This window comes from Salmo salar, chromosome ssa21, assembly GCF_905237065.1.
Source record: "Salmo salar chromosome ssa21, Ssal_v3.1, whole genome shotgun sequence".
NCBI classification, from domain to species: Eukaryota; Metazoa; Chordata; class Actinopteri; order Salmoniformes; family Salmonidae; genus Salmo; species Salmo salar.
In genome coordinates this window covers 9323811-9430032 of record NC_059462.1, presented here as the reverse complement: position 1 = coordinate 9430032, position 106222 = coordinate 9323811, and the positions used below count along the sequence as shown (strand labels likewise).

General features: G+C 44.0%; 4 protein-coding genes across 13 annotated transcripts; 1 reads left to right on the top strand and 3 right to left on the bottom strand.

The window, feature by feature from the left end:
* Positions 1 to 1411: 1411 nt before the first annotated feature.
* On the bottom strand, positions 1412 to 14557 carry ftcdnl1 (formiminotransferase cyclodeaminase N-terminal like 1). 6 transcript variants are annotated; one of them, XM_045704419.1, is made up of 6 exons: positions 14438 to 14557; positions 5860 to 5978; positions 5619 to 5714; positions 5157 to 5312; positions 2657 to 2845; positions 1412 to 2369 (listed from the first exon to the last, which is right to left on the bottom strand). In XM_045704419.1, exons 2-6 carry the CDS (start codon positions 5972 to 5974, stop codon positions 1930 to 1932), a joined length of 996 nt encoding a protein of 331 aa, XP_045560375.1. In that variant the 5' UTR covers positions 5975 to 5978; positions 14438 to 14557; the 3' UTR covers positions 1412 to 1929. The 6 variants fall into 6 exon arrangements, with proteins under 6 accessions (XP_045560375.1, XP_014019405.1, XP_045560376.1 ...); XM_014163930.2 differs by lacking the exon at positions 14438 to 14557 and adding an exon at positions 7162 to 7296; XM_045704420.1 differs by lacking the exon at positions 14438 to 14557 and adding an exon at positions 6336 to 7155.
* On the top strand, positions 7512 to 12911 carry cssa21h2orf69 (chromosome ssa21 C2orf69 homolog). 2 transcript variants are annotated; one of them, XM_014163928.2, is made up of 4 exons: positions 7512 to 7901; positions 8029 to 8321; positions 9241 to 9470; positions 11105 to 12911. In XM_014163928.2, the coding sequence occupies exons 2-4, from the start codon at positions 8034 to 8036 to the stop codon at positions 11580 to 11582; spliced, it is 996 nt and encodes a 331-aa protein (XP_014019403.1). In that variant the 5' UTR covers positions 7512 to 7901; positions 8029 to 8033; the 3' UTR covers positions 11583 to 12911. The 2 variants fall into 2 exon arrangements, with proteins under 2 accessions (XP_014019403.1, XP_014019402.1); XM_014163927.2 differs by having other exon boundaries at positions 7512 to 8321.
* A 65-nt stretch (positions 14558 to 14622) lies between the features above and the next one.
* Positions 14623 to 35044, bottom strand: LOC106581692 (serine/threonine-protein kinase 17B). Its single transcript, XM_045704418.1, has 7 exons — positions 34357 to 35044; positions 19676 to 19888; positions 18589 to 18727; positions 18184 to 18310; positions 18014 to 18062; positions 17674 to 17853; positions 14623 to 17521 (listed from the first exon to the last, which is right to left on the bottom strand). The coding sequence occupies exons 1-7, from the start codon at positions 34473 to 34475 to the stop codon at positions 17272 to 17274; spliced, it is 1077 nt and encodes a 358-aa protein (XP_045560374.1). The 5' UTR covers positions 34476 to 35044; the 3' UTR covers positions 14623 to 17271.
* A 9897-nt stretch (positions 35045 to 44941) lies between these two features.
* Positions 44942 to 93924, bottom strand: hecw2a (HECT, C2 and WW domain containing E3 ubiquitin protein ligase 2a). 4 transcript variants are annotated; one of them, XM_014163921.2, is made up of 30 exons: positions 93679 to 93924; positions 80624 to 81437; positions 76463 to 76570; positions 75890 to 75984; positions 75727 to 75796; positions 74643 to 74812; positions 73898 to 74037; positions 73131 to 73231; positions 70906 to 71756; positions 68603 to 68903; positions 68268 to 68360; positions 67368 to 67518; positions 65586 to 65692; positions 60496 to 60620; positions 59957 to 60142; positions 56676 to 56810; positions 55930 to 56032; positions 53521 to 53617; positions 53313 to 53396; positions 53090 to 53175; positions 52686 to 52806; positions 52157 to 52270; positions 51850 to 52002; positions 51559 to 51657; positions 51071 to 51200; positions 50704 to 50850; positions 50087 to 50201; positions 49727 to 49812; positions 49308 to 49420; positions 44942 to 47574 (listed from the first exon to the last, which is right to left on the bottom strand). In XM_014163921.2, the coding sequence occupies exons 2-30, from the start codon at positions 81021 to 81023 to the stop codon at positions 47463 to 47465; spliced, it is 4593 nt and encodes a 1530-aa protein (XP_014019396.1). In that variant the 5' UTR covers positions 81024 to 81437; positions 93679 to 93924; the 3' UTR covers positions 44942 to 47462. The 4 variants fall into 4 exon arrangements, with proteins under 4 accessions (XP_014019396.1, XP_014019393.1, XP_014019395.1 ...); XM_014163918.2 differs by lacking the exon at positions 93679 to 93924 and adding an exon at positions 92917 to 92995; XM_014163920.2 differs by lacking the exon at positions 93679 to 93924 and adding an exon at positions 92333 to 92903.
* Positions 93925 to 106222: the final 12298 nt, after the last annotated feature.

Genomic DNA, 106222 nt, shown 5'->3' with positions numbered 1-106222 from the left:
ACATGCAACAATTTCATAGATTTTAAATACATTTATTAGGCCCTAATCTATGGATTTTACATGACTGGGAATACAGATATGCATCTGTTGGTCACAGATTCCTTAAAAAAAAATGTCCTCACAATGGACCTCAGGATCTCGTCACAGTATTTTTGTGCATTTAAATTGCTATCGATAAAATGCAACTGTGTTTGTTGTCTGTAGCTTTATGCCTGCCCATACCATAACCCCACTGCCACCATGGGGCACTCTGTTCACAACATTGACATCTGCAAACCACTCGCCCACACTCTCTCTCTAAAACAACGTCTGAGGCGGCTTATGGTAGAGAAATGAACTGGCAACAGCTCGTTTGGACATTCCTGCAGTCAGGATGCCAATTGCACTCTCCCTCAAAACTTGAGACATCTGTGGCATTGTGTTATGTGACAAAACTGCACATTTTTGAATGGCCTTTTATTGACCCCAGCACAAGGTGCAACTGTGTAATTATCATGCTGTTTAATCAGGTTCTTGATATGCCACACCTGTCAGGTGGATGGATTATTTTGGTAAAGGAGAAATGCTCACTAACAGGGATTAAAAACACATTTGTGCCCAAAATTTGAGAGAAATAAGCTTTGTGCGTATGGAACATTTCTGGGATCTTTTATTTCAGCTCATGAAACATGGGACCAACATTTTACATGTTGTGTTTATATTTGTGTTCAGTATAGATTCATTTAATTGGCATACATATTGCAATTAGTTGAACGTATAGTGAAAGGGCATGCAAAAACTATTCCCCATATGAATACATAACGTCAATTCTCTAGGATATTATGCATTTGTATCTTGGATGGCAAAAATTGCCTTCAGCAGACTGACTGACTAAAACCAATGTATGCTTAATTACAGGAAATTACCAAGGACCCATCTGTAAACACAGTTCCTTATTTATATCAAACAGGAAATGACCTGACCATCGCCCAAATTCCAAAGTGGTGGACATTAGAAAATATTATCTTGAATAGCTTAAGCACCACCCCTAAACTTAACCCTGTCCTTGACCACTTTTGGAGTGAGCCATTTCTATCAACATGGTAATTTTAAATCCAATCACAAAAGGCAATAACGACGTAAATAGACAGAGCAAACAAATGTCTATGCGTTTTGACACGTCTCGGCGAAGAACTCTACCATGCCAAACAGTGTGCACGTTTGTTTGTCTGAAGGTGGCCAGAACTTTCCTGGCTGACGCTCTACACACTTTGGTCTGGATACACAGCTGCTTTTTTTACTCTCATTGAGTCCAATGTTAATGGTAGTTTTACAGTTTTGAACATGAGAATGTTACAGAACGCACCTTTAATATATTTCATGATTATATATATATTTTTTTGTAGAATTATAAACAATAATACGAAAATAGTAAAGTTATAGTAAAGTCATGTTTATTCTTTATAGATTAGTAGATGTCAAATAAAGAAGGATTAACCTGTTAATAGAGCAATAAATTGCAACATTTTGCAGCACTTTCAGTATTATTCTGACTTGAGATATGCACACTTAACAAAATAAATTGTATAAGTATCCCACTGACATCGTTAAATGATTTACAAAAAAGTATTACCTCAACTCTAAATTGGTAATTTGTCCCTTTGTGTCTTGAGTACTTATATTAAGATGATCACAGTTAAGGTCTATGGTTTTGATGTTTTCAACCATGATCACCACACTAAATAAGATTCTCTGTACAATATCCTTGTTCAGATGTGCTACATCAAATCCAGAGCCCACAGATTCAAAACTGTTGTGTAATAGTCGTGCATTTGCGCAATTCATATGCTGTAAACCTTGCCGATAATAGCTTGCATGTCCTTTAACATTCTTCGTTCAATCAACCTGAATAATACAAAACGTTGAGGTTTTGTAGTAAAGTTTGGAAGGTTACATGTGTAACCTGCGCAGTTCTTTCCAAAACTCAGCGATGCCCAATGACAAAGCTCTCTCTGCCAGGCCTCTGCACTCATGGGGTGTGAACCCCACCAGCGCCGTGCCCTTAGTGACCACCCCCTGTAATCCTGCCAGCTCTGCCACCCTGGCTGTGATAAGAGATGCTGGGGCGTGGCAGTATAGCTGCCCACCAATACTGAAGGTGGGCCACGGCTCGCCCCGCTCCCCAACCTGGCTAGGAGGGTTCCCCTTCATGCTCTCCACATTGCAGGCCATCTCCACGGCACCCTCGTGTGGCAGGGCCAGCACTTGCACCCCCGGTATCCCCCCAGGAGTAGACTCCCTAATCGACATGGCGATGCTGCGCCCCAGAGCCAGGTCCTGGGTGTCGATGGTGACGTTGCAGTTCATGACGTAGGGACTAGCTCCGATGCCTGCATGGCAAAGGTGGGGTCAAAGGTCAGAAGATCAAACAAAAAGTCACAAGATGGTGCGAACAAAAAGGTACAGAGATGCGGTTATTTTCAAATGTGTCCAATCAGTGGTTACTGGGTACGCTCTCTCTGTGCTATAATTCATGAGAGTGTAATGTGGGGGCACTGAGGGCCTGTCCTCAGAATGAAACATGCAATCTAGCCTAACCCTATGTTTTAAAAATCACCTCTCAGTAATTGCGTGCACAGGAGATCCACCAACCGCCAAGCCCTAAGCAAGTGCTAACCTGTGAGGCCATATCGTTTCTGTGGCAGGGGCCCCACGTCTGGTCGGCTGGCTCCTGTGTCTGGATTCTTCCTGAACCAGCCCATCTCCTTGCGTCTCTGTGCCAGGCCTCGGTGCTGGGGTGAGTCTGCCCAGCCAAAGAAGAAAGCACTGGTGCCACTGACCCGTTCAGTCAGCCCAGCAGCCACCGCTGGACAGGGTGAGAGGATGGGTTAACACATACAGTTGAAGTAGGAAGTTTACATACACTTAGGTTGGAGTCATTCAAATTCATTTTTCAACCACTCCACAAATTTCTTGTTAACAAACTATAGTTTTAGCAAGGTGGTTAGGACATCTACTTTCTGCAAGACACAAGTCAGTTTTCCAAAATTGTTTACAAGCAGATTATTTCACTTATATTTCACTATGTCACAATTTCAGTGGGTCAGAAGTTTACATACACTAAGTTGACTGTGCCTTTAAACAGCTTGGGAAATTCCAGAAAATGGTGTCATGACTTTAGAAGCTTCTGATAGGCTAATTGACATAATTTGACTCAATTGGAGGTGTACCTGTGGATGTATTTCAAGGCCTACCTTCAAACTCAGAGCCTCTTTGCTTGACATCATGGCAAAATCAAAAGAAAATCAGCCAAGACCTCAGAAGAAAAAAAATGGTAGACCTCCACAAGACCTCCGCAATTTCCAAATGCCTGAAGGTACCACATTCATCTGTACAAACAATAGTATGCAAGTATAAACACCACGGGACCACGCAGCCGTAATAACGCTCAGGAAGGAGTCACGTTCTGTCTCCTAGAGATGAATGTACTTTGATGGGAAAAGTGCAAATCAATCCCACAACAACAGCAAAGGACCTTGTGAAGATGCTTGAGGAAACAGGTACAAAAGTATCTATATCCACAGTGAAACGAGTCCTATATCACATGGGGACAAAGATCGTACTTTTTGGAGAAATGTCCTCTGGTCTGATGAAACAAAAATAGAACTGTTTGGCCATAATGACCATTGTTATGTTTGGAGGAAAAAGGGGGAGGCTTGCAAGCCGAAGAACACCATCTCAACCTTGAAGCACAGGGGTGGCAGCATCATGTTGTGGGGGTGCTTTGCTGCAGGAGGGACTGGTGCATTTCACAAAATAGATGGCGTTATGAGGGAGGAAAATTATGAGGATATATTGAAGCAACATCTCAAGACATCAGTCAGAAAGTTAAAGCTTGGTCGCAAATGGGTCTTCCAAATGGACAACGGCCCCAAGCATACTTCCAAAGTTGTGGCAAAATGGCTTAAGGACAACAAAGTCAAAGTATTGGAGTGGGCATCACAAAGCCCTGACCTCCATCCTATAGAAAATGTGTGGGCAGAACTGAAAAAGCGTGTGCGAGCAAAGAGGCCTACAAACCTGACTCAGTTACACTTGCTCTGTCAGGAAGAATGGGCCAAAATTCACCCAACTTATTGTGGGAAGCTTGTGGAAGGCTACCCGAAACGTTTGACCCAAGTTAAAGAATTGAAAGGCAATGCTACCAAATACTAATTGAGTTTACGTAAACTTCTGACCCACTGGGAATGTGATGAAAGAAATAAAAGCTGAAATAAACAATTCTCTCTACTATTATTCTGACATTTCACATTCTTAAAATAAAGTGGTGATCCTAACTGACCTAAGACAACGAATTTTTACTAGGATTAAATGTCAGGAATTGTGAAAAACTGAGTTTAAATGTAGTTGGCAAAGGTGTGTGTAAACTTCCGACTTAAACTGTACTAATTGGATATCACGAAAAGAGGAGAAAAAAAGGGTTAAAAAACAAACAAATTACATTTAAATTTAAAAAAATTCACTTGAAAATCTATGGCAAGACCTGAAAATGGTAACAAGAATTTTGAAAAGAATAAATGGGCAAATGTTGCACAATCCAGATGTGGAAAACTCAAAAGCCTTGTTCACATTGGCAGTTTGAAGTGACTCAACTCAAAAATGCATGCATATCCGATTCGAATCAGTTCCTTTTCCTGCAAGCTGAACAGCCAAAAATGTACATGAATCTGATATTTTGAGCCACATTTCAAACCACTGTCGTAAGTGGTTTGAGGTCTGACTCCTGACAATGTGATTTGTGTCTGAATGGTCAAATCTGAGTTATTTGGCATATCTTGTTGCTTGCTAGCTACTCTGTTGAAAGTTGGACAAGAACATGTGGTAGCCAATTAGATTGTTAACTGTTTACAAACAAATTAGTGAATCGGGTATTGTGTGTAAATGGGTGAGAAAAAATTTGTAATACATTTTGAATTCAGGCTTTAACAACAAAATGTGGAATAAGTCAAGGGGTATGAATACTTTCTGAAGACACTGTACATACACCACTGCATGAGGTGCTGCACAATGCACACTTATACAGCATACAACATGATGTACTGAGAAGAGAGAAAGAGGGGGCCAAAGCTTTAAAGTGTAGACACATACATGCAGGCACACGCACACCACACACACACCTCTAGCTTCCTTGGCACAGTCCCCCAGTCCCACCTCCTCTCCCAGAGGGTAGAGGGGCACCAGGTCCACAGCGCCCATCGTTGGGTGGCCGCCTGCATAGGCACTCATGTCAATCAGTCGACAGGCCTGCTCACACGCAGACAGCACTGCCTCCTCTGCAACAGAAACACATTGACAACGCCTTCTATTATTGGAATGACACAAGTGAAATAAGGGTTCAGTTATTGGTTAAATTAGGGTGCTTAATTCCTGGTCTGCTTGAAAAATGTTTAGGCAGCCATGCTCAGGGAGTTACTATACCACTGCCCCTCATAAGAGTAAAAGATTGTCGGAGGATAATGAAGACCTTTGCAAAGTACTTGTCATATTTATTGTAACATTGTGATCCTGAACAAAGCCTGTAGGAAATGTCCCTTAGCGTAGTTGTTGTTTTTCCCCCAATAAAAAGGACAGAGACTCACTGATGCAGTCAATACTGGCCACGATGGTGATGACAGACCGGTTGTAGTCTTGGTCATTAAAGATGTTGAGCACTGTTGTCCCTTCTCGCCGTCCGCCTGACAAGATGCATACAATTGGAAAGATGCATAAATCCATGAAGAAACCATGATATTTTGTTAAATCATAACTATTTTTCACTCCTATCACCACGTTACTACTGTATATGCAGTGAACAATGAAACATTTTTAGTGGTAACTCACCATTACTGTCAAATACAGCTGCCCTGGCCACTGTTTCCACCAATTCCTTCCTGCGGGCTTCTGAGACATTGAGGAGGCAGGCGACCAGACGCTGGCCTATGGCACTATGAGCCATCCCCCTGAAGGAACCCATGTCACTGAACTTTAGGTAGGCTGATTTTGCAGTGGTCTATTTCACCCGATACAAATTGTAGCTAAACACCAGTTATTTAACAACTGTACTGTATTTCCTTGGGTCTCTCTACTATATTCTGATGCTTGAAAAGTTCTCAAAACCATCTGTTTTACTCCATTTAAATACAACTTCATGGAGAAATGTAACATTTTCATCCACAAAAATGTCAATATGTCTACAACATCGTGGCAAACTGCAGCTTGGTTGATCGAAAAGTATGTGATATCTCGCAATCATAACATAAACAACATATCAAACATAAACATGGAGTACATTTTTTTTTTATAGAAAAATTACAAACGCATCTGTGTCAAAGGAATATCCCACTTCTAACTTTGAATGTTGTCATCAACCAAAATGATACAAATCCAAACATGGCCAATACAGTTACACAAGACTAGAAAGCAAGCGCAGTTCATAAATGCATTCATTAACATATAAAACATGACATGCTAAACATCTCTCGTGCGGGCCTGATATGTAGCCATAATGTCATACTTGCGTTCTAATAACCACGAAAAATGCCAACACACAGTCAATCAAGTGTCTACTGTAAAGCGAAAAATGTATACACCTTGCAAAATCTGTGATTCAGAAGGTGCCTCTCCAATAGAAATCGGTCGTCACTAGTTACCACAGCCACAAAGTCATAAACCCCGCCCATTTATACAATTCTCTGGTTAAAATCTGATTTTAAACCTAATCCTAACCACACTACTAACCTTATGACTAACCTTCAATTAATACCAAAAAGCACATTTTCGTTTACATGATTTTTTTACGACAGCCAATTTTGACATGGTGACTGTGGTAACTAGTGTAAACCATAGAAATCCCCGATCACACTTATAAACGATGTAATGGCGATGTCGGCTAAACTAAACTCATGCGTAAAAACACATCATCTGGGCTAACTGTCGTTTCGCGCTAAATTGCGCTGGTGCAGGCTGTCAAATCAAAGGCACAACTTCGATACAAAAGTTATTTTTATGTAAATGAAAACGTGGCAGTTTGTCACTTTCACGAGGTTAGCGTAATAAGATGTTCAAGTACTTAAAACATTGGCTCAAATCTAGGTTGTGCCTTTAGATTTTGTGAAAAGTAACAACTAAGGAATAATTAGTCACTTCTCTTATTGACTTCTCAAACGCCGGCCTGGTCTGCTTCGCAAGCGTTCCCGGAAGTCTCTCGCCATGTTGCACCTCCGGGTTTAAAAAAAAAAAAAAAATCCGGGTTTAGTGGTAAATTCAATCTTCAACCACTGAGATTATAAACCGAGAGGCAACATCGCGAGACTTCCGGGAAGGCATGCAAAACAGACCAGGCCAGGGTTTGGGGTTTCAGAAGTCATTTAGAGAAGTGACAAATTCTTCCTTAGTTGTCCATTTTCTCAAAATCTAAAAGCACAACCTAGAGTCGGGCCGCCAACCTCATGAAAGTGACAAACTGACACGTTTTTATCCAAAACAACGTATTGAAGGTCTGCCTTTGATTTCACGGTCTGCACATGCGCAGTTTGGCGCGAGACGACCGTTAAAACCGATGACGTGTTTCAGTGCATGCGTTTAGCACTTACAAGACACCATGACTTCGTCTACTTCAAGCGTGATCGGGGTTTTCTATTGGAGAAGCAGTTTCTGCCCATATTCATATTGTATGGTCTTTTCTGTGATCATGCGCAATTCGTATTTCGCATCGGAACCGGATGAGGGCAGGTTCCAGTGCTGACGCCCTTGGTAAACAGCGACACGTGGAGGACCAAAATGCAAAGACAACAACAGTACTAGCTTTTGCGTCACCCAGGCTGACAAAAGTATCAACGTCCAGGATAAACAACGATGTTGACGAGGATATACAACGACATAAGGTAGAAAGTTGTTTATGACTATTTTGTCGATATTGCATCGTTTTGCACGTTCATTGTCGTATGTCTGTCTCGGATGCTGTGTAACTGGCTATGCATTTGCGTCTAAACTACACTAATCCGGTTTTAGCCCCCATGATAACCGCTCGTGGAGTTGCAACGGGCTTTCATTGTGCAGCCAAAGCAATGAGCGCTGCAGCAGGTTCATCGTCCTTCGAGCCTCCAGAGCATTGTCTGCCTGGAGTCCAGGAAACACGCCCTGGGAGCCCGCCGCGACTGCGGAGACTGGTCGACATTCCGGGATGCGAACCGGACAGAGTCAACGACTTGCTTCTACTCAGTACTTCGGAGTCACAGGGACGGTGCGGTTCAGACGCCGAAGATCGCAGTGCACATGTTGTGTTTTTCCCTGGAGACATACAGGTGAGAGGTGTGGGTTTTTTCATGCAGGTACATTTGAATATCACTTATTTCGCCATCAAATAAACATTTCAGCTATTTGTCATGACATTATGCAGGTTGGTAACATTATACACGTATGCCAATTGATGCCAAGCATAAGGGTGAAAGGCCGTTGCGTAGCTAGCCTATAATCCTGTTAGCGAAATTGGTTACAGCTATGGTTGGTTGATTACATTTCAAGTGGAGTGTCGAATTCACATACTCCTGCCCACAAATAATAACATCCATTCCAAGAGTTCCAACAGGCTAGCCTACTAAAATGTTATGATTCCAAGTGTGTTTTAGTAATTCCGAGGGAGTGTTAGTATTCTCGGGATGTCGCGAGTGGGATGCTCAGCAATTGTTAATGAATGTGTTCATTGTATGCGACCCCTTTAATGTCTATGTATGCAACCCCACACCATGATCACATAGGGACCACTCTTTCACCTGATGTGTTAAACTTCATTGGGAGGAGGATAGTTTAAAAACTAGGTTTGTCTTCCACCCAAGGACCAAAGACATGAGGTTAGACTTGAGACTTGACGGAAGGGGTAGCCTTTTTTTCTCAGAATTAGTTCATGGTCATTGTTAGGCGAACTGCATGACACTGCAGAACAGGTCTTATCTCCCAATTGATGCGGTTGTTATTTAGTTGCCATGATGCACAAAAACATGAACCCTTCTTAAGCTGCTTTAAGCCAGGTGACTCACCCCATCTTTCTCGCTCCATCCTCGGCCCCTTCCCTTCTGTCCATCTCCCCCACTCTCACCCCCGTCTGTCTATTTCCCTTTTCACTGACCACCTCTCCTTTTCCCCACCTCTCTCCGCCTCCACCCAACCCACTCCTCCCCGTCTATCTCGTACACCACTATTCCTCTGTCCATCTCTCATCCCTAGAACTTCCAGCAGGAGATGTTGCTCCAGCCAGAGGGGGCGCAGTGGCTGTCCTGGAGCCTGGAGAACGTCGCTCTCACCCTGGGTCGCCGCTTCCCTGACCGCCACGTGTGGGTGATCCGAGCCTCCCGTATGTACCTGCACAAGTTCAGCTGCTATCACAACTTTGTGGAAAGCAACCTGTTTGGAGCGCCCGAGCACTCACCTGACTACGGAGCATTTCGCCACCTGAGGTATCCCATCTTGTAATGTTTTATTCCAGCACTGTGATTGTCACTAACACTACCTACCTACAGTGCATTTGTTAAGTTTATTTTTCCTCAATCTACACACTGTACCCCATAATGACAAAGCGGAAACAGGTTTAGACATTTTTGCAAGCTTATATGATTTTTTAAATACCTTATTTACATAAGTATTCAGACCCTTTACTATGAGACTCAAAATAGTCCTCAGGTGCGTCCTGTTTCTATTGATCATCCTTTAGATGTTTATTGAACTTGATTGTCCAACTGTGGTAAATTCAATTGATTGGACATGATTTGGATAAGCACACACCTGTCTATAAGGTCCCCAAGTTGACATCAAAGCAAAAACCAAGCCATGAGGTCAAAAGGAATTGTCCGTAGAGCTCCGAGACTGGATTATGTCGAGGCACAGGTCTGGGGAAAGATACCAAAAAGTTGCTGCAGCATTGAAGGTCCCCAAGAACACAGTGGCCTCCATTCTTAAATGGAAGAAATGTTGAACCACCAAGACTCGTCCTAGAGCTGGCCGCCCGACCAAACTGAGCAATCGGGGGAGAAGGGCCTTGGTCAGGAAGGTGACCAAGAACCCGGTGGTCACTCTGTCAGAGTTCTACTGTGGAGATGGGAGAACCTTCCAGAAGGACAACCATCTCTGCAGCACTCCACCAATCAGGCCTTTATGGTAGAGTGGCCAGACGGAAGCCACTCCCCAGTAAAAAGGCACATGACAGCCCGCTTAGAGTTTGCCAAAAGGCACATAAAGACTCAGACCATGAGAAACAAGTTTCTCTGGTCTGATGAAACCTAGATTCAACTCTTTGGCCTGAATGCCAAGCGTCACATCTGGAGGAAACCTGGCACCATCCCTACAGTGAAGCATGGTGGCAGCAGCATACTGTGGGGATGTTTTTCAGCAGCAGGGACTGGGAGACTAGTCAGGATCGAGGGAAAGATGAATGGAATAAAGTACAGAGATCCTTGATGAAGACCTGCTCCAGAGCACTCAGGACCTCAGACTGGAGTGAAGGTTCACCTTCCAACAGGACAACAACCCTAAGCACACAGCCAAGACAACGCAGGAGTGGCTTTGGCACAAGTCGATGAATGTCCTTGAGTGGCCCAGCCAGAACCTGGACTGGAACCTGATCGAACGTCTCTGGAGAGACCTGGAAATGGCTGTGCAGCGACGCTCCCCAACCAACCTGGCAGTGCTTGAGGATCTACAGAGAAGAATGGGAGAAACTCCCCAAATACAGGTGTGCCAAGCTTCTAGCGTAATACCCAAGAAGACTTGATGCTGTAATTGCTGCCAAAGTTGCTTCAACAAAGTACTGAGTCTGAATACTTATGTAAATGTGATAATTTCTGTATAAATTAACAAACATTTCTAAACCTGTTTTTACTTTGTCATTATGGGGTATTGTGTGTAGATTGAGGATTGTTTAAAAAAATCTCAAATGGATTTTAAGGCTGTAACGTTACAAAATGTGGGAAAGTCAAGGTGTCTGAATACTTTCCAAATGCACTTATTTTTTTTATCCAGTTGTCTCAACTTTATGCAGTTGTCTCAAATTGCTTTAGATAATCTGCCAAATGACTCAATTATAACTGATTTGTAGGGCACTGCTGAGCAACGGCATGGAGCGAGCTGGCTTGCCTAACCCCCTCCTGCTTCAAAGGGGTGGCGACACAGTCGCCCCGGGTTTCTCCTTGGCCGTGGTGGGCTTCAGCAAAGGCTGCGTGGTACTCAACCAGATGGTGTACGAGCTGGCGAGGGCGCGGGCTGACCCGGAGCTGGGGCCATTTGTGGAGCGCCTCTCAGACATGTACTGGCTGGACGGTGGCCACCCCGGAGGCAGCGAGACCTGGGTGACTGACAAACGGGCGCTGGGGGAACTAGCGGCCAGCGGGGTTGCGGTCCACGCCCACGTGACACCGTATGAGGTGCGTGACCCAATGCGAGCCTGGGTTGGCCGAGAGCATGGGCGCTTTGTCAAGAAACTTGAGGATCTAGGGGCCCGACTCAGCCAGAAGCTGCACTTTGAGGATGAGCCCGCGTCCATCGAGAACCACTTCCGGATCATCCAGGATTTCTGAGGCGTTTGTTCATTCCTGATTGTCTATTGGCATGCAAAGTAAAAAAAAAAAAAAAAAAATACTGGCAAAGCTTGATTCGATCTGCAAATTTCTGGTTTAATGCAAGGGGCTAAAGCTAGTTGAGTCTCATTCATCCCTCTTGGTTCTTCCTTTCGTGCAGAAGTCAATCTATCACTGTCCCTATCTTCCTAGACCTCATTTCATGATCTAAGGGCTCAAATATAATTGTCTTTAAAATCCAAGCATGCAGATTCCAATTGGAATGCATTGCCCTTATCTAGACACCCCTCAGTCGTTTGTCCTAGCAATCTATTTCCTTACTTCTACTAGATTGGCCTTTATCATAGACAAAGTTTACATATTGTACCGAATAAGGGCTATTTGCATGTGAACATTTGACAGAATGCACCTTTTAAAAAGAGTATGTAGCACAAAATCAAACCTTTCATGAAAAAAATTGGGGAAATGGCACTGCACAACTTCCAGTAAAGTCACTTTCTAACTAGGGATTTCATGTTTAATTTAGGTAGTACAGTAATTCTGCTCATAGATTATGCATGTATGAACTACACTGAAACATCCAGCCCAAAGCGGGAGGTTTAAAAAAAAAAATAAATGCTGTACTTACTAGTCGCCAAAGTTCCGGAGCATGTCTTTAAGGTCGAGAGCCAGACCTGTCAATTGTCAGATTATCTTGATTGTAACCTTGCCTTTTTGTGAAATATTACACATTGATCGTAAAAAGTAGCTTTGATCCAATGTCCAGTGTGGTTGAGTAAAGTTTATTTTCTTGCAATATTTCGGTGGCAAAAGTTGACTATTCCTCAAATGCAGCAGCTCCTTCCATTGAACATTGTCTTGATGTCAAGTGACATACTGTGGTGACTTGGAGTGGGCCTCTCTTTCACCAAGGAACACTTGGTGGTGTTTGTGTGGAACAACTCAATTTCCTGATATTGCTTGGGTCAGAATGTCCTGTAACTTCTTGTAAATTGATTTATGTTCAGTGATGGACTTTGAGTTGGAAGTTAGCTTAAATGAATCTTGCAGGCTGATGTTCAGCATTCATACTGTATTCTAATAGATTAGAGCGATATCTCTTGGTAAGCTTATAGAGCTGCTTTTGCACTACCATGCTGGATTTCTGGTGACTATTGTTTCAATGGCTACTGAAAAACAATGAATGTGCTTTTCTACTTCATAGCCATTCCATTTTTTTAAATGCTGTTTTTGTTTTTAAGACATGCTATTCCATAGCTGCTGTTGTATGATTTGCTAATTTAGAAAAAAATGACCAACTCTTAAAAGATACAATACTGTTGGAATGTGTGTGTGTGTGTGTGTATAGTGGTTCTTTCAGTCATAAACACATTTTATATTTGTAAATGGTTGATTATACCTAGCTGCATGCATGTCTGGCACACAACAATCATGATGCAAAATACATTTTAAGGTACACTATATGACCAAAAGTATGTGGACACCTGCTAGTCGAACATCTCATTCCAAAATCATGGTTATTAATATGGAGTTGGTCCCCCTTTGCTGCTATAACAGCCTCCACTTTTCTGGGAAGGCTTTCCACTAGATGTTGGAACATTGCTGCCGGGACTTGCTTCCATTCAGCCACAGGAGCATTAGTGAGGTCGGGCACTGATGTTGAGCGATTAGGCCTGGCTCGCAGTCGGCATTCCAATTCAGACCAGTCAAGTTCTTCCACACCGATCTTGACAAACCATTTCTGCATGGGGGGGCATTGTCATGCTGAAACAGTAAAGGGCCTTCCCCAAACTGTTGCCACAAAATTGTCTAGAATGTCATTGTATGTAGCATTAAGATTTCCATTTACTGGAACTAAGGGGCCTAGTCTGAACCATGAAAAACAGCCCCAGACCATTATTCCTCCTCCACCAAACATTACAGTTGGCTCTATGCATTACGGCAGATAGCGTTCTTCTGGCATCTGCAAAACCCAGATTAGCCCATTGTACTGCCAGATGGTTAAGCGTGATTCATCCCGCCAGAGAACGTGTTTCCACTGCTCCAGAGTCCAATCAAGCGCATTGAGCTTTACACCACTCCAGCCAAAGCTTGGCATTGCACATGATCTTAGGCTTGTGTTCGGCTGCTCGGCCATGGAAACACATTTCAGGAAGCTCCTGACAAACACTTCGCGGCTGTTGCTTCTAGATGTTTCCACTTCACAATAACAGCAGTTACAGTTGACCGGGGCAGCTCTAGCAGTGCAGAAATTTGACAAACCGACTTGTTGAAAAGGTGGCATCCTATGTCACGTTGAATGTCACTGAGCTCTTCAGTAAGGCCATTATACTGCCAATGTTTGTCTATGGGGATAGCATGGTTGTATGCTCAATTTCAAACACCTGTCAGCAACGTGTGGTGAAATAGCCAAATCCACTAATTTGAAGGTGTCCACATACTTTATAATCGATGTTAACTTATCATTTACTACATACGGTCATTAAACACCTGTAGCTAGCTAAGTCCTTACAACTTGTGCATCCACAATTGATAATGAATGAGTTTTAAGTGGAGCTTACAGGGGAAGTTCAGGATTTTACAACTTGATGTTAGATGGATCCTCATACTGAAAGTCAATGGGAGTGATAGGGGCATGTGTGTCAATGTCATTGCCAAATCAACTGAAATCAACTCCTTATTTGTTTTGATATTACTTTAAGGTGATTTTGCTTTTTTTCTATGTATGAAAAAAATACATGGGACACATGGCCATCAGCACTAGGAGGCAATGTTTCCTCATCAGTTGATGGCAGAACAATGGAGATAATTGCTTACTTGCTTTTGGCAGCACAATGCCCCGGATGATGGCATACCTTAGTTCTATTGTTTATGGCCACTGGTAGTTCCTCTGTTTAAAGACCAGTCTCTGCAGATGTTGTCCACAAATGTTTCTTGTGGTCTTCACACCTGAGGGAACCCACTGAGATAAGACAAAATGTAGAAAAAAACAAACAGACTCAGGACTTTGTGCAGCAGTGTAAAAAGACCAGACTCCATGTAGGTTTATCATCTTTAATGAGCATTCTTGTTTGCTGATAACACCTAAATATTAGATTGATGTTGATCAGAAGATACAAATGGGGATTTAATATTATCCATTCTAAAAACAAATGGAATATACCTACAAATCTATCAAATGTGAAATAAACATCTGTCTGAAGGTTATTGCTGGTGCTTCTAACTGGTATGAGTTTGACTCAGATATTTCCTTCAGTATTACCCTGGTAAAGTGGGAGAAGATCTCACCACAGGAATGTGAAGAGTGCAAACTGGTCACCTTTGTCCCCAGAGAACACACAGGTCACATGACTAGCATCTGTATGTAAAAGTAAATTCAGACAGCCATACAAAATGAAATCAGCAAATATAATCAAGTTGTACAAGTCCACTTTGTACCGATTGGTGTCAGCAGTACCTCGAGCGTCTGGTTTTCATTTAAGTGTCTGTCTTTGAACGGAGGATGGTACTGACTACTGAACCACTGACTAATGACGTATTGGTGTTCCAGTTCTCCTTTAGGATGACAGCATACAGTGAGAGCATGGCCGTGACTGGAGACAGCCCTCTCGAAGACAAAGGCTATTGTGTGTGCCAGGCCGGTGACATCTCTGGGAAACCTTGAGGACCACAACAAGGATATGTAGTCTTTGCACCTCCTTGAACAAAGTGACATGTTCAGCTGAGGTCTGCTGGCAGTTAGGCTTCACGTAAATTCTTCAGGGTGGGTCATTCTTTCATAACTTCACAAACAGATGGGGAATGCATGCTCAGCAACAGAGCACTTCCATTTTCTACATGGAAGTGCTCTGCTGGTAAAACTGTACAAATATCTGTCGAAACCTTTCTCCTGTTTATTGACTGCATTACCAAAAAGTTTGTCCACCTTTTCTACCGTTGACTCCGTAACCTTCACTTACATCACTTCCGTAATCAATGTTTTCTCATCCTCTAACCATCTCAATGTCATACCCTTTCCTCATAACCATCTTTTCTCTTTTAAATCCATCTCTAATCACTTTTTCAAACCCTTCATGCAAATCCCACATTCACCCCTTCGCAACCAAAGCATATTTCAATTTCATGTCACCTCTGTTACCAAAACAGCTTTTTGTTAAGAGGTGCCATCAATACTATATCCCATACAACCCGTATCTTCTTAATAAACCCATCTGAATCCAGTTAAATAAAGCACACACACCCATATGTACATCTAAATATAAACAAAACACCATCCCATTATATAAACATATTGAGAATCAGGTTAGAATATAAAACGTATATAAAGAGGCACACGGTAGTTACAACCAAAGTGAAAGGTAATTTGCCCTGAGATGAGGAAATGGAATGAACAGAGGGATAAGACTAAATAAACTCACCTTCATACACAGACAATCTGTTATGATTCCCAAATCTACCCCACCCCCCTTAAGTTTAAGGCTTCCTAGCCATAAAAAAAAAAACACAGTAGCTTTTTAATACCGATTAAAGGAATGCAGATTAAATTACTTCAGTGAATATCAGGAAATACATTGTGTTCAAGTTACACAAAAAAAACATGTAATTCAAAACAACTTTTTCCAGTTAAATAAGCAAATGAAATACCCAGATGACAAATAGTTAAATGCTTCAGTCACAGTTCCCCTAAGCAAATGACTCAAGAGGAACTGACAACATTTGAAGAAAGACATTTGAGTAAGCATGGGTGTGGTGTTTACTGTCCATGAGTCACCTTTTTACAGAACCCTCTTAAATCTCTATTACTGTGGAATTGTAAATCAGAGGAAGAGTTGGGGTTAACAGTAAACTGTAAATGTTATAGACAGACACCAGTGTGACTTGTTGGCTTACATTATTATGCAGGCCAGGGCTGAGTACTGTGCATAGACAACCTGTCTAAGATGACATCATACTGTGCTTTCAGATGTGGCGTGCTGGAGAGCAAGATAAGGGAATGTCACAATGTCACAGAATATAATGTGCGTAAGCCATGGCCTGAAGCTTGTTTGAGAGTAGGGAGGTAATGTACAGCTTGGGTCAGGCAAACAAGGACATAGTGTGAGGATGTACATTACTTTCACTTCCTCAAATAGACTGATTGAGCCCATATCTGCACAGTTCAGTGTTCTGTCGAATGATTTTAGCACAAAATACTAAGAACACTTTGGGGCATCTAAGAACACTTTTACGACCACTTACTGGCCTTCTGGCAAAAATGGTCAAGTAATAATTTGTTGACTATTTAAATGTCTCCTTTAAAAGTTACTTGTGGCAAAACAGTATTGCATAGATTTCCCTTGAGCTATATCTGGCCTCATATTCTTTAAATTCAGGGACAAAATATACCTGACAAAACAAAAACACACTAGAAAGGAGCAAATCAGCTCACAATAAAATAGAATACTTATCTTAAATCAATGCATTATTTAGAAACAAACTACACAGAAACAGTGACGAATTGACGTTAGATCACAAAGGAAGCTGGCCATCTTTGGTTTGGCTGGGCGCTCTTGGATACTGGCGAGCAGTAGAACAGAACAGAAGCGCTCTTGGGTAGGCGACACTTGCCGGCAGGTTCCTTGCTGCATAAAACCAATAAAAGCAAAATAGGAGCTTGTGGGAGGGGTGCGCTTGCGTCGCTCTTTCCCCCTCAGAAGTCCCCATCTCCACCGTTGGTGGCGGCAGGTGTCTCCTCCTCAAAGCGAAACTTCTTGGCCTGGGTGTGGGGTGAGTCCAAGGTGAAGTTCTCCTTGTCCTCTGGGTCCTCGGCTGGGGCAGCCCACTTGGTACCGCTGCTCCTCTCACGGGGGGTTCGTGGCATGACAGGCTCGGTACTTGGGTATTGATGCTGCTGCCACAGCCAGGGGTGGGTCATGCAGTCGGCTGCACTGGGCCGGTCCCTGTGTGGAGAGGGTGAAGACAGACCAAGGTCAAAACCAATTATTAGAAATGAAAAGCACAAAAGCATTTGCTCCAATGCTTCCTGTCAGTAGCAGTAATTTAACCATTAGAATTCCCTGAACCTTTACTGGCTGGTGATAGTCCCGCTTACTCTGGAGTTTTGACCAGCAGCTTGCGGATGAAGTCGACAGCGAGCTCCGACACCCTGGAGAAGGCCTCTTGGCTATAGTCCACGTTGACCTGGGACACGTTCAGGTACGTCTCCTGCTTGTCATCCCCTGCAAACGGAGACTCGCCCGTCACCAGCATGTAGGCGATCACTCCCACACTCCTGAAGAATACATACACACACACACAGAATACAGTTAGTACAAATGTTTCAGAGGGTGCACACGTGTTGACCTGCAAACATACATACTTCACACAAGTGCCTTAGGCAGGCACGGACATAAATCCAGTCATAAGAGTTTGTGTTAATATTGATGACTCACCACAAGTCAGTTGCCGTTGTGATAGGCTCATAGTTCAGGATCTCTGGAGCTAAGGTGAGAAAAGGGAGAGGCCATATGATTACATCAGAACATTGTTATTGTAGAATGTCAGACTTAATTGCAGCTGGTTGAAGGAACGTTGGAGGCATGTTACATGGACGTTGCCTTACCCACGTACTCAGGCGTGCCCAAGATCTCTCGGAGCTCTCCGACCATGCCCAGTTTGCGTGCGAGGCCAAAGTCCACAATCTTTATGTCCCCCAGCGGAGCCAGGCTGGTTAGTAGGATGTTCTGGGGCTGAAAGAAAGAGGGAGGGATTGGGTGAGTAGTCCAAAAGGGTGACTTAAAGTTGTGCAGAGTCATAATAAAGCTGTCATAATACAGCAGGTCCAGACATTCACAATCCTTCCTGCATGAGATTGTGTTTACAGCAAAGATATGCAAGTGGTGATGTAAAGATGAATAAGAGAGCAAATAGGGTTGAGAGGTGTATGTACATATGTTTGTATGTGCACAGTGCACTTCTGCTTATATACTGTGTGTGTGTATATATTAAGAGGTGTGGAGGGATAGACCTTGAGGTCCAGGTGCACCACGCTGGTTTGGTGGAGGAGGTGGACGCCCTCCAGCGTCTGTCTGATCAGCCGTGTGATTTGGCCCTCTGGGAGCAGCTCATCACAGTCACAGTGGTCAAAGATCTCACCCCCCGCCGCACTGTCACACAGAGAGAGAGTAACACAAACTATCATAAAACTTTGTTGCATGTTTGCATCCATAAAACCTAGGTGGTTTTGACTCAGCTGAGTGTATAAGCTTGTTTCATATAATTTCAGGTCAGGCAACAGATAATTGGGTATTTCCAATGGAATAGCCTTCCCCTTTCAGTTCTAAAGGCACTTTGCTTTCAGGGCAGGATTAGAAAGGCTTTCCTCAAAACTCAATGAAACAAACAGGGAGGGTGGAAACATGTCTATTGACTCTCAGAATACACACGAGTGCTAAGGGTGGAGTTTCCCTTTATCTACTTCCCCAGTGTCAGATGAACTTGTAGATACCATTTTTATGTCTGTCTCCGGTATTAAGGGATTTAGAGGTAGTTTTGCGAGCCAATGCTAACTAACGTTAGCGCAATGACTGGAAGTCTATGGGAAACTGTTAGCATGCAAGTCTATGGTTATCTGTTAGTAGATACCCATAGACTTCCAGTCCTTGCGCTAGTTAGCAACTTTCTTCAAACTGCACGCAGAGAAATAATAGTATCAACGAGTTCATCGGACTCTGGGGAGGTAGATAACGGGCCTCATTGGCAAAATCCATAAGTATCCCTTTAAGCACAGAATGTGGATTGCAGCCCATCTGCATTCTAGTTTCTGTTTTGTTGGATTCAGTGTAAAGGAGTACTGATTCCAATGAAGTTCCAAGGCATAATCACACATACTGTCTCAGTTATGAGAAACTTTAAATATCCTCTGTACTGTACAAAGATAGGTTTACATAAAAAAAAGTAAACATGCATAAGTAGCGGATTTGCAAGATGAGTTAAGGACTTGACAGATGTAATGGAGGAAGCTGATGGCAGTATGGGGTGGATGTGTGAACAACAAACCTTTAAAATTGTTACTGATCGCATTGAGTGCAATCTAGAAGTTGGCCATAACTCACTATTCCAGCAGCAGGATGATGTCGTGGTCTGTCTCATAGGCAGCGTGCAGGTTAACCACGCGAGGGTTGTTGCGGGCCGCCTCCAGCACACCCATCTCGTGCACCACCTCGGCCCGGCAGTCTCGGCCCCGCCGCCGCTTCCGCAGGAACTTGGCGGCAAACACCTTCCCTGTGGACCTCTCCACGCACCGCCTTACCACCGCAAATTTCCCCCTGGCACCGAGGATGAAGGGAGGGCTGAGTCATTCATCACACACTATCTGGGTCATTTTAGTCTACGCTGAAGGAGACAACTTTGTTACAATATTAGACAAACATTACATTTTGCTTTGGATAAGTATGTCTGCATATATTATTATTTCTCCAGAGTGACTTATAGGCAGTGCATTCAACTATAGTAGGACAACCACAGTGCACTGCCAACCAAACCGTACTGGCTTTGACATTTTTTTCACAGTCTTGTCAAGCACGTTACAGCAACTAGGTGAATGCATAACCCGGCCAGCTCAGTAAGCCTATAGCTTGGCTTAGTAGTGTGAAAAGGGTTAAAATGAGGCCACTCCATACCCACACCCTACTATAACACGTTGTGGTAATCAGGATCTAAAATGAACACCTGCCACATGCCGATAGACATCTTACCCGCCAATGCCAAAATCAATTTCATCCGCCACATTAGCATTTACAGTGAAATAACTACTGCAGTAGCTGTTTTCAAAGTATTTGTTTCATAGTTGTTAAATTAATTGCTCAAATAGTCGAATCCTATATAGACTATAGCACCTTGCGTTGCAACACTGCCTGGCTGGGGGATGTGTGCACATGAAGAGCTAAGTGAAAGATTCATTTTTGGAAGCGCTGCGCAAATTAGACTAATAAAAGTTTGTCTAATTTACTTGAAACAAAAGTCTACTGAAGTGAGACATTGCCCTTGTGTTTCTTGGCTCTTTACATTGTTTTGTTCACAAGTTAGGTTGTTTCTCAATGTTTGCGTTTCAACTGCTAGGGAAAAGACAATGCTACAGTACTAGCCAGACTCAATCTCACAGGCACAACATGACTCAAGTTGCATTACTACTTAATCTCCCATGCTTAAAGGGGCAGGTGAAAATGGTCTCATCTGTGATAGTTTGGTTAAAAGACTCAGGTCACAAAAAATGAAATTAAACAATATACCACATTACTTATTACTAGTAATACATGTATTGTTTTAGAAACATTATAAAGCATGCTCATCTGCCTTTTTGTGTTTTGGTGTAATTCCTGCTTAAAAAAAAATCATATTTGAGCTGGTAAAGAAATCTGAGTGGCTGGTAGATTTTCCAATCTACCTGCCACAGTGACTGGTGGACCAAAAAGTACATTTTAGGCCCTGGTGGTAATGGTTAGCCTAGTCATCACCCCACCCTATGAGTTCTTTATTTCTTTACTTGATTGTAATGCATTAGGCCTACAAAGTTGCAGAAATTAACTCTATGCAATCATTAGAATTTTACACAGCCCAAGAGTTTAAGCTTAGGCTATCTAAAAAGGCAACTCAAAGTACACCCCATGCTATGCATATCCCTAAATGTTGACACCAGAAGTGCATTGATGTGTGAGAACTGAGAACTTACAGTCCCAATCTGATTGGAAACTGTGGCATAGGCCTACACGAATGCCGACAGTTCATGACAGGGAGGGAGGGAGCCTTATCAGCTGTAGCCTACCTTGTATGGTGGACTGAAAGAAAGTGAACTGACAGTAGGTTCGCAAACAGACCTTTTATGCCTACACATCTGTGTGTGGACATACCGCAGTCAACATCTGTCCTTCAAACTCTGCCAAGCACACTCAAAAGGCAGACGTGTTCTCCACTCAGTTGCCACACTGGTGTTTCATGCAGTTTGAGTGTTTGTACTAGACTTGGGCGGTATACCGTATACCGGAATATTCTGAAATAGCCACAGGATGTTTTTTCCAATACCGTTGAAACTATTTCTTAAGTTGAGCAATAAATGTTTATATTTGTAGGAACTTTTTAAATACCTGCAGTCAACTTGTGCAATACATTAGGAGATAAACAGTTTGCGTTCTTCATTTCACCTTGTCACATTATGAAACTTAATGTAGTTTCCCCAGAACAGTTGAACCAGTCACACGTTTGTTTGTAATTTGCACAAGGCGAGAAAGTGAGAGCAGGTGTGTAAGGACAGAGGTGGCGTTTTATATTGAAAGTCAACTGTAGTTTTCCTTCACAGAAAAGACGTTTCGTAGAAAATAGCTTAATTTTCATCAGATGACAACAGAAGTGCAATGCTATTTGGCTGGCAGCCACACAAGTAAATTAACATTACAATGAAAAAGCAAGGTATTCTTTTGCAAAAACGATGCATCAAATCAAATTTTATTTGTCACATGTGCCGAATACAATCCGGTGTAGACCTTAAATGCTTACTTAAAAGCCCCTTAACCAGTTCAAGAAGTAGTTCATAAAATATTTGCTAAATAAACTAAACTAAGGGGGGGGGGGTCAATTTAGATAGTTCGGGTGGCAATTTGATTAATTGTTGAGCAGTCTTATGGCTTGGGGGGGTCGAAGCTATTAAAGGAACCCTTTGGACCTAGACTTGGTGCTCCGGTACAGCTTGCCGTGCGGTAGCAGAGGCAATGACTGGAGTCTGACAATTTGAAGCCTTCCTGACACCACCTAGTATATAGGTGGTGTCAGGAAGCTTGGCCCCAGTGATGCTTGGCCCCAGTGATGTACTGGGCTGTACGCACTGCTCTCTGTAGCGCCTTACGGTCAGAGGCAGAGAAGTTGCCATACCAGGCGGTGATGCAACCGGACAGGATGCTTTCGATGGTGCGGCTGTAAAACCTTTTGAGGATCTGGTGACCCATGCCAAATATTTTCAGTCTTCTGAGGGGGAAAAGGCATTGGCATGCCCTCTTCACAACTTTCTTGGTGTGGACACCAAGGAACTTAAAGCTCTCAACCTGCTCCACTATAGCACCGATAATGTGAATGGGGGCATGTTCGGCCCTCCTTTTCCTGTAGTCCACGTTCAGCTACTTTGTCTTGTTCAGGTTGATGGAGAGGTTGTTGTCGTCGCTGCTGACCTCCTTATAGGCCAGGCCTGGGCAATTCCAGTCCTCGGGGCCTGATTGGTATCACACTTTTCCCCCATCCCTAGCAAACACACCTGATTTAAACTAATTGCATTGTTAACTGAAGATCATGATTAGGTGATTATTGGAGTCAGGTGTGTTAGCTGGGGCAAAAGAGTGACCCCAATCAGGCCCCTGAGGACTGGAGTTTCCCAGGCCTGCTATAGGCTGTCTCATCATTGTCGGTGATCAGGCCAACTACTGTTGTGTCATCAGCAAACGTCATGATGGTGTTGGAGTCGTGCCTGGCGATGCAGTCATGGGTGAACAGGGAGTACAGGAGGGGACTAAGCACTCACCCGAGGCTCCCGTATTGAGGATCAGCGCGGCAGATGTATTGTTGCTTACCCTTACCACCTGGGGACGGCCCGTCACGAAGTCCAGGATCCAGTTGCGGAGGGAAGTGTTTAGTCCAAGGGTCTTTAGCTTAGTGATGAGCTTTGTGGGCACTATGGTATTGAACGCTGAGCTGTAGTCAATGAACAGCATTCTCACATAGGTGTTCCTTTTGTCCAGGTGGGTTAGGGCAGTGTGGAGTGCGACAGATTGCGTCATCAGTGGATCTGTTGGGGCAGTACGTGAATTGGAGTGGGTCTAGGGTTTCCGGGATGATGGTGTTGGTGAGCCATGACCAGCCTTTCAAAGCAAGTCATGGCTACCAACATGAGTGCTACGGGGCTGTAGTCATTTAGCTCAGGTTACGTTCGCTTTCTTGGGCACAGGGACTATGGTGGTCTCCTTGAAACATGTAGCTATTACAGACTCAGTCAGGGAGGTTGAAAATGTCAGTTAAGTCACTTGCCTGTTGGTCCGCGCATGCTTTAAGTACACATCCTGGTAATCGGTTTGGCCCCACAGTCTAGTGAATGTTGACCTGTTTGATCTTACTCACATTGGCCACGGCGAGCGTGATCACACAGTCGTCTGGAACAACTGGTGCTCTCATGCATGCTTCAGTGTTGCTTGCCTCGAAACAAGCATAAAAAGCATCTAGCCCATCTGGTAGGCTCGCGTCACTGGGCAGCTAGCGTCTGGGTTTCCCTTTGCATTCCATAATAATTTTTCAGCCCTGCCACATCCGACGAGCGTCAGAGCAGTTCTAGTAGGATTCAATCTTAGTCCTGTATTGACGTTTTGCCTGTTTGATGGTTCGTCTGAGGGGATAGCTCTAGCCTTTAGCTCCATGCGGATGTTGCCTATAAACCATGGCTTCTGGTTGGGATATGTACATACGGTCACTGTGGGAACGATGTCCTCAATGCACTTATTGATGAAGCCAGTGACTGATGTGGTATACCCCTCAATGCCATTGGATGAATTCCGGAACATATTCCAGTCTGTGCTAGCAAAACAGTCCTGTAGCATAGCATCCGCATCATCTGACATCTTCTGTTTTGAGCGAGTCACTGGTACTTCATTGCTTTAGTTTTTGCTTGCAAGTAGGAATCAGGAGGATAGACTTATGGTCAGATTTGCCAAATGGAGGGCGAGATTTATATGTGTCTCTGTGTGTGGTCACTGTGGGAACAATGAGTTTTTTTTCCCTCTGGTTGCACGTGACATTCTGGTCAAACAGATTTAAGTTTGACTGCATTAAAGTCCCCGGCCACTAGGAGCACCGCTTATGGATGAGCATTTTCTTGTTTGCTTATGGCATTAAACAGCTCATTGAGTGAGGTCTTAGTGCCCGCATCGGTATGTAGTGGTAAATAGACGGCTATGAAAAATATAGATGAAAACTATCCTGGTAGATAAGCTGTAGACCACCCTATCATGAGGTACTCTACTTCAGGTGAGCAATACCTCGAGACTTCCTTAATATTAGATATCGCGCACCAGCTGTTATTGACAAATAGACACACACCACCACTCATCTTACCAGACGTAGAATTTCTGTCCCGCCGACTGTATATTATCCATGTCGTCGTTCAGCCACGACTCGGTGAAACATAACATATTAGTTAATGTCCCGTTGGTAGGATAGTCTCGAACGGAGCTCATCTATTGGCACATTGGCCAATAGAACAAAATGGTTGAGGCGGGTTACCCACTTGCTGACGAATTCTCACAAGGCACTCCGATCGCCACCACGTGTACCTCTGTCTTTTCTTCACGTGAATGATAGGGATTTTGGCTTGGTCTTGGAGAAAGAGTATATCCTTCACGTCGGACTCATTATAGAAAAAAAAAAAATCTTCGTCCAGTTCGAGGTGAGTAATAGCTTTTCTGATACCCAGAACCTCTTTTTGGTCATTAGACTGTAGCAGCAACAATTATGTACAGTACCAGTCCAAAGTTTGGACACACCTACTTATTCAAAGGTTTCTTTAAGTTAATCTTTCATTTTAATGTAGAAAAGCGCTGTCTACTGATAGAATGCCTGTTTGTGAATTCTCATCCGAGTGAAGTGCAACTAAAGCACAAAATTAAGGTTGATACAGAGGCATTTTAGATCTGTTTTCTCCTGCGTCAAAAATACAGAATTCTGCATTAACTAGCAAGTAAAAATGACTGGTTGCGTTATCTAAGCAAGTGGCGGAATTAATAAGGTGACAGGGAATCATGTAGTGTTCGCTTTCTGCCGTGTTTGAAAATGAGTTCTGTACAGCTGCCACTGCTTGATTTCCTTGCGTTTTTATCCTCTCTGTTCTCGGCCTGTCTGCTCCTCTCCACTCTTCTCTGAGCAGAGCAGGTACACATGCTGTTCCAGAGCCAGTACTATTCTTCCTTCACACAAGCATGTGTCAAAATTTTGTTCATTCGCACAATGTCAGCCTTTATGGAAATTCTCTATTCATTTTGTTAGCATTCTGGTAATAGATGCCCAATGGGCTTTGTGTTTTTTGGCCACCCCCTTGTGTACTAAAATGGTAATACCGTAAAATCCCGGGATGAGAGAAGGACGGTATAACAATATGAAAATCTGGACACTGCCCAAACCTAGTTTGTACTGTAAATTAACATTGAATTGACAATTTCACAATCTAGGGAAAACTCAAATTGCCACCCTGTACACACACACACACACACACAGGAAGTAGACAGTTAGTCTATTTCCTCTTTCTCTGTGGCTGAGCTTGCTTCCTTCGTCCTGCATTGCACTAGCAAGATGAGACACCAGGGATGGGATGTACCCTAGGCTATTCATAGACGCTCACTTCGGACTACAATACTTCTACTTACAGCTATTATGTCACTCACATCTACGTTACCTGTAATTAAATAATCATACATTCCTTTTCTCCAATTGCTGGATTTTAACCCACAGCAGCCAATCCACCAGTCATTCTGATCTTAACTCCAACCCACCGATTAACCCATCTTTCCCAGTATAATGCAATTTTGCTATTTTCTTTTGCAATACATTTAACTATGTCATAAAAGAGTCCTGAACCTACCTATTTGTACTATTTCTACAAATATACCCTAAAAATAAATACTTTACCCAAGAGTATAATGATATTTCCCATTGACCGATTGTGGTTTTTCAGAACCCCTAACAATACAGTTTGCAGGTCCATCTGAATCCTGATATAACAACCATTCCTAGACTTGCCTTCAAAAGCGAGCCACCGATGGACAGTACCATAAAATATGTTCTATTGATTTTGTTTCCTCGTGGCAGTCTGCTCAAGGCTGACTGTTCAATGCCCCATATATTGAGCACTCTTTTTGTATTAAGTATTTTATATAATAGCTTAAATGGAAAAGAACAGATTGATGTGTGAATTATTTCATATGTCAGTTCAGACCCGATGCCAAGGTATTGGGACATCAAAAACCTTATACGGTATTGCTGACAAATATTTTTACTTTAAGACATGGATACATTTTTTATTTATACTAATCATTAAGCCATTTATGGTTTTTCAATGGGTGGCAGATAAAATTGGAATAGACATTTACTTAGACTAATTATTTAATTTATTTTGTGGCAGAGCCGTGATGAGTTAACATAGGTGTGCAGTTGTCACACAACGCCACCAATGTTTCAAGTTGAGGGATGGTGCAATTGGCATGCTGACTGCAGGAATGTCAACCAGAGCTGTTCCCAGATAAATTAACATTACATTATCTACCATAAGGCGCCTCCAAATGTCGATTTAGAGAATTTGGCAGTACATCCAACCGGCCTCACAACCGCAGACCACGTGTAACCACACCAGCCCAGGACCTCCACATCCAGCTTCTTCACCTGCGGGATCATCCGAGACCAGCCACCCAGACAGCTGATGAAACTGAGGAGTACTTGTCTCTGTAATAAAGCCCTTTTGTGAGAAAAAACGTATTCTAATTGGCTGGGCCTGGCTGTGCCCCTGCCCATTCATGTGAAATCCATAGATTTGGGCCTAATTTATTTAATTCAATTGACCGCTTTTCTTATAACCTCAGTAGAATTGTTGAAATTGTTGCATGAGTTTATATTTTTGTTCAGTATATTCGATCAAAGTTGCAAGATGGCTGAACTTTTCTGGGATATGTACACCAAACATATCGACTTCACCATCCGCCCATTTAAAATCGGGAGACCACATGACAATTTAAAGTTGATCTTTTAGTGGCCATTCTGTAATATACATACACTTATCATAGTCAGGTTTTAGTCCAGAGAAACTCGAGAAATTATCCAAGTCCTCAATGAGGCCCTTCAAGGTTTAACTCGAGAGAAAACTTTAAGCATCGGCGTACATTGATACTTGTCTCTAATCCCTTATTTTTTTGCCCCTTAATGTTATCATTAGATCTGATTTTTAAAGCGAACAATTGAATGGCCATAATAGGTATGGTGAGATAGGGCAACCTTGTTTTACACCTCTTGACAATTCAAAGTTCCCAGAAGTATTTCCTTGTATGGCAGCTCTAGCAGGGCAGAAATTGTACAAACTGACTTGTTGAAAAGGTGGCATCCTATGGTGTCACGTTGAGTCACTGAAATCTTCAGTATGGGCCCTTCTACTACGCATGTTTGTCTATGGAGATTGCATGGCAGTGTGCTTGATTTTATACACCTGTCAGCAACGGGTGTAGCCGAAATAGACGAATCCACATACTTTTGGCCATGTAGTGTAGCCTATAGGCTGGGGAGCATTTTTTTTTGTTGTTGTCCAGATCATAGCAACCATGTCCTATTCCCTTGTCAGTTCATTACTTAAACAAATAGATTATGGCTATAGCATACCAATTAATGGGTTGTCATTTAGGCTGCATAGCCAATAGTCACTAAATGTTCTTCATTTAGACAGATTGCCTGAGTGGTGCTGTGATTGTCTTTTCAATAGGCCTGTGAAGGGATTTACAACACATACCTTTCTTTTGTATCTTTGATGTGGTGGGGTGTAATAGTCCATCTTTCACCTCATTTCAGTAGGCTTAGTCCAGTACCCCATCTGTCGTACATAGTCTGTTAAAAAGCTGTCCTAGTCTATACAGTTCATTCATTGCTATGTCTACCATTCTCTATATCCAGGAACCTGATATATTTTTGCTTATTTCAGTGTGATGTCTCTTCCCTGCCATTTGACCCATAGTTGTGTGGGGTACACCAGAGAAAACAGGACTCATTTTTCCCCATAGCTTTTTCTTTATGGATTCATATTCTCTGTTTCATGTAGAGGGCTCTGCTCATGTTGGTGTTGATATAGATCCGATGGCCCCATACATCAAAAGGTCTGACTCCTGACTTTTTGGCTTTGATGGCCAGTCAGAACTTTATCTTTGTTCCTATAGTTAAGGAACTTGGCGATGATGCCCCTTGGTTTGCTGATCGTGTCCCCTCTCGGGCCACCTGTTGAACGTGCTCGTTCATTGTGGGAGCCCGTGTTAAGTTCTCCTGGCCCAGTAGTTGTGGTATTACCTTTTCCAGGAATTCTTCCATTCCCGTTGTTCCACAGCATTAAGGGAAACCTAAGAAAATGAAGATTTGAACAGCGACTGAAGTCCTCCATCCCGTTGAATCTTTCAGTAATCCCCGTAATGTATTTTTGTTCAGCCACGGTTTTCACAAACCATGACACGGGCGGTTTTAAACTAATCCAGGCCTGCCAATTATTAGGGGGGCAGGTAGCCTAGTGGTTAGAGTGTTGGACTAGTAACCGAAAGGTCGCAAGATCGAATCCCAGAGCTGACAAGGTAAAAATCTGTTGTTCTGTTAACGTTAACCCACTGTTCCTAGGCCGTCATTGGAAATAAGATTTTTTTCTTAACTGACTTACCTAGATAAATAAAAGTGACAAAAAAAAAAAAAAAATATTAAAATATAAAAAAAATAAAAAAAATACTAAATATTACAAAAAATTAAAAAAATATTTAAAAAAAATTCGGCCTAGTCAAAAAATAACCTGGTGACTTGACAGTAGGTCTAAGCAAATTTGATTGGCACAGGATGAAAGGAAAAGGGTCTGCTACTCATGAGATGTGCTTCAAATGTAGGATTCAAATAGGCCTAACTGTATAAAAAAATCTTTATGTGGCTCCTTACATTCTGTTTGGTGCAGATTTTTTTTAAATTTGGTATCAGTGTGTGTATGTTTGTGGGAGAGAGAGTGGTGTGTATGTCTTAACTGAAGAGTAGAAGGTATCATGAAGTATTTTCTCCTTACAGACACAATGACATGTACAATTTATTCAGAAAGTATTCAGACCCCTTGACTTTTTCCACATTGTTACGTTACAGCCTGATTAATTGACAATACACCATAATGATAAAGCATAAACAGTTAACATTTTAGCAAATGTATTAAAAATCAAAACTGAAATATCACATTTACATAAGCATTCAGACCCTTTACTCAATATCTTGTTGAAGCACCTTTGGCAGCGATTACAGCCAAGAGTCTTCTTGAGTATGACTCTACAAGCTTGGCACACCTGTCTTTGGGGAGTATCTCCCATTCTTCTCTGCAGATGATCTCAAGCTCTGTCAGGTTGGATGGGGAGCGTCACAGTACTGCTATTTTCAGATATGTTCAATCAGGTTCAAGTCCGGGCTCTGGCTGGGCCATTCAAGGACTTGTCCCGAAGCCACTCCTGCGTTGTCTTGGCTGTGTGCTTAGGGTCGTTGTCCTGTTGGAAGGTAAACCGTCACCCCAGTTTGAGGTCCTGAGCGCTCTGGAGCAGGTTTTCATCAAGGATCTCACTGTACTTTGCCCCGTTCATCTTTCCTCTCAATCCTGACTTGTCTCCCAGTCCCTGCCGCTGAAAAACATGCCCACAGCATGATGCTGCAACCACCATGCTTCACCGTAGGGATGGTGCCAGGTTTCCTCCAGACGTGAAGCTTGGCATTCAGGCCAAAGAGTTCAATCTTGGTTTCATCAGACCAGAGATGATTGTTTCTCATGGTCAGAGAGTCCTTTAGGTGCCTTTTGGCAAACTCCAAGCGGGCTGTCATGTGCCTTTTACTGAGTGGCTTCTGTCTGGCCACTCTACCATAAAGGCCTGATTGGTGAAGTGCTGGTTGTCCTACTGGAAGGTTCTCCCATCGCCACATAGGAACTCTGGAGCTCTGGCAGTGACCATCAGGTTCTTGGTCACCTCCCTGACCAAGGCCCTTCTCCCCCGATTGCTTAGTTTGGCCAGGCGGCCAGCTCTAGGAAGTCTTAGCGGTTCCGAAATTTCTTCCATTTAAGAATGACGGAGGCCATTCTGTTCTTGGGGACCTTCAATGCTTCAGACATTTTTTGGTACCCTTCCCCACATCTGTGCCGACACAATCCTGTCTTGGAGCTCTACGGTGAATTCCTTCGACCTCATGGCTTGGTTTTCGCTCTGACATGCACAGTCAACTGTGGGACCTTATATGTGAACGACCGGCTTACGTAGCAAAATTTGATATTGCGTTTTTTTACATTGGATAAAAGTAGAGACTCAGCTACAAAATTGTATATCATACACTACAGTTGAGGAACAATGGGAAACTAATTCTGCGTTGATAGTGATAAACTTGTAAACTCACTTTTGAGAAAATGGTCTTTGAACTTTTTGAACTACTATTGGAGCGCCCTTTGTCTACACCCATTCAACATCGTTCACACCCTCTTAAGCTTTAGCCCCACCCATCTCTTTAAGGGTTCATCCGAATGTACTAACAGCAGCAGTCAAGCACCCAAGCTAACTTGCTAGCTACTTCCAGACATCTAAGTGAGAGACAACAGCTCACTGAACATTACTCGCCCTAGCAGAGCTGGTTAGCTGTTATGTTATTCAGAGCGTTGGTGACTGCAACTGTGCTGTCAGATTGTCCATTCGTAAATTCAGAACGTTTCGCGTTCAGAGAGCACACCGGACGCTCTGGCCGATGAGTCGGGTTGATCCGAACGTTCTGACCTCACAACTGCAGTCAAGCACCCAAGCTAACTGGCCAACATTGGCTAGCTACTTCCAGACACATAATGAGAGAACACCCCACTCTGACCATTTTACTCACCCTAGCAGAGCTGGTTAGGCTGTGTTCATGTTATCCAGAGCGTTGGTGACTAACTCTGCTGCTGGCAACAATTTAATTACGCTATTTTTCCTATGCAGTATTCTATTATACAGTGAACAGTGTGAGGTTCAATTAAATATTTGTTGTATTGAGTAGAAGTGTGAATATCAGTTTTTTGTGTAGCACATACGCATAATGTTTAGAAAATGGGAACAAGCGGGTGGGCAAACAGGGCGCTAGGCTACTCAGTATAGTGATACGTCGCCTGGTATCATATCATTATTAAAATGTTGGTATCGTGACAACATTAATTTAGATAGAATAGTAAAAACAAATAAACAGTTCTACAAAGTGCCTGCCCTGCCACAAAATCCTTTTTTATTAAAATACATTGAGTATACCGAACATTAGGAACACCTTACTAATATAAAGTTGCAGCCCCCTCCCCTTTTTTCCCCTAAGAACAGCCTCAATTGGTTGGGCATGGACCCGTAAGCGTTCAACAAGGATGCTGGCCCGTGTTGACTCCAACGCAGCCCAGTTGTCCTTCGGGTGGTGGACCTTTCTTGATACACACAGGAAACTGTTGAGCATGAAAAACCCAGCAGCGTTGCAGTTCTTGACACAGACCGGTGTGCCTGACACCTACTACCATACCCCGTTTAAAAGGCACTGAAATAGTTTGTCTTGCCCATTCACCCATTGAATGGCACACATACACAATCCATGTTTAATTGTCTCAAGGGTTGAAAATCCTTATTTTAACATGTCTCCTCCCCTTCATCTCTACACTGATTGAAGTGGATTTAACAAGTGACATCAATAAGGGATCATAGCTTTTACCTGAATTCACCTGGTCCATCTGTCATGGAAAGAGTAGAGAAGTTCAGATCTCTATGCTGATATTTGTTTACAAGGAGTACATGATGTATTCCTAAATAGAAATGTAGAAGCATACAAATAAATCAAAGAGAACAATTAAAGTATTTCAGTGTTACTGATAAGAAACGGCTAAAAGTTCATGAATAAAAGTTTTCGGAGTGATCCATGGTCAATGTACCTTTAAAAATGTCAGCTGCCCATTTAAGGGATGGTCGTTACCACGGTAACTGAGCACTGTCTTGTCTGTGAAGAAAAAAATCTTTGATAGCATCTTAGCAGCAGACAGTTGCACCAAACTCAAACTACCTAGCGTGTGAACAAAACGATATAACTGGCCAAGAAACACGACAGTAGTCATACTTTGGTAGCCTTTCTCAATTCGACCATCTACATGTGGGCTTTGGATTGAATTTTTGCATATCCAAATGCTCAGTGTGACCACCCGCCAACGTGGCTGGGTGAAATAGGCATTCTTACCCACCAATGACAAAATCTAACTGCATTTGGCGGGTGTTCACTGGAAGACAAAGGAGGCCACCTGTACTAATGACCTATCTAGCATGCTTCGAACACCCCTGTGTAACAGAAGAAAGCCGCCAGAAATGTGTTGTCACTGAAAAATACTGTTGGCTGCAACTGTGATGAAGCCGGCTAAAACAGTGTACAGTAAGTGTATATTTTGCATTTGTGAAATATTTTGATGTGATATGAAAGTAAAGGGCTTTATGTTTCTAGAACTGTATCGCAACTAATAATCAATTCATGTTTTGGAGTATTTGGCTGTTTTGTCTTCCAGAGACAGTCTACCTCTGAAAATAACACAAGGTCTTTGGAACATAAGGAGTAACGGTCGGACCACATTCACTCCTTAAGTATACATTCTTGGGCTAGGGTGTACCTAGTAATGGGTCCTTTATGGTAGGCAACACATGTTAGGTTTGGGACAGGCACACGTACAGCGCTTATAGTCACATCTCTTTGTGAGGATAGGTCACAAAGGTTAGGCTATCTACTTACAAAAGGACTGAGGTCATCCTGTTTGAATATGGAACAAAAAATGTAACGTTTGGATTTTCCTGAAATTTGATAACAAATTATATTGGGAGAAAATCCTTTACCCACAAATCTACTACAATTGCATTTACAGTGTGATAAGCATCAAGGTTCCACATTAAAAAAGTACACAGCTGCACCATTGAGAGCATCTTGACTGGCTGCATCACTGCTTGGTACAGCAACTTCTTGGCATCACTGGGGCCGTGCTCCCTGCCATCCATGACCTCTATACCAGGCGGTGTCAGAGGAAGGCCCTATAAATTGTTAGAAGACTCCGGCCACCCAAGTCATAGACTGTTCTATCTGCTACCACACAGCAAGCAGTAGCGATGAGCCAAGTCTGGAACCAACAGGACCCTGACCAGCTTCTACCCTCAAGCCATAAGACTGCTAAATAGCTAACCAATAGTTACCCAGACTATCTGCATTGCCCCTTTTTGCACCAACTCTTTTGACTCATCACATATGCTGCTGTTACTGTTCATTATCTATCCTGTCGCCTAGTCACTTTATACCTACTTACAGTATATTTTTATATTTAACCTTTATTTAACTAGGCAAGTCAGTTAAGAACAAATTCTTATTTACAATGACGGCCTACACCAGCCAAACCCAGACGACGCTGGGCCAATTTTGCGCCGCCCTATGGGACTCCCAATCACCGCCGGTTGTAATACAGCCTGGATACGAACCAGGGTGTTTGTAGTGACACCCCTGAGATGCAGCACCACTCTGGAGCAAAATATACACACATACATACACACACACATACATACCTCAATTACCTCGTACCCCTGCACATGGACTTGGTACTGCTACCCCTTGTATAATCATTGTGTATTTATTCCTTGTTTTATTATTTTCCTATTATTCTCCCCCCCATGCATTGTTGGGAAGGGCCCGGAAGTAAGCATTTCACTGTTAGTATACTACACCTGTTGTTTACAAAGCATGTAATAAATACAGTTAGATTTGATAAAGAGGGATACATTTGTTATAGCTAAATATGTTATCCATCCTCGATAGGTTGTGAGTACGTTAGCTCACTAACGTTTGCTCTCTATGATGCAAAAGGCCAATGGAATGCATTGGAGTCATAACACGATCTGAGAGAAGAGGTTGATGGAATGAGAAAGTTTGAAAAGGGGACATTGTCACATTGGCTCACCTGCCCAACTCGCCAGTGATGTCATAAACACTGTCCATCGGTTCCGTATTGATAAGGGTTTGAATTTCTCCAAGTAGCCCAGTCGGTCCATTGCGGCTGTCAATCCGCCTGCGAGACATCGTTGTTGTCAGCCGGACTTCACTGTGGCAATAAATTTGCACCTGTCAAGCCGAATCAAGGCCGTAGACTATCTAGCCAGCTAGTAGCTAATGTGTTTAGCCAGTGCTAAACCAGGTATAGTAGTTAGCTTAAAGTTATTTAGTTAGCTAACGTTATAACTATTAGCTGGATAGCTACATAGTAACGTTAACTAAGTTACTAGCTAATAGCTAGCTAGTTCGAGATGCTTTAGCTGTAGATAATAACTTGCTAGTAGTAGAACAGCTGGTTAGTTACTTGAAAGACAGGTCACGAAGAACAACGGCTAACGTTCGCTAGCTAGCTATCCATCCATCTAAACAACCGTACTAGCTCCCTTTTACTTTTCTTTAATAGACAGCTAACTAACTATCGGGTTGATTGACAAACTTGCTTAAACTTTCCCTATTGACTGTGTTTATTAATAAGCGAGTTTTGTGCCTAGCTATCATCTGGCTAAAATCCTTCCTCCCGTTGATGTGAGCAACACGTCTTCAAACTTAGATTGCGGCTAATCTCGTTCGGACGGTTTTGACATTTTGTCGCCTCGTTCTGCGCAGGCGCGACGTGTCTACGTCTTTTCAACTACATCTCAATTTTCATAATAAAATAAATGATATTTTAACCCATGCATCAGTAGTAACTTAATTTATACTTCTAACTTGACTGGGTGTTCACTTAAATAATTTGTTAGGTATTAACACACTTTTTTGAAGGTTGTCAAAGAGACGGCATCATCGACGTGACCCTGTGACCGATGATGCCCTCTGGTGGTTATATTTCTAAGTAAAACACTTTAGGTTACGACCGTAACCCCGGGTTCTCTATAGTATGAGAGGTATTTTACTTGTGGCCTATGCCCCCAGCGTATTTGTCAGAAGCCTTTATTACACTATACCAGCCATGATTGGCTGGACGTCGAGATGTGTGCGTCGGGGAAGGGTGTCCTTCCTACCCTATAAAAAGGTCCCACACAGCATCTGACTCATTCAAAATTAGCAACAGCTCTTCCTCACTCATGCAAGGAGGGTGGTCTGGTGAAATACCTCACTCATACTATCAGAGAACCGGGGTTACGGTTGTCACCTAAAGTTAACTTTTGAGTATTTGTTTCGGTATTTAACTTATGGGATATACTAACTCCTGTATTGCCAGACAAGCTTATCCTGACGACGACTGCCATGTGCGATATAACACACAAATGGGCCTTGACCCTCAGAAGATTCTACACATAAAACAGTATGTGCCAGGGTTGTTGTGGTGACACCGAAAAAAAGTAAAACTTTGCAAATGTATGAGGCAAAGCCCAGCAAAACCTAGAGACTTCCTTAAAATTTCGTGCACCAGCTGTTGTTTACAAATACACATAGATCCAGTCGCAAAAGCGTAAAACCCGCCAGCTGTTTGTTATTCATCTCGTCGTTCAGCCACGACTCGGTGAAACATAAAATATTACAGTTTTTAGTTTCCCAACTCGCTGGAATACTTAATGGCGCCAGAAGAGATGGCTGCCGTTTTACAGTCCCATAACAAATTGTGCTATTGTGTGTGTTTTTTCGTGTTATTTGTAACTTATTTTGTACATAATGTTTCTGCCACCATCTCTTATGACCACAAGGCAAGTGTTACCGGAGCGCCAAGTCGAGTTCCAAAAGACTTCTTAACAGTTTCTATCCCCAAGCCAAAAGACTCCTGAACATCTAATGAAATAGCTACCCAGACTATTTGCATTGGTTTAATTTTATTTTTGGCAGTGAAACGAGGCTACTCAGGCGAGTAGGGTCGCACCCCAACCCGAGAGAGATTAGTCAATCTTGACTACTTTTCTGGATAAAACAGTGCCCATCTGGACACCCTGTTACAGAAATGTCGGGTGTCTCCAGGAGTGCAGTGCAACCTATTGAGATTTGTACACTGATGTTTGTGACGTATTGGGCTCAGACCCAGCATTGAAACCCTCTCATATTCAAGCGTCCTAATGCGATGACTACTAAAGCTGATGCCATCAAACCTAGCAGCCTCAGCATGTTTTGAAAGAGACCAGGTACCCTGTGTGAAACAGTGCTAGGCAATTCTGGAATGTTCTTATACGTTCCACTGAAAGGCGAGCTTTGAATGATACCGAATCTAGGGTTAAACCTAGGAACAGTCTGCGTGGGAATCAGAACGCTCTTCAATGGGTTTATTCTGAAACCTAGAAATGTCAGGTGTTCCAAGAGCAGCTGACTGTTCTATAGCATTGCGATTTCCTCCCGGAGGACACACGCTGATTCCCCCTGAGTCTGAGTGTATATAAATCCCTCTAATCGAGGTGGGGTGACTGCGAATTGCAGCAGCACCCTCTGTTGGGGGTTGGGTTGTGTTTCAGAGGACGCACGGCTCTCGACCTTCGCCTCTCCCGAGTCCATACGGGAGTTGCAGCGATGAGACAAGACTAACTACCAATTGGATAGGGGAGAAACAGGATAAAAAAATGTAACAATAAAAACAATTTTAGGTGGGGAAAAACAAACAATGCAGTTAAGAAAAATATGTGTCAAGTAAAAAATAAAAGTAACAAATAATTAGAGCAGCAGTAAAATAACAGCAGCGAGGCTATATACAGGGGGTACCAGTACAGAGTCAATGTGCGGGGGCACCGGTTAGTCAAGGCAATTGAGGTAAGATGTAACGTCCTCTCACTGTCCTCAACTTAACATGTGTAAATATTTGTATGAACATAAGATTCAACAACTGAGACATAAACTGAACAAGTTCCACAGACATGTGACTAACATAAATGGAATAATGTGTCCCTGAACAAAGGGGGGGGGGTCAAAATCAAAAGTAACAGTCAGTATCTGGTGTGGCCACCAGCTGCATTAAGTACTGCAGTGCATCTCCTCCTCATGGACTGCACCAGATTTGCCAGTTCTTGCTGTGAGATGTTACCCCACTCTTCCACCAAGGCACCTGCAAGTTCCAGGACATTTCTGGGGGGAATGGCCCTAGCCCTCACCCTCTGATCCAACAGGTCCCAGACGTGCCCAATGGGATTGAGATCCGGGCTCTTCGCTGGCCATGGCAGAACACTGACATTCCTGTCCTGCAGGAAATCACACACAGAACGAGCAGTATGGCTGGTGGCACTGTCATGCTGGAGGGTCATGTCAGGATGAGCCTGCAGAAAGGGTACCACATGAGGGAGGAGGATGTCTTCCCTGTAACGCACAGCATTGAGATTGCCTGCAATGACAGCAAGCTCAGTCCGATGATGCTGTGTCACACTGCCCCAGACCATGACGGACCCTTCACCTCCAAATTGATCCGCTCCAAATTACAGGCCTCGGTGTAACGCTCATTCCTTCGACGACAAACGTGAATCCGACTATCACCCCTGGTGAGACAAAACTGACTCGTCAGTGAAGAGCACTTATTGCCAGACCTGTCTGGTCCAGCGACGGTGGGTTTGTGCCCATAGGCGATGTTGTTGCCAGTGATGTCTGGTGAGGACCTGCCTTACAACAGGCCTACATGCTCTCAGTACAGCCTCTCTCAGCCTATTGCAGACAGTCTGAGCACTGATGGAGGGATTGTGCATTCCTTGTGTAACTCGTGCAGTTGTTGTTGCCATCCTGTACCTGTCCCGCAGGTGTGATGCTCGGATGTACCGATCCTGTGCAGGTGTTGTTGCACGTGGTCTGAAACTGCGAGGACGATCAGCTGTCCGTCCTGTCTCCCTGTAGCGCTGGCTTAGGAGTCTCACAGTATGGACGTTGCAATGCCTCCTTGCAGCATGCCTAAGGCATGTTCACGCAGATGAGAGGACCCTGGGCATGGGACCCTGGGCAGGGACCCTGGGGATCTTTCTTTTGGTGTTTTTCAGAGTCAGTTGAAAGGCCTCTTTAGTGTCCTATGTTTTCATAACTGTGACCTTATTTGCCTAACGTCTGTAAGCTGTTAGTGTCTTAACAACCGTTCCACAGGTGCATGTTCATTAATTGTTTATGGTTCATTGAACAAGCATGGGAAACAGTGTTTAAACCCTTTACAATGAAGATCTGTGAAGTTATTTATTTAGTTATGAAGGTAGAGTTAAAGTGACTCTGAATAGATAAACAAAGTAGCAGCAGCGTAAAGGGGGGGGGCAATGCAAATAATCTGGATAGCCATTTGATAAACTGTTCAGGAGTCTTATGGCTTGGTGATAGAAGCTGTTAAGAAGTCTTTATACCTAGACTTGGCGCTCCGGTACCGCTTCACGTGCGGTAGTAGAGAGAATATTCTATGACTAGGGTGGCTGGAATCTTTGACAATTTTTAGGGCCTTCCTTTGACAACGCCTGGTAGAGGTACTGGATGGCAGGAAGCTTGGCCCCAGTGATGTACTGGGCTGTATGTTCTACCCTCTGTAGTGCCTTGCGGTCGGAGGACGAGCAGTTGCCATACCAGGCAGTGATGCAACCAGTCAGGATGCTCTCGATGGTGCAGCTATAGCACCTTTGAGGATCTGAGGACCATTGCCAAATCTTTGCAGTCTCCTGAGGGGGAATAGGCTTTGTCGTGCCCTATTCACGGCGGTCAAGGAACTTGAAGCTCTCAACCTGCTCCAATATAGCCCCATTGAGGAGAATGGTGTCCTGCTCGGTCCTCCTTTTCCTGTAGTCCACAATCATCTCCTTTGTCTTGATCACATAGCGGGAGAGGTTGTTGTCCTGGCACCACACGGCCAGGTCTCTGACCTCCTCCCTATAGGCTGTCTCATCATTGTGGGTGATCAGGCCTACCACTGTTGTGTGGTAGGCAAACTTGATGATGGTGTTGGAGTCATGCCTGGCCACACAGTCATGAGTGAACAGGGAGTACAGGAGGGGACTGAGCAAACACCCCTGAGGGGCCCCCGTGTTGAGGATCAGCGTGGCGGATGTGTTGTTACCTACACTTACCACCTGGGGGTAGCCCATCAGGAAGTCCAGGATTCAGTTGCAGAGGGAGGTGTTTAGTCCCAGGGTCTTTAGCTTAATGATGAGCTTTGAGGGCACTATGGTGTTGAACGCTGAGCTGTAGTCAATGAATAGCATTCTCACATAGGAGTTCCTTTTGTCTAGGTGGGAAAGGGCCGTGTGGAGTGCAATAGAGATTACATCATCTGTGTATCTGTTGGGGCGGTATGCAAATTGGAGTGGGTCTAGGGTGTTGGTATTACAGACTCCGTCAGGGACAGGTTGAAAATGTCAATGACGATATTTGCCAGTTGGTCTGCGCATTCTCGGAGTACACGTCATGGTAATCCGTCTGGCCATGCGGCCTTGTGAATGTTGACCTGTTTAAAAGGTCTTACGTCGGCAACTGAGAGCATGATCACACAGTCGTCCGGAACAGCTGATGCTCTCATGCATGTTTCAGTGTTAATTGCCTCAAAATGAGCACAGAAGTAATTTAGCTCATCTGGTAGGCTCGTGTCACTGGGCAGCTTGCAGCTGTGCTTCCCTTTGTAGTCTGTAATAGTTTGCAAGCCCTGCCAAATCTGACGAGTGTCGAAGCCAGTATAGTACCATTCAATCTTAGTCCTGTATTGACGCTTTGGCTGTTTGATGGTTCGTCGGATTTGTTATAAGCTTACAGGTTAGAGTCCCGCTCCTTGAAAGCATCAACTCTACCCATTAGCTCAGTGCGGATGTTGTCTGTCATCCATGGCTTCTGGTTGGGGTATGTACTTACAGTCACTGTGGGGACGACGTCATGGATGCACTTATTGATGAAGCCAGTGAAAGATGTGGTGTACTCCTCAATGCCATCGGAAAAATCCCGGAACATATTCCAGTCTGTGCTAGCAAAACAGTCCTGTAGCATACCATCCGTGTCATCTGACCACTTCCGTATTGAGCGAGTCACTGGTACTTCCTGCTTTAGTTTTTGCTTGTGAGCAGGTAACAGGAGGATAGAATTATGGTCAGATTTGCAAAATGGAGGGCGAGGGAGAGCTTTGTACACGTCTCTGTGTGTGGCATAAAGGTGGTCTAGAGTTTTTTTCCCCCTCTGGTCGCACGTTTAATATGCTGGTAGAATTATGGTAAAACGGATTTAAGTTTCCCTGCATTAAAGTCCCCAGCCACTAGGAGCGGCGTCTCTGGATGAGCGTTTTGCTGTTTGCTTACGGCCATATACAGCTCATTGAGTGTGGTCTTAGTGCCAGCATCGGTTTATGGTGGTAAATAGATAGTTACAAAGAATATAGAAGAATACTGTCTTGGTAAATAGTGTGATCTACAGCTTATCATGAGATACTCTACCTCAGGCGAGCAAAACCTTGAGACTTCCTTAGGTTTCATGCACCAGCTGTTGTTTACAAATATACATACACTACCGTTCAAAAGTTTGGGTTCACTTAGAAATGTCCTTGTTTTCAATGAAAACATACATGAAATGAGTTGCAAAAGGAATAGAAAAAATAGTCAAGACATTGACAAGGTTATAAATAATGATTTTTAATTGAAATAATTGTGTCCTTCAAACATTGCTTTCGTCAAAGAATCCCCCATATGTAGCAATTACAGCCTTGCAGACCTTTGGCATTCTAGTTGTCAGTTTGTTGAGGTAATCTGAAGAGATTTCACCTCATGCTTCCTGAAGCACCTCCCACACGTTGGATTGGCTTGATGGGCACTTCTTACGTACCATACTGTCAAGCTGCTCCCACAACAGATCAATAGGGTTGAGATCCGGTGACTGTGCTGGCCAGCTGACTGCTTCTTCCCTAAATAGTTATTGCATAGTTTGGAGCTGTGCTTTGGGTCATTGTCCTGATGTAGGAAGAAACTGGCTTCAATTAAGCACCATCCACAGGGTATGGCATGGCGTTGCAAAATGGAGTGATTTACATTTAAGTCATTTAGCAGACGCTCTTATCCAGAGCGACTTACAAATTGGTGCATTCACCTTATGATATCCAGTGGAACAACCACTTTACAATAGTGCATCTAAATCTTTTAAGGGGGGGGGGTTAGAAGGATTACTTTATCCTATCCTAGGTGAGGTCAAAAGAGGAGAGGAGTGGAAGGAAGGAGGCAGAGAGGAATGAGTCAAAGGTAGACGTGGAGAGGTTAAAGTCACCCAGAAATGTGAGAGGTGAGCCATCCTTAGGAAAGGAACTTATCAAGGCGTCAAGCTCATTGATGAACTCTCCAAGGGAACCTGGAGGGCGATAAATGATAAGGATGTTAAGCTTGAAAGGGCTGGTAACTGTGACAGCATGGAATTCAAATGAGGCGATAGACGATGGGTCAGGGGAGAAAGAGAGAATGTCCACTTGGGAGAGATGAGGATTCCAGTGCCACCACCCCGCTGGCCAGATGCTCTCGGGGTATGCGAGAACACGTGGGCAGACGAGGAGAGAGCAGTAGGAGTAGCAGTGTTATCTGTGGTAATCCATGTTTCCGTCAGCGCCAAGAAGTCGAGGGACTGGAGGGTAGCATAGGCTGAGATGAACTCTGCCTTGTTGGCCGCAGACCGGCAGTTCCAGAGGCTGCCGGAGACCTGGAACTCCACGTGGGTCGTGCGTGCTGGGACCACCAGGTTAGAGTGGCAGCGGCCACGCAGTGTGAAGCGTTTGTATGGCCTGTGCAGAGGGGAGAGAACAGGGATAGACAGACACATAGTTGACAGGCTACAGAAGAGGCTACGCTAATGCAAAGGAGATTGGAATGACAAGTGGACTACACGTCTCGAATGTTCAGAAAGTTAAGCTTACATTGCAAAAATCTTATTGACTAAAATGATTAAAATGATACAGTACTGCTGGCTGGTGAAGTAGGCTAGCTAGCAGTGGCTGCGTTGTTGACTTTGTTTGAAAGTGTAGCTGGCTAGGTAACCTCGATAGTTTCAGTGCTACACCTTATCATGATACAAAGGCAACTATGTAGCTAGCTAACATAACACTAATCAAGACGTTCCTTTGTAATGTATTTAGTTTCTACAATGCTGCTCGTCGGTAATAGTTGGCTAGGTTTGGAAATGGCGTCGCGGGGGACGAAAATAGCTGGCTAGCTAACCTCGATAATTACTCTAAACTACACAATTATCAAACTATGACAAAGACAACTTATTGACTAAAATGACTAAAATGATACAGTACCGCTGGCTGGTGAAGTAGGCTAGCTAGCAGTGGCTGCGTTGTTGACTTTGTTTGAAAGTGTAGCTGGCTAGGTAACCTCGATAGTTTCAGTGCTACACCTTATCATGATACAAAGGCAACTATGTAGCTAGCTAACACTAGCTAACCTGGCTAGCTAACCTCGATAATTACTCTAAACTACACAATTATCTTAGATGCAAAGACAACTATGTAGCTTGCTAACACTACACTAATCAAATCGTTCCGTTGTAATGTATTAGTTTCTATTAGTTTCTACAGTGCTGCTAGTCGGTAGAAGTTGGCTAGCTAGCAGTGTTGACTAAGTAGGAGAATGGTGGCGCGGCGCGGCGGATGAAAATAGCTGGCTAGCTAACCTCGATAATTACTCTAAACTACACAATTATCTTCGATACAAAGACATAAGTAGCTAGCTAAAAAATTGCTCAGATCAAACAAATCAAACCGTTGTAATGTAATGAGATGTAATATTACCTGCGGAGCGAAGTGCAGCACACCTACTCGCTCCAAACCCGGAAGCATCCATACCTTTTCAACAAGTCAGTTCGTTGTGAGTGATAGCCTTCCTTCTTCAAAATCCCTTTTACCCTGTTCAAATCTCCCACTTTACCACCACCAAAGCCCCCCCCCAGACCATCACATTGCCTCCACCATGCTTGACAAATGGCGTCAAGCACTCCTCCAGCATCTTTTAATTTTTTCTGCGTCTCACGAATGTTCTTCTTTGTGATCCGAACACCTCAAACTTAGATATGTCTGTCCGGAACACTTTTTCTGATCTTCCTCTGTCCAGTGTCTGTGTTCTTTTGCCATTCTTAATCTTTTCTTTTTATTGGCCAGTCTGCGATATGGCTTTTTCTTTGCAACTCTGCCCAGAAGGCCAGCATCCCGAGTCGCCTCTTCACTATTGACGTTGAGACTGGTGTTTGGCGGGTACTATTTAATGAAGCTGCCAGTTGAGGACTTGTGAGGTGTCTGTTTCTCACACTAGACACTAATATACTTGTCCTCTTGCCCAGTTGTGCACCGGGGCCTCCCATTCCTCTTTCTATTCTGGTTAGAGCCAGTTTGCACTGTTCTGTGTTGGGAGTAGTACACAGCGTTGTACGAGATCGTCAGTTTATTGGCAATTTCTCACATGGAATAGTCACAGTGAAGAGGGCACAGTGTGGACAGGAGCCAAGGGAGACTGACACTTCCTGGCCATGTTGCAGCCCGAGGCAAGCGGAGCACACCTAGTTGGTATCCTTCGCCGATATCTTGTTTTCACAGGTGCAGATTCGTGCCAGGAGCTTCCACTCGTTTGGAGTGGGAGATGCTTTTGTTGCCATAGCTGGGATGCTATGTTTTAGTTTTCACTCTGTGGCACACAAATGGCCGGATATCGTTTCCAAAATGACATAAGAAAAAATATAAAATGTTTTAATAGCTACACTAAGCTGAGTAAAACCACAAAAGCTAGCTAGCGTGGTGGCTAGCTTGCTAACGACTAGTCACTGTTGGGGTACAGCCAACTTTGTCGTGAACGAGGTAGCCGTGTCACAGTACCCGTTCCTCCCTCTAAGAATTTTCCTCTATGGCGAAGGAAATGGAAAATTGCCACCACCGCACAGTCCAGAGAATCGGGCCCGGCGAGCAAGTTCTAAGCTTACGTCTGTGAACAGTTTAGCTAACTCTCTAAAATGCAGCCGTGTCGAGGTAAGTTTTCTGATGAGAATGACTCAGAGACGCTGCGTCTGACCTTTTGGCGTGTAGGAGGGACACCCTTCCCCGACGCACACGTCTCGACGTCCAGCCAATCATGGCTGGTGTAGTTTAGCAAAGGCTTCTGAAGAATACGCTGGGGGCGTATCCCATAAGTGAAATACCGAAACGATTACTTGAAAGAGAATAACATTGTGTTATCTGATCACAGAACAATTGTCTCCCTAGGACAGGGTCATTCTGACATGTATTGCACAAAAAGCTGAAAACCATCAATACAATTATTGATCAGCAAAAAAAACATACTTTGCCTTTGAATTGTTTAGTTGGGCCTGGGTATTTTCATATTTTCCTATAGATGTTGTTTGTGGAATGCACAGTTAAAATAAGATATGTGTTTGTTTATTTCTGCAGAAAGAAATATATAGGACAGAAGGAGAGATATTCTCTATCTTATAGAACAGAAAACCATGTCCATTCTATGCTGTAGATCTTCATCTGCTGCTCTCTAAGCGTTGGGCTCACGAGCTGAGCCCCTGGTTCATCTCTCTAAAGATACACAGAAAGAAAACACGCATTCATGTATCGCTAATTAAAACTTACCAATTAAAACTTGACATTTGTCATTGTCTTTTAATACAATAATGGTGGTGAAATGGAGAGATACAGGAGCTTTTGCATAGAGTGTAGTTCTGACACAGATGTCCAATCCTATTGGTAATTGATCAGCCATGGGGAGTGGTGGTGGCGGTGAGCTTTGTCCTCATTGGGTGAGGAGCAAACTGACTTTATTCTTATTTGGACATTTGCAGCAGAAGAAAAATGTTAGCGTGGAAAATGTATTGATTGGCAGAAATTATTTAAACCCTGTTGTGAAGGGTTACTGGGCATGCAATGAAGCTGCCCCTCTAAAATCAAGGGGATGTGTGGCCGAGGCTGGGGTCATTCCTAATTCTGTCAACCTGACAGAATTAGGGAGACATGGTTGGCTATGCAAGCCCCAAACCTTTGGTACATTCGGTGCAAAATATATATTTACACACACCCACAACAGGTGCAGACATACATGTACACAAGGATGAGACATACAGGACCAGCACACACCGTGTGGTTCTCTGTGTAGCCATGAACCATGACCTCTAACCTATCATCAAGACAGGTGATCTCATGAATGTAACAAAACAATTCCCTTAAAGTGTGTTGCCATAGTACTTCGGTAACACTAGTCATAACCCTTCATATAAACAAACATAATGCTTATAACATTTCACAATTGTGAAGCCATAAACAATGTGGCACAAAACCTAAATATTTATTTAACCGCGTCCACCTCATCACGGACACATTTATAACGCATTATAGCAGCATACCCTACAGTTCATACCCGGCTCCTCCCGCCCTTTTCTCAACATCAATTGCGATATCCTCATGCAAAAGCTATTAAGGACAGACTTGTGTTGCACTATTTCGGCATGCAAATATCGAGATATAACACAACACCTTTTAGGGGTCCCGGACTCAGTGCAGCTCACAGAGTTGCTGAGATGGACCTTGCATGCAGTTTCAAGTCAGGCTGAGATATGAAGTCTTCCTCCACAATGCATCACAGTGGGGCTTCCAGCCCGGGTTGTCTGTCTAGCTCGCACAGACCTCTGTACAGTAGTTGTAATCATGCGTACACACATAAAAAGTGTGTGTGTGTGTCTGAATGAGTCTGTTGGGTAGGGGTTATGCACTGAGAAGTCCAAAACCAGGATGAACACGTGCTTTCAAGAAATCATAAGCATCTGTGTAGGTGTGTAGTGTATGTCCCGAGCTTAAAGATGCTTCCATAGCTGTGTGTACGGTACTGAAGTAAGTACCATATCATGTGCTGCCCTCGTGTTTGTATCCTGGAACTATTTTAGAATACAATTAAAGAGTTGTAGCTCTGTTTTTGTTGTGTGTAACACACCTAAAGCCATTTGAATGTTCTTTTGACCGACCAAATAAACATTACAAAGTCTCTCGTTACAACTTTTCGGCTGTGACCCAAGAGGAAGAAATGGGTGCGCCCCACTATCGGGTCCCCAACCAACCCTCCTCAAAACACTGAGTGAAAGTGTCTCTCATAAAAAGGCACGTGTCCGGTGCCACTTTCAGTCTCGGCTTCCATATTCCACAAATTTTAAGTGATCCACTTCCTGGTGCGGCTCCGGTGTTTATTTTTCTTTGGCCGCAAAGGCTCCTCAGTCCTCCTACTACAGCAAGCCAGAGGTGCTGAAGTTTCATACATTGTCTTTTATGTGATACATTCATCAGTTCAGTGGATGGGAGGCAATATCATTAGTGAGAAATAGAGCCTTGTTAGGCAATGTCTCAGTGTGTGTGGAGCTACATATCTGTATGAGAAAGTGCATCTAATTTATTTTGAAAAAGAGTGACCCTACAATTGTATTTATTATCGTGAGTTAGTGTGTGCCAGTTTTAGAGCCTTGCTCATGTAGTCTAGCATAAGAAGTCAAGTAAGAAGTCAAAAAAAAAAAAAAATAAATGTATGAAATGAAATGTATGCATTCACTACTGTAAGTCGCTCTGGATAAGAGCGTCTGCTAAAATGACCCCCCCCACCCCCCCAAAAAAAGTACAATGTGTTTTGGAGTGAGTCAATGCCTTTGGTGCACCTTAGGAGCTGTGACATACAATTTAATCCCCTCAGAAATTAATCATGAGAGTCATCTTGAAAGTGTGTGAGAGTGAATGAGTGTGTGTTTGAAGACAAGGAATTAGTCCATTATGTATTATAGTGTACATAGTCTCCAGTCCCAGAGTAGAAAGACACAGTTCCGAGGTCCAGAGCAGGGGGTCAATCCAGGAGGAAGCATAGGGTATTAGGAAGAGGTGTCTCTGGACTTGAAGGGCAGGCTGAGCCCCTGTAGGAAAAGGGAGATCAAGTAACCAAGGCCAATAAACAGATAAAGCACAAGTGTGGTTGTTGTACACAGGAATCAAATGGAGGGCATCAGTGCAGGTAATGGAACAGTAACGTGATTCCAGGAAGTGTGGGATCAGAGGCAGGAGGTATAGCCAAGCTGGGGGGGGGGGGGGTTTCTTTCTCAATTTGACCCCTGGCTGTGGAAGCCATTTTGGAGAGTTTACTCCAGGCCAAAGGTGCTGGTTTCCTCCACGGCTGTCAGCATCTTCTCATAGAGCATGGAGAACGAAGGGTACGGTGGGAGGTCCAGACGGTTAAAGCATGTGTGAGCCCTGTAGAGAGGCAGACAGAGTGAGAGGAGAGCACTGACAGATACACATAATATACAGTCATGGCCAAAGGTTTTGAGAATGACAAATATTAATTTCCAAAGTTTGCTGCTTCAGTGTCTTTAGATATTTTTTTCAGATGTTACTATGGAATACTGAAGTATAATTACAAGCATTTCATAAGTGTCAAAGGCTTTTATTGACAATTACATGAAGTTGATGCAAAGATTCAATATTTGTAGTGTTGACCCTTCTTTTTCAAGACCTCTGCAATCTGCCCTGGCATGCTGTCAATTAACTTCTGGGCCACATCCTGACTGATGGCAGCCCATTCTTGCTTAATCAATGCTTGGAGTTTGTCAGAATTTGTGGGTTTTTGTTTGTCCACGCGCCTCTTGAGGATTGACCACAAGTTCTCAATGGGATTAAGGTCTGGGGAGTTTCCTGGCCATGGACCCAAAATATCTATGTTTTGTTACCCCGAGCCACTTAGTGATCACTTTTGCCTTATGGCAAGGTTCTCCATGCTGGAAAAGGCATTGTTCGTCACCAAACTGTTCCTGGATGGTTGGGAGAAGTTGCTCTCGGAGAATGTGTTGGTACCATTCTTTATTCATGGCTATGTTCTTAGGCAAAATTGTAAGTGAGCCCACTCCCTTGTCTGAGAAGCAACCCCACACATGAATGGTCTCAGGATGCTTCACTATTGGCATGACACAGGACTGATGGTAGAACTCACCTAGTCATCTCCGGACAAACTTTTTCCCGGATGCCCCAAACAATCGGAAAGGGGATTCATCAGAGAAAATGACTTTACCCCAGTCCTCAGCAGTCCAATCCCTGTACCTTTTGCAGAATATCAGTCTGTCCCTGATGTTTTTCCTGGAGAGAAGTGCCTTCTTTGCTGCCCTTCTTGACACCAGGCCATCCTCCAAAGGTCCTTCAAAGGCCTCACTGTGCGTGCAGATGCACTCACACCTGCCTGCTGCCATTCCTGAGCAAGCTCTGTACTGGTGGTGCCCCGATCCCACAGCTGAATCAACTTTAGGAGACGGTCCTGGCGCTTGCTGGACTTTCTTGGGCGCCCTGAAGCCTTCTTCACAACAATTGAACTGCTCTCCTTGAAGTTCTTGATGATCCGACAAATGGTTGATTTAGGTGCAATCTTACTGGCAGCAATATCCTTGCCTGTGAAGCCATTTTTGTGCAAAGCAATGATGACGGCACGTGGTTTCTTGAAGGTAACCATGATTGACAGAGGAAGAACAATGACTCCAAGTACCAAGCTCCTTTTTAAGCTTCCAGTCTGTTATTTGAACTCAATCAGCATGACAGAGTGATCTCCAGCCCTGTCCTCGTCAACACTCACACCTGTGTTAACGAGAGAATCACTGACATGATGTCAGCTAGTCCTTTTGTGACAGGGCTGAAATGCAGTGGACATGTTTTTGGGGGATTCAGTTCATTTGCATGGCAAAGAGGGACTATGCAATTAATTGCCATTCATCTGATCACTCTTCATAACATTCTGGAGTATATGCAAATTGCCATCATACAAACTGAGGCAGCAGACTTTGTAAAAATTAATATTTGTGTCATTCTCAAAACTTTTGGCCACGACTGTACACGCCCCGCACACACAGTAATTTATGTGCACACATCTCACACACAAATAAGAATAGCTCATATAGACAGGTAGGCAAACATGGACAGACAGACAGAGGGGTGTACTATACCTGGGTAAGGAGGTGATTTTGCCCCACTTCTCCACACAGAACCTTCGTGGTCCATTGCTACCTCTGAGGGAGGCAAAGCCCTCATAGGGAATACTGGAGGTGCCTGTCACAAACTAAGGAGACATATACAATCCCCGTTTAGGTAACATTTTATTTTAGTGCCTAATGACCAGGTATTCGCTGAGAAACTACATGTTAACAGGGCAATTATGTCAATATTACCCGGAATTATTTATCGGTCACTAGGGGATTAATTGTACCAGGAAGTTCCAAATGTTACCAAATAATATCAACTTCAACACCAGATAAATACCAGTGGTAACAGGGCTGAAAAATAAAGAGTTAGCAAAGTTAAGACTGGGGAGCTCAGCCTTTTGTCAGTATCAAACTCTATTGGAGTGTCCCTTGAAAAGTAGTACCTGCAGCAGTCGGAGTCTCTGCTCATTGTTGAACCTCTCCACTGCTGCCCAGAACCAGCGGATGACTATGTGGTGGTCATGGTAACCTGGGGAGAAAGATGAAAGGTGTACCGATCAGCCGTAGACCAAAATAAGCCTGCTGTTCTTAGAAGCACAATCTGTAACAAAAGTGGTGCCCATGAGTTGTGCGGAGCCAAGCAATAACACCTGATTCCATCAAAGTCATGATCTAAATCTTTAACATTAACATTAGATGATGAATATAAATCAGGGGTGTTACTATTTGGCTGGAAAAATGTGCCCCCACACCGTCTGACTCTCCAAGGCTAAGACTGCCCCCCACTGCTCCCCTGTCTCTACCTCCTCTGTACTCTGTGTTGTTCCTCCAGTCTGCCAGGTCAATCTCTGCAGTGCCAGCAATCACCAGCTCCAGCTCTCTGGCATCAAACACAGACACCAGCCTCACGTCCACCACCTGACCAACACATGTCACAATTCTGATACATTTTCTATTACAGAGACATTACCACCTGGCCAATACATATCACAATACTAATATACTCCTAATACATTAGGAGTAACCACATTAATTGTTATTGGCATGCATGATTATCTATTTCAGATAAATTACCACTTGCTGCATCATTATCTATTACAAAATACCTGACGTAGCACTGCATCATTATGCAGATACAATGCCACTTGACTAATACATATCACAATGATGGACCATTATCAATGATGTGTGTGATGCCATAGGGTCCTGTGTTTTGTGCAACTATGTCACAACCTGGATTTTAACCTTTATTTAAAGCTTTTTCATCAAACTGTCCCCTTTTCTTTTTATGTCAGATGTTCCAGCACCATCCTCAGACAATTGCTTAGATTTTTGCTGTAATTCTCATTTCTGGCTAAGGCTTAAAATACAGGATAAAATCTTGCTATGTCACATGATTGCGCAAAACACAGGGCCCTACCTCATAGAAGCCTCGCACCAGGCTCTCAGTCTGCTGAGCCACACCCCTTTCGATGCGCCACTTAACCATGCGCTCAATGTACTCCTTTTTATTCTTCTCTGACACTGGAATACCTGCACCGCCTGGCTTCAGCTCTCTCTCTGTGATCTATAGGGCCGTAAAGATAGAAACACAATATAGGGTGAATCCTACCTTACCATTGATATCAATGAATGACTAAGTAAAGTCAGGATTCACCCCCAAATACAACACATTGTAACAAGCAATTAAATATCAAATGCAGGGTAGTGTATGTAGTCTAAAATGATTGAAGATATATATACAAAACATTAATTATTCAAAACACAAGCATGACACACACACACACCTGTCCGAAGACCTCTTCGTTGACGGTGAAGGTGAGGTCCAGCATGTCCTCGATGTCGTTGTCCTTCATCCACTGTAAACTCTGGTGGAACTCCTCGTCCAGGAACTCCAGGTCACTCAGGTCACATGGGCTGTAGGTGTCAAAGGTCAACAGAGGTGAAAAATGTATCTCATAACTAAGTCTTATATTAACATTTTAGTAATTTAGCATGATGTTTTCCAGAGTGTATATCAAGCACATAATGAAAGCATGGTAACTGAAAAGTCAAATGAATCTAACCAACTCCTGTCTGTTCAGCTTCTTCCAGTTCAGTAGTTACTACTTAAAAAATAGTGAGGTGTGTATTTGTCATAGAATTTATTTTATGCTAAAGCATAACTGGCAATTTGCCAGGGTGGTTGCATTGTCAAACCAATAAAAATGTGGTGTTCATGGTGATAGGATCCCTAGCCATTTGCTAGCTAAGAGGACCTGATTGAGACACTTACATACGCAGCAGGCCCTTGTAGAACGGGCGGGTAAAGAAGGCATCCAACAGATACTGGTGGATCAGAGCCAGGCCCAGGATACGCCCACTGAAACGAAACCTGGAAGAGAGCAACATTGCTAGGTGCAATACAGTACATGTATAGTATATGATGACAAGTCAGATGTTATCATAAGTCTATCTGCGTCTTTGTTCCTTATTTTATCTACAGCATGTCCGTCTTCCTAAATCCAACCACCCGCCTGTCCATCCATCCGTCTAACCATCATGGTAGTGTAAACTTGTCACTCACCACTCGTGATGGTTGTCCACAAAGGCAGACATGGGGCTGATCTGCACAGTGTAGGTGTCGTTGGCGGAGTACTCAAACAGACCGTAGTAAGGGTTAAACAACTCCCTTGACACCAAGAAGAAGAACTCCCTCGAAGGGCCGCTGTAGTCCAGCCTATAACACACACACACATTTCATAAATCATGTATTGAGATGATGGAAAATAAACAATGTACACAGAGACAACATAACAACCGATGCAAATGAGCAAACATAAGATAATGTGTAGAAAATATTAAAAGACCTAAACTACAAAGGCAACACTCACCCTTCCTCTCCCACAAAGCTGACATACAGCTTACTCCTCTGCAGGTCTTTGCGGGAGTAGCACATGATCTGATTGAAGGCATCCTCCAACAGGTGATCTCTACGAACGATCAATCTGGAAGAAGAAAAAACAGCCAGACAGTCATGAACGCACTCAGGCACAGCACACGCGCACACAGTTTAGGAATGAACAAATCTAATTGTATATTGGTCACATACACATATTTATCAGATGTCATTGCGGGTGTAGAAAAGTGCTTGTGTTCCTAGCTCCAACAATGCAGTAGTACCTAACAATTCACCACAATACACACAAATCTAAAAGTAAAATGGAATTAAGAAATAAATCAATATTAGGATGAGCAATGTCGGAGTGGCATTGACTAAAATAGAATAGAATACAGTATATACATATGAAATGAGTAAAGCAGTATGTAAACATTATTAAAGTGACCAGTGATTCCATGTAAGAATACTGCTGAAATTTAGCGGTTCTCTCAACTTGTTGAATGACGTCATCAAGTACTCACTTGACTTTCCCAGGTCCCTGGCCATAGCCCTTCGTCTCCAGCTTGCGATAGAAGTTTCTCAGTTTGGCCTCAAAGTCACGTTTGTATGGGGCAGGGGCACGTGCATTAGCTCTCTGAGTACCTGAGAGAGGGGCAGGAGGAGGAAGAGGAAAAAATAGACCAAAAAAATACATAAGTTCCTCAGAATATCGTAACTGTATCTCATTATTACAACTTGTACTAGCATAGAATTGGTTCAGAAACCCCCCCCCACTAAACTTCACTAATTGAGAGCGCTAAGCAACTTTTACGGTTCAAGGCTTTTTCTCATTATCTTGCCCTTCCTTGGATGGATAGTTTCAATTAGAAACAAGACTAAGGGAAGAAGAAGAGCATGAGGAGAAAATATGTGTGTGTGGTCTCACCAGGGGAGCTTTGAGGGGAGGAGCAGTAGCTAGGGTGCAGTAAGGCAGCAGGTGGAACATAGGACATGACCTCCTCTTCAAACAGGCTAAGGGAGAGAGGAGTGCTTAAATTCTCACTCACACACAGACAGACATACACGCAATACCTTCTCGTACACGCAAACATACACCAAACACCAATCACAAACAGACATTAACACAAAGACACACACAAAGGTCCCACCTGAGCAAAATGACTAGATCAGCATCGCTAGAGAGACGAGCAAGCCCAGAAACACCCTCGCTGCGAATGAACTGTAACCTTTCCCTGCAGACAAACGCGTTAACATTCGTGATACTGCCGTTTGGCATGATCATAATACATTTAGGAGGTTAAGATTAAGGGTTAAATATCTGATTAAAGGGTTCCCATGGTGATTGGGCTGACCTACTTGAGTGAGTGGTTCCTGACGAGTTCTGGTTGCCTCTCCTGCAGGATCTCAATGATGTTGGGTTGCCGTAGAAATGCCACAATCTTGTCATTGTAGGCTGGGGAGAGACCCGTGTAAATATCAACATTACTGTGTCTATTAGTGCATAAGTTAGCCCTGTATATAACATGTGTGTGTGTGTGTAAAAAGTGTTAATAGAGGGTGCTTATTTCACTGCATGTACAAGTGGGTAACCTGTAGGAGTTTGAGGCGTGAAATGGACATGTTTTTTGCATATCCCAACTCCCCTTGAGACACCCTTAGAGAGTGGAGTCGTGGCCAGAGACCCTTGGAGCAATTAGGGTTAAAGATGCACTATGCAGAAATCGCTCCGCCATTTCCGGGTTGCTAAAATTCTAATAAATAGCCTACTTTCAGTTTTGTGACAAAACAAGCAGTCATTGTGTGGTGAATCATTGTACCATCTAAACCGCTGTGAAATAGATTTTCCATAACCAAAATATTGTATACTGCTCAAAAAAATAAAGGGAACACTTAAACAACACAATGTAACTCCAAGTCAATCACACTTCTGTGAAATCAAACTGTCCACTTAGGAAGCAACACTGATTGACAATACATTTCACATGCTGTTGTGCAAATGGAATAGACAACAGGTGGAAATTATAGGCAATAAGCAAGACACCCCCAATAAAGGAGTGGTTCTGCAGGTGGGGACCACAGACCACTTCTCAGTTCCTATGCTACCTGGCTGATGTTTTGGTCACTTTTGAATGCTGGCGGTGCTTTCACTCTAGTGGTAGCATGAGACGGAGTCTACAACCCACACAAGTGGCTCAGGTAGTGCAGCTCATCCAGGATGGCACATCAATGCGAGCTGTGGCAAGAAGGTTTGCTGTGTCTGTCAGCGTAGTGTTCAGAGCATGGAGGCGCTACCAGGAGACAGGCCAGTACATCAGGAGACATGGAGGAGGCCATAGGAGGGCAACAACCCAGCAGCAGGACCGCTACCTCCGCCTTTGTGCAAGGAGGAACACTGCCAGAGCCCTGCAAAATGACCTCCAGCAGGCCACAAATGTGCATGTGTCTGCTCAAACGGTCAGAAACAGACTCCATGAGGGTGGTATGAGGGCCCGACGTCCACAGGTGGGGGTTGTGCTTACAGCCCAACACCGTGCAGGACATTTGGCATTTGCCAGAGAACACCAAGATTGGCAAATTCGCCACTGGCGCCCTGTGCTCTTCACAGATGAAAGCAGGTTCACACTGAGCACATGACAGACGTGACAGAGTCTGGAGACGCCGTGGAGAACGTTCTGCTGCCTGCAACATCCTCCAGCATGACCGGTTTGGCGGTGGGTCAGTCATGGTGTGGGGTGGCATTTCTTTCGGGGGCCGCACAGCCCTCCATGTGCTCGCCAGAGGTAGCCTGACTGCCATTAGGTACAGAGATGAGATCCTCAGACCCCTTGTAAGACCATATGCTGGTGCGGTTGGCCCTGGGTTCCTCCTAATGCAAGACAATGCTAGACCTCATGTGGCTGGAGTGTGTCAGCAGTTCCTGCAAGAGGAAGGCATTGATGCTATGGACTGGCCCGCCCGTTCCCCAGACCTGAATCCAATTGAGCACATCTGGGACATCATGTCTCGCTCCATCCACCAATGCCACGTTGCACCACAGACTGTCCAGGAGTTGGCGGATGCTTTAGTCCAGGTCTGGGAGGAGATCCCTCAGGAGACCATCCGCCACCTCATCAGGAGCATGCCCAGGCGTTGTAGGGAGGTCATACAGGCACGTGGAGGCCACACACACTACTGAGCCTCATTTTGACTTGTTTTAAGGACATTACATCAAAGTTGGATCAGCCTGTAATGTGGTTTTCCACTTTAATTTTGAGTGTGACTCCAAATCCAGACCTCCATGGGTTGATAAATTGGATTTCCATTGATTATTTTTGTGTGATTTTGTTGTCAGCACATTCAACTATGTAAAGAAAAAAGTATTTAATAAGATTATTTCTTTCATTCAGATCTAGGATGTGTTGTTTAAGTGTTCCCTTTATTTTTTTGAGCAGTGTATATTCAGCTGTTTTGAAGCTGGTGTACAAAACCGAAAGTCCAGTAAAAGACGCAAAAACCAAACTTCAGAACGGGAAGCATAGAAATAGCACACATAGATCTACCCCTTCGTGACTTGCTTTCATTGGGAATGGAAGACTGTAACTCATGTTTCTATGTGAATTTGGTCATCTACCAAATTGTAGCTTTAAGTGGAGCAATTAGGGTTAAGTGCCTTGCTCAAGGGCTGAATTTTCACCGTGTCTGCATAGGGATTTAAACTAGCAATCTTTTGGTTACTGGCCCAACACTAACTGCTAGGCTACCTGCCGTGCATGCGTGTGTACTCACCCACAGGCACCAGGTCCTGGTATTGATTGCGAGTGGACCCACTGAAGGTGCTGGAGGGGCGGGGCATGACAGGTGGGCTGGAGTGTCGCGTGTCATCTACCACCTGCAAGGGGACACTCCGAGTCAGGACGGATCCCTCTGCTGCTACCAATTGACACAATCAGGGAACTCCCAGCAATAAACCCAGCATTGTCATTGTTTCTATTGAAAACCATACTACTTACACCCATTTTAGGAACCCTTTCAATCTTTTTGATACATCATGAATTTTTGTCCATTCTGTTAACCCAGTATTAACCCAGTCTTGCTATAAGCATTATGATTGATATCGGTCTTGTTAAACCAGCTAAAGTCAGTGATGGTCAGTAATCCAGTGTGTCAGTGGTGCAGTGGGTGTAATAGATTAGATTTAGAGCTGATCTCAAGCCTGTATTAGTGGTGCAGTAGTACAGCAGTTTGCTGCGTTCACATAGTCGACTTATTACGGCAAGATGAAACCAGATGTAACATTTTCAGCAAGACAATGGAAAATTCTGATGAGGCCGAGGGACAATATCATCCACTGTAGAGATATTTTCTTTTTTGGATGTTAGTTGGCATGTTCTTCAAACCAGCTATATGAATTCAAACACGCCAGGCAAACTGCCAAGCCACATGTAGGTTAGTCCACTAGTTAGCATGCCGTCATGCAGTCCGGTCAGACTTTTTTTAAATTGGCCTGTGTGAATGCAGCAGTAGTCTCTCACCTCGCCTGCGCTGTGGCTGCGTTGGCGGCTGAGGTGCTGGCGGTGGGTCAACAGACCAGTGGAGCGTGCACTCTGGAGGGGGAGCCGCGGGTCGATGAAGGTCGTGGAACGACGATTGTGATCCACAAAGAAGGGCTGTGAAGACACACAGCCAGCCACGTACAGTAAGATAGATAAAGAAACTACAGTATAGGTAAGCAAGTGTACATACAGTACCAGTCAAAGGTTTAGCCAAACCTACTCATTCAAGTGTTCTTTATTTTTACTATTTTCTACATTGTAGAATAATAGTGAAGACATCAAAACTATGAAATAACACATATGGAATCATGTAGTAACCAAAAAAAAGTGTTGACCAAATCAAAATATACTTTTTTAGAGATTCTTCAAAGTAGCCACCCTTTGCCTTGATGACAGCTTTGCACACCCTTGGCATTCTCTCAACCAGCTTCATCTGGAATGCTTTTCAAACAGTCTTTTCAACAGTCCCACATGCTGAGCACTTGTTCCTTCACTCTGCGGTCCAACTCATCCCATACCATCTCAACTGATTTGAGGTCGGTGATTGTGGAGGCCAGGTGATCTGATGCAGCACTGCAACACTCTCCTTCTTGGTCAAATAGCCCTTACACAGCCAGGACATGTGTTGGGTCATTGTCCTGTTGAAAAACAAATGATAGTGGGACTAAGCACAAACCAGATGGGGTGGCGTATCACTGCAGAATTCTGTGGTAGCCATGCTAGTTAAGTGTGCCTTGAATTCTAAATAAATCACTGACAGTGTCACCAGCAAAGCACCCCCACACCATCACACCTCCTCCATGCTTCACGGTGGGAACCACACATGCGGAGATCATCCGTTCACCTACCCTGCATCTCAGAAAGACACAGCGGTTGGAACCAAAAATTTCATAATTTGGAAACATCAGACCAAAAAGGACAGATTTCCACCGGTCTAATGTCCATTGCTCGTGTTTCTTGGCCCAAGCAAGTGTCTTCTTATTATTGGTGTCCTGTAGTAGTGGTTTCTTTGCAGCAATTCAACCATGAAGGCCTGATTCACAGTCTCCTCTGAACAGTTGATGTTGAGATGTGTCTTACTTGAACTCTGTGAAGCAATTATTTGGGCTGCAATTTCTGGTAACTCCAATTAACTTATTCTCTGCAGCAGAGGTAACTCTGGGTCTTCCTTTCATGTGGTAGTCCTCATGAGAGCTAGTTTCATCAAAGCGCTTGATGGTTTTTGCGACTGCACTTGAAGAAACTTTCAAAGTTCTTGAAATTTTCCAGATTGGCTGACCTTCATGTCTTAAAGTAATGATTGACTGTAATTTCTCTATGCTTATTTGAGCTGTTCTTGCCATAATATGAACTTGGTCTTTTACCAAATAGAGCCATCTTCCGTATAACACCCCTGTCTTATCACAACACAACTGATTGGCTCAAAGGCATTGAGAAGGAAAGAAATTCCACAAATTAACTTTTATCAAGGCCTCATGAAGCTGGTTGAGAGCATTGCAAGTCTGTGCAAAACTGTCATCAAGGCAAATTGTGACTACTTTGAAAAACCAAAAATATATTAAGATTTGTTTGTCACTTTTTAGGTTACTACATGATTCCATATGTGCTATTTCCTAGTTTTGACATCTTTACTATTATCCTACAATGTAGAACATAGTAAAAATAAAGGAAAACCCTGAAAATGAGTATGCCCAAACGTTTGACTGGTACTGTATATATTATACAGTGCATTCGTTAAGTATTCAGACACCTTGACTTTTTCCATATTTCGTTATGTTACAGCCATATTCTAAAATTGATTAAATACACTTTTTTCCTCATCAACCTACACACAATACCCCATAATGACAAAGCAATAACCGTTTCTTAGGAATGTTTGCTCATTTCTAAAAGAATAAATGAAATATAACATTTGCATAACTATTCAGACTCTCTCAAACCTCAGTACTTTGTTGAAGCACCTTTGACAGCCTCGAGTTTCTGGGTATGACGCTACAAGCTTGGCAGACCTGTATTTGGGGAGTTTCTCCCATTCTTCTCTGCAGATCCTCAAGCTCTGTCAGGTTGGATGGGGAGAGTCGCTGAACAGGTATTTCCAGGTCTCTCCAGAGATGTTCGATCGGGTTCAAGTCCAGGCTCTGGCTGGGCCACTCAAGGACATTCAGAGACTTGTCCCGAAGTCACTCCTACGTTGTCTTGGCTGTGTGCTTACGGTCGTTGTCCTGTTGAAGGTGAACCTTCGCCCCAGTCTGAAGTCCTAAGCACTCTGGAGCCGGTGTTCATCAAGGATCTCTCTGTACTTTGCTCTGTTCATCTTTGCCTCAATCCTGACTAGTATTCTAGTCCCTGCTGCTGAAAAAACATCCCCCACAGATTGATGATGCCACCACAATGCTTCACCGTAGCAATGGTGCCAGGTTTCCTCCAGACATGACACTTGGCATTCAGGCCAAAGAGTTCAATCTTGGTTTCATCAGACCAGAGAATCTTGTTTCTCATGGTCTGAGATTCTTTAGGTGCCTTTTGGCAAACTCCAAGCGGGCTGACATGTGCCTTTTACTGAGGAGTGGCTTCCATCTGGCCACTACCATTAAGGCTTGCTTGGTGGAGTGCTGCAGAGATTGTTGTCCTTCTGGCAGGTTCTCCCATCTCCACAGAGTAACTCTGGAGCTCTGTCAGAGTGACCATTGGGTTCTTGATCACCTCCCTGACCAAGGCCCTCCTCCCTCGAATGCTCAGTTTGGCCAGGCGGCCAGCTTTAGGATGAGTCTTGGAGGTTCCAAACTTCTTCCATTTACTATGGACAATTGCTTCGACCTGGCTTGGTTTTTGCTCTGACCTGCATTGTCAAATGTGGGACAAGGTGTGTGCCTTTCCAAATCATGTCCAATCAATTGAATTTTCCACAGGTTGACTCCAATCAAGTTGTAGAAACATATCAAGGAGGATCAATGGAAACATAGCAATCTCAAAGCAAACGGTCTGAATACTTATTTAAATAAGGTATATGTTTTAAATTTTAATACATTTGCAAATAAATCTGAAAACCTGTTTTAGCTTTGTCATCATGGGGTATTATTGTGTGTAAATCGATGAGGATAAAAAGTGTATGCAATCCATTTTAGAATAAGGTTGTAACGTAACAAAATGTGGAAAAAGTCAAGGGGTCTGAATACTTTCCGAATGCACTGTATATTCACATGTCATTGCACAAACTAAAACATTCACACACACACCACCCCCACACACAGTTTTCAGACCTTGCCGGTCTGATCGTGCTTCATCTCCCAGCCCCTGGGTAGCTCCAACTGTTTGTTGGTGAACATGTTGAGAAAGGCCACCAGGTCCCTGTTGTGCTGGTAGCGCTCATAGTGGTGGGCGTCCCGACGAACCTTACTGATCATGTGCTTCAGGCAAGTGTTGCTCGTAAACATGCGGTAGGCACTCTGAGGAGGGAACAGATTGATGAGGTCATCAAAGAGGGACATGTGAAATTCTGGGCTCTTCTGTAAATGGGTTTGTCATTGCTTTGATAAAACACAGATTAAGGGAAGAATGATGACTCATAATGGGAAATGAAATCCCAGGTAGCATACCTCATAGTTCTACTTCAATTAACCTGATCAACGCAACATTTGACGTACAATTGAAAACAGCATTTCATTCCATTCCAAAAAGCTGTTCCCTTACCACACACACTTTTGCAAATTGTTACCTACTGAGAGATATGACGTGATAAGTGAGAGCTGGGAGATCAAAGGTGATCCGTAAGAATGTGAAAGGTGAGGGTGAGACTCACAGGGTTAGAATGCAGCATGTTGAAGAAGTCTGGGCTGCACAGAAACTTTGCGCTGGGGGACTGGAGCAGCAGAGAGAGACGCGACCGGGAGCTGGAGTGACCCGCCGCACTCTCTCTCCTGTACTCTACAACAGAAACACACACAGTAAGAGTAGAATAAACTCAGCAAAAATGTTTTCCCTTTTTCAGGACCCTGTCTTTCAAAGATAACTGGTAAAAATCCAAATAACTTCACAGATCTTCATTGTAAAGTGTTGAAACACTATTTCCCATGCCTTTTCAATGAACCATAAACAATTAATGAACATGCACCTGTGGAACGGTCATTAAGACACTAAGAGCTTACAGACGGTAGGCGATTAAGGTCACAGTTATGAAAACTTAGGACACTAAAGATGCCTTTCTACTGACTCTGAAAAACACCAAAAGAAAGATGCCCAGGGTCCCAGCTCATCTGCGTGAACGTGCCTTAGGCATGCTGCAAGGAGGCATGAGGACTGCAGATGTGGCCAGGGCAATACATTGCAATGTCGTACTGTGAGACGCCTGAGACAGGACGGATCCGACTATCGTCACTGGACCAGACAGGACTGGCAAAAAGTGCTCTTCACTGATGAGTCGCGGTTTTGTCTCACCAGGGGTGATAGTCGGATTCGCGTTTATCGTCGACGGAATGAGCGTTAAACCGAGGCCTGTAATCTGGAGTGGGATCAATTTGGAGGTGGAGGGTCCGTCATGGTCTGGGGCGGTGTGTCACAGCATCATCGGACTGAGCTTGCTGTCATTGCAGGCAATCTCAACGCTGTGCGTTACAGGGAAGACATCCTCCCTCATGTGGTACCCTTTCTGCAGGCTCATCCTGACATGACCCTCCAGCATGACAATGTCACCAGCCATACTGCTCGTTCTGTGCGTTATTTCCTGCAAGACAGGAATGGCAATGTTCTGCCATGGCCAGCGAAAAGCCTGGATCTCAATCCCATTGAGCACATCTGGGACCTGTTGGATCGGAGGGTGAGGGCTAGGGCCATTCCCCCAGAAATATCTGGGAACTTGCAGGTGACTTGGTGGAAGAGTGGGGTAACATCTCACAGCAAGAACTGGCAAATCTGGTGCAGTCCATGAGGAGATGCACTGCAGTACTTAATGCAGCTGGTGGCCACACCACATACTGACTGTTACTTTTGACCCCCCCTTTGTTCAGGGACACATTATTCCATTTCTGTTAGTCACATGTCTGTGGAACTTGTTCAGTTTATGTCTCAGTTATTGAATCTTGTTATGTTCATACAAGTATTTATACGTTAAGTTTGCTGAAAATAAACACAGTTTACAGTGAGGACATTTATTTTAGATGTTGGGAAGGGTGTGTGTGTGTAAAATAGTAGATGACATTTTTTTTAACCAACTGGGGGCATTTTGTTAGTCCCCACAAGGTCAAATGCTACTTCTAGGGGGGGCTAGGCTCTGTACTCCAGCACTTTGGATGTGAAATTATACAGTGAAGGGTAAAGTAGTGCCGACTTTAATGTGAGGGTATTGCCATCCATATCGGGTGAACCGTTTAGAAATTACAGAACTGTTTGTACATAGTCCCCCCCATTTTAGATGACTAAGTATTAGGACAAATTCACTTCAGTCAATCAAATTTATGATTACATCCAGCTTGTGACTCTAAACTTGTTGGCTGCATTTGCTATTTGTTTTGGATGTGTTTCAGATAATATTTTTGTCCAATAGAAATGAATGGTAAATAATGTGTTGTCATTTTGGAGTCACTTTTATTGTAAACAAGAATTAATGTGGCCGCTACTATGATTACGGATAGTCCTGAATGAATCATCAATAATGATGACTGAGAAAGTTAGACATACAAATAATCATACCCCCCAAAAGATGCTAACCTTCACTGACTGTTATAGTAATGGTGAGAGGTTATCATGTCTTGGAGGGTATGATATTTGTGCTTCTGTAACTTGATCACATTTATTTAACCTGTTATATGTGTGAAATTAGTTTCGGTATAGTTTAGGTTCAGTTTCGAGACAATTATCAGGGTGATTATTAACTGGGTATTGTCACGTCCTGACCAGCAGAGGGTGGTGTTGTGTAGTTTTTGGTCAGGACGTGGCAGAGTATGTCTGTGTATGTGTGTTCTGGGTGTTGTGTTTCTATGTGGGTCTGTATGGCTCCCGATCAGTGACAGCTGGTTATCGTTGTTCCTGATTGGGAGTCATATAATTAGGAGTATGTTTGTCACTTGGGTTTGTGGGTGGTTGTGCTAACACTGCTAGTCTTTGGTATGTACGTAGCCTGTTAGTCGTTTTCCCCGTGGATACTTTGCTCTTATATATTAAAAAGATGAGTATCTACATTTCACCTGCTGCAGTTTGGTCTCTTCAACACGGCTGTAATTATGACAGGTATGGCACTTTCAACTGTTGGGAGAAGCTTCAGCAGTTAGTGTAAAAAGGATAGTTCAGCCAAATTACATTGGTTTCCTTACCCTGTAAGCAGTCTATGGATAAGGTATGACAGCAATCCATGCGTTGGTTTAGTTTACCTGGCACTGTTTCTACATGGTAATGTTTTAGCATTTGTGTTACAAATCTCAAGTCATGGGATCAATATTAGCATATATGTCTCTTGCCTCTGGGGTTTGAGGGGATGAGCCTGTCCGCAGGAGGGGCCCCTCGCTCAGATATGAAAATGCGTGATGTAGTCACAAACAAGACCTGTTGGAACTGAAAATAAGGGCGCCTATTTCGTCGCTTATACACACTGGTAATTACAAGTGAAAACTATATCGGTCATGTGTGCATATCATGAATCCTCCCCTTGATATGCCCTTCTGTCACCCCCGTTGTCAATGTGTCAATACTTAGTCTATATATATATATATATATATATGTTATTAACGTGACGCTACTTAGTGTGTTCATAAAGAACACATACTTTTGGCTACTCACCCTTGTTCAGCATTGGGGGGAAAATAGGGGAGATATTTTACCTAATGTCAACCGTAACAACCCAACGTGTTAACAGCTCGCGGTAACTATTAATTCTGTTTAATCTGATTCAGTGTCCTCCATCTTCCCGTTGGAAATGCCTGAGTCGCTCTCGGATGTGAACGTCCTCTCGCCGAGGTGGTTTCCCTCTTTCTCCATGGCTCTACTTGTCGATAACGATCCATGGGAGAGCCTGCTTGAGTCTTTCCGCCGGTGATGTCGCCTTTCCCCTAGCGGTATTGTCCACTGTGATGCCCCTCGACTTCAGATCCTCAGCCGCCTGGTCTGCATGCTCGTTTGTAACCGGGCCATTTACCAGAAATACCCGCATTTTTGCCGGGGATGGTGTTTGGAAGCGTATACCCTTCTCTTTAAATGCTTTCTTAATGGGGGTGTATTCTTTCCTTTTCAGTATCTCTCCCGCGTAGTCATGATCAGAGAACACTCGTTGGCCTTGGAAGCTAACAGGCTTTTTCCAGGTTGCATGTAAGACTTTCTCTTTGACTGAGAATTTTAGGAACAGTACTACTATTGATCTTGGTGGGGGGTTTTGGGGCCAGAGCTCAGTGTGCTCTCAATTCCCAGGTCAGTGTTGTCTTCAAGTATGTCTTTGAATAGACCCTCCACGAATTGGGGCATAGAGTATTTTTCTGCGCCCTCTACTACGTTATAAAGTCTAAAGTTGTTTCGACGTGAGAAACCTTCGAGTTCTGTCACTTTTGCCTGTAGTGCGTGTTGGTTTTTCAGTGACTGTTCAAGTATTTCCTTGACTGCGGAGTTCCATGTGTCCGTTTCCCCAATGCACTGTTCTGCGTCCCCCATTCTTGTAGATATGCTGTGAAGTTCTAATTTGTTTTAAGTTTCTGGTTAATGTCCTTCTTGAACTCATTTAGTTATTGTCTTACATCTTCTCGAAGTTCCTCTCGTAAGCCTGTGAGCGCCTCGCGCAATTCCTCCTTTAAATCACCTCACGAAATGAGGGTTCTTTTGCTGCTACTATCTTATTTGCGCTAGCATTAGCCATCTCAGGTTCATCGACGATTATCTTCTGCCGTCTTGTTACTGTAGCTCCGCGACCTTTTCCTATTTTCCATTTTGCTTAATTTATTACAATGCTCAGAGTAAATACTTGAATTTAGGGGGGAAATACCCAACCGATGTGCAGTACGAAAAACAAGGCAGCCATTTCTTAAGTTGCGTCACCGGAAGCCCCCGGCATTATTGTTTTTGTGCCAATTTTCACCATTTATCAAGCACACTTGGCACTTATAAATGATGTTTAGGCTACTGATGTTTTCATAATTTTACCGCGCATTTTGCTGACCATGCGTCTTGGTGGTTGGGGTAATTCATAAAAATAAGCTGTTTCATAGTTGTAACAAAGGCACTCCACAAAACACTTGCATTTTAGTTTTTACATATAGCCTTCAGTATCAAACTAATGAAAACCCTATTGTGTTATTTTATGTTTTTCTTCATATTCTTATGTTATAAGAAAAACACAACCAAATTATAATTTTTGCAATAGCATATATTAATGACACTGTTAGAATGTTGCAATCAGAATGACTTCTCATTAGCTTAAGGGGGGGGGGGTCCTCGAGGCTCACCAGTTAATAGGTACGTTTTTGATGACGACATGCAAGATATGTCCTTCATTCATTACTATGATCATGGATGTACTGAAGAAGCTATCCCTCTTTCTTTCTGTGCCCCCAAATGTTTGGATATACTGGTAAATTTACCAGGTTGTTAGCTAGCTACATGACCGAATAAGGTGTAAAATAAATGCGGACCGCAATGTTTTAGAACCGCCCGCGACATGGTTTATGAATGTAAAATGTGCCCACCCAATCTATGACAGGAAGAAAAAAAGACGTCGCACAGGTAATATGGGTCAGACCTTTTGAACAGTTTTGACTAGAAACAAGCAGTGTTCGCTGTAGTAATTTTGCAAGCATGACGCTCCCAAATTAAAACTCCCGATAGCACAGCAAAATATTTTGTTTAATTTGGGACGAAACTGGTAGCACTTTATAGCCCTGTGTGTGTGTGTGTGTGTGTGTGACTATACAAACGCACCAGGGATGGTCTGGGGTAGAAGGTCACTCTCTGTGAGCTCTGGCGGGAGGTCAACTGTGTGCTCCTCGGACCTCTCACTGGTCATCGTCCTCCTTATGCTCTGATACCTGATGGAGAAAAATACAGACACAGAAAGGAGTGTGACGGGGAAATGCAGAGGACTGAAGATACAAAAGTATGTGTGTGTACATATACATACATGGGGAAAAAAGTATTTGATCCCCTGCTGATTTTGTACGTTTGTCAGTGGGCAAAGAAATGATCAGTCTATAATTTTAAATGGTAGATTTATTTGAACAGTGAGAGACAGAATAACAAAAAATCCAGAAAACGCATGTCAAAATTGTATAAATTGATTTGCATTTTAATGAGGGAAATAAGTATTTGACCCCCTCTGTCAAAGATTTCTGGCTCCCAGGTGTCTTTTATACAGGTAACGAGCTGAGATTAGGAGCACACTCTTAAAGGGAGTGCTCCTAATCTCAGCTTGTTACATGTATAAAAGTCACCTGTCCACAGAAGCAATCAATCATTCAGATTCCAAACTCTCCACCATGGCCAAGACCAAAGAGCTCTCCAAGGATGTCAGGGACAAGGTTGTAGGCCTACACAAGGCTGGAATGGGCTACAAGACCATCGCCAAGCAGCTTGGTGAGAAGGTGACAACAGTTGGTGCGATTATTTGCAAATGGAAGAAACGCAAAAGAACTCTCAATCTCCCTCAGCCTGGAGCTCCATGCAAGATCTCACCTTGTGGAGTTGCAATGATCATCAGAACAGTGAGGAATCAGCCCAGAACTACACGGGAGGATCTTGTCAATGATCAAGGCAGCTGGGACCATAGTCACCAAGAAAACAATTGGTAACACACTACGCCGTGAAGGACTGAAATCCTGCAGCGCCCGCAAGGTCCCCCTGCTCAAGAAAGCACATATACATGCCTGTCTGAAGTTTGCCAATGAACATCTGGGTGAAGTGTTGTGGTCAGATGAGACCAAAATGGAGCTCTTTGGCATCAACTCAACTCGCCCTGTTTGGAGGAGGAGAAATGCTGCCTATGACCCCAAGAACACCATCCCCACCGTCAAACATGGAGGTGGAAACATTATGCTTTGGGGGTGTTTTTCTGCTAAGGGGACAGGGCAACTTCACCGCAAAGGGACGAAGGACGGGGCCATGTACTATCAAATCTTGGGTGAGAACCTCCTTCCCTCAGCCAGGGCATTGAAAATGGGTCGTGGATGGATATTCCAGCATGACTATGACCCAAAACACACGGCCAAGGCAACAAAGGAGTGGCTCAAGAAGAAGCACATTAAGGTCCTGGAGTGGCCTAGCCAGTCTCCAGACCTTAATCCCATAGAAAATCTGTGGAGGGAGCTGAAGGTTTGAGTTGCCAAACGTCAGCCTCAACCTTAATGACTTGGAGAAGCTCTGCAAAGAGGAGTGGGACAAAATCCCTCCTGAGATGTGTGCAAACCTGGTGGCCAACTACAAGAAACGTCTGACCTCTGATTGCCAACAAGGGTTTTGCCACCAAGTACTAAGTCATGTTTTGCAGAGGGGTCAAATACTTATTTCCCTCATTAAAATGCAAATAATTTTATAACATTTTTGACATGCGTCTTTCTGGATTTTTTTTGTTATTCTGTCTCACTGTTCAAATAAACCTACCATTAAAATTATAGACTGATCGTTTCTTTGTCAGTGGACAAACGTACAAAATCAGCAGGGGATCAAATACTTTTTCCCCCTCACCATACATACATACATGACACAGACCTGCGGTTGAGCTGCTCCATCTGTTGGATGGAGCTGGAGCGGGTCAGGCCCTGGGGGGCGGGTGGTCCGGTGGGGCGCTGCCACGTGGTGGTTCGGTTCACATGATCCACAAAGAAAATACGACCATGACTATCGATCCTCGCCTCCCAGTCTAAGGAGAATAAACACATCGCTTTACATTTAAGACACAGGCTACGTCCCAAATGGCACCCCATTTCCTTTTTACTGCATTACTTTTAACCAGGGCCCATAGGGAATAGGGTGCTACTTGGGATGCACACACAGTCGCAGTCAAACTGAATTCACACATGGTTGACATGTACGGATGCATTCTAACATCCAACCATGGCACCTTGAAATAACAAACACAGTATGTCAAATAGTATACCATTGTGCACATAGGACTTAGTCTATGATTTGGCCCACATTTCTAAGACGGCTCTAGTGCCACAAAGTGTGTTTAGCATGGGCAGCACCATTGAGGAATTCCACCAATTTGAAGTAGTGAACTTGGTGGGAGTTCCTACTGTATGGGTTAAGGAAAGATCACATAATTCCTTCCAGGTCATAAGGAGAGATCAGCCAATTAACTATACTCCTGAGCAAACATTTTATAACTGTAGGTGGCAGTAAATCACAAACCTTGGCTTTATACCAGTTCAAACAACACACTTTAGGTGGAAGTATGCACCCTTTCAGTTTACCGAATCGTAGAAGAAATTAACAACTAACTTTTTTAACAGTTATTGCGCATGTTGTCACAGAAGCCAGTATGGCACAGGTACAAATAAACCCTCTCTATCGAGACAAATACACATACTATATCAAGCAGCTTTCTTTCTCTTTTGTCATCTTCCTTCACCTCATACCTACAGAGGTAGTATGTACAGAGACACTTACTAGGAGGTAAGGGTTCGTCCACACGTTGGTATCGGTGGATGTCATGGCGCACTGTGGGGAGCGAGTGCACGGGGTGACCGTTCACTTGAGCACCTGAGCATACGCAACATTCAGGAAAGGGAGAACACATTAGCCGTTTACAGTAATTCACTATTCGTTTCTACTGGATGAATGAGGGAATAATATTTAATGATTGTTTCTGGTAGGGGAGTATGGATGTTTTAATGAATCCCAAGGAAGCAAAATAGATTGATTTCAGAATGTCATTTTAAAGTAAATACCAGGTAAACATCAGACTGTAAAATAATGCCTTTTAAAAGGTGGTAGTTACATACCGTCCTCTCCATCTGTCTCCGTGGCAACTGCATCTGAATCCACAGATCCTGCATCCCCCGCTGGCCTTGGCTCCTCCCACACCTCATCCTGGGACACCCCCCCAGATGCCTGCAAGCTCCGCCTAAGCTCACTTATCTCTTCTCCTGGCTCAAGCTCATTGGCTGACGGAGCATCTCCTTCAACCTCATTGGCTGGCGTCTGCCCGTCTCCCTCATCGTCTACATGCTGACTGGTGGGTCGGTTGTCGGTGATGGTATCTCCTCCTGGGTCAATGGCAGCTTCTGTCCCTGCATCAGTCTCCTACAAAGCCCAAAGACATCCAACAGCATGAAGGCCGATGAGGTCAGAGCGTGCTTTCCCAAATGGTGGGTTAGGACCAGGGATGTAGTGGAGCGTTAATAAATGCTGTTAATGCACCTTATTTGCTTTGGTGAATAATATTTGCACAGCTACAACACTAAACTGACATTGTTAGCATTTGTGTAACCCATCAGCATTGTCTCGAAAGGCGTTCTGTTTACCCAACTTTTTTTTTACCACTACTACAGACCACACCAGATGTACAGTACCTTCAGAAAGAATTCATATTTCTTGACTTATTCCACATTTTGTTATGTTAAAGTCTGAATACAAGATGGATTACATTGTGTTTTTCCTCACCCATCTACACACAATATCCCATAATGAGAAAGTGAAAACAGGTTTTTAGAAATACAAAAATAACTAATTTACATAAGTATTCATGACCGTGAGTCAATACATGTTAGAAACACCTTTGGCAGCGATCACAGCTGTGAGTCTTTCTGGGTATGTATATAAGAGCTTTGCACAACTGGATTGTACAATATTTGCACATTATTCTTAATTCTTCAATCTCTCAAGTTGGTTGTTGATCATTGCTAAACATCCATTAAAATCCTGCCATAGATTTTCGAGCTGATTTAAGTCAAAACTGCAACTAGGACACTCAGGAACATTCAACGTCATCTTGGTAAGCAACTACATTGTATATTTGGCCATGTGTTTTAGGTTATTGTCCTGCTGAAAGGCGAATTTGTCTGGAAACCTGTGTCTGCTTTCCCTCTAGGATTTTGCCTGTGCTTAGCTCAAAGCCGTTACAAAAGTTTAGTATTTGGTCCCATATTCCTTGCACACAATGACTACATCATGCTTGTGACTCTACAAACTTGTTGGATGCATTTGCAGTTTATTTTTGTTTTCTTCGGATGATGTTGTGCCCAATAGGAACTGAATGGTTAATAATGTTGAGTCACTTTTATAGTAAGTAAGAAAAGCATCCACATTCATGGACATTCTCATAGACTTGCCTGTAAAGAGAGGGGGTGGAGCCACCACCCTGCTTTCACTCCTTGTTGTAGTATATTTTAACACGTTTGTACCCAGAAGTTAATTGAGAATCTGACGCAATTACGCAAGACTTTAGTTCTGGATTTCCAAGATTATTATTTTACTTACTACTAGAGATACTATAGGCTATTTCAGGTGGAATTATTGCATAGAGAATTTTTAACCACAGGTTAAAAGCTCAGTGCAGTCAACATTCAGTTTTTCCTGTTTTGTATCATATTGTCACGCCTACTCCCGCTCGACGTTGCCGGTCTACTAACCACCGGTCCTGGCAACCATCCTTACGCGCACACCTGCTCCCCCTTGCTACGCACACCTGGATCTCATCATCACCTTGATTAAGCTCCCTTTATTTAGCCTTCAGTAGCCTCAGTCATCAGGCAGTATTGGTTTTGGCCACGTTCATTACGCTTCTGTTTTCTGCCTTATTCTTATCATTAAACTCACCTTCTGCACCTGCTTCCTGACTCCCAGTGTATATGTTACACATATTGTACAACAGCTGATGAAACTAACACTGTAAAAGTGTGAAAACATTGGATCAGTGTTATTTTCTCATAGTTGCTTCTTGAAAATACAATCTACACAGGACCTTCTAATCAGCAGGTTGAAATGAGCGGGAGTTCTGGCTTTCCATGGTGACATCCCTATATGGTCAATTGGTTAACAGACCAATAACAAAGAGCTCCAAACCTCTCTGCCAATAACAGCTAGTTATCCGTTTTCCCTTCCCCATTCAGACCACTCCCAGACAATCCTATCAAAAATCTTGCTTGAGAAATAGTTTTCTGGCCAAAATGTTTTTGGGCCCATTTTAACAGAATACTATTACATTAAGGTATTTAAATATTATTCAGAAATTATTTGAGATTTATAGAAAAACGACTGCATTGGGCCTTTAAGATCTACTTACTGCACCACCAGTCACACTCACCTGAGCTGTGGACATCGTGATTGGGCAACTCTCTGAGCAAGAGAAGACTGTCTGTGGGGCTGTTGCCATGGAGCATGTGTCAATCTCCGATGAGGGGTCGTCAGCGGGCCCCTGGCCCTCCTCTGGCCCCTCCAGGACCTCAACCAAAAGACTCTGGGACAGCACCTCTGAGAAGAAAGGAACTTCCTCCACCTCTGAGAAAACATCAGGCTCGGAGGCGTCTTCCAAGTCGAGGGCCAGGTCTAACTCAGGGGCAACATAAGATTCACCACCAGTGGCACATTCTTCCCCCTTTACCCCCTCCTGTTCATCACCCTCCACCCTGGGCTGCGGCTGCAGATGCTCAGTGTCAGAGTCCTGTTGTAGCTCTGGGAAGAGATCTTCTTCATGGCCCCCGTTGAGCAGCAGGGGGGACCCGGGCACCGGGTAAATGTCGGTGGACCCCGAGCGCTCCTCTTCTTCGTCCGAGTCAATGTGCAGCATGGCGCTGAGACGTGTGTGAGTGGGAAAGCTAGACCGCAGCTTCGGGGAGGCAGCGCCTAGGGGCCTATCTCCAGGACCCTTGGGGGCCTCGATGGCGTCCAGGCCTTCACTTAGGGACCTCTGCAGCCGTTGAGGGCCAGAGTAGGATTCGCCCTCTGTGGTTCCGCCCTCTGTACCGCTGAAGTCTCTGTAGTCTGGGACTGGATAAGCTGTGGCCCCGCCTTCCCAGGACCTCTGTGAGCCCAGAGAGCCAGTAGGGGAGGGGCCTCCAGTGACCACCCCCGGGAGTGGGTGGGGCAGATCCTCGTCATCTGACGGAGTCCCCGGGGCCCCGTTATTGGGCACACCGATAAAGTCTAGTGAGGCCCCTGAGCATGAAAGAGAGAAATGTATAATTTTGTAATACCTTGATTTCTATTACATTACAATTCATCAGTGTGTACAGTCGTGGCCAAAAGTTTGGAGAATGACATTAATTTTCACAAAGTCTGATGCCTCAGTTTGTATGATGGCAATTTGCATTTACTCCAGAATGTTGTGATCAGATGAATTTCAATTAATGGCAAAGTCCCTCTTTGCCATGCAAATGAACTGAATCCCCAAAAAACATGTCCACTGCATTTCAGCCCTGCAACAAAAGGACCAGCTGACATCATGTCAGTGATTCTCTCGTTAACACAGGTGTGAGTGTTGACGAGGACAGGGCTGGAGTTCACTCTGTCATGCTGATTGAGTTTGAATAACAGACTGCAAGCTTCAAAAGGAGCGTGGTACTTGGAGTCATTGTTCTTCCTCTGTCAATCATGGTTACCTGCAAGGAAACACGTGCCGTCATCATTGCTTTGTACAAAAAGCACTTCACAGGCAAGGATATTGCTGCCAGTAAGATTGCACCTAAATCAACCATTTATCGGATCATCAAGAAAGTCAAGGAGAGCAGTTCAATTGTTGTGAAGAAGGCTTCAGGGCATCCAAGAAAGTCCAGCAAGCACCAGGACCGTCTCCTAAAGTTGATTCAGCTGCGGGATCGGGGCACCACCACTACAGAGCTTGCTCAGGAATGGCAGCAGGGAGGTGTGAGTGCATCTGCACGCACAGTGAGGTGAGTGGCTCACTCACAATTTTGCCTAAGAACACAGCCATGAATAAAGAATGGTCCCAACACATCCTCCGAGAACAACTTCTCCCAACCATCCAGGAACAGTTTGCTGATGAACAATGCCTTTTCCAGCATGATGGAGCACCATGCCATAAGGCAAAAGTGATAACTAAGTGGCTCGGGGAACAAAACATCGATATTTTGGGTCCATGGCCAGGAAACTCCCCAGACCTTAATCCCATTGAGAACTTGTGGTCAATCCTCAAGAGGCAGGTGGACAAACAAAAACCTACAAACTCCAAGCATTGATTATGCAGGAATGGGCTGCCATCAGTCAGGATGTGGCCCAGAAGTTAATTGACAGCATGCCAGGGCGGATTGCAGAGGTCTTGAAAAAGAAGGGTCAACACTGCAAATATTGACTCTTTGCATCAACTTCATGTAATTATCAATAAAATCCTGAAATGCTTGTAATTATACTTCAGTACTCCATAGTAACATCTGACAAAATTATCTAAAGACACTGAAGCAGCAAACTTTGTGGAAATGAATATTTGTGTCATTCTCAAAACTTTTGGCCATGACTGTACTTTAAATATTGTTGTTAACAAACACAAGAAATGAAAAGGTAAATGGTCCTCACCGTCAGGTCCAGTGGATGTCAGCTCCACTTTGAACTGCATCTGGCCACTCACATGCTCAGTGGGCAACCGTCGACACAGAGAGAAGCTCAGAGGCTGGACACTGAAAACAGACAGATGGACGGACATACAAAACAACCAAATGCAATCACTCAACTGTAGTGTACACGCAATGATAAAGTGCAGTGAACAATTATGAGCATGGGTATACTTGAGTGTCAGTAAGAACACACACTACCAGTCAAACGTTTTAGAACACCTACTCATTCAAGGGTTTTTCTTTATTTTTTACTATTTTCTACATTGTAGAATAATAGTGAAGACATCAAAACTATGATATAACACATATGGAATAATATAGTAACCAAAAAAGTGTTAAAGAAATTCAAAATATATTTTATATTTGAGATTCTTCAAATAGAGTGAAGGAAAAGCAGCCAACACGTGCTCAGCATATGTGGGAGCTCCTTCAAGACTGTTGGAAAAGCATTCCAGGTTGAGAGAATGCCAAGAGTGTGCAAAGCTGTCATCAAGGCAAAGGACGGCCATTTGAAGAATCTCAAATATATTTTGGTTTGTTTAACACTCTTTTGGTTATTACATGATTCCATATGTGTTATTTCATAGTCTTGATGTCTTCACTATTATTCTACAATGTAGAAAACAGTAAAAATAAAGAAAAACCTTTGAATGAGGAGGTGCTCTAAAACTTTGATCGGTAGTGTGTCTTCGTGCGTGCATGGGTGCGTCCATTTGCCATGTTACCTACCCAGGTATCTTCTCAATCAGCCTCTGGACAGGAATGGTCAGCTGACCAAGGAAGCGCTTGATGATTGGCCGACTTTTGGCAAACTTGTCTTTCACCTCGATGTTCAGAATGTCTGTCATCAGTGCTACGAAAGTGTATTTCTACAGATGGAGGGAGACACAGACTGTTAGAACATGTTTCTATGAGCTGGCTTTTTCACAAAATAAAAAATGTTAGATGGTAAACAACAAGTGAATTGCGACAATCAGAGGTTCAGGGCCAATTTAAGTGGACAGCAACTTAATCAGAATTCTGAAGATCAGCATGACAGTGGACAGCGACCATATGAGATGCCAAGCGAGACGCCTAAAGGGAAAGCCTTGCTCGGCTCCCCATTAACTCTTTATTTGGAAGACCAGGGATGGGCAACCCCAAAAGGCTAGGGGATGCATGTGTGGGTATGGATGTGGATACGCAGACCCGCAAGCCACAGCGGCCCCTCATGAGTTCAGATTTTTTGTGTCCCCCACCCCTATCAAAGTTACCAATCCCTGACCTCTTTAGCCATATTGATTTCAAATGTCTAACCTTTACAATTTTGTAAATAATAAGGAATACATTTGTGTATAATTGAAATACACTTAATACTCAAGTGATTCTATGAAACTTCATCTATAGTGACCGAGTGATCTAAGAGTGGAGTGAGAGTGTGCATATATGTGTAAGTGTGTGTACGCGTGTGCACACATGCATGCATATAGGTCACCTCTCCGTGCCACTTAGGGTTGGTGGTGTTGGCGATGATGGCGGAGCGTCTCTCCTGTCCATGGTGGCTGAAGGTGGGGAAGCCGCTCCTCTTCCCAGGGTGGATGGACATCTTCAGGTAGGGATCCGGGTTGAAGAACATTCCCTTCTTCAGCCCCACCGCACGCATATCTACACAGAGGAAGATTATCATCACATCAGGGGATGTATGCATCAACAGTATCAGAGTAGGAGTGCTGAATCAGGATTGGTTTAGCCTTTTAGAGCACAATAAATAAGACTACATGGACAGGGGGACCTGATCATAGATCCAAACTCCTTCTGAGACTCTAATACATACAGTACGGCCCCAGGTCCTTCACTGAGCATTGTCTGAGGCTTTGACAAAACAAAATTGGAGGCTGAACTGCCAACCAGAGGGGGCTAGTGGGTGGAGATATAAGAGGACGGGACTTTGATGCCTTTCCGTTTATTCCACTCCAGCCATTACAATGAGCCCATCTTCTAATATCTCCACCAAACATATCCTCTCTGTAAATGCAGTGATGAAGGTTATGTGAAACCGCAACACATTGGCAGTAGACATTGTTTACATTTTTTTTTTTTTACTTTCCAAAATGAAGATGCCAAGCCGTTTCAATAACGGCTTTTATCTGCAACTATATCATACACGTTCAGCCAAGTCCAATTTCTTGTCAATGTCACAAGCCAGGGAAACCAAAGAGCACCTTACTATATGAACTCGTATTGCAATTGGAGCATGAACAGAACCTTCTGCGTTTTCACAACATTTTTGAGGTTTATTGCAAAGGAAGGATGATATACATATATGCAAAGTTAGAACCTCTTATTTTCAACTGGGAATAACACACGTGAGGAGGAATAAAAGGTCAAATAATGTGGTAGATTAATATTATTAATCTTATTGATAAGATTTATCAATAAGTGAAACCCTGATGAAAGCAATTTGCTGCCAAAACGTTGACAATCTTCTACTAAATCATTTGAATTTGAACTATAGAGTGTGCACCTTTTCTAAGAGTCAATGAGGACATTTACTTGGTTTTAGCCAAACCACATCTCACCTGTTAAAGTAAAGCTGATTAGTTTGCGAGGATGATCTGTGGATGACTGCCCCCCACTTTGACCTTCTCCCTGAGAGACACAGAAGTTGTATAAACATAAGTCATAAAAATAACAAAACACACACACACACACACACACACACACACACACACACACACACACCAGGACTCCAGGGTTCTTCACAGTGATGCAGGGGGTGGTTGCTCTCAGGGCTCCACTGACACCGTGGTAGTACTTGAAGCAAATCTTGGTCTCAGCTAGAGGGAAATAGAAAGATTCATGATATGAACACAACTTCTCTTTTCCTCTCCTCACCAACTCTTTTGCTGGCTGAATCTCAATTGTGAGACATGACTTCTAATCTTGCTTGTTATTAAGAGGGTAGTATGTACAGAGTAATGCAAAAATCTTGCATTCACATTATTACAGAACTAACAATTCAATTAAAAGTAGTGTACTATGTAATTGCAGTGTAATTACCTTCCCAGTAGTTAACAATGAAATAATGGCCCTATGGGCCTTGCTCAAAAGTAGTGCACTACATAGGGAATAGGGTGCTATTTGGAACAAAAACCTGTTAATTAAGCGTTGCCTCTCCCCTTTGTTAATCTTATCCCATTGGACGGCACTTTTTGCTCAAAGACGCTTTGAAACTTCAATTCCACATCATACTTGATCATATTGAAGCTTTCTTTCTTTCCTTCACTCCCTCTTGTCTTTTCTCCTCCCACTCACCGTCCATGAAGTAAGGACCAGGCTCCAGTCTCCAGACAATCTGGCCCCTCTGTGTCCCATTCACCCCGCGATTCTTACAGTCCCACACATTAGACGGGCTGGTCTCATCTGAGCCGGCCAGGGAACAAAACAGCTTTGTTAGACCACTCAGTTTGTGTGTTTGGTTCTAAATGTGTATGCGCATGCGTGTTTTGTGGTCTATAAAGACGTGACAGACAAAATGTTTGATTATTGAAAAACTCAAATGGTGGACCCCAATAAACACTTAATGTTACGGTCAGATATTTATTGAACAGCACATATCTACACTCCACATTGCAGCCCTTCTCACATGTAAACTCAGCAAAAAAAAGAAGTGTCCTCTCATTGTCAACCGCGTTTATTTTAAGCAAACTTAACAGCAACTTAAATATTTGTATGAACATAAGTTTCAACAGACAAACTGAACAAGTTCCACAGACGTGACTAACAGAAATGGAATAATGTGTCCCTGAACAAAGGGGGGGGGGGTCAAAATCAAAAGTAACAGTCAATGCAGCTGGTGGCCACACCAGATACAAAGTACTGCAGTGCATCTCCTCCTCATGGACTGCACCAGATTTGCCAGTTCTTGCTGTGAGATGTTACCCCACTCTTCCACCAAGGCACCTGCATGTTCCCGGACATTTCTGGGGGGGGGGTGGCCCTCAACCGATCCAACAGGTCCCAGAGGTGCTCAATGGAATTGAGATCCGGGCTCTACGCTGGCCATGGCAGAACACTGACATTCCTGTCTTGCAGGAAATCATGCACAGAACGAGCAGTATGGCTGGTGGCATGTTCATGCTGGAGGGTCATGTCAGGATGAGCCTGCAGGAAGGGTATCACATGAGGGAGGAGGATGTCTTCCCTGTAACGCACAGCGTTGAAATTGCTTGTGACACACCGCTCCCAGACCATGACGGACCCTCCACCTCCAAAATCGATCCTACTCCAGAGTACAGGCCTTGGAGTAACGCTCATTCCTTCAATAAATGTGAATCCGACCATCACCCCTGGTGAGACAAAACCGTGATTCGTCAAAGAGCACTTTTTGCCAGTCCTGTCTGGTCCAGCGACGGTGGGTTTGTGCCCATAGACGACGTTGTTGCCGGCGATGTCTGGTGAGGACCTGCCTTACAACAGGCCTACAAGCCCTCAGTCCAGCGTGGCGGTATTGTGCGTTCCTGGTGTAACTCGGGCAGTTGTTGCCATACTGTACCTGACCCCGCAGGTGTGATTTTCGAATGTACCGATCCTGTGCAGGCGTTGTTACACGTGGTCTGCCGCTGCGAGGATAATCAGCTGTCTGTCCTGTCTCCCTGTAGCGCTGTCTTAGATGTCCACAGTACGGACATTGCAATGTATTGCCCTGGCCACATCTGCAGTCCTTTTGCAACATGCCTAAGGCATGGTCACGCAGATGAGCTGGGACCCTGGGCATCTTTCTTTTGGTGTTTTCAGAGTCAGTAGAAAGGCCTCTTTAGTGTCCTAAGGTTTCATAACTGACCTTAATTGCCTACCGTCTGTAAGCTGTTAGTGTCTTAACGGCCGTTCCACAGGTGCATGTTCATTAATTGTTTATTGAACAAGCATGGGAAACAATGTTTAAATCCTTTACAATTAAGATATTTGGATTTTTACAATTTATCTTTGACAGGGTCCTGAAAAAGGGACGTTTCTTCTTTTTCCTGAGTTTGTCTGTTTTGCTCTATACCATAACCTTAGATACGTCAAACTTCAGACAATTATCCTTTAATTCGTAAATGTAGTACCTAAAATACATTCTCTACAACCTCTAACACAAAGGACAAGAAATTGCAACCTCCCACAGTGTTAAAACCGAGGGAATTCCGCTGTATGTAGCACTTTCACCCCCTTATAATGAACAACCACGTCAGGCTGAAAAGGAACAAGCACGAAGCAGCATGATGTGGGGGAAAAGATATGGAGGAGAGAGAGGAGGGGGGGGGGTGATATCATTGAATGTCTGCTTAGTTGTGGAAAGTGGGAAAGCACGCAGCACCCTGGGGGGGATTAATACCCTGACGCTAGTAATGAAGTGCATGATGACTTCATGATCGATAGCTAGAGGGATCCCTGCATGGATTGCCTTCTCTGCTTTCTCCCTCCCTCTCATATTTTCACCTGACAGGGATGATTGGGATCCTTCTTCCTTAAAGGAGGAAATCCAAACAGGTCAAGGGGCAGGTGGATAGAGGATTCAGAAGCTTCTGGAGGTTGACTGACTCGTCCCATAGCCAATTATTATATTGGTAAACTGGTAAATTAGTATTAGAGATGAGTCTTCGACAAGCCTAATGCAGTTGCTTATAGTTTGTGTTAGATAAATACTATTTAGTTTGTTGCTTGAAAGTATTTAGTGGGTATGGTATGCACGTATAGAACCGAATTGGTTATACTGTAGGTTCAAAACAATATGTGGTTCATTATATGAATAAATATGAAAAAGTTAGAAGTTTTTTCACTGCAATATTTAACAAGTAGCCTTATACAGTGTGCCGCGTAATATATAAATGAACAAAAATATTAACGCAACAACTTCAAAGATCTTACTGAGTTACAGTTCATATGATGACATCAGTCAAATTAAATGAATTCATTAAGCCCTAATCTATGGATTTCACATGATTGGGAATACAGATATGCATCCTCACAATGGGCCTCAGGATCTTTTCAAGGTATTTCTGTGCATTCAAACTGCAACTGTGTTCGTTGTCCGTAGCTTATGCCTGCCCATACCATAACCCCACCACGAGGCACTCATGTTCACAAACGTTGACATCAGCAAACCGCTTGCCCACACGACGCCATACAAGTGATCTGCGGTTGTGAGGCCGGTTGGACGTACTGCCAAATTCTCGAATAAAATGGAGGAGGCTTATGATAGAGAAATTAACATTCCACACTCTGGCAAGAGCTCTGGTGGACATTCCTGCAATCAGTATGCCAATTGCAAGCTCCCTCAAAACTTGAGATATCTGTGGCATTGTGTTGTGATAAAACTGCACATTTTAGAGTGGCCTTTAATTGTCCCCAGCATAAGGTGCACCTGTGTAACGATCATGCTGTTTAATCAGCTCATTGATATGCCACACCTGTCAGGTGGATGGATTATATTGGCAAAGGAGAAAGGCTCACTAACAGGGATGTTAACAAATTTGTCAACAAAATTTGAGCTAAATATGCTTTTAGTGCATATGGAACATTTCTGGGACCTTTATTTTCAGCTCATGAAACATGGGACCAACACTTTACATGTTGCGTTTATATTTTTGTCGGGTGTAGTTTACAATCAAAATCCTGACTCTAAGCAGGGCTATTAACTTCTTTGGGATAGGGGGCGGTATTTTGACGTCGGGTCTCAATACTTGTGATGTTTTATTTCATACATTTGTAAAAATGTCTAAAAACCTGTTTTTGCTTTGTCATTATGGGGTATTGTGTGTAGATTGAGGCGGAAAAAAACAATTTTAATCAATTTTAGACCAAGGCTGTAACGTAACAAAATGTGGAAAAAGTAAAGTCTGAAAACTTTCCTAATGCACTGTATTGGAGACCACCCAGGATAGTCTAGGTGTATATGATATGTGATGGTCCAAGTCAGAAGTATGTGTGTCAGGCTTCCCTTTCGTGGAACTTCAACAGCTCCAGTTTCATTATGTACTCTGTAGTCTCCTGCACCAGAGACTTGCATTTCTCAACTCTACATAACTAGCTACAATCAGCAAGTCCTACACAACAGCTTGGATCAGTTCAGTCAGATCAGTAGTATTAGTTAAAAAGTTTGCCTTGTCAGTCCAAATCAAAGAAACATTATTACAATAAAAAATGTGAGCATTTATTTCAACCTTTGATTCAATGCTCCACCAGTAGCTGGGTAAGGTAAACTAGTGTTTACCTTATTCTGGCGGGGTACCCCTGGGGTTGACCATTTTTGTTTACACCTGTACTAACATTCCTGATTCATTTAATCAAGGGCTATATCATTAGTTGAATAAGGTTATTGTACTAGACTACAACATAACTATGTATCCCTGGGGGCAACCAGTACATGTGTTCTACTTTAAACGTTCCTAGTTACTAACTACCATTGTGAAACGAGCATGCTGAGTGTCTCACCGATGTGGTAGAGGCCAATCCAGTCGGTGGCATCCACCTCCTCCTTGATGTCCCAGGAGATGACCAGGTTCTCGCCCCTCCCCAGCGTGAACTCCAGTGTGGACGCCGTCAGCGACGAGCGGCTCTGCGACGTCACCAGGTCCGTGTCACTGTTGGCCCTCGGGAGGCCCATGGGGCTAGTCACCACGGAAGCCATGTCCCCTGCGGCGCCACCACGCTCTGCCAGGCTCCGAAGGTTCTCCGGGCTGAGTGTGTGTCGCAGGTGCGGGCTGCGCCTCCGAGGCGCTGACAGGTGCTCCCGTCCCAAGTGTCCGGACAATCCGTGTGCATTGTGGGGGTGGGCTGTGTGGGGATGGTTACGGGTCCTTGGAAGGACTGCTGTGGCAAGTGAGGGACGCATGGTGGGAGCGGGGGAAAGGCCAAAGCAGGAAGTTTGGAGGTGTAGTTACGGGAGCTGGCAACAGGTTGGTGGGGGTTAGATAACCGGAAACCCTTGGTCTTAGTGGTTGGGTTACGCTTCAAAGATGCGGTCTACCTCGGACACTTAACTATGGTAGATTGCTACAGCTTTAGCTTTCAGATGGTGGTGTCAATAATGTTTCATGTGGAGGCTGCAGAAGTTATCCTTCCATAAAAGCTCTGCGGTGTGTTGTACCTAAAGTTCTGACCAAGCTCTCTCTGGCCAATGTAAAAAAATATTATTCCTGGAGTGCAGTGAACAATCCAGTAGCAAAGGCAGGTGGAAGACAGCCAGCGTTGTCCACTCTGCTACTTTACGCTGTCCAACAAGCAACGATCGAGACAGAGCTCAAGACTAGGAAAGAGAAGACAAAATGGAGAGGAAAATAAGGGACAGGGGCAGACAGACGAAGTGAAACAAAGAACAAAACGTCAGTATTCTTAACCGATGCACTGCATGCACAGCAAAAACAGTGAACACTGGACAACTCTCAGTGAAATGCAATCCCGAGATCCCTGAACAAGCATGTCACCAGACTGCGATGTGGTGTCACAGAACCAGTCACCAATGCATTTATGGATTGGCCGCCTAGGCCTAGCCATTCTAATTTACACACCGAGTGATTCTCTCTTTCCTAATCAACATTACAAATTGATGACGAAATTACATCAGGAAAGCTGGGTTAAAGCGAAACTGCTGATTGTTTCATCTCTCCTTCTCGATTAAATGCATGCAAATGGAACAAAAAAAAAATCTAAAACAGGATTTATTGTATTAGAGACATGTTTCCATAACAATAACAACGTCCCAATGTACTGTTTTGAGGACTGAAAGTCCCCCTCTCTCTCTTACTAGGACTCTTTCCCTCCGTGCTTTGTGGAGTCTGTCAGATTGACTGCCCCAGAAAAAGGAAGTGGAGATCCAGCAGAGAAGGGGAGCTGTAACTGCCTCCCTGGAAGATCTTAAATCAGCAAAGGTGTCTTGGGGGATATTAGGGGGACGACTGTGATTGGCTGTCCGATTCTGAACCACAACCGTTTAGTATGAAAAGGGAGACGTGACTTTATGATTCAATAGGAGCTTATTTTAGATGTGCTGAGCTATAATTTGAGCTAATGCTAGCACCAGTAATTTCTGATTTGGGCTGATCTATGCTGGGCTCATCTCATTGTCTGTTCAGCACTATTATAACCAACTAAGCTGTTGTGGGTGCAGACCATTACACAGTACTGTAGCTCCTTGGTAAATTGAAGTATAATCTCTGTTGAACCAATTTACAATACATGACCAAAAGTATGTGGACACATGCTTGTAGAACATCTCATTACAAAATCATGGACATTGACATGGAGTTGGTCCCCCCTTTGCTGCTATAACAGCCTTCACTCTTCTGGGAAGGCTATCCACTAGATGTTGAAGCATTGCTGCGGGGACTTGCTTCCATTCAGCCACAGGAGCCTTAGTGAGGTTGTACACTGTGCGCCGGGGGCATTGTCCTGCTGAAACATGAAAGGGCCTTCCCCAAACTGTTGCCACAAAGTTGGAAGTACAGAATCGTCTAGAATGTCATTGTATGCTGTAGCGTTAAGATTTCCCTTCACTGGAACTAACGGGCCTAGCCCGAACAATGAAAAACAGCCCCAGACCAGTAGTCCTCCTCCACCAAACTTTACATTTGACACTATGCAATGGCGCAGGTAGCATTTTCCTGGCATCCGCCAAACCCATGTTCGTCCGTCGAACTGCCAGATTGTGAAATGTGACTCGCCCTCTACAGAATGCGTTTCCACTGCTCCAGATTCCAATGGCGGCGAGCTTTACACCACTTCGGCCGATACTTGGCATTGCGCATGGTGATCTTAGGCTTGCGTGCGGGTGCTTGGCCATGGAAACCAATTTCATGAAGCTCCCGATGAACAGTTTTTGTGCTGACGTTGCTTCCAGAGGCAGTTTGGAGTGTTGCAACCAAGGACAGACGATTTTTACGTGCAACACGCTTCAGCACTCGGTGGCCCTGTTCTGTGAGCTTGTGTGGCCTACCACGTGAATTTCACGAACTATGACAGTGCCACGTTGAAAGTCACTGAGCTCTTCAGTAAGGCCATTCTGCTGCCAGTTTGTCTATGGAGATACCATGGCTGTGTGCAAAATTTTATACACCGTCAACAACGGGTGTGGCTGAAATAGCCGAATCCAGTAAATTGAAGGGCTGTCCACATACTTTTGTGTATATATAGTGCACTGTTGCAGATGGTTTAGCTCTGGTTTTATATGTATGAACTGACTGGAGATACTTAAGGGGTGCGAGCTTAATCAAGCACCTAAACTATCTGAAAGAAAACAAGTACTGTTAGGAACCAGGTCTACAGCCTGATAAGTGCTTCTATATTAAAAAAAAGGTAGACTCTGCGATGTACTAAGTAAACAGCAGTGTCAGGCCATGGTCCACAACAACTAAGAGCTTGAAGCACAAGGTTTAACTTTTCTTCTGTTCTTGTCCCGTAGCTATGTTGTGATGTGAGTTAATGGTCACTAGGCTTTATGCTGAATATTATGGATTGCTCTCATATCTGTTAATAGGAGATTGACGCCAGATCAAGTTACTAAGGTCCAAGTACAAGGACTGAGGACTGATTTCTTTTCTGTTGTATTGTATTGATGACAGTCTGTGGACACCATTTGATGATCTGATTACTTTATGACTTTATACTCGGCCTTGTCTCAGGGTAGTAGGTTGATGGTTGAAGATATCCCTCCTTGTGGTGTGGGGGCTGTGCCTTGGCAAAGTGGGTGGGGTTATATCCTGCCTGTTTGGCCCTGTCTGGGGGTAACGTCAGACAGGGCCACAGTGTCTCTCCTTACCCCTCCTGTCTCAGCCTCCAGTATTTATGCTGCAATAGTTTGTGTCGGGGGCCTAGGGTCAGTCTGTTATATCTGGAGTATTTCTCATGTCTTGTCCGGTGTCCTGTGTGAATTTAAGTATGCTCCCTCTAATTCTCGCTCTTTCTCAGGACCTGAGCCCTAGGACCATGCCTCAGGACTCCCTGGCCTGATGACTCCTTGCTGTCCCCAGTCCACCTGGTCATGCTGTTGCTCCAGTTTCAACTGTTCTGCCTGCGGCTATGGAACCCTGACCTGTTCACTGGATGTGCTACCTTGTCCCGGACCTGCTGTTTTGGACTCCCTCTCTCTACCGCGCCTGCTGTCTCTAACTCTGAATGATCGGCAATGAAAAGCCAACTGATTTACTCCTGAGGTGCTGACCTGTTGCCCCCTCTACAACCACTGTGATTATTATTATTAATAATATCTGACCCTGCTGGTCATCTATGAACGTTTGAACAACTTGGCCATGTTCTGTTATAATCTCCACCCGGCACAGCCAGAAAAGGACTGGCCACCCCTCAGAGCCTGATTCCGCTCCAGGTTTCTTCCTAGGTTCTGGCCTTTCTAGGGAGTTTTTCCTAGCCACCGTGCTTCTACATCTGCATTGCTTGCCGTTTGGGGTTTTAGGCTGGGGTTTTAGGCTGGGTTTCTGTTTTCTGACATCGGCTGATGTAAAAAGGGCTTTATAAATACATTTGATTGATTGATAACTCTGCTGCAGGAGACAAAGGTCACTACCTTATTTGGGTTTCCTACAAGCCCCTAGGGCTAATGTTGACATATCCAAATCAGACAGGAAACAGTTCTAAGGGCCAGTTCAGAGAATGCCACCTAGACTTTTCCTCTGCTTCTGTGCTGGGTGGTGTCTCCCTGCTTCAACTTGTAATATACTGAATTGGTTTAACAAAAAGGAGAGCAGTGAAGTCAATCTGGAAACTCCTGTAACAGAAGTGTAATATCTTACATTGTGCACATCTGCAATATCATCAGTTCATCCTGCTGCCCGAGGCAACATCATATCACTGAATCTCAGTTTAATAGTGATTTATAACGATCTATGTTGCTCAGTGCGACAGTACATGAAAAGAGAGGTCATGCATGTGTGAGATGATTGCCTGTGTGTCCGGACTGATACTGGAGAAAGGAATGCTTGCATGGATGTCCCTGAGTCAACAAGACTATACAACTGGGGAACACACATGCATGCAGGCACAAATAGATATGTACACGGCTACATGTGCGCGCACACACACACACACACTTGTGGGAGAAGGAGCATTTTGAGTAATCGAGAGAGAGAAAGGTCTGTACACTTGAATGGTAGTTATGCAACTGTTCTTGAGGTCAGTCCTCAAATTCCTTCCATGTCTGTATGCCATTGTTTTCTCTAATTTGAGTGGGAGAGGTCTGGGTTATGTCTGTCTCACTGAGCCAACGGGATAAGGAGCCTGTTCACTGCCTCTATACACAGTACAGGGGCCTTGACCTGAAAATGCAACCTTCCTTTCCTTGAAATAAATAATGGCAATAACGCAAATCAATCACAGATCTCACATGACATGATGGATTAAAGCAGTGTAGCAGAAGCCTAGCGTTCAGCTATCCATGACTGGATAGCTGAACGCTAGGCTTCTGCTACACCGCTTTAATCCATCATGTCATGTGAGATCTGTGATTGATTAGCGTCTAGGAAGGAAAGAAGGAAGCAAGTATTCATTTTAAAGACGCAAAACAAGGCCATGGTAACCATTTATGCTTAGGACAAAAAATTGCAGATTCCAAAAGGTTGGTTAAAAAAAAAATATATATATATACACTGCTCAAAAAAATAAAGGGAACACTTAAACAACACAATGTAACTCCAAGTCAATCACACTTTTGTGAAATCAAACTGTCCACTTAGGAAGCAACAATGATTGACAATACATTTCACATGCTGTTGTGCAAATGGAATAGACAACAGGTGGAAATTATAGGCAATTAGCAAGACGCCCCCAAAAAAGGAGTGGTTCTGCAGGTAGGGACCCCAGACCACTTCTCAGTTCCTATGCTTCCTGGCTGATGTTTTGGTCACTTTTGAATGCTGGCGGTGCTTTCACTCTAGTGGTAGCATGAGACGGAGTCTACAACCCACACAAGTGGCTCAGGTAGTGCAGCTCATCCAGGATGGCACATCAATGCGAGCTGTGGCAAGAAGGTTTGCTGTGTCTGTCAGCGTGGTGTCCAGAGCATGGAGGCGCTACCAGGAGACAGGCCAGTACATCAGGAAAAGTGGAGGAGGTCGTAGGAGGGCAACAACCCAGCAGCAGGACCGCTACCTCCGCCTTTGTGCAAGGAGGAGCAGGAGGAGCACTGCCAGAGCCCTGCAAAATGACCTGCAGCAGGCCACAAATGTGCATGTGTCTGCACAAACGGTCAGAAACAGACTCCATGAGGGTGGTATGAGGGCCCGACGTCCACAGGTGGGGGTTGTGCTTACAGCCCAACACCGTGCAGGACGTTTGGCATTTGCCAGAGAACACCAAGATTGGCAAATTCGCCACTGGCGCCCTGTGCTCTTCACAGATGAAAGCAGGTTCACACTGAGCACGTGACAGACGTGACAGTCTGGAGATGCTGTGGAGAACATTCTGCTGCCTGCAACATCCTCCAGCATGACCGGTTTGGCGGTGGGTCAGTCATGGTGTGGGGTGGCATTTCTTTGGGGGGCCGCACAGCCCTCCATGTGCTCGCCAGAGGTAGCCTGACTGCCATTAGGTACCGAGATGAGATCCTCAGACCCCTTGTGAGACCATATGCTGGTGCGGTTGGCCCTGGGTTCCTCCTAATGCAAGTCAATGCTAGACCTCATGTGGCTGGAGTGTGTCAGCAGTTCCTGCAAGAGGAAGGCATTGATGCTATGGACTGGCCCGCCCGTTCCCCAGACCTGAATCCAATTGAGCACATCTGGGACATCATGTCTCGCTCCGTCCACCAACGCCACGTTGCACCACAGACTGTCCAGGAGTTGGCGGATGCTTTAGTCCAGGTCTGGGAGGAGATCCCTCAGGAGACCATCCGCCACCTAATCAGGAGCATGCCCAGGTATTGTAGGGAGGTTATACAGGCACATGGAGGCCACACACACTACTAAGCCTCATTTTGACTTGTTTTAAGGACATTACATCAAAGTTGGATCAGCCTGTAGTGTGGTTTTCCACTTTCATTTTGAGTGTGACTCCAAATACAGACCTCCATGGGTTGATAAATTGGATTTCCATTGATTATTTTTGTGTGATTTTGCTGTCAGCACATTCAACTATGTAAAGAAAAAAGTATTTAATAAGAATATTTTTTTCATTCAGATCTAGGATGTGTTGTTTAAGTGTTCCCTTTATTTTTTTGAGCAGTATATATATATAATAAACAATGCTCTTTTGTATTGGGACCCACAGAATCCATCTGGTGCTTTGAGATTCTGGTTATAACTGTGTGAAAGAGTATTATTAGGCCAATAAATAAATAATCAGTTCCATTTTGAACGTGTGGTACACCATGTTTATGGTAAAGCCATGGAATCCTATTGTTGGGCAAGAATACCAGAGAGCCATTCTGTTGGGCACAAATACTGGTTGAATAAACGTTGCTTCCACGTCATTAAAATAAAAAAAATGCAACAATTAACGATTTTACTGAGTTACAGTTCATATAAAGGAAATCAGTCAATTGAAAAAAAAGAATTAGGCCCTAATCTATGGATTTCACATGACTGGGCAGGGGCGCAGCCATGGGTGGGACCCAGGCCCACCCACTGGGAAGCCAGGCCCAGACAATCAGATTAAGTTTTTCCCCAACAAAGGGCTTTATTACAGAGAAATAATTCTCAGTTTCATCAGCTGTCCGTGTGGCTAGTCTCAGACGATCCCACAGGTGAAGAATCTGGATGTGGAGGTCCTGGGTTTACGTGGTTACACGTGGTCTGCGGTTGGGAGGTCGGTTGGACGGAGTGCCAAATTCTCTAAAACAACATTGGAGGTGGCTTATGTTAGAGAAATAAACATTACATTCTCTGGCAACAGCTCTGGTGGACATTCCTGCAGTCAGCATGCCAATTGCACGCTCCCTCAAAACATCTGAGGCATTGTGTTCTGTGACAAAACTGCAGGAGGATGGATTATCTTGGCAAATGACAAATTCTCACTAAACAGGGATGTAAACAAATTTATGCACAACATTTTAGAGAAATAAGCTTTTCAGTTAATGAAACCAACACTTTATATGGTGTTATATAACACACACACATTTATTTATCTTTGCTTCTGATAGAGGTGAATCAGCGTGGAAAAAGGAATTTGGGTATTTCTTTTTTTACTCAACATTTTACCTAAATCCAATGACATGGTAAAATGTTTTGTTGAAGTTCAAAACTAGATGTTGAACTGATGTCTGTGCCCAGTTGGATAAGCAAAAGGTTAAATTATCTTCCTACAGCCCTTCTTTGAAGGAAAGTCACTAATCTGATATGACTAGATTGGTGAAAGATATGTTGTGGGGCCCTTGCTTTCTCCTGTCCAGTCATGTTAAATCAATAATTATTTAAAAGGAAATAAGGAAAGAAGACTGTAATTGTTAAGTATTATAGTGAATGGCAGGAGTGAGTAAAGTTATCTCCCTTATGGAGTTTGTAACATCCCAGCGCTTCACCATTAAAAGTGACACGCGCCTCAGATCTGGGACCCACTTCAATGGCCACAGTGTGCCATCCCATTTTGACACCAATGTAGCAAACAATAGGGCTGATTACCTCCCCAAATGGGAATGCTACCTGGATTCCCTGATCGCAAAACAGCTAGCAATAAACCTTGTGGAAGTTCATAACTACAGTATTCATTCAAATGGGAAGTTGGTGAAAAAAAAAAAGGATGGCTGGAATAAGAATATTGTTGTTCTTGGCAATTGACCCACATTCTACCAACACCACTGCACACCTAGACAGTGGGAAAGGTGTCCCTTTCGCTCTCCTTACACCTCGGTGTCCCTGCTAGAGGGTGGGTGGCCTTGTGAATATTGATTGACACATGTCCGTCTTCCAGGCTTCCTGTCAATATTCTGTCCAGAGGAGATTCGGGCCTCTCAAAGGCCAAAAAACTCGGGGAGGATAGATGACAGTAGGGAACAGTGCACACACTTCCATGCCTAAAACACATCTTACCAAGCAGAAGTGCTGAATCTTCACAATGCAAGGCACTGTTTAAAGCACTCCTTTGCAGCTCACACACAAGCATTGACTATATCAGGCGCGCGGGCGGGGTACATGCAGACAGTAGCATGTTAGCAAGTGTGTGCTCAGTATTGTTTTGGTTTTTGAGCTGACGGCACAGACTTGTATTGGTTATCAAATACTGTAATTTAAACAGCTAGCACACACTATACTTCTACACACAGTGTTTTACAACATGGCTACACCTTGCTCCACACTTGCTCTGAGTGTATTCACCTTGCTCTGAGTGTATTCTCCGAGAACATTCTCTTGAGTGCGTTCTTGTGAGGATTTGAGTGTGGAGAACGCATAAAACATTACATTTGAGAAGCACTGCACTCCCCCTACTGTATTGCCTCACACTGCATCTCCCCATTCACTGAACCTTCTTCCAGCCAGGACAATGGCAACAGAGACGAAACAAGAAGCAAACGTTTTACTTCAGAATTATTAGCTAGATATGTGATAATGTAGCTAACCAGATAGTTTAACAGCCAAAAATGTCCTAAAACTAATGTTATGCAAGGTAGATGTCAATTCTTCATGGGTAGCTAGCTAACAATTATTTGTGGCTATCTGGCTAGCTAACAGTAGTACCTAGCCAGTTAGCCCTACTGACTTGCGATCTACGGTGTGTAGGCATGTAAACATGCCCGAAACAGCATGTCATTAGTAATGTATGAAAATTAAATATTGTTGTCAGGCAACATAAGAGATGTGGATAGGCAGCATTTCATTCCGAAGTTGGACTGTATTTTCTCTCGCTTCAGCTCAAATAATAATGTGGCTGCGTCATATTTCTTTGCATATTTCTGTTGAAGCTTGCGTCGATGCATGCTTCAAAATACGTACCAATGGAATATGCATTTGAGAAGTGCCTTACGTGCTCCGTTTCGCACACTTTGATTTGGACTCATACTCAGACCCTCCCGTGCGGTAGTCCGCATTTTGAGAACACCCAGGCAGTGTATCTATGACACGTACAGTTCTCTGAGCCACAAATAAAAACACACCCAGAATGCACTCACAGTCCACACAGCTATAATATGATATGCTGTAAATGAAGCACGCTAATGTTACTGTGGATATAGGCTAATCATTCATGGACCTGTTCACTATGGGTAATGCAGTTCATATGAACGTGTAAGCTTTATCGATGCACTGAGGCCTCATAATAATGAATGCAGTTCTGACTCACTATGAGAGCAGTAACTGTATACTGTGCCAGGGTTCGTCATGGCTACTTCGCTGGCTGCTTCCCCATGGGAATACATGCCTGGAATGAGTCACACGCTGAGAGGTATCCCACAATGACCTGCAATGCGAGTGAGCGCCACGGAAGTGGTTCCATTCACGCTCACTTCCTGTTGTTTTCATGCAGTACCACTTTAGAACTCTGATGTTTTTATAAACACAATGGAAGAAGGATACTAACATATGCACATGAATCTGCACCTTAGTTTTACACTTATGATGTGCATACACACACAATACAAACAGACAGAAAGACACGCAGGGTCAAGAAAAAAAACATAGGAAACAAGCATATAAACTGTACAGCCAAACCAGACACATCCATTTAACCTGTCCTCACTCTCCCTAATGTACATCACTTTGTCCAACTACACCTGCACTGCATGACCCCACAAAACAGATGGCGCCAAAGACAGCCTGAGACAACACGATGGTAAATGTACCATTCTGGGTCAAAGTTGCCCATTGGCACAGACCTAGGATCAGCTCATCTTCTCTGAATCCTCACCTTAGCTACACTTGTTTTTAACCATTTCATGTTGAGTTTGATTCATTTCATGAACTGAGTTCAAATGGAAATGATCTCAACCCCATCTGTGACTGCATCCATCCAAGTGAAGATTGGCAGGACAATTTGAAATTCAATATAAGATGCTACTGTATGCTTTGATATAAACTAACGTAGCAGCCGTAAAAGAAGACGCCTGAGTGGAGTTCCCACATCTGGTTTTCTGCGAAAAAAGAAGCTAGGTTGAATTAGCTATATCCCTGAAAACTGGATGCATCTGGTTATTGGCAACTCCGCTAAGCCTAGCTTTGACACATCCTGGGTGTATCACTTTGATCACTTGATTTGAGGTGAATATACTGTATGCAAAGGCCAGGGGGGCACAGTTCTTGTCCTCAGTGGCTGCAGTCCTGCTTCTTTTCATCTCTCCCTGTACTGGCACTGAATTTATCAATTAAATGCACTGATTTCCCAACGAATGCACACACATGAAGGATTTTGGTTTTGACATTGAGCAGAGTCATGACAAAATCATGTTGTATTGAGCACGCCTGGTTACACATCCACCATAGTTGCTGTGACGTTCTGAGCCAGCACAGTATGGTTTGAGTCTGCATGATATTGTGAAAGGGTAATAGTTTCCTCTTCCCAGGTCTTAAATCAGTGTCAGGTGAACAGGATAGAACATGAACCAGCAGACACTTTGGCCCTTGAAGACTGGAGCTGTGACACTGGCTGTAGGCATAACATAAACTCACTCATAACATCTGAAATAATGGTATGATGTCAATGATCAGCTGCATAGCGCATGGAGTGAGCATTATGCTGTACTCCCCAGTGCATTACCAGCCACAAAGTGATGCTACAATGGGTAGCCTATACCACCTACAGAGAAGTATCATATTTTATAGCCTACTCTCAATATTGACAGGTGAATTGAACACATCCTACTATATTACCTACTGTAGTCGACAAGGCAAGCTAGCCTACATCAATTAATTAGCATGTCAACACGCTACGCTTCTCTCGTGCTGTCGAGGCCACAGGCGCATTGCTTTGCGCACATTACTGAGGACCGCACTGAACAGTATGCGATCATTGCTCGCTATTGGGTTAGGCTACTCTGGGAATTCCCTACGTCAATTCTTAATGCAAATCTCCTTGACAAGACGCAGGCTATAAATCAACCAATTTCACTTAATTGAAAGTGATGACATGCACAACATGACACTGTATTCACATGTAACGGTTTGGCTGTACTAACAGATTTAAATTCCTTCGGTCACCATCCTAAACGATAATAAAATGCCACATGAAATATTGACCACGGGTGTACCCATGGGTAGCGTACCCATTGCTTACCTTTTGCAAAGATGTGCGATAAAACAGACGCACACAAATTAAACGCGAGCACAGCCTTTATCCACAGTTATGGTGTGGATATCACGATGGTTTTGTTACCTCTCTGTGCAGTCTCAGATTTATGGACAAGCGGGATACCACTTTAGGGGACCCAAGTCCAGGCCAAATATGTAGAGGCAGCCTGGGTGTGAGTCATGTATAGCGTCAGTATCTCTCCTCCGGTGAAATTTTCAGGCTGCGGAGGCTGGACGGCCTTCTTGTAGCAGGCTGTCAGTGTCTAAAGGTGCGCGCTAGAAACACAATTTCCTCTTATTATAACGACCACAACGTTCGTTTTGTCGCCTTTTCAATGTATAGCCTTCTATGGTTTTGCATCGCAATGCGTATTCCACACACTCAGCCATACTGTCCGAATCATCTTCCCTGCCAGCAAATGCTCAAATCCGAACGCCCTATCCGTAAGCAACACAGGTTTGAAGCCGAACTTACAGAGTAAGATGGCAAATGTAGCCTACCTAATTATTGCAGTTAGCCTATGAGTCGTTTGTCTAACAGGGGTCATTATGGAATTATTCATAATATACCTGATGCGTAAGCCGTGCCTCCTCTGTTGAAATGGGCGGTGACTTTAAGGAGATAGACCCAGCCTGCAGAGCTGTGTATGGCGGCTGGCTGTGCAACCTGGTCTCAGAGTATTTTGTAGTATTCTGTACGTAAATCAGGGACCCTCCATACTAATGTTTATAGATCAAGGATTTACGTTTACTATGTTACATCTAGTATATGAGACCAGGCTGGTGTGTTGGAACGCGTGCATGCACGTGTCATATAGGCAGTGGCGATTTTCGCATGTAAATCTTAGTGGGGCAAACTAAAAAATACATTTTTAGATGCATGCCAGCAAACCCACTGCACAACACTAAACAATACATTAATTGCACTATAACGGTGACAAACGGTGCCCACACAGTCCCAACACCTTACCACTGCTATACCTGTTAATTCAGCCTAATTTACTGCCTTTAAAAAAACATAGCTGATATGGCTGACTTGCTTAAACAAATGTGGTTCCTACTGATAATTGAGATGTACAAACTATGACATAAGGGGACGATGAGCAGATAATAGACAATCTGTAATTTCGTGACATTAATGAGCGAGCTAGGATGGGGGTAGTCAATATAACTATTTGATCAGCTCTTTTGAAATGTACAGCAACATAATTCAGAACATCGGCTGTTCTTACAGTATTCTTCCTGTACTTCAAGTCAGAACAATAGGATAAATAAAGGGGGCATATAAGCAGACAATTTATGCAGCGGCAATCAATACATTTTTGGACTCACCTTGTTGTGCTGTGCTCACTTGAAGCTGGTGCGGCAGTCCTTTGTGGGCCATTTTTTCAGAAAACTTTGTCATCAAAGTCTGGCATTCTCTAGATTTATCGTGCTTTCAAAATAACTGAGAACTCTGAGAAAAAACAAGGTCGTCAGTGATCTTCATGTCAGAGCTCTAGAAAGAGGCCCGAGTTCCCGACTTGCAATTCTGAGTTGGATGACCGTTCAAAACCTATTTTCCCAGTTGGAGCTTGTGAAATCACTAAAATCAGATTTCCCAGTTCTGAGTTTCCAGTTGTTTTGAGCACGGCAGAAGTCATGCTGAATTGACACCATGGCCAATGTTGAATGTTTATACGTTTAAGCTTGGAAAAGAGACCCTTAAACACAGACTTGGGACCACACACCCACTCCACTGAATAGCAGGCAAGTGATTGCTATCCAATGCTTGCAGTTAGCCGCTGACTTCTTCCAAAGCACTCATTGATCAATTAGCAATTTCCAAGTTGTTGTGTAATGTTAATGTCCAATGGCCAATGAGCACCGACATGTTTTATCTGTAAATTCTCTTCAATATTTCTAATGTGACAAGGATTAAAAAGGATTTGCCAGTAGATTGTAGACTTTGCTAGCTGAGATTTTGAAAGTATGGTGTTGACATGATCAGTCCAATCAAAGCTGATATAAGATATAACATGATTTGAAGTAATTTTATCTGTGACCAATGACCTTGAGCTTTCTTGGATGGGCACTTCTAATGCACAGTTCCAGTCAAAAGTGTGGACACACCTTCTCATTCCAGGGTTTTCTTAATTTTACTATGTTCTACATTGTAGAATAATAGTGAAGACATCAAAACTATGAGGTGGTGATGATGGGACTGGCTTCCTTACATTTACATTTACATTTAAGTCATTTAGCAGACGCTCTTATCTTGAGCGACTTACAAATTGGTGGATTCACCTTATGATATCCAGTGGAACAACCACTTTACAATAGTGCATCTAAATCTTTTAAGGGGGGGGGGTTAGAAGGATTACTTTATCCTATCCTAGGTATTCCTTAAAGAGGTGGGGTTTCAGGTGTCTCCGGAAGGTGGTGATTGACTCCGCTGTCCTGGCGTCGTGAGGGAGCTTGTTCCACCATTGGGGTGCCAGAGCAGCGAACAGTTTTGACTGGGCTGAGCGGGAACTGTGCTTCCTCAGAGGTAGGGAGGCGAGCAGGCCAGAGGTGGATGAACACAGTGCCCTTGTTTGGGTGTAGGGCCTGATCAGAGCCTGAAGGTACGGAGGTGCCGTTCCCCTCACAGCTCCGTAGGCAAGCACCATGGTCTTGTAGCGGATGCGAGCTTCAACAGGAAGCCAGTGGAGAGAGCGGAGGAGCGGGGTGACGTGAGAGAACTTGGGAAGGTTGAACACCAGACGGGCTGCGGCGTTCTGGATGAGTTGTAGGGGTTTAATGGCACAGGCAGGGAGCCCAGCCAACAGCGAGTTGCAGTAATCCAGACGGGAGATGACAAGTGCCTGGATTGGGACCTGCGCCGCTTCCTGTGTGAGGCAGGGTCGTACTCTGCGAATGTTGTAGAGCATGAACCTACAGGATCGGGTCACCGCCTTGATGTTAGTAGAGAACGACAGGGTGTTGTCCAGGGTCACGCCAAGGTTCTTAGCACTCTGGGAGGAGGACACAATGGAGTTGTCAACCGTGATGGCGAGATCATGGAACGGGCAGTCCTTCCCCGGGAGGAAGAGCAGCTCCGTCTTGCCGAGGTTCAGCTGGAGGTGGTGATCCGTCACCCACACTGATATGTCTGCCAGACATGCAGAGATGCGATTCGCCACCTGGTTATCAGAAGGGGGAAAGGAGAAGATTAATTGTGTGTCGTCTGCATAGCAATGATAGGAGAGACCATGTGAGGATATGACAGAGCCAAGTGACTTGGTGTATAGCGAGAATAGGAGAGGGCCTAGAACAGAGCCCTGGGGGACACCAGTGGTGAGAGCACGTGGTGCGGAGACAGATTCTCGCCACGCCACCTGGTAGGAGCGCCGGAGATGCCCAACTCGGAGAGGGTGGAGAGGAGGATCTGATGGTTCACCGTATCAAAGGCAGCAGATAGGTCTAGGAGGATGAGAGCAGAGGAGAGAGAGAGTTAGCTTTAGCAGTGCGGAGAGCCTCCGTGACACAGAGAAGAGCAGTCTCAGTTGAATGACCAGTCTTGAAACCTGACTGATTTGGATCAAGAAGGTCATTCTGAGAGAGATAGCAGGAGAGCTGGCCAAGGACGGCACGTTCAAGAGTTTTGGAGAGAAAAGAAAGAAGGGATACTGGTCTGTAGTTGTTGACTTCGGAGGGATCGAGTGTAGGTTTTTTCAGAAGGGGTGCAACTCTCGCTCTCTTGAAGACGGAAGGGACGTAGCCAGCGGTCAAGGATGAGTTGATGAGCGAGGTGAGGTAAGGGAGAAGGTCTCCGGAAATGGTCTGGAGAAGAGAGGAGGGGATAGGGTCAAGCGGGCAGGTTGTTGGGCGGCCGGCCGTCACAAGACGCGAGATTTCATCTGGAGAGAGAGGGGAGAAAGAGGTCAAAGCACAGGGTAGGGCAGTGTGAGCAGGACCAGCGGTGTCGTTTGACTTAGCAAACGAGGATCGGATGTCGTCAACCTTCTTTTCAAAATGGTTGACGAAGTCATCCGCAGAGAGGGAGGAGGGGGGAGGGGGAGGAGGATTCAGGAGGGAGGAGAAGGTGGCAAAGAGCTTCCTAGGGTTAGAGGCAGATGCTTGGAATTTAGAGTGGTAGAAAGTGGCTTTAGCAGCAGAGACAGAGGAGGAAAATGTAGAGAGGAGGGAGTGAAAGGACGCCAGGTCCGCAGGGAGGCGAGTTTTCCTCCATTTGCGCTCGGCTGCCCGGAGCCCTGTTCTGTGAGCTCGCAATGAGTCGTCGAGCCACGGAGCAGGAGGGGAGGACCGAGCCGGCCTGGAGGATAGGGGACATAGAGAATCAAAGGATGCAGAAAGGGAGGAGAGGAGGGTTGAGGAGGCAGAATCAGGGGATAGGTTGGAGAAGGTTTGAGCAGAGGGAAGAGATGATAGGATGGAAGAGGAGAGAGTAGCGGGAGAGAGAGAGCGAAGGTTGGGACGGCGCAATACCATCCGAGTAGGGGCAGAGTGAGAAGTGTTGGATGAGAGCGAGAGGGAAAAGGATACAAGGTAGTGGTCGGAGACTTGGAGGGGAGTTGCAATGAGATTAGTGGACGACCAGCATCTAGTAAAGATGAGGTCAAGCGTATTGCCTGCCTTGTGAGTAGGGGGGGAAGGTGAGAGGGTGAGGTCAAAAGAGGAGAGGAGTGGAAAGAAGGAGGCAGAGAGGAATGAGTCAAAGGTAGACGTGGGGAGGTTAAAGTCACCCAGAACTGTGAGAGGTGAGCCATCCTCAGGAAAGGAACTTATCAAGACGTCAAGCTCATTGATGAACTCTCCAAGGGAACCTGGAGGGCGATAAATGATAAGGATGTTAAGCTTGAAAGGGCTGGTAACTGTGACAGCATGGAATTCAAATGAGGAGATAGACAGATGGGTCAGGGGAGAAAGAGAGAATGTCCACTTGGGAGAGATGAGGATTCCAGTGCCACCACCCCGCTGGCCAGATGCTCTCGGGGTATGCGAGAACACGTGGGCAGACGAGGAGAGAGCAGTAGGAGTAGCAGTGTTATCTGTGGTAATCCAAGTTTCCGTCAGTGCCAAGAAGTCGAGGTGCTGGAGGGTAGCATAGGCTGAGATGAACTCTGCCTTGTTGGCCGCAGACCGGCAGTTCCAGAGGCTGCCGGAGACCTGGAACTCCACGTGGGTCATGCGCGCTGGGACCACCAGGTTAGAGTGGCAGCGGCCACGCGGTGTGAAGCGTTTGTGTGGCCTCTCTCACATCAAAACATACCTGCAAACGAGTGACAGATGGATAGAGAGAGAGCATGATTTAGCCTTGTTTTTTTATTGTAACACGGTCAGTCATCTTAAATCAGGAGGTGAAATGCAAAACTGACCTTGGGATTACTACATTGCTGGCTGTATTTCAATGTAAAGTATCTCTTTAATAATACTTCCTGTTGACCCGACCAAGTGATATCTCACCTATGATCAAATCAAATCAAATGTATTTATATAGCCCTTCTTACATCAGCTGATATCACAAAGTGCTGTACAGAAACCCAGCCTAAACCCCAAACAGCAAGCAATGCAGGTGTAGAAGCACGGTGGCTAGGAAAAACTCCCTAGAAAGGCCAAAACCTAGGAAGAAACCTAGAGAGGAACCAGGCTATGAGGGGTGGCCAGTCCTCTTCTGGCTGTGCCGGGTGGAGATTATAACAGCACATGGCCTAGATGTTCAAATGTTCATAAATGACCAGCATTGTCAAATAATAATAATCATAGTAGTTGTCGATGGTGCAACAAGTCAGTAACACAAGAGTAAGTGTCAGTTGGCTTTTTCATAGCCGATCTTTGAGAGTATCTCTACCGCTCCTGCTGTCTCTAGAGAGTTGAAAACAGCAGGTCTGGGACAGGTAGCACATCCGGTGAATAGGTCAGGGTTGCAGCAGGTCTGGGACAACAGGTCTGGGACAGGTAGCACGTGAACAGGTCAGGATGAACAGGTCAGGGTTCCATAGCTGCAGGCAGAACAGTTGGAACTGGAGCAGCAGCATGGCCAGGTGAACTGGGGACAGCAAGGAGTCATCAAGCCAGGTAGTCCTGAGGCATGGTCCTAGGGCTCAGGTCCTCCGAGAGAGAAAGAAAGAAAGAGAAAGAGAGAATTAGAGAGAGCATATTTAAATTCACACAGGACACCGGAAAAGACAAGAGAAATACTCCAGATGTGACAGAATGACCCTAGCCCCCCGACACATAAACTACTGCAGCATAAATACTGGAGGCTGAGACAGGAGGGGTCAGGAGACACTGTGGCCCCATCCGAGGAAACCCCCGGACAGGGCCAAACAGGTAGGATATAACCCTACCCATTTTGCCAAAGCACAGCCTCCACACCACTGGAGGGATATCTCCAACCACCAACATACCATCCCGGGACAAGGCCGAGTATAGCCCACAAAGATCTCCGCCACGGCACAGCCCAAGGGGGGGGCGCCAACCCAGACAGGAAGACCACGTCAGTGACTCAACCCACTCAAGTGACGCACCCCTCCCAGGGACGGCATGGAAGAACACCAGTAAGCCAGTGACTCAGCCCCCGTAATAGGGTGTAGAGGGAGAGAATCCCAGTGGAAAGAGGGGAAACCGGCCAGGCAGAGACAGCAAGGGCGGTTCGTTGCTCCAGCCTTTCCGTTCACCTTCACACCCCTGGGCCAGACTACACTTAATCATAGGACCTACTGAAGAGATATGTCTTCAGTAAAGACTTAAAGGTTGAGACTGAGTCTGCGTCTCTCACATGGGTAGGGAGACTATCCCATAAAAATGGAGCTCTATAGGAGAAAGCCCTGCCTCCAGCTGTTTGCTTAGAAATTCTAGGAACAATTAGGAGGCCCGCGTCTTGTGACCGTAGCGTACGTGTAGGTATGTACGGCAGGACCAAATCGGAAAGATAGGCCCTTGCCTTAACAGGAAGCCAGTGTAGGGAGGCTAGCACTGGAGTAATATGATCAAATTTTTTGGTTCTAGTCAGGATTCTAGCAGCCGTATTTAGCACTAACTGAAGTTTATTTAGTGCTTTATCCGGGTAGCCGGAAAGTAGAGCATTGCAGTAGTCCAACCTAGAAGTAACAAAGACATGGATACATTTTTCTGCGTCATTTTTGGACAGAAAGTTTCTGATGTTTTCGAATGACATCCCCAAGAGGTAAAATATATAGTGAAAACAATAGTGGTCCTAAAACGGAACCTTGAGGAACACCGACATTTACAGTTGATTTGTCAGGACAAACCATTCACAGAGACAAACTGATATCTTTCCGACAGATAAGACCTAAACCAGGCCAGAACTTGTCCATGTAGACCAGTCCTTCTCAAATAGTGGGGCGCCCCCCTGGGGGGGCTCGGAGCGATGCCAGGGGGGGGTGCGTGAACCCGGGGAACATGCTTTTTCTTGCCGCGGGGAGTATTTTTTTTTTTTAACCAAACAAGAGCACACAGCACAGAGCAGGAGATATGAAGTGCAGATAACAAACCCTTAAGAGACACCATGGAAAAATATTTAACATGGATGAAAAGAAAGGCGGAGAGAGATGGAGATAATGAGACAAACGTAAGTCTCCCGAAAGCTAAGACGAGGAAATATGACGAAGCCTATGTAGCGCTTGGCTTCACTGTGACTACGGTGGGAGACGAGGAAAGACTGGTATGTTTACTGTGTCTAAAAATGTTGGCAGCGGACAGCATTAAGCCAAATAAATGAAGACGTCACTTAAAGACATTACACCCCAATCACGCTGATAAGCCGCTTGAGTTTTTTCAGCGAAAACGTGCCGAATATTGTCAACAATCGTCCCGCTTTGTGAATGCTTCTTCAGTAAACCAGCGAGCACTGTTAGCATCATATAAGGTGGCGTACCAAATTGCTCAGTGCAAAAAACCCCACTCCATAGCAGAGGAGCTGATACTGCCTGCAGCATTAGACATGGTCTCTGTCATGCTGGATGACGCAAGTGCTGCAAAAATAAAAACTATCCCTCTGTCCAATGACACTGTCGCCAGACGTATAAATGACATTGCTAACGATCTTAAAGAACAGCTGGTAGATAAACTCAAAGACAAACGTTTTGCCTTACAGTTCGATGAGGCAACTGACAGCAACAAAGACTGTTTGTTTATCGCTTATGTATGTTTTGACATGACAAACTCCCTGTGTGAGGATCTACTTTTTTGTAAATATGTCAGAGACAGAGCCACAGCTGAAGAGCTATTCAAAATGCTGGACTGCTTCCTGACTGAGAATGGGCTAAAGTGGGAGAACTGCATTGGTGTTTGCAGTGATGGTGCACAGACCATGGCAGGGATGAGAAAAGGACTTCGGGCACTCATCACCTAATGCTGAGTGGACACACTGTGTTATACACAGAGAAGCACTGGCATCAAGGCACCTTTCCTCTGAATTAAGTAAGGCTATGACTGACATTGTAGGTGTAGTCAATTTTATAAAGACCAGACCACTAAAAACAAGAGTCTTCTCTGCTATCTGTGAGGAGATGGGAGCTGAACATCAAGCTGTGCTGTTTCACAGTGAAGCAAGGTGGCTGTCACGAGGAAAAGTCTTGTCCTGAGGTTTTGAGCTCAGAGAGCAGATAAGAATGTTTTTGGAGCAGGAGCACAAGTATGACATCACAGAAAAATTTAGTGATGAGAACTTCCTGGCAAAACTGGCCTACCTGAGTGACATATTTGGAAAGCTAGATGAACTAAATCTACAGCTTCAAGGGAAAGATAAACACCTCCCTCAGGTCACAGACAAGATCAGCTCTTTCACTCGAAAGCTTGCAATGTGGGGCAGGCGACTTGATGAAGGAAATACTGATTCATTCGAGAACCTGCATGAATTTGTTGACACTACTGACTATGATGCCACCTCAGTGAATCCATATATTAAGGAGCATATTTCATCACTGATGGGATTCTTTAAAAAGTACTTCCCTGAAAACAGTTCCCAATATGACTGGGTGAGAGATCCTTTCAATACACCAGCTCCAACTGGTTTCAGCTCTATAGAGGAGGACCAGTTCATTGATATGACGTCTGACTCCACATGAGTGTAGAGAGGCTGAGTGTAGAGAGGCAGTATCCACTCTTAGGGCAGAGGGCCATGGGCATTCTTCTTCCTTTTGCAACATCTTATCTTTGTGAGACTGGCTTCTCTGCTGTTGCTGCACTGAAGACCAAGTACAGGTCCCAGCTAAACATTGAGCAGGAGCTGAGAGTTGCAGTATCATGCTTCAAACCCCGCTTCGAAAAGCTGTGCTCTGCAAAACGTGCTCATTGACTTCCTCATTTTGATTAAAAGAAATCAGCACAAATTGTTTTATTCATTTTTGTTTTATAGGTCAAAATGTTTCATATATTGTGCTCCTGAGTTAATGTTGCTGATCAATTTGAATTTATTATTATTTATTGATTATATTTAATTTTATTTTTCAGTATCAAATGGTCAAAAAATGTTTACAGTTTAAATAAGGGTTGAATTTTTTTTAAATTTCAGGCAAATTGATGCACTTCAAGTCTTTTCTGTTACAAACTAAAAAAAACTATGTTAATAAAGTTATTCTTTGTTGTAAGTTGATCTATATTTCTTTCTTTTTTCTTTTTCTTTAATGTTAATAAGGATACAATGTTATGCAGAGGTGTACTTATAACAATTTTATAGACAAATGATATTATTTACAGTCGCGGCGGAGAGTTGGGGGGGCGCGAAATGTTTACTTCTTCCTAGGGGGGCGTAACAGAAATAATTGAGAAGCACTGATGTAGACCAATTTGGGTTTCCAATCTCTCCAAAAGAATGTGGTGATCGATGGTATCAAAAGCAGCACTAAGATCTAGGAGCACGAGGCTTTATTACTGCCACTTTTAGTGAGTTTGGTACACATCCGGTGGATAGAGAGCCGTTTATTATGTTCAACATAGGAGGGCCAAGCACAGAAAGCAGCTCTTTCAGTAGTTTAGTTGGAATAGGGTCCAGTATGCAGCTTGAAGGTTTAGAGGCCATGATTATTTTCATCATTGTGTCAAGAGATATAGTACTAAAACACTTTAGTGTCTCCCTTGATCCTAGGTCCTGGCAGGGTTGTGCAGACTCAGGACAACGGAGCTTTGGAGGAATACGCAGATTTAAAGAGGAGTCCGGAATTTGCTTTCTAATGATCATGATCTTTTCCTCAAAGAAGTTCATGAATTCATCACTGCTGAAGTGAGAGCCATCCTCTCCTGGGGAATGCTGCTTTTTAGTTAACTTTGCGACAGTATCAAAAAGAAATTTCGGATTGTTCTTATTTTCCTCAATTATGTTGGAAAAATAGGATGATCGAGCAGCAGTGAGGGCTCTTCGATACTGTCTTTCCAAGCTAGTCGGAAGACTTCCAGTTTGGCGTGGCACCATTTCTGTTCCAATTCTCTGGAAGCTTGCTTCAGAGCTCGTGTATTTTCTGTATACCAGGGAGCTAGTTTCTTATGACAAATGTTTTTAGTTTTTAGGGGTGCAACTGCATCTAGGGTATTGCGCAAGGTTAAATTGAGTTCCTCGGTTAGGTGGTTAACTGATTTTTGTCCTCTGACGTCCTTGGGTAGGCAGAGGGAGTCTGGAAGGGCATCAAGGAATCTTTGGGTTGTCTGAGAATTTATAGCACGACTTTTAATGCTTCTTGGTTGGGGTCTGAGCAGATTATTTGTTGCGATTGCGAACGTAATAAAATGGTGGTCTGATAGTCCAGGATTATGAGGAAAAACATTAAGATACACAACATTTATTCCATGGGACAAAACTAGGTCCAGAGTATGACTGTGGCAGTGAGTAGGTCCAGAGACATGTTGGACAAAACCCACTGAGTTGATGATGGCTCCGAAAGCCTTTTGGAGTGGGTCTGTGGACTTTTCCATGTGAATGTTAAAGTCACCAAAAATGAGAATATTATCTGCGATGACTATAAGGTCCGATAGGAATTCAGGGAACTCAGTGAGGAACGCTGCATATGGCCCAGGAGGCCTGTAAACAGTAGCTATAAAAAGTGATTGAGTAGGCTGCATAGATTTCATGACTAGAAACTCAAAAGACGAAAACGTCGTTGTTGTTTTTTTGGGGGTAAATTTAAATTTGCTATCATAAATGTTAGCAACACCTCCGCCTTTGCGGGATGTGCGGGGGATATGGTCACTAGTGTAACCAGGGGGTGAGGCCTCATTTAACACAGTAAATTCATCAGGCTTAAGCCATGTTTCAGTCAGGCCAATCACATCAAGATTATTATCAGTGATTAGTTCATTGACTATAACTGCCTTGGAAGTGAGGGATCTAACATTAAGTAGTTCTATTTTGAGATGTGAGGTATCACAATCTCTTTCAATAATGGCAGGAATGGAGGAGGTATTTATACTAGTGAGATTGCTAAAGCGAACACCGCCATATTTAATTTTGCCCAACCTAGATCGAGGCACAGACACGGTCTCAATGGGGATAGCTGAGCTGACTACACTGACTGTGCTAGTGGCAGACTCCACTAAGCTGGCAGGCTGGCTAACAGCCTGCTGCCTGGCCTGCACCCTATTTCATTGTGGAGCTAGAGGAGTTAGAGCCCTGTCTATGTTCGTAGATAAGATGAGAGCACCCCTCCAGCAGGGGCGACAATCTGATATCAACTTTGGAGGGGACAATTACATGAGATTTTCTCAAGAGCAATTCCTGAGGGGGACACCAAAAGTAGTGCTGTAACACATAGCCTACATTGTAATATGGTAAATGTATATTGAGGAACCAAAGAAATAAGGTGTTTGCCGTACTCCTAACTACCGGTACCCAAAACTACACAACTAATCACAACAGCAATACCATTGCCTTTAACAAATCTTAGTTCAGTCACCAGTTTAAGTTGAGAGTGGGGGTATCCATGGCATTTTCCAATTATGTTCCTATTTTACAAGTCAACAAAAATTGAGAACCTTTCATAATGTTGCCAAACAAAGACTCAACAAACTTACCTGAGACTCTCTGTCTCTGCCAGTCTGTCCCTGCATATCTGTCCCCAACTCTGCTGTCTGTGTGCCATCTGTTGCCTGCCCTGCCTAATGACATCATTGTGAAACATTTCCATTAGAATGTGAAACGGATTAAAATGACAAGAGTTGACAGCTGTATGAGTTCACCATTTACACAACATATGCTGCAACCTTTTGTAATTTTAATAGTTTGTTTCATATTGGCTGGCTCCCAACAATAGCTGAATCTGCAAAGCTAGCGAGCACCAATTCAGTTTCAGTGGTGTTTGCTGTAATCTTTGCTACCCGGGTTAAATAAAGGTGAAATAAAATAAATAAATAAAAGTTCACTTGCGACAATTTAGCTTTTGCAACGAGACCATTAAATATATTTAAGACAATGGTAGAAGAGAGTGTAGTTCTGTTCAGTTTGGATTTCAGTTTATCGCTAACCTTATCACAGGGACTTTGAAGCACTAACTTACATCATCTGCATGCTGATTCCATCTTTGACGACGCCACATAAATGGAATAGGTACTAGCTAGCTTAATAGTTAATATTTGCGCGCTAGCTCTGCATATTCAGCTAGTGTGTGTGCGCGATTGACTGGATTAACCTCACGTCAGTTACGTGCATTGAGTGCCTTTCAGACAGTAGATACGACCTCTCTGTTACCTAGCAAGCTAAGGAACTGGCAGTGGATCAAACCATTGTGAGGCAAAGGGTGGGGGGGTAGCAATCTTTTGAAACTTAAAAACGTGCTATTAAGTGTCTATAATCAGCACAATTGCTTTCATTGCGTATTATTAATATTATTTAAATTACATAGTTATGTTTCAGTGATATATTGGGGGGGACAAATCATATTTTTCCCAGGATGGGGGGGTCGTGTCCCCCCGGTCCCCCCCGGGATTTCTGCCCCTGCCCTCCAGCTAGGATGGAGTCCGTCACTCCTCAACAGGCCAGGCTTGGTCCTGTTTGTGGGTGAGTCCCAGAAAGAGGGCCAATTATCTACAAATTCTATCTTTTGGGAGGGGCAGAAAACAGTTTTCAACCAGCGATTGAGTTGTGAGACTCTGTTGTAGAGCTCATCACTCCCCCTAACTGGTAGGGGGCCAGAGACAATTAATCGATGCCGACACATCTTTTTAGCTGATTTACACGCTGAAGCTATGTTGCGCTTGGTGACCTCTGACTGTTTCATCCTAACATCGTTGGTGCCGACATGGATAACAATATCTCTATACTCTCTACACTCGCCAGTTTTAGCTTTAGCCAGCACCGTCTTTAGATTAGCCTTAACATCGGTAGCCCTGCCCCCTGGTAAACAGTGTATGATCGCTGGATGATTAGTTTTAAGTCTAATACTGCGGGTAATGGAGTCGCCAATGACTAGGGTTTTCAATTTTTCAGAGCTAATGGTGAGAGGCTTCGGCGTCTCAGACCCCACAACGGGAGGAGCAGAGACCAGAAGTTTCAGCCTCCGACTCCGACTCGCTTAATGGGGAGAACCGGTTGAAAGTTTCTGTCGGCTGAATAAGCGACACCGGTTGAGCATTCCTACAGCGTTTCCCTCCAGAAGCCATGAGAAAGTTGTCCGGATGCGGGGACCGTGCGAGGGGGTTTATACTAACGTTACTATCTGTACTTACTGGTGCCACAGACGCTGTTTCATCCTTACCTACACTGAAATAACCCTTGCCTAACGATTGCGTCTGAAGCTGGGCTTGCAGTAGAGCTATCCTCGCCGTAAGGCGATCGTTCTCCTGTATATTATAAGTAGAACGACTGCAATTAGAAGGCATCATGTTAATGTTACTTAGCTTCGGCTGTTTGAAGTCCTGACGAACCATGTCCAGATAAAACCTC

What these genes read in the sequence shown, in the direction of transcription:
- ftcdnl1 (XM_014163929.2), bottom strand. Translation starts at nt 5,992, where the DNA reads ATGGGTTCCTTCAGGGGGATGGCTCATAGTGCCATAGGCCAGCGTCTG. An exon ending in AGCTGTATTTGACAGTAATG is followed by an intron (nt 5,715 to 5,859) that starts GTGAGTTACCAC and finishes GCATCTTGTCAG; the next exon opens with GCGGACGGCGAGAAGGGACA. An exon ending in GAAACGATATGGCCTCACAG is followed by an intron (nt 2,370 to 2,656) that starts GTTAGCACTTGC and finishes TTTGCCATGCAG; the next exon opens with GCATCGGAGCTAGTCCCTAC.
- cssa21h2orf69 (XM_014163927.2), top strand. Translation starts at nt 7,992, where the DNA reads ATGCATTTGCGTCTAAACTACACTAATCCGGTTTTAGCCCCCATGATA. An exon ending in TTTTCCCTGGAGACATACAG is followed by an intron (nt 8,322 to 9,240) that starts GTGAGAGGTGTG and finishes TCTCATCCCTAG; the next exon opens with AACTTCCAGCAGGAGATGTT. An exon ending in GGAGCATTTCGCCACCTGAG is followed by an intron (nt 9,471 to 11,104) that starts GTATCCCATCTT and finishes ACTGATTTGTAG; the next exon opens with GGCACTGCTGAGCAACGGCA.
- LOC106581692 (XM_045704418.1), bottom strand. Translation starts at nt 34,475, where the DNA reads ATGTCTCGCAGGCGGATTGACAGCCGCAATGGACCGACTGGGCTACTT. An exon ending in ACAACGGCAACTGACTTGTG is followed by an intron (nt 17,854 to 18,013) that starts GTGAGTCATCAA and finishes TGTATTCTTCAG; the next exon opens with GAGTGTGGGAGTGATCGCCT. An exon ending in CTGCTGGTCAAAACTCCAGA is followed by an intron (nt 17,522 to 17,673) that starts GTAAGCGGGACT and finishes CTCTCCACACAG; the next exon opens with GGACCGGCCCAGTGCAGCCG.
- hecw2a (XM_014163921.2), bottom strand. Translation starts at nt 81,023, where the DNA reads ATGCGTCCCTCACTTGCCACAGCAGTCCTTCCAAGGACCCGTAACCAT. An exon ending in TCACGATGTCCACAGCTCAG is followed by an intron (nt 68,904 to 70,905) that starts GTGAGTGTGACT and finishes TGGGCTTTGTAG; the next exon opens with GAGACTGATGCAGGGACAGA. An exon ending in TGGTGCGAGGCTTCTATGAG is followed by an intron (nt 50,202 to 50,703) that starts GTAGGGCCCTGT and finishes TGTGTTGGTCAG; the next exon opens with GTGGTGGACGTGAGGCTGGT.